General features: G+C 39.6%; 3 protein-coding genes and 1 long non-coding RNA gene across 14 annotated transcripts in view; 2 read left to right on the plus strand and 2 right to left on the minus strand.

Moving 5' to 3' along the window:
- Positions 1–5,650: 5,650 nt before the first annotated feature.
- Positions 5,651–44,910, minus strand: LOC126355808 (protein LSM12 homolog). Its single transcript, XM_050006234.1, has 5 exons — positions 44,697–44,910; positions 33,141–33,274; positions 32,822–32,931; positions 24,081–24,210; positions 5,651–6,302 (listed from the first exon to the last, which is right to left on the minus strand). Exons 1-5 carry the CDS (start codon positions 44,827–44,829, stop codon positions 6,228–6,230), a joined length of 582 nt encoding a protein of 193 aa, XP_049862191.1. The 5' UTR covers positions 44,830–44,910; the 3' UTR covers positions 5,651–6,227.
- A 38-nt stretch (positions 44,911–44,948) lies between these two features.
- On the plus strand, positions 44,949–105,264 carry LOC126355809 (E3 SUMO-protein ligase NSE2-like). The gene is made up of 3 exons (XM_050006235.1): positions 44,949–45,143; positions 95,112–95,271; positions 104,759–105,264. Exons 1-3 carry the CDS (start codon positions 45,038–45,040, stop codon positions 104,871–104,873), a joined length of 381 nt encoding a protein of 126 aa, XP_049862192.1. The 5' UTR covers positions 44,949–45,037; the 3' UTR covers positions 104,874–105,264.
- Positions 45,213–81,744, plus strand: LOC126355810 (uncharacterized). Its single transcript, XR_007565535.1, has 3 exons — positions 45,213–45,378; positions 51,010–51,173; positions 81,642–81,744. It is a non-coding gene; the product is annotated as an uncharacterized LOC126355810 (long non-coding RNA).
- Positions 105,265–128,873: 23,609 nt separating the features above from the next.
- Positions 128,874–144,179, minus strand: part of LOC126355811 (atrophin-1-like) — a 136,004-nt gene continuing 120,698 nt past the window's right edge. For all 11 annotated transcript variants that reach the window (XM_050006244.1, XM_050006238.1, XM_050006240.1 and 8 more), the window contains one exon: positions 128,874–133,706. In XM_050006244.1, the coding sequence (XP_049862201.1) occupies positions 132,654–133,706 (1,053 nt within the window). In that variant the 3' untranslated portion in view covers positions 128,874–132,653. The remainder of the gene's footprint in view (positions 133,707–144,179) is intronic.

Genomic DNA, 144,179 nt, shown 5'->3' on the forward strand with positions numbered 1-144,179 from the left:
AATTTCCATAGGAACAATGGTTATTTTCAAGGTGGAACATCTCCTTTTTTGAGAGGCCAAAATGCAGCCTTCTACAACCGAGGTCTCCACCGAATCATTCACCTTTAGGATAAATATGCTACACTGAAAAATGAATTTCTAAATATGAACCAATACCTCCGTCAAGTCTCATGGGTTTTGAAAGTGAGTGAGTGAGTGAGTGAGTGACTTGCGCACATGTGCGTGTGCACGGAGGGGGAGGGGGGATGATATAAGCTAATTACAACTTTATGACTACCCCCCCCCCCATAAGCCCTTTATCAAGTTGAATACAAAATCTTGCCAAGGTGTTAATTTTTTTTGGAAGAAACAAGTATTTGCAATTGGTCACAAATCCTGTCTCCTTAAGTCCGAGATTCATCTTCTAAGTCAGTATCCACTGGTATCACTAAATGACTTAAGTGTCAAAAAATGACAGGGAAAATTTACACTGATCAAGTAAATGTTGTCAGAATTAAGCTTCACTTTGATCCCCCCACTTTTTTTAGTTAGAATCTTCTCCAATTTTTATCTCTTCAATGTTTATCATTACTCTTTTGGAGAACACACTTAAGGTTCTACATCACCTACATCATCATCATCATCATCATCATCATCCAGTCTTCTACACAAGTTAATTAAGTTAGTTAATGTATAAATTTCAGTGCACATTTTATTTTTCATCCCGTTATTTATAGATAATACACCACAGATTTCATCAATCTTCACTTCTGAAAATGACTATCCAACATATAACATCCTACCTTCATGCTCACCACCTTCTGATTTACAAGTAAAGCAAGAAAATACTGGCTTCTGATTTTTCTTTGACTTTGAACTGCTTAAAAATTGACTTGTTTAAAGATTTAATGGTCTTAATTAATACAAAGGTTAAAATTACTTACTTTTTCAATTCAGTTTTCTAGAGATTTTATTAGTTTGCTTATATCAACAATACTCTTCACTTTTGATAAAGTTCCACCTCAGTTTGGCTTGACTTCTAGTACTGTTTACTGCTTCAATTTCATTTAATAAGTTTCATCTTTGACAGCAAGTCCTGCATCATCTATATCAATCTAAATTCTTATATTGTGTCTAACCGGTTGGTTATCCACTTCCACGTTGTACAAGTACAGTGCCAGCACACAGCACACTCCTCTGGGAAAAGTCATTTTTCCAGTTTATGCATTGCCTCCTTTTTTATACCATGTGATGCAGAATCACTTAATTTACAGTTTCTTTCTTGTGGTACAGTATTTTCTAACTAACGTTCTATGGCTGAAGGTGTCACACACTGTCCTTTGATCACAAGCATATTATAGCCAGTTTCAAGTTTATCCAACACCCTGGGTCAGCTCAATGATATGACAAAAACAGAATCTCCCTTGACTAAACCTATACTATTACTTTATAATAGTCTATTCATCATGTTTAGAGATACAACAACAGATCAACCTCTTCTATAATTTGTAAACCTGGCAGAGGAGTTAAAGTGGTGATGAATCTGACACCTCATTTCCCATTGTTAATACTGCTGAGACCTAATCTTTGTACCAAATCTGTAACAGTGCTACTAACCATGATATAGCATGGAGCAGACAAAAAAAAAATTGAAAGTTTCTTTATTTTTGTCTACATCTAGATGTAGGATGATAAAAACAGCTTTCCAAGTTGATTAAACACACAAATTGTCTTCCTTATCTTGTATTTCTTCCAATGATGCTGTGACATAAGAGCTCAATTAATCAGTCATTAGATTACCATCAGTGAGTATATTTTCCAAAAACAACAAGTCTGATACCCACATACCACATGGATACTCAACCTTCAATCACAATCAGTAGTGAAGTATGCTTTAAGAACTCTTCCACACTGTGGGATGCTTCTTTAAGGTCAAATGAAACATTATGAAATATTTTTAGAAACTTCAACAGGTATGTCTCATGGTTTGTAGTGGATAAAAAAGCTTTCTTTACTTTCACTCTCTGAGGGATTCATTCTGCCAACATAAAGGTCATTCAAGCTCAGCTTTCATCTGAACACAGCTCTGGCAGTACTCAAATAACATTTTAAATTGGAAATTTAAAAACTTGACATTAAAAATAATGGAAATTCCTGGATGAAACAAAACATAGAATAAGCAAACTCATCCATAGCAGACTGATTTGTGGAGCACAGAAATACGTAACACAAGACAGTGTGTATACTAACACACACACACACACACACACACACACACACACACACACACACCACTGCAGGAGTGTGGTTTGATGTCTGTGTGGTTGTGTATGTGAATGTCTGTACTGTTACTAGATAAAGAACAAGAACTCAAAAGCTAGTATAAATACCACTTCCCGTTACAAGATTCTGTTCTCGATACAGCAGTCCACTACAAGCAAGTAGCTGCCCTCACTTGTTTTACACATACTAGTTATTAATCATTTTTAATTTAAGCACAACCCCATTTCACACTGCAAAAGTGTCCTCTCTCATGCTCTTCACAATGACTATCACTGTACAGGTTTCAATGTGCAGTTCATAAAGTCAATACTGAAGCACAACTTAAAGACAAAAAGAAGTAATATATTACTGAAACTCACTGTCAAAGCATACAGTTTTCTCTCTAACAACCATAGAAAAACTTACAAAGGGTTAACAGATGGCAAAACATTTAAATGTCTAATATGTACTATTACTGCAACAGTTCCTAATGTCCTTCTGTACTTGCACACCTTCATTAATCTAAATTTTGGAACATATTCCAATTCCTCTTTCAAATAACAACAACTCCCATACAAAACAATTCTAATTCCATTTATCTTCAAAATTTTAAATTCAAGAAAGCTACGTTAGCAAGTCACGTTTTGAAGTATTGTCTGAAGAAACATTTCAACACTCATTCGACTCTATTGAAGCTTCTTGAATTGGTCTTACTATTTGATAAGCCATCACAACATAATTTTACGTTAAAGAGATCAGCTTTGCTACATCTCCATACAGATTTCCTTGTCCTGGCCTCAACATTCAGCATCATGGCAATGTGGTATGCAGAGGTACGTGGTCAGCACACTGCCGGCCAGGTGTTGGGCTGACTTTGCAGACTTTAGGGCCCTTACCCCTTATGTAATAAAATGGAACACCTATAGCTGTCCTTACAATGTTATTTATTATATGGCTATTAGTTTCAGTGCGCCATCTTCAGGCCTTCACTAACACTGAGGGTTGCATCTCCAGCCATGAACTACCATCTCCAACTAGCTCCATGAGGCTGAGCGCACTTATACCAGTCCTCTCACCACGGAAAAATCCTTAGCATTACCAGGACTCAACCCCAGGCTCTTCACATGGCAGCCACCTATGCTGGCCATTCAACCACTGAGGTGAGCTCTACATCTCTCTAGCCACATAAAAATTCCAGAAGTATGTAAGTATAAAATTCAACTATGGTTTTAAATATATTGCAGCAGTTCCTGTTTCTGAAGCTGAAACATAGATTCTTCTCTGCCAATATATACATTACTAAATACTTTATTAAGAGACAAAAGATTTTTTTTTCAATTTCTTTCAAAAACTCCCTGGAAATTAGTGTGTGCTAGCTAAATAACAATCTGATAGCAACCTCCTGTCTAAAGATGTGTAATATCTGTACTAAAAACACACAAACAATGATATGTGGTCCCCTCTCAAATCTTCTAGGTGGAAGAGTAATAGTAATTAATTGGCTCACGTAATCAGTACATTTACAACAAACTAACAATGTGTAACAAGCCCATTCATGACCATTGCTGTGATAGCCTAATTGAATGAGATATCTATGGCGTAATGCAAAATGAGAATATCTTGCTTCTTGCATGAACCTGATCAGTGAACACTGTTACCAATTAGTTAATTGCAAATACAAATGTAGAAATAACCACATTCTTGGTAAATTACTATCACTCTTTTACCCAATAGATCTGGAAGAGCTCACACACACTTATGCCACAAGCACACCACCTGAACTAGGTAGTAATAATCTGAGTGTCCCCCATCCCCACTCCATTTAAGCACATCTCCCAAATCAATTAAGATTGCAATCAATGTGCCATAGTGGATTATGAAAGTCAAAAACAGGACGTCTTTAGACTTTTTATCTTCTTTCTATTAGGTTATACACTGAAGAGGCAAAGAAACTGGTACCCCTGCCTGATATCGTGTAGGGCTCCGCGAGCATTCAGAAATGCCGCAACACAACGTGGCATGGACTTGACTAATGTCTGCCATTAATCCTGCAGGGCCATCTATAAATCAGTAAGAGTATGAGGGGGTGGAGATGTCTTCTGAACAGTATGCTGCCAAGCATCACAGATATGCTGAATAATGTTCATGTCTGGGGAGTTTGGTGGCCAGAGGACGTGTTTAAACTCAGACCAGCGTTCCTGGAGCCACTCTATAACAATTCTGGATGTGTTAGGTATCACTTGGTCCTGCTGGAATTGCCAAAGTCCGTCGGAATGCACAATGGACATGAATGGATGGATGCAGGTGATCAGAAAGGATGCTTACGTACGTGTCACATGTCAGAGTTGTATCTAGACGCATCAGGAGTCCCATATCACTCCAATTGCTCATGGCCCACACCATTACAGAGCTTTCACTGGCTTGAACAGTCCCCTGCTCACACACAGGGTACATGGATTCATGAGGCTGTCTCATATCTGTACAGGTCCATCTGCTCGATACAATTTTAAATGTGATTCATCCCAGCAAGTAACATGTTTCCAGGCATCAACAGTCCAATGTCAGTGATGATGGGTTCTGGTGAGGCACAAAACTGGGTGTCATGCAGTCATTAAGGGTACATGAGCAGGCCTTCAGCTCCAAAAGCCCATATTAATGATGTTTTGTTGAATTGTTCACACACTGATACTTGTTGATGGTGCAGCACTGAAATCTGCAGCAATTTGCAGAAGGGTTGCACTTCAGTCATGTTGAACATTTCTCTTCAGTTTTCATTGGTACCATTCTTGTAGGATCTTTTTCTGGCCACAGCAATGTTGGAGATTTGATCTTTTGCCGGATTCCTGATACTTGCGATACACACACAAGATGATCATATAGGAAAATCCCCACTTCATAGCTACCTCAGCTAGCTCAGAGACTCTGTGTCCCATCGCTCATGTGCCGACTATAACACCATGTTCAAACTCACTTAAATCTTGATAAACTGCCATTATAGGAGCAGTAACCCGAACTATGGTGACCCACAAATCTGTGATTTACTTTCACGTCATATAGAAGTTCTGCAAATTCTAGAGTTATTAAAACAAAAGAAACATACCCTAATACTACTGTGCATTTCTTTTCAAATTTATTAAACATAAAAAATTCTTACTAAAAACCCCCTATTCACAGTTTCTTTCTTCTCTCTTTTCCACCATACTGTACCTTCTCCCTGAGCAAGGTAAAATTGTAAATGTCTTAAGCTTTTAAAGACAAACACAGTATTGTGTAATACAAGAATTTTGTATGAAAAGCTACTGCATATCAAAATCTTTTCTATGTCATTAATGTTCAACATGGCTGTGTTAAACTGCCTGATTTAATCTGGCATGGAAAATGGGAGGGATAGAAAAAATAAAGGCAGCCAGACAACATAACAAGAATGGTGTATTGCTGTACATTCACTAATGGAATGTTATATGAGAAAACTACAACAAATTTAGTACATAACAGGATCATACAGCAATATATTATATATTTCCAAACTAAATACATTTGGTACTCGGTACTTTCACATACTATTTGGCGTCCACCGTGTACAACTGTAAACTGACTTCTTCAATATGACAATTTCAAAAATAGTAAAAAACTGAATATTCAACTTTCAAACATGTTTGCCACTGTAAAAGTAGTGTAAAATTCAATAAACAAGTTGCACTTTTTGACAAAAATGCTTACGCTTATTGTAGGGAACACTGAATGTAATACATTTACCGGATTCTACACATCATTCATGGGAGAAAGGCATTTCTTCTCCATTGTTCCTGGGCAGTAAAGAAACAACAAAAAACAGTTCACAAAATGATGCAAAAGAAATGAAAGAATGATTTGTGCCAGCTGAGGAGGGACTGAAAACACAGAAACAGGTAAACAAGTGTGTGTGTGTGTGTGTGTGTGTGTGTGTGTGTGTGTGTGTGTGTGTTTCTGCAGTACGCCAATAGTTGCTACTGCGGTGATGAGTGAGCCCCCGCAGCTTCAGCTGCTGCAACAGCTGCCTGGTCTTTCGCATGTTTCTCCATCTGAAACAAGAAAGAAATATGTAATACAGAACACTTAAAATTACAATTCTACTGTTGGGGAAAGGATGTTAAATTAATGCACACTCTGAGTGATTACCTAACCAACAAGTCACTGTGCAGGTTCCCAAACCAATGATCAACTAGCACGTAAATGAAGTAGTTTATATTACTTGTAACATATTCGGCTTTCCGTAGATTCAAACACCTGAAATGTAAGTAAACCAAGAGACTTTGACAACAAACGGAGAGAAACATGGTGATGAAACGTATGAAAGCACGAGATTAGCATAAACAAGTCCCATAATTGATTTGCTCCATTTTATAGGACCCCAACCCCCTTATCCCCGTACGTATGTGTGCGGTTTGTGTGTGTGTGTGTGTGTGTGTGTGTGTGTGTGTGTGTGTGTGTGTGAGAGAGAGAGAGAGAGAGAGAGAGAGAGAGAGAGAGAGAACGAGGAATGGGGTGGGGGAGGGCATGCATGCAAATAGTTGGGAGTGTGCATGTTTCCTGCTCACACTGCTCACAACAGCAGTCTTACCACAAAAATTATACATGCTGGAGATGAATTCATAGCTCTGACAAGCATTTGGGTAGTGGTGGCGGTGGTGGTGGTGGTGGTGGTGGTGTGTCTGTGTTTGTAGCATGTTTTACAATTAGAATTACTGACAATTTGAATACCATATAACTTACAAATTTGTACAGAATAGCTTTTATAACTCTTAAGTTCGTTTACAAAAATTTTTCCCATCACTTACTGACATACTAAATTTCAATTACAAGTGGTGTTGTCAATACAATTTTCAAGACTATATTCTCTGATGTTACATTTTGCCAGAAGGGAAGAATTAATAACAAGTCAGAGGTTGACAGTTTCTGCTCCCAGTGAACTGAAGAGTTCCTAACATCTTTTGCCACAATTTGTGGGCAATGAAGATTTCTGGTTGCAAGTAAAAACCAAAGAAATTATTTTTCTCATTCCAGTAAAAAGTTACTAGTATAACACATCAGATTGCTGTTCAAAGTCATTGCACTATTCAGTATAATTACTAACATAGGGAAAATCCTTTACAGCTAGGTCCTTCCCAATTATCCCTGGACCTTTTGTTAACTCATTACTTGGGCAGTGATTTTTTTCTGCTTTCTTGTTATAAATGGAAACAGTATTTATGTTGGGTAAAAAGTTATCAGTTTACTTGCCACATCAAATCAGATAAAATCCTGAGTTTTCGGTGACTGCCTCCATCATTAGTGACAGGGGATAAAAGGATCGATATTTTGAAACCTTCTGTATGATGGTGTAGGTATAACAACCTACAGCCACACATCAAAGTGGGCCTTCGTTTGTAAGTAATCAATGAAGAATAATTTCAAAAGCTGCTAATATCGGACACATTAATCCTTACACAATGATAGATCATGCTTAGGTAGATTACGAAAATTCTGCGGTGCTTACTGCTAATACTAGACACATTCACTCTTACACAAAAATTGTCCAACACTGACATAAAGGGTTGATGCAGACAAAGAGAATTTTGCTACAAGCTGACACAAAAGAAATATTTACATTCTGTAAGCATCACAGTGTATACTATCACTTGCACCCTTAATCTAGTTAGACTTACATTAGATACACAATATATTAGTTATAGAAATGCCACAGTGTTAATTTTAATTGAACTTTCTTGAATGGTTGGGATATTTTCGGTCGTGGCTTTGTTTTGGTGTTCTTAACTTTGATTTTTCATTTGCATGAGGAATCATGCATGAAAATTTAAAGAGTTCCAAGGATGTGAGGTTACCACAGCTCCATCTTGAACGATATGAGAATAAATACATCTGTGAGGTGAAACAGTGCACAGTTTAGCATCCCTGGTCTCAACAATGAGATTCACAGTTGCTTGCTTTTGAGGACACACCTGCATGGTGGTCATTAAGTGGATCCTATAAATGTATTGTTTCATGAACTCATTCACAATCAGAGGAAGCATCCGAAGATATCAAATGAAACAATAAGATTCCAGAGAACTTTTCCTGTCAAACACCTTTGAGATATATATAACCCAGGTCTTGGTACAAATTTAAAACAGGTATTCATTGGACAAATATATTATACTAGAACTGACATGTGATTACATTTTCACACAATTTGGGCGCATAGATCCTGAGAAATCAGTACCCAGAACAACCACCTCTGGCCGTAGTAACGGCCTTGATACACCTGGATATTGAGTCAAACAGAGCTTGGATGGCGTGAACAGGTACAGCTGCCCATGCAGCTTCAACACGATACCACAGTTCTCAAGAGTAGTGACTGGCATATTGTGACGAGCCAGTTGCTCCGCCACCAATGACCAGACGTTTTCAATTGGTGAGAGGTCTGGAGAATGTGCTGCCAGGGCAGCAGTCGAACATTTTCTGTATCCAGAAAGGCCCGTACAGGACCTGCACCATGCGGTCGTGCATTATCCTGCTGAAATGTAGGGTTTCGCGGGGATCGAATGAAAGGAAGAGCCACGGGTCATAACACATCTGAAATGTAACATCCACTGTTCAAAGTGCCGTCAATGCGAACAAGAGGTGATGGAGACATGTAACCAATGGCACCCCATACCATCACGCCGGGTGATACGCCAGTATGGCAAAGATGAATACACGCTTCCAATGTGTGTTCACCGTGATGCTGCCAAACACGGATGCGACTAGCATGATGCTGTAAACAGAACCTGGATTCATCCGATAAAATGACGTTTTTCCATTAGTGCACCCAGGTTCATCGTTGAGTACACCATCGCAGGCGCTCCTGTCTGTGATGCAGCGTCAAGGGTGACCGCAGCCACGGTCTCCGAACTGACAGTCCATGCTGCTGCAAACGTCGTCGAACTGTTCGTGCAGATGGTTGTTGTCTTGCAAATGTCCCCATCTGTTCACTCAGGGATCGAGACGTGGCTGCACGATCCGTTTCAGCCATGTGGATAAGATGCCCATCATCTCGATTGCTAGTGATACGAGGCCTTTGGGATCCAGTAAGGCATTCCGTATTACCCGCCTGAACCCACCGATTCCATATTCTGCTAACAGTCATTGGATCTCGACCAATGCGAGCAGCAGTATCACAATATGATAAACCGCAATCGCGATAGGCTACAATCCGACCTGTATCAAAGTCGGAAACGTGATGGTACACATTCCTCCTCCTTACACGAGGCATCACAACAACGTTTCACCAGGCAACACCAGTCTACTGCTGTTTGTGTATGAGAAATCGGTTGGAAACTTTCCTTATATCAGCACGCTGTAGGCGTCGCCACTGGCGCCAACCTTGTGTGAATGCTCTGAAAAGCTAATCATTTGCATATTACAGCATCTTCTCCCAGTCGGTTAAATTTCACGTCTGTAGCATGTCATCTTCATGGTGTAGCAATTTTAATGGCCAGTAGTGTACATTAGGTGCGTGTGAGACATGACAACATATCTGGAACAGTATAGTTTCATTTTATTAAAGCATCTATGCCTGGGTTTCAGGCAGGATACATCATTTCATTTGATGCTGAGATGCCTTTCCAATACAGTTGAAGAGTCTCAGCAACGCTGTTCGAGTTTAGGGGGAATATCAAGTGGGGTGAGGCATGAATGGAAATTTGGACTGAGGAGGGAGGTGTGCTTTGATAGTCCATGCAGTTGTGCAAAGCTACTGCACCAGGGTGGCTTACTAGTTAGCATATCTGCCTAGTGAGAAGGAGATCCGGGTTTCAATAAGGGCCAGTAATGTGCCAGAAGGAATGTTGTCCATACTGAAGCCACCGTAACTGAGTTTACCCACAAACAACATTCACATTCATATTGCTCCTCCTCCTCATTCACATCACACAGCCACATCCAGTAAACCACAGTAAGCCAGTAATGCCACAAATAGTATTGAGTTGCAATTTTTATTTTGTGTTAGTTTTTGACTTTTGGAGAAGGTCGTTGAAAGTATGGTTGTCAAATTACTGCTAAAGTAGGTTTATGTATGCAGCTGGTCCCGGGATATCTTACTCTAACATTACTTTTCCTCAACAATAGTTGTCGATCCCTGCATAATTTTTTAAATTTTGGGCAGGTCAATACTATCTCAGCCGCTTTCCTGAAAACTTTCATGTAATTTTATACGGGATATGTTACATTTCAAGCTAAAATTTATGAAAAGGAATTACTTTATTTTCGCTGTTACAATAAATAAGCACTAGTTCTGAATGTACAGTTAAAATTATTTTTCAGAAACATTTGAAATTACAGTCCACTGGCACACTTAAAATTTCTATTATTAGTTACGCAATACTGTCTGGTTACTATGTTTATTTCTGACTTCATTTATGAAATAATAATCAAAAATATTAATGTAACAGAAACTAACAGAAATTCATTTGTCAAGAAATATTGTAAGCCCTTGGAATATTGTTATTTTTGCTGAGTGTGACAGTAGTAGGCATTCCTCTGATCTTATTGGATATATTTTTGCATTTTGTGCGAACAATGTAATTTTTGATCTAAAAACAAAGATGTAACACACCAAATGAAAGCATTGGTATGTTGATAGACACAAAAACAAACACAAACACACACACAAAATTCAAGGGAAGGAGAGGGAAAGATGAAAAGGATGTGAGTTTTAAGGGAGAGGGTAAGGAGTTATTCCAATCCTGGGAGAGGAAAGACTTACCTTAGGGGGGAAAAAAGGACAGGTATACGCACGCACGCGCGCACACAGGCAGAAGCAGACATTTGTAAAGGCAAAGAGTTTGGGCAGCGATATCAGTCGGGGTGGAAGTACAGAAGCAAAGATATTGTTGAATGACAGGTGAGGTATGAGTGGCGGCAACTTGAAATTAGCGAAGGTTGAGTCTTCTACATCTACACCTACATCTACATCTACATGACTAGTCTGCAATTCACATTTAAGTGCTTGGCAGAGGGTTCATCGAACCACAATCATACTATCTCTCTACTACTCCACTCCCGAACAGCGAGCGGGAAAAACTAACACCTAAACCTTTCTGTTCGAGCTCTGATTTCTCGTATTTCATTTTGATGATCATTCCTACCTATGTAGGTTGGGCTCAACAAAATATTTTCGCATTCGGAAGAGAAAGTTGGTGACTGAAATTTCGTAAAAAGGTCTCGCCGCGACGAAAAACGTCTATGCTTTAATGACTTCCATCCCAACTCGTGTATCATATCTGCCACACTCTCTCCCCTATAACGTGATAATACAAAACGAGCTGCCCTTTTTTGCACCCTTTCGATGTCCTCCGTCAATCCCACCTGGTAAGGATCCCACACCGCACAGCAATATTCTAACAGAGGACGAACGAGTGTAGTGTAAGCTGTCTCTTTAGTGGACTTGTTGCATCTTCTAAGTGTCCTGCCAATGAAACGCAACCTTTGGCTCGCCTTCCCGACAATATTATCTATGTGATCCGTCCAACTGAAGTTGTCTGTAATTTTAACACCCAGGTACTTAGTTGAATTGACAGCCTTGAGAATTGTACTATTTATCGAGTAATCGAATTCCAAGGGATTTCTTTTGGAACTCATGTGGATCATCTCACACTTTTCGTTATTTAGCGTCAACTGCCACCTGACACACCATACAGCAATCTTTTCTAAATCGCTTTGCAACTGATACTGGTCTTCGGATGACCTTACTAGACGGTAAATTACAGCATCATCTGCGAGCAGTCTAAGAGAACTGCTCAGATTGTCACCCAGGTCATTTATATAGATCAGGAACAGTAGAGGTCCCAGGACGCTTCCCTGGGGAACACCTGATATCACTTCAGTTTTACTCGATGATTTGCCGTCTATTACTACGAACTGCGACCTTCCTGATAGGAAATCACGAATCCAGTCGCACAACTGAGACGATACCCCATAGCTCCGCAGCTTGATTAGAAGTCGCTTATGAGGAACGGTGTCAAAAGCTTTCCGGAAATCTAGAAATACGGAATCAACTTGAGATCCCCTGTCGATAGTGGCCATTACTTCGTGCGAATAAAGAGCTAGCTGCGTTGCACAAGAGCGATGTTTTCTGAAGCCATGCTGATTACGTGTCAATAGATCGTTCCCTTCGAGGTGATTCATAATGTTTGAATACAGTATATGCTCCAAAACCCTACTGCAAACCGACGTCAATGATACAGGTCTGTAGTTAAATGGATTACTCCTACTACCCTTCTTGAACACTGGTGCGACCTGCGCAATTTTCCAATCTGTAGGTACAGATCTATCGGTGAGCGAGCGGTTGTATATGAGTGCTAAGTAGGGAGCTATAGTATCAACGTAATCTGAAAGGAACCTCATCGGTATACAATCTGGACCTGAAGACTTACCCGTATCAAGCGATTTTAGTTGCTTCGCAACCCCTACGGTATCTACTTCTAAGAAACTCATGCTAGCAGATGTTCGTGTTTCAAATTCTGGAATATTCCATTCGTCTTCCTCTGACCACAATCTGTTGGTTATGAACTGTAGATTAAAACTGAAGAAACTGCAAAAAGGTGGGAATTTAAGGAGATGGGACCTGGATAAACTGACTAAACCAGAGGTTGTACAGAGTTTCAGGGAGAGCATAAGGGAACAATTGACAGGAATGGGGGAAATAAATACAGTAGAAGAAAAATGTGTAGCTTTGAGGGATGAAGTAGTGAAGGCAGCAGAGGATCAAGTAGGTAAAAAGACGAGGGCTGCTAGAAATCCTTGGGCAACAGAAGAAATATTGAATTTAATTGATGAAAGGAGAAAATATAAAAATGCGGTAAATGAAGCAGGCAAAAAGGATACAAACGTCTCAAAAATGAGATCGAGAGGAAGTACAAAATGGCTAAGCAGGGATGGCTAGATGACAAATGTAAGGATGTAGAGGCTTATCTCACTAGAGGTAAGATAGATACTGCCTACAGGAAAATTAAAGAGACCTTTGGAGATAAGAGAACCACTTGTATGAATATCAAGAGCTCAGATGGAAACCCAGTTCTAAGCAAAGAAGGGAAATCAGAAAGGTGGACGGAGTATATAGAGGGTCTATACAAGAGCGATGCACTTGAGGACAATATTATGGAAATGGAAGAGGATGTAGATGAAGATGAAATGGGAGATATGATATTGCGTGAAGAGTTTGACAGAGCACTGAAAGACCTCGGAGTAGACAACATTCCATTGGAACTACTGACGGCCTCGGGAGAGCCAGTCGTGACAAAACTCTACTATCTGGTGAGCAAGATGTATGAGACAGGCGAAATACCCTCAGACTTCAAGAAGAATATAATAATTCCAATCCCAAAGAAAGCAGGTGTTGACAGATGTGAAAATTACTGAAAAATTAGTTTAATTAGACACAGTTGCAAAATACTAGCACGAATTCTTTACAGACGAATGGAAAAACTAGTAGAAGCCCACCTCGAGGAAGATCAGTTTGGATTCCGTAGAAACACTGGAACACTTGAGGCAATACTGACCCTACGACTTATCTTAGAAGAAAGATTAAGGAAAGGCAAACCTACATTTCTAGCATTTGTAGACTTAGAGAAAGCTTTTGACAATGTTGACTGGAATACTCTCTTTCAAATTCTGAAGGTGGCAGGGGTAAAATACAGGGAGCAAAAGGCTATGTACAATTTATACAGGAACCAGATGGCAGTTATAAGAGTCGAGGGGTATGAAAGGGAAGCAGTGGTCGGGAAGGGAGTAAGACAGGGTTGTAGCCTGTCCCTGATGTTATTCAATCTGTATATTGAGCAAGCAGTAAAGGAAACAAAAGAAAAATTTGGAGTAGGTATTAAAATCCACGGAGAAGAAATAAAAACTTTGAGATTCGCCGATGACATTGTAATTCTGTCAGAGACAGCAAAGGACATGGAAGAGCAGTTGAATGGAATGGACAGTGTCTTGAAAGGAGGATATAAGATGAACATCAACAAAAGCAAAACGAGGATAATGGAATGTAGTCAAATTAAGTCGGGTGATGCTGAGGGAATTAGATTAGGAAATGAGACACTTAAAGTAGTAAAGGAGTTTTGCTATTTGGGGAGCAAAATAACTGATGATGGTCGAAGTAGAGAGGATATAAAATGTAGACTGGCGATGGCGAGGAAAGCGTTTCTGAAGAAGAGAAGTTTGTTAACATCGAGTATAGATTTAAGTGTCAGGAAGTCATTTCTGAAAGTATTTGTATGGAGTGTAGCCATGTATGGAAGTGAAACATGGACAATAAATAGTTTGGACAAGAAGAAAATAGAAGCTTTCGAAATGTGGTGCTACAGAAGAATGCTGAAGATTAGATGGGTAGATCACATAACTAATGAGGAAGTATTGAATAGGATTGGGGAGAAGAGAATTTTGTGGCACAACTTGACCAGAAGAGGGGATCGGTTGGTAGGACATGTTCTGAGGCATCAAGGGATCACCAATTTGGTATTGGAGAGCTGCGTGCAGGGTAAAAATCGTAGAGGGAGACCAAGAGATGAATACACTAAGCAGATTCAGAAGGATGTAGGTTGCAGTAGGTACTGGGAGATGAAGAAGCTAGCACAGGATAGAGTAGCATGGAGAGCTGCATCAAACCAGTCTCAGGACTGAAGACCGCAACAACAACAACACCTGTCCGATTAAGGGATCTGACATTCCACACTCCGATCCGTAGAACGCCAGTTTTCTTCCTCCTGGTAACGACATCCTCGAGTAGTCCCCGCCCGGAGATCTGAATAGGGGACTATTTTACCTCCAGAATATTTTACCCAAGTGGACGCCATCATCATTTAACCATACAATAAATCTGCATGCCCTTGGGAAAAACTACAGCTGTAGTTTCCCCTTGCTTTCAGCTGTTCGCAGTACCAGCACAGCAAGGCCGTTTTGGTTAGCGTTACAAGGCCAGATCAGTCAATCATCCAGAATGTTGCCCCTGCTGCTACTGAAAAGGCTGCTGCCCCTCTTCAGGAACCACACGTTTGTCTGGCCTCTCAACAGATACCCCTCCATTGTGGTTGCACCTATTGTAAGGCTATTTGTATCGTTGAGGCCTCCCCACCAACGGCAAGGTCCATGGTTCATTAACGTAATAACTAAAATTCTGCAACAACCATCTCCAAATTTATTTAGATCAATCCAACAGTGAGGACCTAAAATGTTACATTTTCAGCTTCAAGACTCAGACCCCTAGACAAGAAGACCTGGAGACTACTCTACACAAGAAGCTAAGTAAACCAAGAAGTTTATTGTAATCTTCAGTCTTCTCAAATCTTCAGAAAAGACTTTGCTTATTGTGGACAAAAGCTGCAAGTAGGAAGGAAGAACAAGATTAGAGGCTTTAAGAATAAAATTATTGGGGAACAGGTAAGATACCAGGTCGTACCAAACTGAGTAAGAACAGCAAACATGTCAAAACCTTGTCTAGTTGAAGTGTTAACTAGTAAACATGCGCATAAAGAAGACTCAAAATGTTGCTAAGCTTTCAGCAGTGTACTTTTGGCCCAGCATTCAGATTACAAAAATACAAGACAAGGGGTTTGAGATCTTAGGTGCCCAGCAAAGTTTGCTCGAGATGACCCATAAACAGCCACTTAGGAACATGTCATGTGGGTCCCCTTGGCCATGAAACAGATTTGTTTGTACATCTTCCTCTCAAAGGAGTAGCAGTTTGTGTAAGGATGCAGTTTGTCTGGTGTATAATTAAGGAGGTGGTGGATTTCAAGTCATGACTCTAGATAGATAGTGTAAAAAGAAATAATTTTTCCAGAATTTCTTTTTGCTTACAACAAAAAGAAGATTTTCCTTAATAATTAATTTTGAAAGCAGAGACTGTAGTGGAGACTGACATCTTATCCAAAGGCAACCATGTTCATATTTTTTTTTATTGTCTACATTTAATTTTGATTCATTAAAAGCAGTACTATTAAGGTACACTATGGATTAAACGTGACACAAACAACGCTTTGAGCATCCATATGGAATCGTTTTTTTAATTACTGAAGTTATGCTTTTAGGAAGGTTTTGAATAAATTTGAGACTGAGGAGAAAATGTTAAGTATAGATGTGTACCCCTGTTAAGGTCAGCAGAGGAAATACTAGACCAACATCATCTATAAAGAGCTAGTGCAGCAGCAGAATAGAAAAGATACACTGCGAATAAATTGCTTTCAGTTCAGTAATGTCAGTACATAAAATCATTCTGCAGAGGACATTTCACCCTACATCATGAACAATACATCATGAGCTATTTGGTAAAGAGTATACAACAATCCCAATAATAACAAATAAAATAACAGGTAAAGACTGCAGTTTTGTACATGGAAATGGTGGCTAATTTTCATGTTATGAGTGTACACAAAGAACCTTGTAAAGAAGTTTATTACTACTCCAGATAGTCACAATAACAGTACACATAATGAAATGGAAACAGAGACACAAATGAATAGTGAAGAATAGAAAACGTCCCATGAGCAATTGGCCAATAATTACAACAATCTGCAGCAGGAAGCAGTTAACAAACAACTGAGAAATTTCAACTCACAATTTGTGGTTGCCAGAGGATGCAAGGAAGGTGTACTGTAAATTAAGTATTTACAATGTTACATTGGTCATATTTTCTACAGGGGGATTACTTGTGGCATTATCAGTAATTAGTTATACACCACGATTTGCATAAGTAGTTAATGACATAATGTACAGTAGGTGGAACAAGAGAAACGTTTATATGATACTCACTGCTCAAGTGTATCACATCTAGTATGCTAAATCTATTTTGATACATACAATACCTTCTGACTGCGCAGCTTGAGGTCTTCACTTTAAATGTATGCAACAACTAAAGTCATTCACCATCTATCGGTTGTACTATGACCCTTCAGAAGGAAGTGAGTACTTGTGTACCAGTGTTTTCTAGTGATATACAGAGATGGCAGTTGGCAGGTGCCAGTTTCTGTTCCTATAGGTCGTGAGTACACTACAGGGAGACAGGTCAGAACACATGGCGCTTTGGACAAGGTCGCCGACACATTACAACCAACCTGTGATGACCAGTAAATGGCCATATCTGCATTTTGATGTCATAGTGCTGCTGCCAGAGCACTGCAAGACAACCTCACAAGGCCAATTGGAGCCACTGTGTCAGATCAGACTGTAAGGAACAGGTTACAAGAAAGAGGGTGACACCAAAGCAAATGAAAAATAGCTATAATATTAAATGAGATGAATTTCTATTCACCACATAGAGGAAGTATCAAGTGGCATACAGGCACATTTAAAAGTAGACTAAGCCACTGGAAAAAGTACCACTCTAGAGGCAGACACCCCCCCCCCCCCCCAATACACACACACACACACACACACACACACAAAAGCACAACTCACAAACACAACAAGGGGCCACTAATTCTGGACACAAAGACCCAACTGCTGTGAGCAGTGATCTTGGCTGAGATGGGTAGTGGAGGTACAGAAGAGGTATGCAGTGGAGTAAGGAGAGAAAGGGATAGCATAGGATGTGTAGGAGAATATTCTGCAGTGCTGCCTGTGGGAATGGGAATAAGATAGTGAGCTGTTAGGAGCAGCAAACTGTGCTCAGAGAAAGGGGGCGGACATGGAGAAGAAAGAAGCACAGAAAGAAAAAGGACTATGCAAGTAATATTATAGTTGCTGAAAATTACAACCATGAATAAAATGAATATACCATTGCAGCCTCACACATAGCTGCTACCTATCATTTTATTCATGGCTGTAATTTTCAGCAACTTTAGTATTACCTGTTACTGGATTAATTTCAGTGATCAGTTGCAAATAAATTTTATTATCTTTATCAGTTTCGACACATTAATTTGTGCCGGCCGCGGTGGTCTCGCGGTTCTAGGCGCGCAGTCCGGAACCGTGCGACTGCTATGGTCGCAGGTTCGAATCCTGCCTCGGGCATGGATGTGTGTGATGTCTTTAGGTTAGTTAGGTTTAAGTAGTTCTAAGTTCTAGGGGACTGATGACCACAGCAGTTGAGTCCCATAGTGCTCAGAGCCATTTGAACCATTTGAACATTAATTTGTCATCTTCAGAAGCTTAGTTTAGTAAACAGTCAACATCATTTCATAAAAGGATAATACCATGGTACGTTCAGAAATTTACATATTGTATGTGGTTATTTTAAACACTATTTGACAATTTACAATAACTAAATCACATCAATGTATCTGCTGTGCTAGTTCAATTCGACAATTTGACAATTTGCAGTAACTGAATCACATCCACATATCTGTTATGCTAGTACAATAGATACATTTATGTGATTTAGTTATTGTAAAATGTCAGTTTTTAGAATGATCACGTACATGAAGTAAATACTGACTGACTCCTAAACTAAGCTTCTGAGGATGACAAATTAATTTGTCGATAACAGTAAAAATAATAAAAGTTATTTGCAACTGATGACTGAAATTAACCCTGGAAAAAAAACATTATCCACCCTCACGACATCCAGCCACACTCCCACAAGCAGTACTACACTATTTTCCTCCACTCCTACCCTCCCAATCCCTCCCCCACACATCATCTATACCATCACCACCCATCCCAATAGAGATTGCTCTGCTCATTGCAGTTAGGCCCTAATATCAGGAGATGGCTGTGTGTGTGTGTGTGTGTGTGTGTGTGTGTGTGTGTGTGTGTGTGTGTGTGTGTGTGTCCTAAGGAGGAGGATTTTGTCCAGTAGGTTAGCCCACTCTTAAATGTACATTAAAAGTGTCAGTCTGCCATTCAATGCCTTCTCTATGAAACTATTAGGAACCTAACCCCTGTCATATTACTGTTAATTTATCCTGGATTATACGCTATTTGAAAGCAAACTACATCAATGCTGAATACACAGCTTTTAGAGACGCCAGGGTGAATGGAGAGAGCTCCGATGATATATAATCCCTAGTTGTGGGTTTGGTTGTGAGGAGGGAGTGACTTGATCTGAAACATAATCCTGGAACACAAAGAGAAATTTCAACCAAACTTTATACAAATGCAGCTTACTATCTAGGAAAAAATACAGTGTGTAAGACACTGCTAGCACTCTTATTTGTGGGCATGAGAAGAAGAAGACACAAGTTAATAATTTAAAAATATTAGTGTCAAATAACCAGTTTTTGCATTGTTAAGGTGATTCATAACAGTCCTGGCATCTACATTTACAAGCAAACTCTGAAAGCCACCATAAGTTGCATAGCGGAGGGTACTTGGTACCACTACCAATAATTCCCTTTCCTGTTTCCCTCACAATTGGTGCGAGGGAAAAAACTCTCTCTAAGCCTCCATACAAGTGCTAATTTCTCTAATCTTGCCTTTGTGGTCCTTGAGCAAAATGTATGATGGTTGCAGCACAATTGTTCTGCAGAGTACGGTGAGAGAAAGGGGAACATGGGATGAAACAAGATGATTTTAAGAACAATCAAACAAGATTGTTATTACTGAATTCCCTGTTGCTAAGCTGATTAGCAAACATTCCTGAAAACAACTGACCCCTAGGGGTGGGTGTGAGGACAGGGTGGAATAGAAAGTATAATTAGAAATGTATGGTGCAATTTCAAACACACTTGGTTCAAATGTTACTGTTGGAAAACCACTGGGGGGTGAGAAGATGATATGAGATTTTAACTTGGCAACACCAAGTAATTTGCTGGTATTATAATGAAAGAAGAAAGTAAAAGGTTGTTGGAAGCATTATTATAAGGTATCAAAGAAGAAAAAGAGAGCAGCAGTCTGTTTTCTACATGTGTATGTGAAGAGATAATAATGTTTGTGTGTTTTACTGCCTGCAGTTATTGCATAACGCTTTGAGAGCTCCGAGCTAATAGTTCATTCATTTATCAGGTGACAGCACGTGTTACCTAACACTAGAAAAAACTTTGCACTGGAACAGATAAAAGGAAATGGAAACCCAAAGAACTGAAAGTGCAAGGAAGAGGCAGGAACATGAGAACAGATGCAAGAAAGATTAAGTAGTGTGAAGTTAGGATATTTCGTTAGTGTTAGTGCAATTAAGGTTACCCTGTGTGACTCAGACCTAAAAGAAGTAAATTCACCTATGAAGCTTTGGGAAGCAGACACTGATCTGCTCTTGCAAGCTGGCTCACACATCTACAATGGCAAACCAACAGCTGGTTTATGGACACAAACTCTCAGTTTCTCTCGATCTGATTTATGGTCTCTCTCTCTCTCTCTCTCTCTCTCTCTCTCTCTCTCTCCCACACACACACACACACACACACACACACACACACACACACACACACACACACACACACACGGCACTACAAATATATCAAGAAAAAGTAATTATACTGAGGTACATTTTTTGCTAAGTTATAGTGGACAACGTGATATATAATCTGACATACGAGTTGTGTTCAGAAAGTAATGGGAATTTTGCAATACTGCCTACATATTAGTCTAATCTGCGTGATTTTTTCATCGTTTAGTTGTGAACATGTCGGGGAAGTATATGTACAGCATCAGCAAATATGTAGTCTATCATAAATTATTTTTTGGTATTGCACATAAAAATGGATAAGAGAATTTTTATTATATTTTGCTGTAAGAACAAAATAAAGTTGAGTGCAAATTTTTAGAAAAGTTACATACTGCTTTTGATGAGCCCACTACGATTAAAACTATAGGATTTGGGATTGTTGTAAGTATTTTGAAGAAGGCCATGATGAATTTGAAGACATCAGCACCCTGCATTCCCCAGCACATTATCAACTGATGGAGTTGTGGAAACAGATTTGTGGCTAAAAGCCATCTCACAGATTGAGTTCAAGAGTGTTTCTGAGATTGGAAAATTAATGAACAATATCTAATGCGAAATAATTTGGAGGGGATACTCTTGATGTAGGCGAGTAAATAAAATTCATAACAAAAAATGTGTGTGTGTGTGTGTTTTTTTAACACGCCTCACATGGAAATAATTTCTCATGATACTGACTGTGTTTGTTTTAAATCGAATTATGTAATTTTTCTGTGGCACTGAAACAAAAATTTGAAAAGAATTTCAACGACAAAACGTACACGGAGCTAGACAAAATAATAAGTTAACAGCCTCACAAACTACTGTTCTTCTGTGAAGATAATGAATCCCACATACGTTTGCCGTACTATAGTAAAAGTAAGCAAACAAGGAACTATAGCACTATTCACCTGTGCGACAGAACTCCATCAGTATTTTCTCGGAAGTTGGAGCAATCAGACTTTTATAATATAAAGAACAGAAACAGATGAATTCGCTGATGTGGTTTTTGTTTTGGGGAAATGTTGCCGAACTGTTAGAGTAGCGGTAGGGTTGTACACTGAAAGGTGTCCAGAATGTACCAAGTACTTACACTCTGTCCTTGTAAACACTATAAAAAATTTCAAGAAACTGGAAATGTGAACAATAAAATAATCCAATGAAAAAGAACAGCAAATGATGAGAGATATGTAGCAAATGTTTTAACAGTGATAAAAAGACAACCCCTATTTCATTACAAGGCAGATGTGCAGGTGGAATCAAAGTAGTGTTTTGTGAGCACTACATTCCTACATATTTCATCCTATACATATGTTGCTCCAATAGCTTGATGATAATAACATACAACACTGATTGCAGATTTCCAACTAATGCCTATGAAAACTGCAAACGTATAGGGTATTTCTACATAAGGTTTTGTTTATGGGAGAAGCATCATTTACAAAAGCAATGTTCTACCCGTTCTGGTAGGGAGAAGTGTATAATCAATTTTCAAAATATGCACTACTATTCAGTTGAAAATCGAAGAGAACTGGATAAACACAGATCTTTTTCTGTCAACAAGTACTGCATAGTTTTCAAGGCTCACCATGGCTACCCATTTTACTGCTGGGACTCGTGAAGCCACAAATACCAACAGCTCCTGACACATCCTGCCATAGTTGTTGAAAGACACTGCACTGTAAGTAAAGCAATCAATGTGCTGTCAGCACGACAGATGTCAGGTCCATTCCATACTGATAGGTTAATCGGGAACCTCTTCTGATAGCGGAAAAGTGATTTGAGGTACTGTTACCTTGTTACTATTTTACCAAGTTCCACCCATATTACATTGGTGAAGTACTCTTTGAAGTCTCTTTCCAAGCTCTGTTTCCTCATATTCAAGTGCAATGTCTGATGCTTTTAATGATTTGGCAAATTTTTATTTCAATTTTGTTGCCAGATACTCTTCTTGTAACCAAACTTACCAATTAAATTACGGAGAGGGGTTGTGTCATCCATTTATGAATCATGGGAACTTAGTTCTTTGTGTACTCTTGTTTTAAATGTTCATGCAGTGTACTTTCTAAGGCACAAATAGCGGACCATTCCAGCATTTGCCAAAACAAGCATGGGAAATAACCTGAAATTTACATTCAGAATGGACGATACAACAGACCAATCTGAGCAGCCATCTTTTGCAGATGCCGCTGTTGTTTATTGACTAATAAAGTCATCAGAAGATCAAAACAAACTGCAGACCGATTTAGAAAAGATATCTGAATGGTGCAAAAAGTGGCAGTTGACCCTAAATAATGAAAAGTGTGAGGTCATCCACAAGAGTGCTAAAAGGAACTCATTTAACTTCGGTTACATGATAAATCAGTCTAATCTAAAAGCCATAAATTCAAATAAATACCTATGTATTACAATTACGAACAACATAAATTGGAAAGAACAGAGAAAATGTTGTGGGGAAGGCTAACCAAAGACTGAATTTTATTGGCAGGACACTTAGAAAATGTAACAGACCTACTAAGGAGACTGCATGCACTACGCTTGTCTGTCCTCTTTTAGAATACTGCTGCGCAGTGTGGGTTCCTTACCAAATAGGACTGACGGAGTACATAGAAAAAGTTCAAAAAAAGGCAGCATCTTTTGAATTATCATGAAATATGGGAGAGAGTGTCACAAAAATGATACAGGATTTGGGCTGGAAACCATTAAAAGAAAGGCGTTTTTTGTTGTTATGGAATCTTCTCACGAAATTCAAATCACCAACTTTCTCCTCTGAATGCGAAAATATTTTGTTGACACAGACCTACATAGGGAGAATTGATCACCAAGATAAAATAAGGGAAATCAGAGCTTGTACGGGAAGATATAGGTATTCATTCTTTCTGCGCACTATACGAGATTGGAATAATGGAGAATTGTGAAGGTGGTCCAATGAACCCTCTGCCAGGCACTTGAATGTGATTTGCAGAGTATCCATGTAGATGTAGATGCAGATTTGTTCTTCAAATAGTAGCCATATTTTCAGGTAATTCTCACGAGCCATTCAGTGTCCATGCAATGTCAGTGCATAAATAAAAATTTATGTTTCAACAATAAAGACCTGGACTTCCCACAATTTGTTTCCAAACTCACTACTCTTAATTGCCAATACCACCAACTAAAGCTACTTGTTTTCCAAAATGCAAGAGAGGAACAATACTGACATTACTTCCTGTTTCACATTTAGCTAGAGAAATGATGATAAAGAGATAGACATACTAAAACTGAGAGCTTAAAAAACTGGATGTTGATGGCTTCATTCAACAAATTTCATTCAGCTGCCATATATTCACACAGAAAACATGTGTCAAACTTGTGCGTAAATATAAACCATTCATACATACTAAATGTTATTCATTTTAGGTTATCAATACTTTCCTAAAGAAGTAAATAATAACAAAGAAGCAATGGCACCTAGCTTAAGCAACTATAATGTTATGATACATTTGCTTACCACTTTTCGGATGTGGAGAAAAGCTTTACTCTCTGAATCACCCCGAATATTTTCTAATTTATATGGTGGAGTGATGGTTATTTGCTCAAACACCAAAATATTGGGGCCTTGCCAGGTAACATCCTTAATTCTGAAAATATATCCAAAAAGCTGTATTAAACACTTTATTTAACAAAATTTTCTGCAAATACATGACTTAAATACGCTGGGCAATGCTAAATTATTCCATAAAACACAACAGTAACTTCAGTCAACATCTGGGAGATCAAAAATAAAAATCACCTGATATACTGGAAATCAACGAACTGTACAAAGTATGTAATGAATATTGCCAGACATTAATGCCTCACCCACACACCAGTACACATTCAAATAAGAATGTGTAATGTCTTGCATGTAGAGTTTCCCAATGTAGTTTGTGGAATACTTCTGTGACAGAGTTACTAATACAAATAATAATATAAAACATGCAGCAAAAAAGGCAAACAGCGAAGCAGGAAAGAGATTTGTACTCTTCACACACATCTGTAGGCAGTCTGGAGAGTGCTAGTGATGACAAGAGAAGGCAGTGATGAGGATGAATGGTTGGCAACTGGCAGGAAGGCTACTAAAAACAGGTTCCAGCTGCCAGAGTTGAAGGGAAACAAGTCTCAAGATGGCGTAGGACCAGGAAATGTGCAGTGGGCACTGCCCATGTGTAGGTATCAGCAGGCACTGGTAAATTTTGTAAAAGGTCACTTATCTGTTATTACAGAGAAGCTGCAACAATATTTTCCAACGTGTAGTATAATTGACGACGACGACTGGTTTGTGGTGCACTCAACAGTGTGGTTATCAGCACCCGTACAAATTCCCAACCTTTGCTCAGTCCAGTATCGCCACTTTCATGGAAATCAAAACCGGGACCCCGTGTTCGGGAATCGAGAACGCGACCGCGAGACCACAAGCTGCGGACTAGTATAATTGAAACTCTTGATAGGATTACTGTGTTACATGCATATTCTTAAGACTTCTCCCAGGCTTTTTGACAATGTTGTCCATACAATACTGAACAAGTAGAAGCACTAAGTGTAAGAGGAATGGAAAATGAGTGGTTCCAGTCTTATCTAGAAAACACTGAAAAAGTAAAGATAGTTCACGTATCTGCTGATGATTAGTTTTTAGCAAACACTAAATCATATGAAGCATATGAACTTAAGATGTACCACAGGGTGATATATTGGGTGGAATACTATTCTTAATATACATCAATGACTTTTCAGAAAGTATAAGACATGGAGAAGTAGTTCTCTTTTGCTCATGACAGCACAGTCACTGATAAAACAAATATACCCCCCCTAGAGAAATCAAATGAAACCCTCATGGACATTTACGACTGAGCAATAGGTAATAAATTAACAATGACATACATAAAACAAACAGTATTCATCCAGCATAATGAGTGAAAACAAGTATGTTGTGTTAAACACTGATGGTACATCTACAAGGGTGATTTGATAAATCTGGTAAAAGGGCAATGAAAAAATGTTTGTTTCATAAACAAGTCGCCTTACTTCTCGACATAAGTCTTCTTCGAGGGATATACTTTTGGTCCACAGATCCTCCAGCTTTTCCATTCCATCAGAAAAATATGTTCTGTCAAACTCTGAAAAAGACTCATTGGCTTGGCTGCAACTACCACTCCCTCATTTGATAAAAATTTCTTCCCAGCTAAAGTTCCAAGTTAGGGAACAGGAAGACATCACTTGGAACTAAGTCTGGTGAATAGGGTTGATGAGGAACCAATTCGAAGCCCAATTTATCCACTTTTTCCATTGTGACTGCTGATGTGTGGGATGGTGCATTATGCTGAGGAGAGAGCACTTTTTTGCAAGCGAACCTTAGCATTTTTTCAGCTAATGCAAATTTCAAACGATCCAAAAATGAAGCATAATACAGTCCAGTAACGGTTGTGCCTTTTCTCAAGTAATGTATGAGGATTATTCCTTGGGAATCCTGGGCAAAAAACAGTGGCCTTGACCTTACCTGCTGACAAAATGGCCTTTGCTTTCTTTGGTGCACGTTAATCAATCTTTGTCCATTGTTCTGACTGTTATTTTGACTCTGGTGTGTGCTGATGGATACAGGCTTCATCAACAGTCACAAATCAACACAAAAAATCTTGCAGTTTGGGATTAAACACCGTCAGATTTTGTGCTGAAATGCTATATCATATGCGCTTTTAGTTGAGTGCAAGCAATTGCAGCATCCACCTCACACACAGCTTCTTCATAGCCAATTATCTGTGCAGGATATTGTGCACTCACTCAGTTGATAGCCTACAGTCTCAGCAATGTCACAAAATTTTATTCAGCCATCTTGCATGATCATATCACGAATTTTATCAATGGTTTCCTTTGAAGTGACCTCAATTGGACAGCGAGAGTGGACTTTGTCTTCAATGCTTGTTGACCACATTTACATTCATTAACTCAAAAGTAAATGGTCTTCAAAGATTGTGCACAGTCTGCATGAACTTCATCTAATTTTATTTGTGCAGCAGTCCAATCCTTTAAATGAAAATGTTTAATAATGGTATGAAACTCAGTTTTCTCCATTTTCAATCGCAGTCGACACATTGAACAAATTTAGACAGTTGTACGCAAACATTGTTGAAATTCTTTATACAATAGTTAGAATAATCGGGGTTGCTAACCATGAAGATTAACAAAAATGTTCCATTCTTTGACAGACATAAAAAACCACTCTTGTACCGATTGTATAACAAATGCAAAGTTTTTGGGAATTAATACTGATTGTCAATAAACATGGAATGAATGCACAAAGGTGCTGGCAAAAGGAATGCCATCAATATGTTATAATCTTAGAATTTTGTAATCAATTTGTAACAGCCATTGTCTTTTGGTACACATTATTCTTATGAATTCTCATTTCTTAGCTATGGAATTCTTTTCTGGGTATCATAGGCATAAAACATGTGCACAAGAATAATAACTAGAAGCGGTAGAGAGGCTCATTGTAAAGAATTGCTTAAAAAAATGAGAATTCTTGCTGCACCAAATGAGTACATCTATCAACTTATTGTGCAGTTCAGGGGAACATTATCAAGTATTTCATTAAGAATTCTATGCATAATCATTGAATAAATGCCAGTTTCAACTAATATTTACCAAGGAAAAACAATCAAAAACAGTATTTTCTTTCAGAGGATAATAAATTGTCCAAGTAGATGAAAAGTTTAGTAACACACATCTATTTACATAATCATACATACTTCATACCATAACAATACTAAATGATTAAGGATTACTTACAGGACTCACAGTAGTGGTTAATTATGAAAAGGGATACCTACAACACTGTCACATTACATGATCACAATGTAATGGTTTCACAAGAAAATTGTGTGTCAAGATGTATAGTGCATGATAGTATTGTGTTTTCAGTCTTCTGACTTCAATATCCCACTCATTATGGGGGGACATCGACTCAGTTTTCCAGGTGGGCTGAGGTGAGGGATCTGCCCATTTTCATGGGCTGCAGTTGCATGCTTATGGGCACTCAGTCACTTTTCCAAACACATTGGAGTTAGTGCAAGGTTTTCTGTGGTTTTGCTAAATAATTTCAGGAAAATGTTCAGGATGGTCCCTTCATCAAGGCCATACTCTACCACCTGCTCTATCCTCAAAAATCATACTTATATATTCTGTCTGAATATATACTTTGAGTTATTACAATGACACATCCTATATCATTGTGAAATGAATCCTGGATGAATAAATAAATAATAAAAACTAGTGATGACTCTCACTAATGCTGCTTAGAATAGCCCCCCCCTTCCCCCCAAAAAAACCCTTAATAAGAGAAAGCTCTCAGAATGACAAACAATGCACACAAAGTTCAAATGACTTATGGGAATGAAACTCGATGACGACATTGTCAACAACATCCGATATTTCGACAACTGCATACCCTGTCATTTTCAGGACAAAACAGCAGCAAGTTTTGTGTCAGGGATTTTAAACAATAGTGCCACCCCAAACCATAAATGCCTAATGTCAGATGTTATCAATATTGAAAATTAATAGCCAGCAGATGAAATAGCATTAACTCCATCCCTCTGACAGTGAAGAGAGCAGAATTCCAAGGAGAATAAGCAAGAGAAACCTCCATCTCTATGTAAAAAATCACTTGCTAATTTAATTTCCCCCCATGAACCATGCACCTTGCCGTTGGTGGGGAGGCTTGCGTGCCTCAGCAATATAGATAGCCGTATAGTAGGTGCAATCACAATGGAGGGGCATCTGTTAAGAGGCCAGACAAACTTGAGTTTTCTGAAAAGGGGCAGCAGCCTTTTCAGTAGTTGCAGGGGCAACAGTCTGAATGATTGACTGATCTCGCCTTGCTCTGCTGGTATTGTGAATAGCTGAAAGCAAGGGGAAACTACGCCCGTATTTTTTTTTTTTTTTTTTGAGGGCATGCAGCTTTATTTTATGGTTAAATGATGATTCTGGAAGAAGTTATTTCTTCTCCATGGATTTTAATACCTACTCCAAACTTTTCTTTTGTTTCCTTTACTGCTTGCACAATATACAGATTGAATAACATCGGGGAGAGGCTACAATCCGGTCTCACTCCCTTCTCAACCACTGCTTCTCTTTCATGCCCCTTAACTCTCATAACTGCTATCTGGTTTCTGTACAAATTGTAAATAGCCTTTCGCCCCCTGTATTTTACCCCTGCCATCTTCAGAATTTGAAAGAGAAGATTAAGGAAAGGCAAACCTATGTTTCTAGCATTTGTAGACTTAGAGAAATCTTTTCAAAATGTTTGAGTGGAGTGCTCTCTTTCCTTATAAACACTATCCCACTAACTGGAAGTTTACACAGAGTCTACATGTTGTTATATTCCATAGAATGATTCACCCCATGATAATGTTCTGCAATAGCAGATTTGCTCGGCTCCTGTAAGCATTTGTGACGCTTATGCCCAGTACACTGGTCTGACCAATAAATGAAATGCCACAACTGCAAGAAATATGATAGACACCTGCCTTACGCAAACCAAGATCTTCTTTTGCAGAATCTAATCTCAGATGATGGTCGAAAAATGTATTTCACAACATTTTCCCGCAAAATAAGATCAATCCTATTGGAAATGCTCACTACGTAAAGCAAAACGGCCGTAGATTTTGGTGGCATCTTGGTATTACCACCACTCACCCAGTGCACCATTGGTCAACAGCACAAAGTACATCTGAGCTATTTTTCATTATGACCATTCTGATGAATGGTGACCTCAAGATGTACTAGATCAGCTGCCAAACTAGTGGGGTTCGAGATGATGTAGGTCCTAAGAACCAAGATACTAAGTGCGCTAGATGGTGACAGCTACCAGCCTGAACAGATAAGTTAGTGTGATTAGGCTTACAATAAATAGTATGTCCCAACATACCACCAACCTTCTTCCTGACCAACGCATCAAGGAAGAGAACGCAGCCATCCTTTTCCACCTCCATTGTGAAATGGTTCCTCAGCATCGTTCAAATGCTTTCCCTCTAATCGAATTATGAAAACTGCCAAGTTCTTAATGTGATGTTCACATTGGCCTACAAGTAGGTTCAATAGGATGGGAAGGTATTTTGGTTGTGTTGTGGTGGCACTAGCGTTTACAGACTGAGCAGCTGCAGGTCAGGAGGTGGGGAAAGGGGGGGGGGGGGGTTAGGAGGAGAGAGAGAGAGAGAGAGAGAGAGAGAGAGAGAGAGAGAGAGAGAGAGAGTGTGTGTGAGTGTGTGATCTTCCCAGAATTACTCTGAAAACAAAGAATGCTTACTAGCCGCATTTCTGCCTTGAATATGACAGGGTATGCACCTGTTGAAATATTAGCAGTGGTCGTCACCTAGTTGCATTCCCTTAGTTATTTAAACAGCGTACAGGGTGACAATTATTGAATTATACGAGGGAAATCCCAAAAGTAAGGTCTCCTAAGTACATAGACCTGTTTATTTCTACCAACTGTTTACATCGGTTTACAGCTTTAACATTTAGCTATTTTTCGACATAATCACCATTCCTGTCGAAGTTTTGTAGATGCTGTGGCAGTTTTTGTATGCCATATCATAGCAGCTAGCTGCTATGCTGTTTAGAAAGTCACAAATCTCTTCTTTCACCTCATCATCGGAGCTGAATCGCTGGGACCACAATTAACGATTACAGGGACTGTGAGACTCTGAAAAAACTCAAAACAGGCAGTTCAGAACTGGAGAAAAGAAATATTGAGCAAGGGTGTACACATTCTCCATGACAATGCTCACCCACACATCGCTCAGCAAACCGTTGCCCTCCTGCAACAGTTCCAGTGGAACATAATCACCCACCAACTTTATAGTTCTGGTTTGGCACCCAGTGACTATCACCTGTTCCCTAGGTTAAAAGAACATTTGGCCGGAAAGCGATTCAGCTCTGATGACGAGGTGAAAAAAGAGGTTCATAACTTTCTGAACAGCATGGCGGCGAGCTCGTACGATATGGGCATACAAAAACTGCCACAGCATCGACAAAAATGCATCGACAGGAATGGTGATTATGTCGAAAAATAGCTAAATGTTCAAGCTGTAAACTGATGTAAACCATTGTAGAAATAAACAGGTCTATGTACTTATAAAAATAGGAGACCTTACTTTTGGGATTACCCTCATACGAAAAAAATAGTCATAACTTCTGAATGGTTTGCATTAGGACGTTCAAACTGTACGGATGGCCGGGGGAGCATGATGGGAATTAGTATGTGCATGCGTATGCGGCTTGTTGTTGTTGGCCATTTACACATGAAAATGTCATGGTACAGTATGCCCGAGCATATAGAGCTTGTTAGAGCCTACTGTGAGAGCAATAACAGCCCAACTGCAGCTCAAAGTAAGTCTGCAAATCATGTTTAAGCAGAGACAACTGGTGTAAGTGTGTTAACAATCAAGAACTTGGTTTTCAAGTTTGTGAGAAAGGGTAGTGTTTGTGATGACAATATCGGCAATGTCAGTCATGCAAAAAGGGTGAAAATGCCTGAAAACATCGAAAAGACACACACTGTGTTTTAAACCACCCCCAGGAAACTGATCAGATGAGCTGCACAACAGGTGAGAATCAATCGGGAGACACTGCAACAAATTGTTGTGTAAGATCTGCATCTCTTCCCATTCAAAATTCAAACCCATTAGCCACTAAGCCCCAAGGCCATGGAACAGTGGTTGTGTTTCACCATGGTTTAGAGATGAAGCCCATTTTCATTTGGATGGTTTCATCAATAAGCAAAATTGGAGCATTTGGGGACTGAGAACCCGCATTTCGTGATCAAGAAGTCTCTTCACCTCAATGAGTGACTGTGTGGTGTGCAATGTCCAGTCATGTCATAATCCGTGTGAGACTGCACTTGATGGCACAGTGACTACCGAATGGGACTTGAAGGTTCTGGAATACGATTTCATCCTCATTATCCAAAGTGATCATGATTTCAAAAAGATGTGATTCATGCAAGGTGGAGCTTGAGCCCATTGAAGCAGGAGAGTGTCTCTGAGGTCCTGGAGGAGCACTTGAGGGACCACATTCTGGCTCTTGGGTACGTAAGGGCCACTTTATTGGGCCTTGATGGGATGCCATATTCTCCAGATCTAAACACATACAACTTCTTTTTGTGTGGCTATATTAAAGCAATGTGTACAGCAATAACCACAAAACTACTGCTGGGCTGAAAACAGCCATTCAGGATGTTATCAACAGCATCAATGTTTTGACACTTCAGCGTGTCATGCAGAATTTCGCAATGCATCTGCGCCACATTATCGCAAATGATGGCAGGCACATTGAACATGTCATAACCTAAATCCGAATATCTGTAGTGATGTTTACATGTTGAATAAAGTGTGTGCATGCTCTAGTTTGTAACTAATTTACTTTTTTTTCATTTAGTTCAAAACTGTAACCCTGTATACAATAACAGAAACTCAGGTCCCACAATACACACATAGTCATTAGGTGACAATTTTGTATATTATCACCATCATGGAAGACTTCCATGTCCTTATTTCTTTCAATCAATTACAATCTGCTTTTTGCCATGCCCACAATTATATTGTCTCTCTTCCCTAAATCCTTCCCAATCAATGTCTTACATATGACGGGTAAGACAATATCGCATGATAGATCAGTGATCTAGTTGTCAACAATGTCAGATGTTTTTGCCCATTTAGGCTGTGGAGAAATATTTGTCTATAGCACAGCCTGAGATCTATGTTTGCTCCATATTTGATAAACTGTGAGATAAATTCAGAAAGCTTTGTTAAGTAAAAAAGTTCCAACAGATATTTTGGTGCATATTATCTAAAAATATTTTACATCAAATATGAAAAATGCAAGACAGCTGGGTTTGGGGTGGGGATGTCACTATGTAGCTCTCATTGTGTTTGTGTTACATTTTTCATTGGGCAGGGAAATTGCTACTTGTAAAATCTGAGGTACTGGTGAATCTCTCTTGTTTTAATCATTTAGTTAAAGCTGATACCAGCGATCAAAATTATTCATTGTTGCAAAAATTACATTTTGTGTATTCTAAAATCCCCATCTTAACACAGCCTGATTATTTTAAACTGTTAAAAAAGGAAGACAGCTCATCATTAGTACTTAAATATTCATCTTATACTTCTATTTAGTGGACTTTCCATTGTTTCATTTTATACTTCTAAAACTTACGTCCTTGAGATTGCCAGAAAAAGTTTTTGTCCCTCTGGAGATACACCTGCTGCTAGTGATGCTACAAGCCTTCTCTTCTCTTCTATCTGCTTCCGTACCCTCGAATTTAGCTAGGTAAAATCACATATTTGAGTACTGATGATCCAGTGTGAAAAGCAGCTTAAAACAGTATGTATTAATTTAAGCCATATTTAGAATATCAAACAAACCAAATTTTATTTTATTGATAAAAGAAAAAAGGTACTTTCGTAATTAGATAGTTGTTTTCATTCAACAAGCTGTAAAAATATAGTTATATTAATTTAACAAAAACACTTACTCTTTGCAAATTAAGTGAAGCTGGGGCTTCTGGTACAGAGTTCACTTCTTTCTTCACTTGAACATCACTGACAAGAGCCAAGTTCACAATATGAACATCATTCAGTGACGCACGTCCACTTGAAGCAGGACATTCTAAATACTGTGTTAAGAAAAACTGAAGCTGTTTTGTATAAAATTAACTGGGTTTGCATTCTCATCTATCATGTATATTTTACTGAAATTTACCTACATTTCTTTCATGTGACATTTTACATGGTTAAAGTGCAATTACAGTGTTAGCAGCTCCTGTGTGGTGTTCTGATGGCAATTCACCGACGCTGGTCATAGTCAATCAGGTGATAGTATACACTAGTCAATAAGAATCGTTGAATCTAATTATTCCTTTCGACAGAAGATATGAGTTGACTGCATCTGTTTTTGATATGGAGGGTGCCAAAACACTGATCTGGTTATTATACATGTTAAGGTTGGTTACTTATTTCCATATTTTATTGCTGACTGGAAGAAAATTAGATGAGCTGGGACAACTGACATGTAATGAAGCCAGAGGCCTGCGTTAGGTTGGAACATGACAGTCTGGTTGGGAGATGGCACAGCCAACAAATCTTAACATAAAAATACAACTGCCATAACAAAATGATGTGTAGTACAGCCCCAAGACATACATTCACCATTGCAATACTTACCTGTACGGGGCAACAGCCTTTTCAGTAGTTGCAGGGGCAACAGTCTGGATGATTGACTGATCTGGCCTTGCAACATTAACCAAAACGGCCTTCCTGTGCTGGTACTGCGAACGGCTGAAAGCAAGAGGAAACTACAGCCGTAATTTTTCCCGAGGGCATGCAGCTTTACTGTATGATTAAATGATGATGGCGTCCTCTTGGGTAAAATATTCCGGAGGTAAAATAGTCCCCCATTCGGATCTCCGGGCAGGGACTACTCAAGGGGATGTCGTTATCAGTAGAAAGAAAACTGGTGTTCTACAGATCGGAGACATTTCCAGGGGCAGATTTGGACTCTGACCATAATCTATTGGTTATGAACTGTAGATTAAAACTGAAGAAACTGCAAAAATGTGAGAAATTAAGGAGATGGGACCTGGATAAACTGAAAGAACCAGAGGTTGTACAGAGTTTCAGGGAGAGCATAAGGGAACAATTGACAGGAATAGGGGAAAGAAATACAGTGGAAGAAGAATGGGTAGCTCTCAGGGATGTAGTAGTGAAGGCAGCAGAGGATCAAGTAGGTAAAAAGACAAGGGCTAGTAGAAATCATTGGGTAACAGAAGAAATATTGAATTTAATTGATGAAAGGAGAAAATACAAAAATGCAATAAATGAAGCAGACAAAAAGGAATACAAACATCTCAAAAAGTGAGATCGACAGGAAGTGCAAAATGGCTAAGCAGGGATGGCTAGAGGACAAATGTAAGGATGTAGAGGCTTATCTCACTAGGGGTAAGATACATACTGCCTACAGGAAAATTAAAGAGACCTTTGGAGATAAGAGAACCACATGTATGGACATCAAGAGCTCAGATGGAAACCCAGTTCTAAGCAAAGAAGTGAAAGCAGAAAGGTGGAAGGAGTATATAGAGGGTCTATACAAGGGCGATGTACTTGAGGACAATATTATGGAAATGGAAGAGGATGTAGATGAGGACGAAATGGGAGTTCCAATACTGCGTGAAGAGTTTGACAGAGCACTGAAAGACCTGAGTCGAAACAAGGCCCCTGGAGTAGACAACATTCCATTAGAACTACTGACGGCCTTGGGAGAGCCAGTCACGACAAAACTCTACCAGCTGGTGAGTAAGATGTATGAGACAGGCGAAATAGACTCAGACTTCAAGAAGAATATAATAATTCCAATCCCAAAGAAAGCAGGTGCTGACAGATGTGAAAATTACCGAACTATCAGTTTAATAAGTCACAGCTGCAAAATACTAACGCAAATTCTTTACAGACGAATTGAAGAACAGGTAGCTGCAGACCTCGGGGAGGATCAGTTTGGATTCCGTAGAAATGTTGGAACACGTGAGGCAATACTGACCTTACGACTTATCTTAGAACAAAGATTAAGAAAAGGCAAACCTACATTTCTAGAATTTGTAGACTTAGAGAAAGCTTGACTGGAATACTCTCTTTCAAATTCTAAAGGTGGCAGGGGTAAAATACAGGGAGCGAAAGGCTATTTACAATTTGTACAGAAACCAGATGGCAGTCATAAGAGTCGAGGGGCATGAAAGGGAAGCAGTGGTTGGGAAAGGAGTGAGACAGGGTTGTAGCCTCTCCCCGATGTTTTTCAATCTGTATATTGAGCAAGCAGTACAGGAAACAAAAGAAAAATTTGGAGTAGGTATTAAAATTCATGGAGAAGAAGTAAAAACTTTGAGGTTCGCCAATGACATTGTAATTCTGTCAGAGACGGCAAAGGACTTGGAAGAGCAGTTGAACGGAATGGACAGTGTCTTGAAAGGAGGATATAAGATGAACATCAACAAAAGCAAAACGAGGATAATGGAATGTAGTCAAATTAAATCGGGTGATGCTGAGGGAATTAGATTAGGAAATGAGACACTTAAAGTAGTAAAGGAGTTTTGCTATTTGGGGAGCAAAATAACTGATGATGGTCGAAGTAGAGAGGATATAAAATGTAGACTGGCGATGGCGAGGGCAGTGTAGAGGGTAAAAATCGTAGAGGGAGACCGAGAGATGAGTACACTAAGCAGATTCAGAAGGATGTAGGTTGCAGTAGGTACAGGGAGATGAAGCAGCTTGCACAGGATAGAGTAGCATGGAGAGCTGCATCAAACCAGTCTCAGGACTGAAGACAACAACAACAACAACAACAACAACAACAACAACAACGTCTTGTTTGCAATTTTACCAAAAATTTCAACAAACTGGTTAAATTGTAACCTAATGGAACACAACACCAGCTAACTTTATTTACAAACCATAGGAAATTATGAAGGAGTATTCCGATTGGCTACCGACAACTACCTCACAACTCGCTGTATACAGTTCCCATTGTTCAACATGCATGATGTTACAAAGATTGGCACATGATGCATTACCTTTTGACACCTTAATTTCACGTTTGGCATCCAAACGACTTTTGTTCCAAAAGGAAAATTCAAAGAAGAAAACTAATATTATAGGGAGAAAGAATGTGTGGGCAGGTAAACTCTAAAAAAATCAAGCATACAGATTATTGTACCTGCTGCTACTTTATGACACAGTGAAAACAAAAGTAATATTATTAAATGCACAGACCAAAATTTTTTTATATAAATTTATCCTCTGTACTGTAGATTCTATGCATCACAGTCTTTATGCTCCATTTGTAATAGCCAGCCACTGTTGCCGAGTGGTTCTAGGCACTTCAGTCCGGAACCGCATTGTTGCTACGGTCGCAGGTTCGAATCCTGCCTCAGGCATGGATGTGTGTGATGTCTTTAGGTTAGTTAGGTTTAAGTTGTTCTAAGTCCAAGGGACTGATGACCTCAGATGTTAAGTCCCATAGTGCTCAGAGCCATTTGAACTATTTGTAATAAATAAAAAAGTTAGCTAACTAAAAATATATTTAAAAACAAATATTCTGTAACTTACCAAATGAAATTGTTGGTACGTTGATAGAGACAAAAAACACACACACAAATTTCAAGCTTTCGCAACCCACGGTTGCTTCATCAGGAAAGAGGGAAGGAGAGGGAAAGACGAAAGGATGTGGGTTTTAAGGGAGAGGGTAAGGAGCCATTCCAATCCCGGGAGCGGAAAGAGTTACCTTGGGGTGGGGGGAGGGGGGGGGGGTACAGGTACACACACACACACACACACACACACACAAGATGTGTGTGTGTGTGTGTGTGTGTGTGTGTGTGTGTGTGTGTGTGTGTGTGTGTGTGTGTGCGCGCGCGCGTGCGCGAGTGTATACCTGTCCCTTTTTCCCCTCAAGGTAAGTCTTTCCGCTCCTGGGATTGGAATGTCTCCTTACCCTCCCCCTTAAAACCCACATCCTTTCGTCTTTCCCTCTCCTTCCCTCTTTCCGGATGAAGCAACTGTGGGTTGTGAAAGCTTTAAATTTGAGTGTGTGTTTGTGTGTTTTTTGTCTCCATTATATTCATAACAATATATTTATCATTATTTGTTACACACCTATGTCATTTGTTGGTCTTTTCTTTTCTTCTTTCCTTCCTTTCTTTTAATTTTACTTTGACACCTATGTTCTTATTTTATTTCAAAATTTTTTCTCACTTCACATTTTATTTTGTATTTCTAAATCTTAATACTAAATGTACATATTTCTAATCATTACGTTATGGCCTACATCACCTGCGGAACGTTTACCAGCTGTTCCATTTCCACATCACTGTTTACTGACCTAATCACTGCATGAACAGAAACTAACACTCAATCTGAAGATAAACAAGAATATTCAATATAATTCACCACCAATGACAACTGACGTAGGAAACACACAATGAACGCCACAAACAACATGGTGATTATAATGTGATATTGGTGGAATTTTTAACAAATGGGCTAACAACAAAACTGTGAATATAAACAACCAAAAAGTGATGTCACAGCAGCCATTAACATTATGTCAGTGATCACAGGTGATAACTCTTATCAAATTCCTCAATCCACCTTACAAAGAATAAAATAGATATAATGGCTGAATGAGGTTGTCAGTGTCACATAGTTAACGGAGATGGATACAGACTAGTATTATGAAAAGAGAAAAGCAATAGCATTTTAAAAAATATTACAGTGTGTCCCAGATGCAAACTGATATGTAACAAGTTAATTCAGGGTGGGGGGTATTGCACCCACACTCAAGACCTTTCTGTTCGACAAAATAAATTTAAGGATGGCTGTATGAGCACTGCTGATTTAGGTTGGTTGATAACCATGTATATTTTTTTCTGGCGAAATTGTTGATAATAAGCAATAGCATTTTGTAAGAAGACACTCACATTAAGTTATATAATTGGATAACTTATATTCTGATTTAACTTCTGTACATTATAAAAAAAACCGAATACACAGTAGGTATTTACCTTTGAGAAATCTGCAAAACACAGGTTTTAAAAAGTTTAAGGACAAATGTTGGCACTTAATAGCGAAATATTTGTTATGGCAGCAATGAGTTATCGTGTACAATCTCTTCACCTATTACACGCATTCTTCGATATATACGCTACATGTTCTGTGTAATATGCCTTTGAGTACTGCTGAGAACACATAAAATATTATAAAAGATATGTTCCTGAATAGTTTTTCTTGCTCAGTATTATGTTACTGATCAAATCCAACAAGTTATGGGTCTGGGAAGATTGAATGGAAAAATTTTGACTAGTAAATGATGAAAAGTTAATATTGTTTGTTAGCAGCTTGTAATTTACAGGAATTATATTGCAATTGCATACATGGCTTCTGCCCAAATACTGCGGATTGAGAAGCTCATGGGTTGACAGAATTATGCAATTTGGAAGTTTGCGCAGTAGAGGCTTACCTAGAGTTTGATGATCTTTGAGATATCATTGCTGGATCCTTAAAGTCACAGATTTAGATTTCCAGACAAAGATCGCAAATTAATAATTCTAGTCGATCCTGTAAGTTACTTTCATACGAAAGTGGACAGCACAGCAAAGGAAGCGTGTGACAATCTAAGAAGAGCTTTTGAAGGCTGAGGTTTAATTAGGAAAGTGGGTTTGCTAAGAGAGCTCACTACTACACATTTAGACGAATATAAAAATGTTGTTGATTATGTAAACAAAATCATCTATACTTCAAATAGTCTAAGAAATATTGGATTCGATATTGCTGAAAAAGACTAGTACCTTGTTTCTAGTGGGATTAACTGATATGCATTCCCCAATGATAATGGGCTTAGACAGTTCAGGGCTACCAAATATAGGTGACAGTATAATAGTCAAGAATTACAAGAAGCTACAAATGTACAAGAATATCCTATCCAGGACAAGGAAACCACTTTATGTTCAAAGTACAAACAGAAGATATGTACTTGATGTTATAAATGCCAAGGAATGGGACATTTTGCATTGTACTGCATAGAAAAAAACAAGTAGGCTACACAAGAAAAAAGTGTGTTTTCAAAAAATCCGGAAGGAAAGGCAAGCAATCCAAGCAATAAAGGTAAGGCAGGTACTGCATATTTTTCTTATGGTAAAACTGAAATTAAGAGTACAGACTGGTCCCTGGATTCCCAAAAACAAATATTAGTGTTTCAGCAGTGGATGGTTCTCTGTTACTTCTCTGTTACAAAGTAAACTGGCAGGAAAGGTAAACTTTAACTGAAAAGTTAAAAGAGAATCACAAGATATTACAGCAATTGATGCACATTATGTGAAAAATGTTGCTACAAATTTGCTACCAGTGAGTGAAATAGTGAATAAAGGCAAAAAGGTAATGTCTGATTTAAATGGTGCAGAAATAATCGATCAGAGCTGCAGCAGGATAGTCACAGCAAGTAAAAAAAGGGGTATGCATAAATTAAACTTTCTTCGAATTGGAAATAGTTATTCAGTATATTCCTGAAAAACTTTTTATGGCAGTGAAGACTCTGACATCTTAATGGGAAAAGTACGACCTTGTTAAAAAGTATGGCAACAGAGGTAAAGGAATGTAACAGTTGTAACTTACCTTGTGAAATTTGTGTACAAGGAAAACAAGTAAGATTACTGTTCAAAATAATTAAAAATAGATCTGCCAAGCTTTAACAGCTGATATAGACAGACATTTGTGGGCACATGGAAGAAGAATCTACAGGGTACAGTTGTTATTTCCTTACCTTGATTGGCAACTTTTCGAGATACACCCACACTTATCTTCTTAGAACCACAAACTGAGCATAATATTTGCCAGTTTTTGCACCATGGTTGAAAGACAGACTGGTAAGAAGATAGAAGTTATCAGATCAGACACTGATACCGAATATGTCAATAAACAGTTCGGGCAACAATTGAATGAATTTGAAATCTGACAGCAAACTATAATTTGCTATAGTTCTGCTCAAAACAGAGTAGCAGAACAGGATAACAGAACAACTGCAGAGGGAGCAAAGAGTGTGTTAAAGGATGTAGCGTTACCGAAATGTTGTTGGGCAGAAGCAGTATCAACTGCAGTGTTTCTAAATAACAGATCATCTACGAAAGCTGTTCCAAACTAGACTACATACGAAGTTTGGACTGGAAAGAAACCTGATCTTGACAATCTAAAGGATTTTTCTGATATATGGCCATGTACAAGTTGCCGTAGAACTTGGAATACTAAAAGCGAAGGTATAATAACTAGCAGAGACGTAATATTTTTAGAATTTGGTGAAAATGAAACAGATGGTAAAAAAGTATGTATAGATATTAATCCTGAAGACGACATGCATCAACATGCAAAGGAACCACTAAATTTAGAAACTGAAGGAACTGAAAAAGTCGTTCAAGAACAATTAGATATGTTTATCAACACTGAAATGGATGATGAGATCTAGGAAACTCCAGCAGCAGAGGAGGTACCTTTATAGTCTTCATCATAAATAATAAAACTTAAGATGTATTCAGGTTATGAGATGTACAAGGCCGCTAAAACATTCAACAATCAATCTCTTACTATTGAAGAAGCCTTGACCTGCCTAAATGCACATAACTGGAAGAAAGCCATAGAAAAGGAATTAAAGTCTTTTTCCCACAATGATATTTCTGAATTGGTTGATGCACCACAAGGAAAGAAACCATTCTGAGTGAGATGGGTCTTTAGTACTAAAATCCCAGAAGTAAAGCCACATTTTAAAACTCGTTTGTTAGTTCAATGCTGGTCTCAGGCAGAGGGCATAGGCTATTTGTCCTAAATAATATATCTCTTTTTCCAGCAAACAGCTCAGTTCATACATACAATACCAGGAACAAAAATGATCTGCACAAGGACTTAAAAGCACTTACTTTAGTTCAAAAAGGGGTCCACTACTCAGGAACACTCATCTTCAATAATTTGCCAGCGAACATAAAAAATTTAGCTACAAATAAAGATCAGTTTAAAAGGAGCCTGAAAGAGTTACTAGTGGCCAACTCCTACTACTCCATTGATGAATTTTTTAATAGAAACAAATGATGTGTTGTATACATTTGTACTATTAGTATTGTTATTTCAGTTTAAAAAAAAAGGTGACATGTTCCACATCCACGAGGATCTCCTCAACAAGGATCTATGGAACGAAAAACTAATCTAATCTAATAAAGAAACATTCTCACTCACAGTGAAGTATGCTTTTTAAGATATCTTCTGGTGCTGTAAAATAAAATTTATTAATCCACCACATGGACGTTAAGACCGCATTTCTTGATGGAGAACTGGAGGAAGAAATTTTTATGATTCCACCTGAGGGAGCCAAGAAAACTCCTCAAGAAGAGAATAAAATTTGGTGTCTGGAAAGGAGCATGTAAGGTCTTAAACTGAGAGAATACTGTTGCAATCAGTGCTTGTATAAAACATTAGCAAGGATGAACAACAATCAGCCAGCAACTGATCCTGGTGTGTATCACAGAAGAAATGAAAAATAAACTGTAATTTTGGCCATACTGGTTGATGATATTTTTATTTTGACAAAAAGTGGAACCTCAATAAACTGTTTTAAAGAAACAACTTCAGTCTGAATTCGATATGCATGTTTTAGGTGAAGTGAAACAGTATCTCTCTATGAAGACCATAAGAAATGACAATGGAGAAGTATTGTCAATTGACCAATCAATGTTCACAAAGAGACTACTTGACAAAAATTTAGAATTGTAAGCCAGTTTCCACACCTGTGGAACTGAGTGTGAAGATGTCAGTAGTAGAATATGATAAAAGGTGTAAAAGGAAGTCCAGTATCTTACTTGGAGGCAGTGGGAAGTCTTTTATAATTAGCTCAAACTTCCAGGTCAGATACTGCCTTTGCAACTAATATTGTCAGCAAATTTTACAAAGACCCTAAAATTAAACATTGGGTTGCTGTTAAAAGAACATTCAGATATTTAAAAGGAATTGTTGATTACAAATTAAGGTAATGTAAGACAAGAACCTAGAATCTGTAGTGTTACAGTGATGCAGATTGGGGAAATTAACTGTATAACTGGCATTCTATTACAAATACCTGTTTCAAGTTGATGAGAATACCAATACCCTAGTCCTGCAAGGAGAAAAGAATAGTGCCTTTGATTCCTGATGACACTGAGTATATGCATTGTCTTTCACCATACGAAAAGTGCTATTTTCAAGGACTCCCAATAGGTGAAACTGAGCCGCATACAATTATTGTGTTGACCTACGTGTTTTACAATAAGAGCACTATGAAATTAGCTCAGAACCAAATAACAAGAGTGTGATCCAAGTTCATTAATATGAAGCACCATTTTATTAGGTACCATATAAAACAGTAGGACATTACAGTAAACTATTTGTGTACTGAATAAATGTTTATCGAAAAAGTTTCTCATTAAAAATAAATTCCAGAAGCTGAATGATTTAACAAAATAAAGTTCCATGCATAGTGCTTTGAGGTGGTGTAGTGTTCAAGATTGCTGTCAGCATACAAAAATATTTGTTCAGCTGTGAACTCATTAAATAGTAAAGTATATGTTCCTAGACAGTGTTTCTCCATTAATACTATTTTACTGTGCAAATAAATAATAAAGAAATAACCTTCACACTGAGAAACACAACAGCAGTAAAGCAGAATGGTGGCAAAACAGGGAGTGCACATATACAGAACCAAAACTATTTTGCTAAGAGGAATAGTGATGATAGTTGGTAAGTCAGATAAGTGTTTCATCATATTTTACTATTTGGATAGTGGCACTAGAATAAAGTCTTATAGACAATATTACAGTACCATTCGCATTGTGTGCTGTTGCTGAAGATGAATGTAAAAAACTGTGTTCTTACACAATGACACTATACCTCTCACATAAGGGCTAATGCAAGGGAAAAGTGCATTGGAAGTACTCCTAAACATTTCACCAGCCACTATTTCCTCTCATGTTGATATAGTTATGTTTCTTATACTGAGAAAATGGCTTCAGGGAAAGCAAATGTACCACATGAAAATGTTACCTGCAATCCAAATATGTATTTGAGTTGGAACCCACACTCACTGCCACATAAATATTACAAAAACATGTAATTTTTGGGACATGTTCTACATCATAATAGTATGTGGATTCAAGGTAGGCTTACACACATTCACCTAACTGTTTGTCAAAATAGCAAAAAATATATCCCAATGGGCATACAAATGAAAAGATCACAACAAAAATAAAAAGTACAGACTAAACACAGAAGCCATCTCTTTTTCAATTGTCAACACACACAGTGTGCGCAAATACATTGTACACACAAAGTCCAGAAATAAGACTGAAATCTATGGCAACATAAGACTGAGGGAGGAAATGGTCTAACATAATGACACAGAGATCACTGGGTAGGATATGAGGAATGTAGAATAAAAGTATGGGGATGAACTGACCCAATATCAAGACAGCAGAACATTATAAGTATTAAATGATATTGAGATAATGTACAGGTAAACTTGAAAGAATATTTCGTAACAAAAGCTTGATAACAGTATACATTTCACCAACCAAAGTAAGAATGTAAATGAAATAATACTACATTCAGAAAATGAGAATATATGCCCACTATTATATTATTATTCTGTGAGATGTTAAAACAACAAAGGGCGTAATATAATTTACCTACTTCTATTATCTAGGAATTAATTATGAACTGTCGTTAAATCAAATGCTTTAAAGTAGCCCGAAAGATGTATGTACTAAGATAAAAACACTAGCTACTATTTCTATTGAAACATTACTCTGCGACATCTGAACACCTACAGGTACCACTATCAACAACTTACAGCAGTTTACCAGAGTTTACAGAAAGGAATTCTCCTTTCAATTCATCCATACATAAAAGGCATCCGTGTTTATACAGCATTCTAGCTAAATACAAATTAAATCTTGTCTTGTCTTATTCTGAAGCGACTACAGGAACGACGCGTGTCGTGTGCCTGATGAGTTACTGTATGATTAAAGATAATTAATATTTCATATGACTTCTCCTTTAAAGACACAAGGCAAAAATGCAAATCAACATATAAACTGGTCCGTAAAGCATCAGCAGACAAACAAAAACATATTCTTTTATCAAATCCTGTTACTATATCTATATTTACCAGTGATTTTGCTGCAGGGTTGATTTTATTTCTTTTGTTATTCGAGAATATTATCTTCTGCTATTACTCTGATTAAATCGCACCGTAATAAACACAGCAGCAGTAAGCAACAAAAGAGGGAACCCACAGATTTCATCACTATTCACAGCACAAGTATCTGGCGCACAGTAACAAACATTTCCGTTTTGTGTACAATACAAACTAGCCTACAAACTTTCCATAAACACGCGCGATCAACTGCAGAGAACAGTAACAGTACGAGAAAAAAACTATCATTCTCAATTAACGCGCTCTTAAATCACTAAAAGGATACTCAGAATTAACATTTTTGTTGTTGGATCAAATGCCAGCACTTCTCCTTCAATTTCTTTATTGTAACATGTTTTACAAACCACTATACTCCCAATACCGAACCATTCGTTCACTCCTGCCATATTCTGTCTCATCTTCTCTTGTTTGCTATCACGTCGCTACAGTGTTGTTAACTGTTGAGTACTAGAAAGCTTTCCAGGCCTACCATTATTCGAATCTACAAATACGGAAGAAGATGTTACGATTTGGTGCAATATCTATGGCGAGTTTCGTGTTTTGAATGCAAGCGCTCAGTATGTATATGTAAACAAAGGAGAAAGGATAAGGAACTATAAGCTAATAATGGCGGCGTACTTGAAAGAATTCGAAGAAGAATGGCAGACACACAAGAATCGGTTCATGGAATATTTGATTACTTTAAGCGAACCCATCCCTGTTTACTTTCAAGGTAACGTTACTCATTTTTCGGAAACCCTTTGTTTCAAGTATCATAAGCCCTTGTGGTATATAAAATCGTTGGAAATCTGGTGTGAAACAAGCATGTTGGCTGTCAGTTGCTAATTATACCTTGTGTTTATGGTCTGCCCTAAATGTATGACACCGGCACAGTGTATTGCTCCAATACACAGTTTTAGTCGACATAATCATGCTAGTAGATTCGTCTCAGTAACTCAGATCTTCACGTAGGTAAAACACCAGTCGAAACGTAGTCGTGAAACATTTTCGCAATTCCTCCTGCGTTCCTGAAAATTATAACAGTTCAAATACGAGTTAAAGAACTAGCGACCCCCCCCCCCCCCCCTTAAAACACACACATACAAAATAAAATATGCAGGTTCTGGCTGATTAAGTGGAAGACCAACAACAAAAATAAAAGTCAGCAATCATCAGACCAATATTGTATAGTTCTAGATCTTTATACGCGTCAGTTTTTGTATTAGATGTCATTAGCAGCGAAAATCATTGATGAAATCACACAACGCATTCTGTGACGGCATAAGATTTAAGTGTTATGATTTTTGTATCGTCATGCACATAACATTCCGTGCCATGTGTTTATTATTATTTTGTATACCATCAGTAGGTGCCATCCATATTCTGTGTCCCTTTTGCAAAGCTCTGTTGGGTACTATTTTTCAAGTTAACTCATTAGTTGCTGTAAAACATACATTCCAAGTCATTAATTCCATAAAAGTGTTAACAAATCTCGTGTCTCAGATTAGTAACAGCTCAAGAAGGTTAAAACCTCATGTCACATATTCGGCTTTTTAGCGGCAATGGCATACAACCTCTTTACTAACTTGTCAACAAGTTCTGCCCTGTAATTTTCCTCTTTCACACATTCTCAAATATGTATGTGTGAAGTAAGTTCTTTTACATTCACTCATCATTATATGGTACATGTTTCCAGTTAAAAGTTAACAACTTCTGAAATCATAGGAGCGTCTCACATAAACTTGTTGAAATATATACATCTTCCTCCTCCCTTCAGACTCTCTCAGTAAAATTAGGGTTTGTCATTTTGATAATAGGTGTAGTCATTATGTAATTCATTAAATCACCTGTTGTCTTCAAGAAGATTAATAATCCACACTGCTGCATCATTTTCTTTTATGCCCCCATTTTATAGGAGGACAAGCAGCATTATTGGATTTTAGCAACTGTTTTCATTTGAGGAAAACGTAGCTATTACATCTTTCGTGTATCCTCTCGTGCATAAATTTACCATTTAGCCATTCAGCATGTCCATCTGCTGAGTGCACCATGTGAGTAGTTTTCTTTCTCTTTATGTGCATGTTATAAACTTCTGCTAGCACACATTCGATTTTATTCAACCAGTTAACTTGATTCCTTTTCACTTTTGAATATGTCATATTGAGTTAGTTCTTTAGTTGTTGCTTCTTCAGTATGCAAGTTCAATATCAGTGGTGGTGTTAAGTGCACCAGCCTTACTCCTTCCCTAATAGTGTCATGTTGCACCCCATTTTCAGAGAGATAAAGAGGATTATTTAGTACTAGTCATTGGCTTTGATCAGTGACAAAGCAACATATGACAAACATTGTAAAGAAAGTGGGGGCTATAATGTGATTAAAAGGTGATCCCCCTCCCTCCCCAAGCAGGCTAAGATACAGATCAGTCTGTCACAACAACCAAGTTGTCTGCTTTTTGTTGGCTTCGCCAACTTGCAATGAAATTTTCACCCTCCAACACAATATTGATATTGGGCTAAGGTACAAATGAGCCTATCACCACAACAGGCTTTTTGATTTCGGGCCCATTAGCTTTGCCAACTCACTGCCAAACAGGCACTTTCCAACATAAAATAGACTTATGGGTTAAGTACAGATAAGTCTCTTACCACAAGGTTTCTTCCTTTTATATTTAAGGGCTTTGTCAACTAACAACCGGACTGAAAATATGTATCAACAGGTGACGTCAAAGCAGCCATTAACATCAATGGCCAAAGCCAATGTCTAGTATTGAATAGGTCTCTTGACCATCTCGGAGATACTATTTTGATTTGCTCCATTTGCAGAGGATGGATCCACCTTCTTTCTCTGTAGTTGATGCTGTAGTGCCCAAGAACAGAAATCATTTTATTTTAGTCCACATTTTCAAAAACCAGTTTCGTGTATATGAATACAATGTTTGTTTCTGTGTTTCTCTAAATCTACCTGTTATTGCTATCCATAGTACTGAAATTATTTCTTGAATGCTCCTACTTCTACTGGAACGAAGTTATTCCCCTCTTTATCTACTTTCAGTATCATATTCCCGTCTTTGATAAAGTACTCTGGTAATCATTCTTGACGCATGTTGTACCAGGTTAATTCTGGGATAGTTTTCGCATCTGCTCTTGCTTTCTTAGGAAATTTATTAAGCCTCTCCTCCCCCAAAACATGCTGGAACTCTTCCCTTCATAAGCTTATGTAATTCTTGCTCTAGTGTCCATAAGAGTGCTGATAGTGGTTTATCAAAACTTGAAGAACTATAACTTCATATTTAGTGCAATGATTTTTGAAATTCATAAATAAGAATTCACTGCCTCTGTCATCCTCTAGCGCAGTGTTATAATTTCCCCTGGACAACTATGAAGCTTTTGTGGACACTTTTTTCCATTTTCTAACACTTTATGCTATTTCGTTTCTGAATCATCTTTCTTATTTTTAATTGCTGTGCTTCTAAAAATGTTTGTTCAGAAGTCTATGTACAGCATCTGGGTTACTGTGTTTCAATTTTTTTTCCATCTCATGATGTATTTCCAGCTTTTCATTATTAGCTATTCTAGGGAGGCTATTCAGAAAGTAATCTTTGTAGGCTGTGAATGAAAAATAACAATAGTTGAAGGAAATGTATTATAAAAATCTGAAAACAATGCCTTTATTTCTGTATATCATTTTAGTACAATGTCACCATTTGGACTTAAACTTTTGCCATAACTTTTTAATGAGTTGACAAATTGTCTCTGCATAACATTATGCCACCTGAAATTGCAGCCAACCCATGAAAAACTTTGGAATTAATCCTTGGTGTCAAAGTATTATGAGCCAAGACATTTTCTCATGCGCATAAGAAAGTGGAAATCACTAGGAGCCAACTAGGGTCTGTAGGGCATACGTCCAAAAACATGTCATTTCAACTGGCACAATACTTCAGTTGTTCGCCAGATAGTGTCTTGCAAAACAAACCACCAGTAGTTGAGAAACCATGGCACTTGTTTTGAATGGATCTTCTCTTTTTTCTGAATGTCTCTTAGTAGGCTTGAGAATTAACTATCCTTCCACTCCACAAACAGGTTCCCTTATTGTCCCAAAAAACAGTTGCCAACCTTTATAGTTTACAGAGTTTGGCATACTTTTGTGATATATTAAGGTAGTACAACCCTAACCATTCACTGCTGTTTTGTTTCCACTTTAGCAAAAGGAAACACATGTCGGTCACTGGCCATGATACTGATACAATGTGCACAATATTTATTTCTCAGTACTTTCACTTCTCGTGATTTATATTGTTGCTGTTCACTTACAGCATTATTGAATTTTAGTTGTTTGCTAATTCCTTGTTGGCATCTACTTTGAATGGCATTCCTTTTTGGTCCTTATACTTTTTCTGCTGCATTTACTGCACCTCTTTTGAGGTTATTTTATGTCAGCAACTCCTTGAAGTTTCTCTCCCCCCCCCCCCCCCCCCCTACACACACACACACACACACACACACACACACACACACACACACACACACACACACACATTCTTCCTAGGTGATCTGTTTCCTTTAATTTGTCTGGCATCAGAACAGTTGAGAGCCATTCTGTGCACCTGCCCCATTTAAAGTTGTTATCACGCATTCAGATTTCTACATGGAACACTATTTTTTTGTTTCATCAAATGTAGTTTTATGTTTATTCAATAGGCTGATTTCAGCAACCACGTATTTTTCTGTGTCATAATTTGTATTAATGTGCCATTGGTACTCTACACAAAGTTAAGAAACTGTATGCATTGATTTATCATTATTATTATTATTATTTCTACTCTTTTAAGGAACGCTGCTTTCAAGACTATATATCTGCACCCATTAAATCTGTTCAAATAACAGCGAGCAGCAACTATGGGACTTCAGTTTTTTTTTTTTTTTTTTTTACTGAGTATATGTGTAGTCTTTCACATCCCTGAGAATTCTCCTTCATAATGATACCTGCAGAACAATGTATATGGATGAATGATGGATGTGTCTGGTGTGAGTTGTAGGGATTGGGTTACATGAAAATTACACTAGTGGCAGTGTGCAGGTAGAAACTTCCAACAGTATCATACCTAAAAGCAAATTTTCAAATACTCCAGCAGCTGAATTACAATCTCTGTCACTCTGTTCACAGCATAGTGTCTAAGCTGGTGGATATGTATTATTATATACTTATATATCAATAAAAGTAATCAGTTTTTCTAAATGTAATATTATTGGATAGATAAAAAATCTACTCGCCAAACAATTGCGGGATGCAAAAAGTTAAGGAACTGTGCAAGTTTTCAGAGTCAGTGGCTCCTTCTTCTACCAGAAGAGTGTAAGGGAAGGAAGAGGGATAAAGGAAAAGGATTGATGAGGTTTAGGAAATGGGGAAATTTATGGAAAAGTTATCCACAACCTAGTGATAGCGAAGACTTATTGGACAGGATGAGAAGGAAAACAGATTGTTGGGGACTGAACTGGAAGAAATTTGAAAACCCTATATCTTAAAGGTGGAAGATAGGGTAATAAGCAAGGCAGAGGTTACTGGCCAAGCATCGTGCAACAGTTAATAAGAGTGGAAAGCTAAGTACATTATACATGGTAGAGATAGGGGATGAGAAAAGAGAGACAGGCAAGAAAATAAAAGAAATAGAAAATTGAAAGGGCGTAGAGAAAGGAACAGTCACTGAGAAGAAGTCCTGAGTCTGAAGAAAATAATATAAATTAAGACCGTGTAGGTGGCAAGAACCAAGGACATGTTGTAACGCTAGTTCTCACCTGCAGAGTTCTGAGAAACTTATGTCAGAGGGAAGAATCCAGATACCACGTGTGGTGAAACGGAATTCGAGGTCACGACTGTCTTGTGGTAGAGCATGTGGTACAACGGGATATTGTGTTGCCAGTGTACATTCTGTCCATTCATCATAACTAACTTGATGGTAACATGTGCATGCTCTGTAACATGAGTCTTGATCTCGGTGCTTGTTTCACCACACATGAATTCTGGATTCTCCTACCTGACACCAGTTTCTAAGAACTTGACAAGTGGGAACTGGCGTTACTTGTCCTCGGTTCTCACCAACCACCTCCTAAATTTATGTTAATTTCTTCGCATTCAGCATTCCTTCTCTGTAGCTGTTCCTTTCTACAATCTCTTTTAGTTTTCTACATCTTTATTTTCTTACCTGTCTATTTGTCCCCACCCCCTACCTCTACCAAGTATAATGCACTTAACTTTTTTGCAGTCCCCAACAATCAGTCTGTCCCTCTCAATCTGTCCATTAAGTCTTCCCTGACCCAGGGCTGTAGGTAACTTTTCCATCAATCTCCCCATTTCCTAAAACTGAAGAGGCCATTTCTTTCACCCCTTTTCCTTCACTTAGACCTTTCTGGTAAAATAACAAGTCAGGAACTCCAAAAGCTTGCACATTTCCTTAACTTTTGTATGTGTTTGTTCCTGTCACTGCTTGGTTAAAAGATTTTTTTAAACTATCCAGTTACATTATTAAGTACTTAAAACTTCTCTAATATGTAAAACGTCTCAAATAACCTGTTTAAACATAAACTCAAATCTACTTACAGGGGAAGAGAGAGATGAACTATTGAATAAAATGCGACAAATGGTGGAGGACACTTGCGAATTAGATATAAGGCATGATGAAATGATTCGAACTACTAAGAGAATTGAAAGTAAGAAGAAGAAAGCTACTACAGGAGACTCTTCTGAAGTAGAATCTTTCAAGGAAGTCAGTATTTCAAATTAAGTATATGGTCTCCTTGTAATTTCATTTGTATAATTCTTATGTTTCACTGTTTTGTCTTCTGACTTAGTAATTTTCTAGCTTGTGCCTAATTAATATTGTTTACTGGCTAACAGTTTCACTGCATTAATTGTATTTTTTGAGCCCCCCTTCTCTCTCTCTCTCTCTCTCTCTCTCTCTCTCTCTCTCTCTCTCTCTCTCCCCCCCCCCCCCTCTCTCTCTCTCTCTCTCTCTGCCTGTCTCCCTCTGCCCCCCTCTGTCGCGCGCGTCCACACACACACACACACACACACACACACACACACACACACACACACAGAGAGAGAGAGAGAGAGAGAGAGAGAGAGAGAGAGAGAGAGAGAAGTTAGTTATTGTAAATCATTGATGGAATAGGAAAATAATACATCACACAAGCTAAAATGCAGCCCCAATGTGAATGCTGTTCTTGAAAACACGGAATGAATTGGTCGACATTTGTAAACAGCTGGAAATCGCCCTGACTGCTGTCAAATGATTGGCAGCCGCTGCAAGTCGTCATGTTGGAAGAGCTACTGAGAGTCATGTACCAGTGGTACTGGTACCAAAGATACCTCAAGTACTATCCGCTCCTGTATATGCTGACTATTCTGCAGAAAGTATGATATCTGTTGCTACATGTCCACTTGACTGAGAGTGGCATTTCAGTGGAAGAGTTAGGTATCCTGTACAGGGTGATCAGGGACTGGGGAGGACTCGGGGTATTATACTGATTTCCCTAAACCAGAAGTTCAAGGTGCTGTCTTTCGTCGAACCTGAAACTAAGCCAGTGGGACACACTTCCCCTATTTTGGGGAAAACCGGTTTGTCCGGTGTCACGAGAAGGTAAACTCAAACAGGTAGGGGTGTATTAATTGTCGACAGGTTAAATGTACAATGGATGATGCCCTTAGGGAAATAGCAGCAATTAACAGGAAAGGACACCAGGTGCACTCAGCTTGTATGCCTGGGGGCCTTATTCAACACATTGAAGAAGCTACTCCAGCAACCATTGAGGAAACGAGTTGCAACCAGCTGCAGATTTGGCACATGCTGGAACAAATGATGCCTGTTGTTTGCACTCCAATGTCATAGTATGGTCATTCCAGCAATTGCATGTGGAGTTTCAACCAAGCCCCCACTTTCCAATATTTCCCCAGAATGAATCGTGGCCCTTTGGTTCTGAGTTGAGTGGAAGGACTGAACCAGAGACTTAGAAGTTTCTGTGACAAGCTAGCGTGCAACTTCCTGAACTTACACTATAGGGTTGAGAACCATAAGTGTGCACCATACGTCAGAGGCTGCTAATCAGGTAGCTGACTGAGACTGTGGAACACACACAAGGGCTTTTTATATTAGGCGTCTCTCCATCCAATCCAGACAATGAAAGCAGTAGGAAACCCAGAAGTATCAGTGTAAGATCAAAGGAAGTGCCTCCCACTAGTAGTTAAGTGCTGAAGCATTTGCAATGAAGTACTTTTAGGAAGCTTTAATAGTAGAGTGCTATTAAGTGTTCCATAGATCTCGTGTTTGTTTTGAATACAGTCAGAGAGAGTCCCTTTAGTCAGCCATAGTGCCAGTAGTGTCAGTGTCGCCCTAACCGCCGTCTGCTTCACGTCTGCTGTGCAGCGAGCTACCTTAATTTAAGTATTATCTGTATTTTTCTTACTTGTCACTTCTTCTTCTGCGTGTTTTTGCTTTTAGGAAGCTTTAATAGTAGAGTGCTATTAAGTGTTCCATAGATCTCGTGTGTGTTTCGAATACAGTCAGAGAGTCCCTTTAGTCAGCCATAGTGCTCGTAGTGCTAGTGTTTGTTTTCAATACCGTCCAGAGACAGGTAGTGCTATTTTCCTTGTTTCTACAAGAAGTGGTTAGCAATCACAGTTTAGTCAATAATCAACCGCCTTTAGTGAATTAGCAGTCTAGTTAAAAGCTGATTAACACTCTATAGTAAATTGATTTCTTAGGATGGCTAGGATGTGTGGCTGCTGTGTACGGACGCAGGAGGAGCTGGCCACTCTTCGCGAACAGCTGAGCGTGTTGATGGCCGCGGTCAGCCGTCTTCAGGCTGCTGCCTCGGAGTGTAGCGGCAGTGGGGAGTCTGGTGCGTCGCATGGTGCACCCCAGGTGTTAGATGCTTCACCCACTGTCCCTGCTGTCGAGACATCTTCGCGGGTACCGGGCGCGGTTGGGCCACCCTCTCCCCAAGGGGAGTGGCGGGTTCAGCGGCGTTCGCGGCGCACGAGGCGGAGGGTCAATGTGGAGGCTGGCCGTGTGGCATCGCCCGCTCTGCCTGTGAGTGGACATGTGGCTGCTCCTTCAGCAAGGTCCGAGCAGGCACACGGGGGGAGGGGTTTATTAGTTATTGGGAGCTCCAACGTTAGGCGGGTGATGGAGCCCCTTAGGGAAATAGCGGAAAGGTCGGGGAAGAAGGCCAGTGTTCACTCTGTCTGCTTGCCGGGGGGTCTCATCCGAGATGTGGAGGAGGCCCTACCGGCGGCGATAGAGAGCACTGGGTGCACCCGACTGCAAATTGTTGCTCATGTCGGCACCAATGACTCTTGCCGTCTGGGTTCAGAGGTCATCCTCAGTTCGTACAGGCGGTTGGCGGAGTTGGTGAAGGTGGAAAGCCTCGCCCGCGGGGTGGAATCAGAGCTAACTATTTGTAGTATCGTTCCGAGAACCGATCGCGGTCCTCTGGTTTGGAGCCGAGTGGAAGGCTTAAACCAGAGGCTCAGACGATTCTGCGGAGAGCTGGGGTGCAAATTTCTCAACCTCCGCTATCGGGTGGAGAAATGTAGGGTCCCCCTGAATAGGTCAGGCGTGCACTACACGCCGGAAGCGGCTACGAGGGTAGCGGAGTACGTGTGGAGTGCACATGGGGTTTTTTTAGGTTAGAGAATTCCCTCCCTAGGCCCGACAAGACGCCTCCTGAGACGCGGCAAGGCAGGAGTAGGCAAAATGCAACAAGGAATAACAATATTAATGTGCTAATAGTAAACTGCAGAAGCGTCTATAGAAAGGTCCCAGAACTGCTCTCATTAATAAACGGTCACAACGCCCATATAGTACTAGGAACAGAAAGTTGGCTGAAACCAGACGTAAACAGTAATGAAATCCTAAACTCTGATTGGAATGTATACCGCAGAGATAGGCTGGACAGTGAAGGGGGAGGCGTGTTTATAGCGATAAGAAGTGCAATAGTATCGAAGGAAATTGACGGAGATTCGAATTGTGAAATGATTTGGGTGAAGGTCACGGTTAAAGCAGGCTCAGACATGGTAATTGGATGTCTCTATAGGCCCCCGGGCTCAGCAGCTGTTGTGGCTCAGCACCTGAAGAATAATTTGGAAAATATTTCGAGTAGATTTCCCCACCATGTTATAGTTCTGGGTGGAGATTTTAATTTGCCGGATATAGACTGGGAGACTCAAACGTTCATAAAGGGTGGCAGGGACAAAGAATCCAGTGAAATATTTTTAAGTGCTTTATCTGAAAACTACCTTGAGCAGTTAAACAGAAAACCGACTCGTGGCGATAATATATTAGACCTTCTGGTGACAAACAGACCCGAACTATTTGAATCAGTTAATGCAGAACAGGGAATCAGCGATCATAAAGCGGTTACTGCGTCGATGATTTCAGCCGTAAATAGAAATATTAAAAAAGGTAGGAAGATTTTTCTGTTTAGCAAAAGTGACAAAAAGCAGATTACAGAGTACCTGACGGCTCAACACAAAAGTTTTGTCTCAAGTGCAGATAGTGTTGAGGATCAGTGGACAAAGTTCAAAACCATGGTACAATATGCGTTAGATGAGTATGTGCCAAGCAAGATCGTAAGAGATGGAAAAGAGCCACCGTGGTACAACAACCGAGTTAGAAAACTGCTGCGGAAGCAAAGGGAACTTCACAGCAAACATAAACATAGCCAAAGCCTTGCAGACAAACAAAAATTACGCGAAGCGAAATGTAGTGTGAGGAGGGCTATGCGAGAGGCTTTCAATGAATTCGAAAGTAACGTTCTATGTACTGACTTGGCAGAAAATCCTAAGAAATTTTGGTCCTATGTCAAAGCGGTAGGTGGATCAAAACAAAATGTCCAGACACTCTGTGACCAAAATGGTACTGAAACAGAGGATGACAGACTAAAGGCCGAATTACTAAATGTCTTCTTCCAAAGCTGTTTCACAGAGGAAGACTGCACTGTGCTTCCTTCTCTAGATTGTCGCACAGTTGACAAAATGGTAGATATCGAAGTAGACGACAGAGGGATAGAGAAACAATTAAAATCGCTCAAAAGAGGAAAGGCCGCTGGTCCTGATGGGATACCAGTTCGATTTTACACAGAGTACGCGAAGGAACTTGCCCCCCTTCTTGCAGCGGTGTACCGTAGGTCTCTAGAAGAGCGAAGCGTTCCAAAGGATTGGAAAAGGGCACAGGTCATCCCCGTTCTCAAGAAGGGACGTCGAACAGATGTGCAGAACTATAGACCTATATCTCTAACGTCGATCAGTTGTAGAATTTTGGAACACGTATTATGTTCGAGTATAATGTCTTTTCTGGAGACTAGAAATCTACTCTGTAGGAATCAGCATGGGTTTAGAAAAAGACGATCGTGTGAAACCCAGCTCGCGCTATTCGTCCACGAGACTCAGAGGGCCTTAGACACGGGTTCACAGGTAGATGCCGTGTTTCTTGACTTCCGCAAGGCGTTTGACACAGTTCCCCATAGTCGTTTAATGAACAAAGTAAGAGCATACGGACTATCAGATCAATTGTGTGATTGGATTGAGGAGTTCCTAGATAACAGAACGCAGCACGTCATTCTCAATGGAGAGAAGTCTTCCGAAGTAAGAGTGATTTCAGGTGTGCCGCAGGGGAGTGTCATAGGACCGTTGCTATTCACAATATACATAAATGACCTGGTGGATGACATCGGAAGTTCACTGAGGCTTTTTGCAGATGATGCTGTGGTGTATCGAGAGGTTGCAACAATGGAAAATTGTACTGAAATGCAGGAGGATCTGCAGCGAATTGACGCATGGTGCACGGAATGGCAATTGAATCTCAATGTAGCGAAGTGTAATGTGATGCGAATACATAGAAAGATAGGTCCCTTATCATTTAGCTACAAAATAGCAGGTCAGCAACTGGAAGCAGTTAATTCCATAAATTATCTGGGAGTACGCATTAGGAGTGATTTAAAATGGAATGATCATATAAAGTTGATCGTCGGTAAAGCAGATGCCAGACTGAGATTCATTGGAAGAATCCTAAGGAAATGCAATCCGACAACAAAGGAAGTAGGTTACAGTACGCTTGTTCGCCCAATGCTTGAATACTGCTCAGCAGTGTGGGATCCGCACCAGGTAGGGTTGATAGAAGAGATAGAGAAGATCCAACGGAGAGCAGCGCGCTTCGTTACAGGATCATTTAGTAATTGCGAAAGCGTTACGGAGATGATAGATAAACTCCAGTGGAAGACTCTGCAGGAGAGACGCTCAGTAGCTCGGTACGGACTTTTGTTGAAGTTTCGAGAACATACCTTCACCGAAGAGTCAAGCAGTATATTGCTCCCTCCTACGTATATCTCGCGAAGAGACCATGAGGATAAAATCAGAGAGATTAGAGCCCACACAGAAGCATACCGACAATCCTTCTTTCCACGTACAATACGAGACTGGAATAGAAGGGAGAACCGATAGAAATACTCAGGGTACCCTCCGCCACACACCGTCAGGTGGCTTGCGGAGTACGGATGTAGATGTAGATGTAGATGTACCAGAGTTTGAATTGCTCCTGAAAAGCAGTGAAGGTCACATAATACTAGGTAAAGAAAGCTGGTTGAAACCTGAAATTGATGGTGAGATTTTTGGGGAAAATGTAAGTGCCTATTGAAAGGATAGACAAATGGGATGGTGCTTTTGTCACAGTAGCCAAGAAACTCAAATCCACTGAGATAGAAATTGAAGCTGCATGTGAGACTGTTTGGGCAAGACACAGTAACAGGGGTAGACAAAATAATAACTGGATCCTTCTATCATGCACCAGACTCATCTCCGATTTAACTGAAAACCTTAAATAACCCTTCAGTTCACTTGTGCATAAGATTCGAAGTCATACTGTAACCATCAGTGGAGAGTTTAATCATCCAACAATCATTTGTGAAAATTGCAGTTTTGTTAGTGTTGAGTGTGATAAGACATCCTATGAAACATTACAAAATGCCTTCGCTGAACACTATCCATGTAGATCAGATAGTTCCAAACCCCACTTGCGGTAGAAATATATTGAACCTAATGGCAGCAAAGAGACCTGACCTCTTTGAGGATCTCCACATCGAAACTAGTGACAGTGGCCATAACACAGTTGTGGCAACAGTGATTACCAAAATACAAAGGATAACTAAAGTGAGAAAAAAATATATATGTTCAGTCAACTAGATAAAAAATCTGTACAGTCATATCTCAATGAGGAACTCGAAACCTTTAGCACAGGGCAGGAGCATGTAGAGGAGTTGACTATGGTTTGATATCTACCCCATAGAAAGATTCTTAATGGGAGGGACCCTCCATGGTACACAGTCACAGAAAAGAAGCAGAGATTATTGCACAATAGATGTAAAACCAAGTGTAGGACTATTGGCAGAGAGATGCTGAGTGAAATACATTTGGCAGTCAAGAGGGCAGTGTGTGATGCCTTCAGTGACATTCATAGCAGAATATTGTGAAATGATCCTTCACAAAACTCAAAGAAATTCTAGTCTTATGTAAAGGCTGGTAGTGGCATCAAAGTTAGTGTCCAATCTTTAGCGAATGAGACAGGAACTGAATTGAGGGTAGCAAAGCAAAAGCTGAAATGCTTAATTCCAATTTCAAATGTTCCTTTAGAAAGGAAAACGTAGGAGAATTGCCCCAATGAGAGAAATGAGTATTAGTGTCAATAGTATTGAGAAACAGCTGAAATCATTAAAACTGAACAAAGCTCCAGGGCCTGATGGAATCCCTATCAGATTCTGTACTAAATTTGCGTTTGAGTTAGCCCCTCTTCTAACTATAATCTATCGTAGATCCTTCAAACAAAAAAATGTGCCCAGTTCTTGGATCAGATCACACCCATCTACAAGAAGGGTAGTGGAATTGATTCACAAAAGTACCATCTAATATCCTTGACATCAATTTGTTGTAGAATCTCAGGACATACAGGGTGTGATTCAAAAGTTTCAAGACTTAACTCAGAACTAGAAATTTATTGGACATTTAAGTAAAACGGACTAAAATTCTTCAAAATATGATCCTTCAGCATCAACACAGTGCTGCCAGCACGTCTTCCAGTGTTCATAGCCCTTCTGGAAGGCCTCGGGCATCATGCTGTCAAGGGCTCTCATCGAAGCCTTCTGGATGGTGTCGATAGAGTACAATTGTTTCCCTTTAGTCCTGCCTCAAGCGGCGGAGCACTCCAGTGTAAAAGTCACCTGTGACAGTCTGTCCCTCAGCAACAAACTCCTTGTAAATCACTCCTTTACCATAAAAAAAAAAATTCAGCCTGCACTTCACATACGACTTGCTCATGCTAGCTTTCTTGAGCTTCGGCAAGGTAACAGTGTGCCATTCTGAGCTTTGACGCTTCCACTTAGGGTCGTACTTGTAGACCCAGGTCTCATCACCAGTAACCACTTTCTCCAGAAGGTTCAGATCAACATTCAACCGTTGGAGCATTTCCTGGCAAACAGTCATGCGCGGTTTCTTCTATTCCACCTACAAAACTTTTGGCACCAGTGTGGCACAAACTTTTCACATCATCAGATTCTCCGTCACAGTCCTCCACACCATACTCTGACCGAGTCCCAGTTCATCGGCAATTAATCTATTACTAAGACGATGGTCATTGTTTAAAAGTTCCCGCACTCTCTCCACATTTTGATCCATTTGGCTCGATGATGGCCCCCCAGAGCGGTCGTCATCTTCAGCATTCTCGCATCCATCTTTGAAACATTTGTGCCACATGAAAACCATTGCACAGGACATGGCTTCTTCCTTAAAGGCTTCTTGAATCATACCGAGAGTCTCTGTGGCAGTTTTGTTCAGTCGCATGCAAAACTTAATCACATAACACTGCTCCAAGTGCTGCTTCATTTTCGCCTCTCCCACTTTTTGACTGAGGTCAGTGACGTGCACTCACACTGCAAGGGATGCGCACTCTCCAGGGTTCTGGAGGCCACTGCCGACATGTCAATTTATACCCTGAGACCCCCCACTACGTCCCCCACCCGGCAGAACCGGTCCGCGCGCACTCCCCTACTCAGAATGAATCAGTCTTGAAACTTCTGAATCACACCTTGTATTCTGATCTCAAACATAATGAGATGTATCAAACAGAATGGCTTTCCCCATGCCAACCAGCATGAGTTCTGGAAGTATCAATCATGTGAAACCTAACTTGCACTCTTCTCACAAGACATATTGAAAGCTTAGGATCAAGGCAGTCATGCTGTATATTCCTAGATTATCTTGTACATATTTACAGGAGATAATGTGAACATCATTTTTCTGGAAAGAAATTTTCTCTCTGCAAGCGGAGTGTGTGCTGGTATGAAACTTCGTGGCAGATTAAAACTGTGTGCCGGACCGAGACTCGAACTTGGGACCTTTGCCTTTCGCGGCCAACTGCTCTACCAGATAGAGCACTTGCCCGCGAAAGGCAAAGGTCCCGAGTTCGAGTCTCGACCCGGCACACAGTTTTAATCTGCCAAGAAGTATCATTCTTCTGATTCAACAAATTTGCTCAGGAGTTTAGGCATAATTTTGAAAGCAAGTTCTTGTATTTAGGCAGTAATTCATTAATTTATTATTGGAAATTATTATAGTTTAACATGAATGGGAAGTGCTCGACTTATTGTAACTTACTGGGCTCTACTTTTGATGTGATAGTTATTATAGGTTTTATATATATACGTGTGTATGTGTGTGTGTGTGTGTGTATGTGTGTGTGTGTGTGTGTGTGTGTTGGATAATGAGAGAGAGAAAAATGAAGCTCATATGTGATTTTATAGATGATGTGATATGCTCCATCCAAACAGGCCGTGGAAGGCCCACAGTATCGACCGACCGCCTTGTCATCCTCGGCCGATAGGTGTCATTGGATGAGGATAGGAAGGCGCGTATGGTCGGCACACTGTTCTCCCAGCTGCTGCCAAGTTTTATGAATGGAGCCACTACTACTCAGTCACATAGCTCCTCAGCTGGCTTCACAAGGGCTGAGTAAACACCAGTTTCCAACAGCACTCAGTAGACCCGAACGGTCACCCGTCCAAGTGCAAGCCAAACCTGACAGCAGTTAACTTCAATGATCAGATGGGAACCAGTGTTATCACTACATCAAGGCCATTTGCCAGTGTAATAGATACCATGTGATAATGTCACAGGAGGAGGAGATTGATGTATTTTGATGTGAAATAGATAACGCCAGAAAGTTGTTGACAATACAACACAACCTTATCCTACAAAATACATTGAGAGGTGTACCACAGCAAGATGATCCGTAGTACACCACAACACGTTTATTTGTAGTATCTATAACTTGAATTTTGAGGACTCCTTGGTTGACTAACAACCCAACACTGCAAAAACAGCAAGATTTGTTATATTTATTAGCACTTTTTCCTCACACAGTTCCACATTGTGTGCCACTAAACAAATGTTTAAAGCAAAGCAACTTTTCTGTGAATATTTAGAAGGAGAACACTAGAGGGAGAGTAATTCCAACACTAGAACTAGAGCGTGCCAGCCCAAGACAACAATCAGCAAAAATTCACATAAGAGAGCCCGAAGAGAAGTGATGCTGTCATCTTGCCACTTGCCACCTGCAAACTCTTGCTTTGTTGACATGCAACAGTTACTTCTTATATTGTTGATACAAGTGAACATGGTGTCCAGTGCTATATTACATATTTTACATCTCCCCATAGCAGAAATTTTAATTTTTTGGTATAAAATAGATTTAATAAAAGAAAACCAAAAACATTCTTCTAAAGTTGCAGAATAGTTAGTTACATAATTTGTGTGGATAGTGGTAAATCATCCCAAAAGCCTTAGGAAGTATTACTGTTCACACAAAAACAAAGCAAAGTATCTGTATATCAGTATCTATACTACTGTATAAAGACAGTTCATTGTTTAAAATTGTTACCAAAAATCTCAGAAAGCGATTTATCATTTTTCTACAGATTTTTACACAATAATGAACATTCAGACACACAAAGGCTGTATATTTTTTTAAAATAAATATATATGTAATATACAACAGAGAAAATAAAATAGAAAGAAACTTCCACATGGGAAAAATATATTAAAAACAAAGATTCCAAGACTTACCAAGTGGGAAAGCGCCGGTAGACAGGCCTGTCTACCGGCGCATTCCCGCTTGGTAAGTCTTGGAATCTTTGTTTTTAATACAACAGTGAAACGTTGTTACCACAAGTATCAAAAAGTTTTTGGCTTATTTGCTTCAGATTTTTACGTGGTACAGTAATAAACATTCAGATGGACAAAGGCTGTAACTTTTTTAAACACTGTTAATACTGACTGTAAGAAAGAAAACACTGCATTGTGAAAATGTGCAGTTTTTTGTTTTCCTCACAGTCACTTTCGGCTACAACATTAAGACATCTGAATCATTAGACAAATTGTTTCTCCTTATATATAATTTCAAACAGAAATTGTTCACACACAATATGTAAGAAACGTCAAAAATAATCTGGAAAATCAAAAGAACATTTGAAAAACTTAGCTTATAGAAATACAAGAAAATATTACCAAATATAACACTAGAAATTTTTACCAGACTTTTAAACATGTACTTAAAGTGTATCAAGGAGCAAGTACTTGTTTCAAAGATGAAAATGCCAAAATAAAATTAAATAACAAAGACAATTGAGAAATTTTTGACAGGCTCTTAACTGTCCAGTTGCAACATTTAAATTGGAATTTCAAGCAATACCACAAAATTTGGAGGAAGATTTACCACCAACAAAGCAAGAAATTCATAAAATCACCCAAAAACAACTAATCAAATGGCGGAGACTCTATTACTGCAAATTATTAAAATAGTCAAAACTATAAAACTACAACTACTTTTGAGAACATTTTGAAAACTGAAAAGATTCCAGCAGAGTGGAAACTGGCATTATCCACCCACCACACAAAAAGGGAGACAAACAAAGTGTTAACAACTACGGAGGAGTGTCACTTTTCCAAGTGGCATGCAAAACATTCCCAGAAATTCTCTTGGTCAGAGAGGTAGAAACTTTAGACAACCAGTTTGGAGAATATCACAGAGGTTTTCTAAAGGGAAGATCCTGCACAGAACAGTTTTTAACCTAAAATCAATAATTCACTACAGTATGCTAACCACAAACCTAAAATAGTATCATATGCTTGATTTCAAAAAGCATTTGATTAGGTAGACAGAGAGACAATAGATAAAATCATTAGAGAATTTGGTGTTAAAGCGAAATTAGCAAATATAATTCACGAAACTCTAACAAAGATAATATCTAAAGTTAAATTTATCAGAGAACTATGTCAGCCATTTTAAATAAAAACTGGTGTTAGACAAGGGGATGGTGTAATTTGGAGCTAAAGAATCACAAACTTGAACCAATAATTCTAGGGAGGAAAGCAAATGGAATTAAGGTAAACTGTCTGGCTTTTGCAGACTATTTTGCAGTCAGTACTTTTGGAAAATCTGACAGCAGTTATTCAAATAAATCTTCTCAAAGAAATGGCATATAGAACTAGTCTCATAATTTCAGCTAAAAAAAAAAAACAAAATTCATTCCAAATATAAAAATTGCACCAAAATTCATAGAAACACAAATAGGTAAAAATAGTGATTAAGTAAATTCAGATATCTTGTAGAAACTATACAACAGAGTGGACTGGAAAAATTTGCACTAGATGTAAGATTTATCAAAATGGAGAGAGCATATAGTTTCAAAAAAAAAAGAGTATTTACAACAAGAAATGCATATCTAGAAAAACCAAACTGAAACACTAAACCACAGTGGTGTGACCAGAACTTTGAAATGCATGTGAATGCCTAACAATGAAGTATAAGCTGGACGGAATAGAGATACTTAAAGGATGGTTAGTTTGAAAAATAATGGGTGCAATGCAGACTACAGATGGTTGAATGCAAATTATAGATGGTTGGAAAATAAGAAGTAATGAGGGGATCTACAAAAATATAGAGAAAATATCAGAAGTAATCACTTAAAAAAGCTTAATATTTTTTTGGACTCCTCTGCCGGATGAATGATAACAGGCTCATAAAACAAATATTTCTGTACTTCTCGAAGAAGAAATCAACAATAGCTTGGATTACAGAAATAAGGAAAGATCTCGCAATAAACAACATCAATGAATCAGAAGTAACTGACAGAAATCTTCTGAAGAATAAAATATTAAATTTAGAAGGCTTTCAGTGTAAAAAAAATAAGAAATTGGGAACAACATGAACAGAAGAAAGGAAAAGACAACACAGGGAGAAGATGAAAGTGTGCTGGGAAAATAGAAAAACCACAAGGAAAGAAGAGGAATTGAAGTTGTTACGCATGACCCTATTTGGCAAAAAATTGCTGCTTTGTTTTCTAACCTGCTGTCAGTCTTACATAAAACAGGAATGGTGTATTTATGGCTTATTTACTTATGTTTGGTTACGATTAGAATACTACTACAGAATCTGAATCATCCAAAACTTTGTAATCCTTCACATTCACGGAATAAAACTGTGCGAAATACTTTTATTGAAGCTACTATCCTCACAGATGCATCAGTATGAGAGGTCTCAGTCATACCCTATATACCAATTATCCCAACCAACTTACCCATTCATTTTAAGTGACTTCAGTTCTGTTTGCAGTAACCATAAACAAAGCTCAAGGGCTGAGAGGGGGGTAAAGGTGGTGATAAACAGAGAGGGAGGGGAAAGGAGGAAGAAATGGTCAGAGAGGGAGGTGGAGGAGTTTAGGATGTATGTCCAATTCCAGTATATACTTAGCAATTGTAAAGCAACTGTAGTATCGCACAAAATCCTTAGTTTGTAAATACATACTGTAAAAAGTGTGTGTGTGTGTGTGTGTGTGTGTGTGTGTGTGTGAGAGAGAGAGAGAGAGAGAGAGAGAGAGAGAGAGAGAGAGACTACCAAAAACATAAAACACACACACAGCTAAACCAGCAATGCAAACCTTAACTGGAATTATTGGAACAACTCAATTGCAGTGGATACTATTACTGAGTAATATAACACCTTCCCAAACTAGATGACTGGCAACCCTCAAATCAAAATTGGAGAAATGTTATGCCATCCCACCCCTTCCCACACGTCAATGCACAGTTCCTTAACACTTTGGAAACTGTCCACTTAGAAGAAAATCACACCTAGGAAAACGACATTTATGCCATTATTTAAAGTATTAGTGGCACATATTTAATTGATGTATCTTCCAGGGCAATACATACTAAAACAGGACCAAGGTTCAAGATTTATTTTTCATATTTTCTGTAGTTCTTTGATAGATAACAAATTTTAAAATAATGATTACAGAAAGTATAATTATCCTTCCAAGAAAAAAGTGTGATATGGGTTGCTGAGCAATTTCTTGCTCACAACAAACGTGATGTATTTGTTGCAGAATCACAGATAACTGCAAAATTAAGGCGTACACACATGAAATTGCCAGTGTGATCATATTGGCTCAGCCATTCGATAGCAAGACACCTGTATGTTGTTCTCATATGAAATGAATCCAGTTATTGAGTGACAGGTGGCTCGTGTGCTGAGAAAATCATGGCCCGACATATAGTTAAGCTATGCTTGGGTGTGGCCTCCGAAGTGTTAAATGGCAGCAACAGAGAGTGAAGTCAAGACACCAACCTGTAGCATTTGCCAACCAACTCAACAGTTTCAATATCAGCAATCACTGTACAATCCATCGGCAAGATCAGAATGTCACGAACCTCATGACAAATCCAACTTTCAAGATACAAGGATTTTCTCTTTCCAGAAGACAGTGGTGCAACATCAATAGGTTTCTCACAAACCACGTTACCTGCAATGAGAGTCTCACTCAGTGGAGAGCTTTAGAATGCCCCCAATGTGAAGCCAAAGAGCAAACAATCACCCACTTGGCCCTCGTTTGCTCCGATATACCCTTCAGAGGTGTGTTACAAGATGTCCATGACCTCACCACTGAAACATTGGAATGACTGACCCACAGTGACCTGGGTTTCTGATAAGAAAGTGCAATTGATAAAATAGAATAGTTTAAATCTCAGTAGTTATTGTAATTTTATAATCACTTCCAGTTAACTTAAACAATTTAAGCAGTCACTCCAGAAACTTTTCCAGGTGGGATGAATGTTATCTGTTCCATATTTAAGTGGCACTGAAGTGACATTTCGTGGCAGTGATGGGAGCTGCAATATATCATACTGCCTAGGTTGGCCTTCCAACTCCAGCACTAGATTGTGCGAGCTATATTTTCCGTGTGCCCTTTGCCTACTTTTCCCTTCACATCGCATAACATTAATTCTATACAAAAAATTTACTTATCAGGTTAATACCTGACATGAGTAGCCCATTTGCAAAATGCACTATATGACAGAAAATTTGTTTTTAGGGTTTTCATCCTGCAGCTTTCTTTACCTTTGACCAACAGATTTTGCTGTAATCCAAGTTTCAAAACACACTACAAGCCGTCTGAAACAAGAAACGAAAAATGCACTGAGTTGCAAAGTGTGCTATGTGGCTCAGTCATGCAGTTACAAAGCATGCAATATTCCTGCAGAAGTGCAAAAGCCATTGTATTTACCATACCTATATTGCCACAGCCTTGTCATTGAGTTTAACAGATGCAAAATCAGCTAATTTTCCTACCACTCTATTGATCTCTTCTATCTGGAAATAAAAATTAATCTTTATGCTGCAGTCAGCAAGGGCAGCGGGCAGTGAGAGAGGATGGCATTTTTCTTTACTCTGTCAAGGAAATAGCTTGTCAGGTTGTAATTTGTTTTCTGCAGAGTCCACTAATACACATGCTTGACAATGCAGTCATTCTGCTCTTGTGTTGATAGAGTTGTTTACCTGATTTTATTTGCTAGAGATATGGTTTGTGGTAGAATGAAAAGCCACTCACTTGCAGGTGCAGAAGAATCTTCAGTAGTATTACTAGAAGAAAACTTTAGTGTACCAAAGGGTGCAGTTACAGTTATGCAGATTTACTTTAAAGGATCTTTTAATAGTATGTTTATTTTAGAATGTTTTGGTGGTCTGAGTAAGAATAAAGGCCGGTTGGGAACATTGTCTCACTGGCTATTTCCCGAAGGTACTCAAAATGTTAAAACTGTTGAAATGTGGTTTCCCATTGTAGGACACTCATTCATTCCACCAGACAGCATTTTCGGTAAACTGGAAGGACAGTCAAGCACAGGGATCCGATTGAGTGCCTAGAAGAGTACAGAAATCTGATATAATGGTACGGTATGGTAATCTACTTGGGCAAAGCTGTGCAGTCAAGATATCCTGCTCCAATGGAATCCTCAAACAGCCAGACCAATGGCATGTCAAATTCCAGAAGTCAAAGAAAGCTACAATCAGGCATAGCAATAACAAGGAGGTGACTGTAGTTCGAGGTGATCAACATTGGCATACGTTAACCTAAAAATCTGTTCAAAAAAAGAAAAAAAAACCTTTGGGCAGAACAATCACTCTATGGAAAATCCAGGATGGAATGTAACAATGTTATGAAAAGGAAAGTTACTACTCATCATATAGTGGAGATGCTGAGCCGCACATAGGCACAACAAAAAGACTGTCACAAAAAAAAAACTTTAGGCCAGTAAGGCCTTCATCAAAAATAGGGAACACAGACAGAGACACACACACACACACACACACACACACACACACACACACAACTGCAGTCTCAGGCAACTGAAACCACACTCTCTGAAAGCTTTTTTGTGACAGTCTTTTTTCTGTACCTATCTGTGACTAAGCATATCCTTTGGGCAAAATAGTTGCATTGAAGGTGTTGAAAAGGGGTTTCAAATAAGGACACCAAAACTGAAGGATATCAGGTGACTTACGTCCCCACGTTGATGGGTCATACTGTAATAGTACAATATTATTTAATTTTTCAGTTAGTACTTGTGAACTGCTAGTAGTTTACCTATAGATTGATGTTAAGCTGGCAGGAACATTTTGTTAAAATAATAATAAAAATAAAAACAAAAAAGGACTACCCATTGTCATGCAAAACCCAGTAAATGCATTTTCCATTAACAAAACCCACTATGTGTTCAAGAAATGTTTGAGTAGCTGATTATCAATGTTACTCACGGTCCTGGATTTTCAATTGTTTGATTAGCAATGTTCATGTGATTATGGGCTACTACATAGATTAATAAGCTATTTTTATTAAAAGGAATCAGCTGTCAATTAGGTTTCTGATAGTTTGTGCAGGTTTTTAACCAGCACTCGAAACTTTCTTATAGTGCATATAGCAGATTTTGTATATGTGCCACTTTTGTGTCTTGTATCACATGTCCTTTTGGAAGCCAGTGGTAACGTGCACCAGCTTCCAGGTTGGGGTAGCTTGTGCCAGCCCGACATGACATTCATCATAGTTCAGCCAATTTGCGTGAAATATTTACAAATTATATACATGAACCTGCCTCATGAATGAGTCCGTCTATTTGTGAAATCCATATCAAAATCTTGACATTAGTACTTGAGATTAGCTCAAATATACAGGATGATTCTTAATACTAGGCGTGTTTCTTAAGTAAGTACCGTTTTGAAATTTAAAAAAAAGATGTGCTAAGATATCTCAATAACTTTATTTTTACATGAGAGCCTGTACCTCAATCTACTTTTTTACATAATTTCCTTCAATATTGAGGCACTTGTCATAACGTTGTACCAGTTTTTGAATATCCTCCTCATAGAAGTCTGCTGCCTGAATATCCTCCTCATAGAAGTCTGCTGCCTGACTTGTTAACCACTGCATCATCACTGTTTTGACTTCGTCATCATCTTGAAGACGCTGACCGCCCAGGCGTTTCTTCAAGTGCAGGAACAGATGGTAGTCACTAGACGAAAAATCGGGGCTGTACAAAGGATGATCTAGAGTTTCCCATTGAAAATATGTGATGAGATCTTTGGTCTGATTCGCCACATGCGGACAGGCATTTTCTTGCAGCAAAACGATGCCCTAGCTCAACTTCCATGGACTGTTGCTTTGATTCTGGTGTGATGTAGGCCACACTTGTTTCATTTCCCGGAACAATTTGGCTTAAGAAATCATCACCATCGTTATGGTACTGCTCGAGGAAAGTCAATGCGCTGTCTAAATGTTTGGTTTGGTGCACATCCGTCAACATTTTCGGTACCCAACGTGCGCACAATTTTCGGTAATTCAAGTGCTTGGCCACAGTGCCATACAAAACACTACGAGGAACATTAGGAAAGTCATCCCGCAAGGAGGAAATCATAAAGTGTCTGTTTTCTCTCACCTTATTGTCCAGTTCCTGCACCAAACTTTCATTATTGACTGAAGGGTGCCCATTCCATTGTTCATCATGCATATTTGTGCGGCCATCTTTAAATGCTCTCACTCACTTTCTTAGCATTCCATCACTCATAATGTTTTCTCCGTAAACTGCACAGATCTCACGATGAATATCGATCACTTTTAGGCCTTTAGCACTAAGAAATCGTATAACAGCCCGTACTTCACAGTCGTCGGGACTCATGATTATCGGAGGCATCTTAAACTCTCAGTACACAACGTAAACGAGGAAGAATCAGACTGTAATGGTCTCAGTGCGTAGATTAACGTACAGGCTTACATGTAAAAGTAAAATTCTTGAGATATCTTAGCACGTCTTTTTTAAATTTCCAAATTGTACTTACTTAAAAAGCACGCCTCGTAATGTTGAAAAAACCCTGAAGTGACATACAAATAGGTGATAGTGAGACGAGTAATTTAATATAAGACACGTGGCTGCTAATGCCAAATGCCGCAATATCCCAGAAGAGGACATCACCAGATGATGTACCTCACTGCACATTTAGCAGTTGAGGTTATCAATCTGCCATGTCTGATCATCCCAACCCAAGTGAGGTATTCACTTCAGTATTGCTACAGGCCCACATGCACAACTTCAGTTTGTGGTTCCGAGGGTTCGAATCTTGCGTATGACAGGCAGTATATGTTTCACTGCTTTAGGCTATTACGTGTTTACATTGAAATAAGATTTATTATTTTATTTACAAGTCTCACGGTCCCCACTGGATTATTGCAAAAGTGCAGTATAACGGAAACATACTGCATTGCGTCACAAGTAGATGAGTATGAGCTTCTGAATTTCCTCATTACCAGTGACCTATGTCTCCTTTACTAAAGCAAACAAAAAAAGGAAAGAAACGCAAAATATGAACAGCTTTTGCTTGGTTACATCTTGTGATGTCACTTGTTCAACATTTGTCATCCATTTTTGAGGCATTTCCCAACATTTGCTGCTCCATGTGTCTTATATTGAATTACTTGTGTCAGTGTCATCTACATTGTTCCAGTGGTTTTTAAACTTTAATAAGAATCATCCTGTATAGGTAGAAACCACAGTATGGGACTTTATATATGTATGTATATATAGGTACATAGATAATTTTAAAAATCTGACTGACATGTCCTACACTGTTGTGCTGGATACTCAAAGAGGAAATAAAAATAATGAATAAATACCAAAAAACTTTAATAAACCAAAAGGATACAAGCAGTGGCTGCAAGTGAATTAAGTGACGCATTGTGACAAACTACTGAGAAGCAAAAATAAATCTATTGAAAGAGAAATATTTACTACATACTGTGTACAGCATTATATACATGTGTGTTTGTTTATATTTTATTTTGCGTCTCCCCCCCCACCCCCCACCCCCACCCTCATCAGAGGCATAGCAGTTGGGTACATGACTTGAAAGGAACAAAGAAAATGAAGAGTTTTGTACTGCTTTCTACTCTTCCTAGTAGTTCTGCTTGCTGTCGCGTCTCATGTATATTTTATAGTGTTAGGGGAATTGAAATTTGAAGGGCATTGAGGATCAGCTGACCTTCTATATACCTTGTCAGCATAACTCACGTGCTTTCTTGACCATCATGTCACTCTCAAAGTTTTTCCATCCCTTGTCACCCCCTTCCAGGCACTGTGGGCTGTCATATATCCAGAATCTAGTAGGTGCAGTCATGGCTGGAGCTCAGTCTCACGTTTTCTGATGTAGCAAGGGAAAATTAACTGGCGTATATCATTTGCCATAGCTGCCGTAGGCACCTGCACTCAATTCATTGCAGCTGATTGCTGAGTATGTCTTGCTTTGTGGTGACAGAAAATCTTCTACAGTAGACAATGTCGATGGATCTGGTTCAGTTCCTCTTGGTGACACTGTATGTCCCAAAAACTTTGTTTCTTTGCAGGCTCCAATTTATCTGAGTTCAGTTTCTCTCCTGCAGTTCTGAATATTTGTAATACTTCTTCTATGATGTATCAATGTTTCAGTATAATTCATCATCATTTCTAATTTTAAATCCCCCAGTTATTGATGTAACACTTGTATAAACACCAAAGCCGACACTTTTCATCCATATGATGTCACTCTATATTGGTAGTACTCAGCTTCAAAGATAAATACTGTGTTTTTATGACAGCTAGAATCCAGTTCTGGCTGCATATTAAGTCCATACTGGTTAAGCAGTGTATGTCTTTGAAATGTTATCGTAGTTCCTCAGTCTTCTCGGGTTCATCCCATTGTGGCAACTTATTTTATTTATTACTCACACATAGATGATAAGCTATACACCACCATGCCACCCTCTATTTAATGTCTCAATTACATCATCTTTCAGCATTTTTTTTTTTTTTTAATTTCTGCTTCTACTGCTTCTCTTTGCTGATATTGTTGAATATAGCCTTGCTTGGAAACAGTTTGTCCCCTCCAATTTGGAATTTGCATGTGGATCTCCACATCTTGCCAGTTTTTGTGGAGAATCATTGCACCTTAGACAATTCAGCAAGTGTTTACACCTTCTGCTGAATTAGATTGAGTGTGTTGACTTCCCTAGTGACATCTTGTTCATCATGCTCTTTCCGTCCAATACTATATTTGACACTTACCTGTCTTCTCTGTGTTCATCATGATATCTTCTTTCCTTCCCATATTATCTTTGACACTTATCTCCTTCCGTACATGCATTGATTTTATCTCTGTACCTGCAGCAATCTCTTCCTCTTATCTACAAAACACTTGAAATTACAATTCCATTCCATTCCATTTTCAGTATTCATTATCTGGTCATATAAAATTGCTGAGACTATATTGGCCTCACTGCCAGTGTCTGCCAAAATATCTATGTTTATTACTTATATTTCAGTCTCTAAAATAGGTATAACAATTCAGTATGTGTACTTCATTTTCATGTTGCAGATCTTTCCATACATCCTTCTGGTCTTCAGATTTTATGGTCATGATGGAAAGTGAACTGTTTCCTATGTTCATTCCCTACCAGGTTGCATTAGAAACTTTTTTTGATTTTCTGATTCTTGGTGCATTATCATGTGTTCTCCACAGATATTCCTTTCTGCTGATTGGTTTAGTGAGCTGTATCTATCATTTAAAACTTCACGGTGATCATTTCACTGCTGTCCTCCATGTGTCGGTTGATTTACTGAATTTTGTGATGCAACAGTGAAACTTTTCCATGCATGGCCTAGGTAACCTTGGAATCAAAATCTCCATCTGTTCCTTCTTCACTTACTGAATAGTGTGGCTGTGCATCCTTGTTCCGATTTTTTAAAAATAAATTCTTTCTAGTTCAATTTGAATAATGTTGGGAGCCAAGAGTGGCAATTTCATTGACCATTGTTTATTTATGACCAATACTAGTTCAAATCATCTCTTTCAATTGTTCATAACTCATATTCATCACTCGTTCTGCAATCACAGCCATGCCTTTCTCCTTTTATAATGTCAACACACAGACTCAGTTTTGTTCATTCTAATTTACAACAAGTGCAGCTCTTAGCTGTTTTACAAATGCAACCAGGTGCATATTGCGTGTTGGTTGAACGACTGATATTTACAAACACATAGATGATTACCACTCACAATGCTAGTGGTGCTTACAATAATTTGTGTTTGTTTAGCTTTAAACGCCACATCAATTTCATTGTGTAGTTTCTCCTTGTATCTTTACAAATCAATTGCACTTTTGTCAGAGAATACAAGTATTTGACCAATTCGTTACTGTAATTTCATTCCACTGAGTCAGGTTCCAGCTGTCACCTGCTACACACCTGCAGAGCAGCAACTTATGTGTAGCTTTGTCAATGTTTTCTTTGTAGTACTGAGATGAACAGGATGGGTGCATGCTGTGTGGTTGCAGGAGGAGCTGGCCACAGTTTGCGAATGGCAAAATGCACTTTTGGCTACAGTTAGCCATCTTCGGGTTGCTGCCTCAGCATGTAGCGGTGTTGGGGCATGTGGTGCATTGTGTGGGTCACCTCAGGCATTGTTTGTTTTGTGGATGGGCTCTGCTGTTGAGACCCCTTCCAGTGGGCCTAACATGGGGGATCCACCCTCACTGCAGGGCGAGTGACAGGTGGTAACATGTTTTCATCATTCGAGGCAGAGGGCTAGTTTAGAGGCTGGCAGTGTGAGTGTGAGTGGACAGGTGGCCACTCTTTCACCTTTGCCTGCTGGGATTCTTTCAGCAGAGTGTGGGCAGGCACACGGGGGGAATGGTTTGCTAGTTATCGAGAGATCCATTGTCAGGCATGTTTTGAAGTCTCTTAGGGAAGTAGCATTCAGGACCAGAAAGAAAGCCAATGTGCACTCTGTATGTCTTGTGGGGGCTTCATCTAAGGTGTGGAGGAGGCCTTGCATGCAGCTATCCAGATCATGCAATATAGGTTGAAGTTTATGTTAACCTATTGATTATAGACTGAGTCATCAGTGGATTCATTGCAGGAGGTTTGGACAGGCAGTCTTGCAAAGTGCTTCTGAACACAGTTTTCTGAAAACTGTCTTAGCACCTAAGTCAACAACGCACATGCAGTGCAAATATTTTAGACCTTCTAGCTACAAACAGGCCTGACCTTGCTGATGGTATCAGTATAGAGACAGGAATGAGTGATCATGATGTCTATAGTGACAATGGGTACTAAAGTTAGCAAATCGGTCAAGAAGGTTAGGAGAGTATTTTTGTTCAAAGAGCAAATAAGCAGGTGCAAGCATCCCACTTGGACAATGAATGGACATCATGGAGTACCAGTATGATAAAAGTAGAGGAATTGTGGAAAAAATTTAAACAGATTGTGAATCATGCTCTGGAGTAGTATGTACCAAGTCAGTGGATTCAGGCAGCAGCAGCAACAACAACAACAACAACTTTATTCATCCGTAGATCTCTTTTTACAAGGATATAGGACATGTCAAAGTATTTACAAATTTAGACCAATTTAAAATAAGCTAATTCGTATACACATGTATTTACAGATTTCGAGTTAGAGACAGTCATTAGATTTACTCCTGGTATACAATACTTTTTTTACAGATAACTTATTAAATAATGTAATGCCACACTTTTCACTCGTAATTCACTATCAGTCACTGCACACATGATACGCACATTGTTTCATAACACTTCACTCACTACACACGAGCGTGCGCGAACACACACACACACACACACACACACACACACACACACACACACACTGCTGATCTCTGGGCCATTTTCTGTAGCGCAGCTTCCCATTTGCCATCCTGAAAAACTGAGTCAGCATTCCTCCATAATGAGTGAGTTGTTGAGCTCAGAAAGTGGAAGAGGTGTTAGTATTGTACTATGCATATCTTGAGGGTAAGTATTTCTAAAAAGGAAAAAAACATAAAGTGAAGGTGTTATGTGGAATGTTGAACGTTTTATTATTATTATTTATTTGTATAACATTTTTTATCAAACCCCTACTCTGTTTTATCTAAGTAATGACATCAGTGTATGAAATGTATTGCATAACAGGTACTTTTTAGCTGCCTTTTTAAATAAGTGTATTTTTGCAATTTCTTTAATCTCTTGTGGTAATTTATTGTTTATTTTTTCTTGGTAAATGTAAGTTGAGTCTAGCTCTTGTTGCATGGTCATGGACTGAGCTGTTTGTGTAGTAATTACCAATGTTATTTTTGATGTGTACAACTGACTGGTAAATGTATTCACATGGAGCAGTTAAAATCCCCAGTGTTTTGAACAGATCTTTACAATGAGCTCGACTAGTATTTTTGGTTATTATTCTTAAGGCTCTTTCCTGGAGTGAGAAAATTGTGTTCATATTTTGTGTATTTGTTCCCCAAAAAAGAATGCCATAGCTAAGAATTTGAGTGTACAAAGACATTGCATGTTACACCCTGACGATTAGATACTAAGGGCACAACATGCTGTTAACATTCTGTTTGCAAGTACCTTTGTGCGTTCACACCACTTCAGCTGAGAATCAATATTCATTCCTAGAAATTTTGCATTTGTTACACTGCCTATAGAGGTGTCACCTACATTTACTTTAACATTGTCATTTTTCCTCTTCAAACTGAAATTCGTGGTATCAGTTTTCTTTATGTTCAGTGTCACTTTATTGCTTATTGACCAATCATAAACTTCCATGAGAGTTTCATTTGATGTCTCAGCAAGGAGTTCTCTTGTTTCCTCGGGGACAATAATATTGCTGTCATCAGCAAAGAGAAATTTTTCACCATGAGTAACACTACTGGGAAAGTCATTGATGTATCAGGAATAGTATTGGTCTTAATATACTACCTTGCAGATCCCCTATATTAATGTGTTTTGGTTCTGATAAGTGTTTTACTAAATGTTTAGATCCAATTGAAGTATGTGTTATCTCTACTGTTTGTACCCTATCTGCTAGGTATGAATGAAGCCAGTCATTAGCTACCCCTCTTATTCGTAATGCTTCTAATTTATTTAATAGAATCTTTTGGTCAACTGTATCAAAGGCCTTAGAAAGATCTAAAACTATGCCTGTGACACACTCATCTTTATCAAGAACATCAAGTACAACTTTTGTGAATTCTACTATGGCTGACTTTGGAAACTGAACTGAGATTCGCTTAAAAGATTGTATTTATTCAGTTAATTTGTTAATCTGTCTTTCATAATTGCTTCTATTATTTTTGAGAATGGTGACAGTAGGGAAATAGGCCGGTAATTTTCTATGTCTTTTGCATTACCTTCCTTAAGCAAAGGTACAACTCTTGCCTGTTTTAACTGCTCTGGAAATGTCCCTGATGTGAAGGATTCATTTATTATATTTGTTAAGGGGGCTTGTATAATCCTCATGCATTGATTCAGTACACACAGTACTTCATCTAAGCCTACTGACTTTTTATTTTTTAGATTTTGAACATTTTTATTGACTTCATTCTCTGTGGTTGGAAGTAACATCATTGTATTTAGTGTAACATTATTTATAGGTGTTATATTATTTTTGGGGAATTTTTGCTGTAACTTCTCTGCAATACTTGAAAAATGCTCGTTTACATAGTTTGCTAGGTGTTGTGGATCATTTCTTACCTTATCTCCCCCCCCCCCCCCCCTTAGCAGTATGTTATTCTGTGTTTGTTTGCCTCTCCCTGTTTCCTTTATTATAACATACCAGGCTGATTTGCTTTTATTGTCTGCATTATATATCATTTTGTCATTAAATGACTTTTTTGCAGCAATCAGCACCTTTCTATAGATCTTTTTGGATCTATGATAGAAATTTAAGAATTCTGGATCATTACGAATCTTTTTTCATGGAACTGAAGTGTTTAATTGTTTGGGAGGACTTTGTAATACCTGCTGTTATCCATCTGTTTTGTGATATGTTGATACAGACATGCATACTTTTGAAAATGCCTTTCCAAAGTCCAATTTAAACAAAGTGGAGAATTTAGAGAATTTTATATTCTCATTGATTTCCTTATACAATTCATCCAAGCTTTGTTATTCTAGTTATTTTGAAAAATCTTTTATTTTCATTTCTGATAGATGTCATTTGAAGGCTTGTAGTTTAGGGAATGATTCAATACCTGATTTTACTGTTGTTATTTGACAGAGATGGTCTGAAGGTCCGAGATCTTTTACAGCTACATCGTATTTTTCCCTGTCCATATTTGTGGCCACATGGTCAATTACTGATGCAGTCATTGTAGTAACCCTTATTGCACTATTGACCAGTAGGGACATGACAAAACTTTGAAGGATGTTTATGAAGGTGCTGCTGGATTCATTTATGATATTAGTGTTGATGTTAATGTCCCTGCACAGAATTATGTTGACCTTTGTACTTGAGACTTTATCTAATTTATTAACTTATGTTAATTTATTGAAAAAAGTGTCCACACTGCCACTGGGAGATCTACACACACACAAAATGATTAATTTCTTGGTGATATCAAGCCCTGTTAACTCAATAGCTGATATTTCAAAGTGTTTGTCTTCACTTACTGAACTGAGGTCATGTCTTGATTTGAACTGTGTTCCTTTTCTGAAATAACTGCATGATCCTCCACCCCTTGAAGTAATTCTGCAGGAAGAGTTTGCCCTTTCATATAATGATAATACTATATGTTGAATTCCTGTCTCTCTACACCAGTGCTCAGTAATACAAACTACTCTGCAGTTCAAAGAATGGAGCTCAACTTCTAATAGTTGTATTTTATTTTTAATTGATTGCATGTTGTGAAATGCCCCATGTTACTCTTTCCAATGGTTTGTCTTTCTTTGTGGCATCTGGTATGTGTGATATCTGAAGTGTTAAAATCTGTCTTGTGAGTTATTGTTTCAGTCTTTTTTAAACTACTGGAGATACTCTTTAGGCTGGGGAACCTGTTGTCCGGATTTATCCGAAAAAAGACCTACGTTACCTACCTATGACAACAGGTATTTGACCATGTGTGGCCCAAGATCCACCTGCTATACTTTCATGAATCAGCTGTACCAGTCTTCCCTTCCCAGTTCTGTTTAGGTGTAGGCCATGCCTAGTGAAACCCCATCTGTTAATAGTCCTGACGGGTACCAGATAAACGTGAGCAAAGTTGGCTGTCCTCAGAGCCATCCCTAATGCCACATTGATTTGCCTTCCAGCTCCATCAAGGTGTGGTCGATAATGACTCCGGAACAGCTCAACAGAGTGTATGTTGGTGCCATGAGACAGGAAAGCTATCTGTCATATGCCCCATCCGTGTCCAAACTGTTTCCTGCCCCATCCACTATCACTACATGGTCCTCTTTTTGTAAAGTCCTTACATAAAGACCCTAGGTCCCCTATCACATGACTTAGCCCTGCATTTGGCTTGGAGATACTGGTGGTCTGGTATGCTGCCCCTAAACTTTCCTGTAACTGAGGGCCTACACCTTGCCCGTGGCTACTACTTAGCAGCAGCACTTTCTTCTTCCTAACACTTCGTACATTCCTAGCTTCTTGTTCGTGGTTGAAGTGTGCTGCACATTCCTCGTTCTACCTGAGGCTCTTCCGCACTTAACTCCGGCAGTGGTAGATACCTGTTTTTAGTGTTGATGATAACACTGTCAGATCGCATTCTCTTTCTTCCTATCCTCTTACCAGCTGCCAGTTCCCAACCATCCTCCTCCCCCTATTTCCCTTGATCCTTATGAATTCCTTCCTTGCTTCCTCCAACTATGCCTGAAGAGCACAGATTTTCTTTTCCTGTTACCCAATCAAAATGTTCCTACTGCATACTACTTTGCAGTTCCAGGAGAGAGCCTCTTCTGTTCTCCCAACATTCTCCCCACTGCATCCCCGCCCAGTGAAAATATTTCCTACAAGATTGGCAACAAATCCCTCTACTCACTACTCTATAAAAGCTCCCACATTTCTCACTCGTGATCAGTTTGGAAGAAATAATTAAGTTTAAAGAATGTTTTAATTTGTCAAGGAAGCAAGATTGGCTGTGTGTAAACAAAACACAACACAATGGTCTTATGTGCGGTGGTTGTTGTTTTTCTACTGTTTTAGAGATACGATGACGGAAGAATGAATTTATAAGTACTTTGCTTTTAGACAATTTATGTTATCAGGCATATTTGGTCAGGTTTTTACACTTTATAACTCGGAAAATTTAGTCCTAGATCACATCTATCTAACTAGTAAACAATATGAAATGTGTTAGTTAAATACAATTTAGAAACTTTTAATTACACTTTTGTTGCAACAGTCGACACTGATGAAACTAGTAGCTGTCTTTTTTGCACAATTTTTACACTATCAAGAACACCTGAATATAATTTTTTGTGTTTATGTCACACAAAATTTCGGATTATGTTGCGATTATCAAGACTTCAAATAAAGAACAAGTTTTTTCAAGAACAAGCTCTGCTGGGATGCTAATATTCAGTTGTGTGACAAGAACAGACACTACAGCAAGCATACAAAACTCTCTGCCATGCACCATACAGCGTCTTGTGGAGCATGTATGCCGATGCAGATTTTCAAAGTTTAAATCAAGGAATTGGTTAGCAACCATTTATTAAAGTCAAAGAAACTTTCAGTAACTACTCTTTCTAAAACTATACTGGATTTGCTATTTATTCCGATGTTTGTATCACCTGCAGACAAAACAATCCTGGCTTCTGGTAATGTTAGGGGGGAAAAGTGATACAGGGTGCATTTATGCTGCTACCTCATTGCTCTCTTCTCACCACCAAGGCCGACCAGTGATGAAACAAACCCACTGAGTCTTACTGGACCATTTAACCTGCACCATCACTGCTTTTCCTGTTTCTTGCTCCGATCCTCGCCAGATGATTATCTCAGTCTTGTTTGTATTTTGTACCTTGACCATCACAATATCGCCTGATACTTGAATCTTGATTGGCTGCTTCAAGGTCATTGAAACAGTGCCGTGTGAACAGTTGCAGGGTAATTACTCCTGGCGAGGAGCGAGGCTGCAGCATAAAAGTACCTTAGTATTCTAATTTACTCGAGTGCCGATGACCTTGCCACCTAGTACCCTAAACAACTAATCATTATCATCGTCTCATCTAGTTTAGTTAAAAGGATGTTGTGATTTACAAAGTAAAATGTCCTTGACAGATCACAGAATATACAAATAGTGTGTAACTTGTGTAATGAATTAAATACATTCTCACTGTATACATTAAAAGGCTTCTCAATATCAGAACCCTAGAAGTCTGAACTGTGACTTTGGTAACATATTATTTCCAATGATATTATTAATAAACCAATTGTAAATTTCCCTTCACTAAAATTTTCGCCAACAAAGGTAAAATTTTATAGCATATCTTTATCTCCTTCTTTAGACAAAGGCTTAACTTCAGTTTTGCTTGAATCATATGGTTTACCAGACTTACTTACAAGGTCTGGGCACAAATGTGGAAACACTGCAAAATATGCATGCTTGAACATAAACGTTGGTGCTAGCCAAGCCTGCAGGTTGCGCTGTTGTATTTAACCACAAATAGCACTTTCACAGTGTCCTCAATATGTTGCAAGTGCCTGTTCGGTCCAAATAGTATTCTGTGTGGTTGTGAGAGCATTATATCAAAGCTAAGTGAATTCAAATGTGGGTAAATTGATGGTGCTTGTATGGTGGGTGCTTCCATAACCAAGGGAGTTGAAGTGTTTGGTGTTCCGAGAAGCACCTATCAAAGATCTATACCACATACCTGGAAAGGGGAAAAACATCATCTGCACAGTTACAACCCGGATGAAAGTTTGTGTGGAGTGATTGTGGTGGACAGTCATTGAAGAGTATTGTGACAGAAAATAAAGGGGACAACATTTGCAAAAGTCACTACAAAACTGAATTTGGCATTCACTAACCCTGTCAGCATCAGAGCAGCATAAAGAGAGTTCCACGAGTAGGGAATTACAGAGTAAGCTGGAATTCCAAAACCACCCATGAGTGTTGCAAATGTTCATAATTGGAGAAATGGAAAACATGGTGCCAAAGCCATAAAACGTGGACTATGGAGCAGTGGAAGAATTTGCTTGGATGAGTCTTGTTCACACTGTTTCTAACTTCTGGCCGAGTTTACATTCTAAGACTGAAATATGACAGGTGTTTGGTGGTGGTGGTTTGGGCAGCTGTACTATAGCATTCTGTGGACCAAATGGTTACTCTGTAATGTCACGTTATTCCCAATGTGATCATTTTAGCAGATCGGGTGCATCCCATGGTTCAGTGTTTGTTTCCCAGTTGTGATGCTGTGTTCCAAGATAACCAGTATCTGTGTTCACACAGCTCCCATTGTCCAGGGCTAGTTTTTTGAGCACGATAATGAATTGTCACATCTCTCCTGGCCACCACAATAACCAGATCTCAATATTATTGAGTCTTTGTGGTTTACTTCGGAGAGAAGGGTGCATGATAACTATTGGGGCTTTTATGTCTATCATATTGATGTCGTCATCATTACATTGGTGCGGTAATGTGCTGTTTACTGTTGCCAAATAATATAGTCTATTTTTCAACCAGCAACATTTTATTGCCACAAGCACTGACTGGACTCTGGCAAGGCACTGGAATCTTTGCAGATTAAGACACTTAGGTTTACCAGCGACAGTTGAAGTTACACAGTTCCTCCAGTGCTTCATAAGTAGCTCATGCATTGTCATATGGAAACAAAGATAGAACATTCACTTCAATATGAGTTTGAAGTTAAAAGATATTGTTTTACCATTCATGCCAGTGTTCACATTATTAACCATAGAGTATCCTGACTGTTTGCAACTATCAGATCAGTATTGATCATATTCTGTACCACTCCTGTACATTTTGGACTACAGTGTAGTTTCCTCTAACACATCTTGTAGCAGATGGACAAATTATGTGATTTTAGGAGCAAGAAAAACATTACTTTTATAGGAAAATGTAATCTTCAGTAAAACATTTACAATCATAGTAACTGTCTCTTTTTTTATTTGTTTTACATCCTTGAGAATTGTTATAAATCTTCAATTTGATATCACTCATCCTCTGATTTGTATAGGGTGAGATGGCCTAGAAATGAGCACTTTCAACCTTTTCGATGTCAAGCAATAGCTTAATTTGATAAAGTGGCACCATTATAGCAAGCCATGGGCTTCTTTTTCCATTGTTCTTGCCCCTCCCCCTTTCCCAAACACATCACACACATCCTTCCACTAACTTTACTCTGCTCAGTATTTGAGCATTTGATAATGTGATGTGATTGGAAAATAAATTCAATTTACGAAGTGACTATCTCTGTACTATAAGTGTTACTAGTTAACACATAAAAATAAAATACTCTGATTTTGTTTCCAGTTGTATGAAAGACTTCTAAATGAAGAAGCAGCTAACAGACAAAATCCTAAAAGACATCAGATGTATTCCAGGTTAGAAAAAACCATTAAGGATTCTGTGGACAGAGGCATGTAACTAATTTATAGTTTATTTTTTATTTTTATGTGTGTATAAATATTTATGATGCAGAAGACATTTGAATATAACTGTGTATTTCATTCTGTACATGAAGTGTTAATTTAATCTGGAAGATGAATAAGTCCTATATGTATTATTCTGATTCACAATGTGGTCTTTTTTCCCCTCATCCTCCCTCTTCACCACCACCACCACCACCACCACCACCACCACCACCACCACCACCGTCAGGCCCCTGACAGGTCTGATATGGCCCAGCATGATTTTCCCTCTTGTGCCAACCACTTCATATCACAGTAGCACTTGTACCAAACATTCTTCATTATTTATTGCATATTTTCCAGTCTCTGTCTTACTGAACAGTCTAACCCCTACAGCTTCCTGTAATACCATGTAAGTTATTTCCTGATGTCTTAAGACTTGTCGTATCATCCTGTTCCTTCTTCTTGTCGGTGTTTTCCACACCAATTCTGTGGAGAACCTCCTTATTTCTTATCTTGTCAGTCCACCCAGTTTTCGACATCCTTCTATAATATCACACCTCAATCACTTCCACCTAACTTTCAACAGTCTTCTATAATATTACATCTCAAATGCTTTGCCTCTCTTGCTCTTCAGTTTCCCACAGTCAATGACTCACTTCTGTACAATGGTGTACTCAAAACATACATTCTCAGAAATTACTTCCTCAAATTAAGGCTGGTGTTTTACACTAGTAGACTTCTTTTGACCCAGAATGCCCCATTTGCCAGTGCTAGTTGCTTTTTATCACCTCCATGCTTCGTCCTTGATGCTTTATTTTGCTCCCAAGGTAGCAGAATTTCTTCTGTTTCATGGTTTCCGGTTTTGATGTTAAGTTTATCACAATCTCATATATGGTAGCCCTCTTTACTTTTGTTTTCCATCGGTTTATCCTCAATCCATAGTCTGTGCACAGTAGACCATTCATTCTATTCAGTATATTCTGTAATTCTTCCTTAATTCTCTGAGGATAGCAGTGTTATCAGAGAATCTTATCATTGACATTCATTCGCCCTGAATTTTAACTCCACTCCTTAACCTTTTCTTTATTTTTGTCATTGTTTCTTTAATGTACAGATTGAACGTTAAGGGTGAAAGACTACATCCCTGTCTTACATCCTTTTTAATCCAGGTACTTTGTTCTTGTTGTTTCATTCTTATTGCTCCTTCTCGATTTATGTACATATTATAGACCTCTCATCTTACGCTATAACTCACAACTATTTTCCTAATAATTTTTAACATCTTTCCTAATTTTACATTGTCGAACACTTTTTCTGGGTCGATGGATCCAGTGAGGCATCTTGAGAAAGATCACATCTGCTTTCATTATCAAGTGCAACATCAGAACTGCCTCTCTGGTGCCTTTAACATTCCTAAAACCACACTGATCAACACCTAAGAGATCTTCAGTTTTCTTTTCCATTGCTTTGTATATTGTTTTTGTCAGCAGCATGAGTGCTTGAACTGTTAGGCTGATTATGCAATTATTCTTACCTGGTCTTAGTATCCGCAGAATTGTATGGATGATATTTTTGCAGAAGTCCAATGGTACGTTCCACTCTCACAAATTCTATACAACAACTTGAATAATCATTTAGTTGCCATTTCCCCCCAGTGATAGTAGAAATTCCAGAGGAATGTTACCTATGCCTTATGCCTTAATAAGCAAGTCTTCCAAAGCTCTGTTGAACTGTGACTGTAATATTAGTTCCCATATGTCTTCCGTGTCACCTCCCATTACCTCTTCTATCAAGTCTGCAGACTGTTCCTCGCCCCTCATAGGGACGTTCAGAGTATTCTTTCCACCTATCTACCCTCTCCTCTGTGTTTAACAGCAGAATTCCTTCTGTGGTCTGAATGTTGATGGCCTTACTTTAAACTTCATGGAAGGTTATTTTGACCTCTCTGTATGCTGACTCTGTCTTTCCAATTTCTTCACATTTTTCTTGCAACCATTTCACCTTGTCTTCCCTTCAATTCCTATGTATTTAATCCCAATCAGTTTATATTCCTGTATTTCCTTGAACATTTTTGCAACTTTCTTATGCAACCCAAAAATTAAAAAAAAAAAAATAAGCTTTGTGCCCTCAGAGGTACTGATTACTTTTTTGCAGAGCTATAAAAGTAAAAAACAAGAAATTATTAACACTTTGGCTCCTGAGATGTAATGTGGAAACCTATGCTCAAAAACCTGTATTTTTGAAACACATTGTCAGCTGTAATAACTCTTCAGAGTTAACCTTTATAGTGTGCCACAGTCACACTAAATACGTTGGAGGAATGCTTTTCAGCACAACTATTAAAATTTTGCTTTCCACTATTGACCATTGCTTTCGTATGATGAAAGTCTTAGATGCAAGATTATTTTTCCTATCATCACAGAGGGGTTTTCTCTCTGGTCTCTTATTTTTTTGTTCTTTCATGTTTCCTACATATATGTTTATTTATGTATGGTCACTGTTTGCAGTTGCCATTTGATAATAATATTTCTGCCGAAACTGGAAAATAGTGGAAAATAAAATATTTAGTGGTTGTGACAAAATATTTTGCTTCAAGGAACTCTTAGGAATGTTTACATTGCATCAGTAATCTTTATGTTAATGAAAGCTTTGGGCTTTCTTACATTTTTTTTTTTTATAACATTGTTTTGGAACAGAGGAAAAAGTTTATGAAGTGTACATGTACATAATTTTCGAGAAAGCTACATGTTCTACTGCACATAATAAAGTATAATCAAGCCTACAACTTCTTTTATATAAAGTAATAATGACCTTAGTAAAATGATTTTTTTAGAGTAAATTTTGAAGCACTGCAAATCATAAAGTGTGATTTTGCGCTTATTACACTGGTAGCTTATATCTTTGTGTCCCACTGTCTCCATCAGATTCTTGGCTCATAGAGCACACAATTCACTCCAGTAAGGGCAACGCACTTCTATTTTGAAACTTTCTCAGGTATTCCGCTGGGTAGCATTCTCCAAAAGGCGCGATATTTTGGCAAGCCGACTTCTTGCCATCTTCAGGCGTTATTGGTGTCTAATTGATCTCTGATGGATGCCGACTGTATATAATCTCCGCTCCTCTCCTGCGGCCTCCGTCTGGGCACTTCCGAGCAGTCCGCGGCCAATGGTGGATGAAGGGTGGCGCTGGGTGGTGGGGGAAGTTCAGCGCCCCGCAGCAAATCATGGGCCGCAGTCCTTCCACGGCTACAGCCGCTTGTGTAACTCTGCCGTCGTGGTGACAACGCTTCTTCTTCTTCTTCTTCTTCTTCTTCTTGTGTCCTGACAGGAGCGGATTTCCATGTAGACTGTCGTTGTGTTCTAATCATACTCAGAGCTGGATCCCAGGCTTTGCTTAGCTGGAAAGAGCTGTCTTTATTTATTAGTTGGTCATGCTGCCGGATCTTCATTGCCTCTTTGAGGAGACAATCCCAGAAGGTGTTCAATTGCTGTAACACCTTTGTGCCATTGTAGTTCATGTCATGTCCATGTGAGATGCAGTGCTGTGCCACAGTGAACTTGGTTGTTTGTGCATTGTCTGTGATATTCACTTCATCTCTCCTGTACCATCTAGATGTTCTGGCCTATATATATTTTCCCGCACTGGCAAAGGATGCTGTAAACTCCCGGTTTCCGCAGTCCTAAGTCATCCTTGACTGATCCTAATAATGTTTTCGTTTTGGATGGATGGCGAAAGACGCACTTGACATATTTTCTGAGTATTCTACTGATCTTTGCCGATGTTTTCCCAACATATGGTGTAATCACTGTCGCATCCTGTTTGCCTTTTTCCTCGGAAGGCTGCGGTCTCTGCTTCTTCGGTCTTACGGCACATTTTACCTGCTGGTTGTTGTAACCGTTCATGGAGAACATAGCCTGCAAGTGCTGCAATTCAGCTGCTAGGCTCTCACAGTATGAGATTTTGCGTGTTCTGTGTAGCAGTGAACTCAGAACACCCTCTCGTAGTGAAGAAAGAAGGCAGCTGGAGGCATGCATGTACAAATCTGTATGTGTCGGCTTACGGTATCTGCTGTGTCCTAGTGTGCCATCTGGCCTTCGCTTGACGAGCACATCCAGAAATGGAAGATGGTGGTTTTCTTCTACCTCCATCATGAACTTTATATTCTGGCATGTTCAGGTGCTGCAGAATGTCTTGGAGGCATTGTCGTTCATGTGGCCAGATTACAAATGTAACCTCCACATATTGAAAAAAGCAAGAGGGCTTGTAGGCTGCCGACTTGAGAGCTGCTTCTTCAAAAGCCTCCATAAACATATTGGCCACTACTGATGATAGCAGACAGCCAATCGCTACTCCATCTGTTTGTTCGTAGTAGTTCCCATTGAACAGAAAGTATGTTGACATAAGTACAAATTTGAAAACTTTCGTTACTATTGGTCCAAATTTTTCTCCTATGAGGCTTAGGGAGTGTCTTAGTGTTAACCTAATAAAGAGGGATACCACATCAAAGCTCACCATGAGGTCTTCTTGGCCCAATCGGAAGTTCTGGAGCTGCTGGATGAAATGCGCAGAGTTTCTGATGTGGTGCTGACATTTGCCCACAAAGGGACTGAGCATCGACGTCAAATGTTTTGCTAATTCGTATGTTGGTGCCCCAATGTTGCTTACAGTTGGGTGGAGAGGCAATACATCCTTATTGACTTTAGGTAGTCCGTAAAGTCTAGGAGGTGCAGCTGCTCGTGGACGAAGTTTGTTTACCGTCTTCTTATCTTCGAAGGTGTGCTGGAGAAGCTCCATAGTCTTGCTTGTCACTCTGTTGGTAGGATCGTCTTCGATTCTCTGGTAGGTGTTGTCTACTAATAGGTCATACAATTTTTGCTCTTATACATTACAGGGTAGTAGGACCATGCAATTCCCTTTACCTGCTGGGAGGACAACAGTCTCTGCATCTTCTCGGAGCCGCTTCAGTGCTTTGCTCTCTTCCTTGGAGATGTTTGGCTTCGGGAGAGCTGCCCTGGTGAGTACATGGCATGTTTCCCACTGTATTTCCTCTGCAGTGTCGAGTGGAAGTGCAAGAGTGGCCTGTTCCACCGGGCTGATGAATTGTTCTGTTGGTAATGTTGTCGGTGTTGGTGTGAAATTTAGTCCCTTTTTAAGTACGGATAAGGTATCATTGTTAATTACTTTCCCTGTACAGTTGATGACAGTTCTCTGTGGTTCTTCTTGTATTGGTTTGGCTGCAAGGCGTTTGTATGTTGCAGTTTTTCTCAAGGTGGCTGATTGCCAAGCACTGTTGGCTTGAAACCAACTAACTGCATCTACCTACACCCATGAGTCAGGGGAGAGTGTCGAGGCAAGCTGCGAGTGGAGTGAGAAGTGTTCTCTAGATGTCTAATTGAGTCTGTGTTGAGTGTACCGGATCCTCTCCCTGACCAGGGCCAGGCTAGCTCTTCTGGTGATCCGGTTGGCAGCTGCGGTTCTGATATGATGAGTGACCTTCGCAAAAGATGGTATGATTTGGTTCTCTCGGAATCTCAGTAGAAAGACAAGGAAGGCCATAAGGTGCTCCTTCCTGTTCCGAAGCTTCTCCAGCTTCTTGATTTTGCTGTGCATCTCCTCCCCGTAGAGGTACTTGATGTGTGGTCTGAGGTTTTCCCAATGTACAGAAATCTTGAAAATTTCTCGGGTATTCAGCCGGGTAGCATCATCCAAAAGGCGCGATATTTCGGCAAGCCAACTTCATGTATTCTTGGTGTCTGATTGATCTCTGATGGGTGCCGACTTTATATAATCTTCACCCCTCTCCCGCAGCCTCCATCTGGGCGCTTCCTAGTGGTCCGCGGCTGGTGGTGGGGGAAGGGCAGTGCTGGGTGGGGGGGGGGGGGGGGGGGGGAAGCGCGTCCCCCCACAAGAGATTATGGGCCGCAGTCCTTCCGTGGCTACGGCCGCTTGCGGAACTCTGCCTTTGTGGTGACAATGCTTCTTCTTCTCCTCCTCCTCCTCCTCCTCCTTCTTCTTCAGGTGTCCTGACAGGAGCGGATTTCCATGTAAACTGCCATTGTGTTTTAATCATACTCCAAGCTGGATCGCAGGCTTTGCTTAACTGGAAACCGCTGTCTTTATTTATTAGTTCGTCATGCAGCCGGATCTCCATTGCCTTTTTGAGAAGACAATCCCAGAAGGTGTTCGATTGCTGTAACTTTGTGCCATCATAATTCATGTCATGTCCTTGTGAGATGCAGTGGTCTGCCATAGTGGACTTGGTTGTTTGTGCATTGTCTGTGATGTCCACTACATCTCTCCCATACCGTCCGGATGGCCTGGCCTATATAAATACATTTTCCCGCACTGGCAAGGGATGCTGTAAATTCCCGGTTTCCGGAGTCCTAAGTCATTCTCGGCTGATTCTAATAATGTTTTCCGTTTTGGATGGAGGGCGAAACACGCACTTGACATTGTATTTTCTGAGTATTCGTCCACAGAATGCTGCAGTCTCTGCTTCTTTGATCTTAAGACGCATTTTATCTGCCAGTTGTTGTAACTGTTCATGTTAACACAGCCTGCAATGCTGCAGTTCAGCTGCTAGGCTGTCACAGTCCGAGATTTTGCAAGCTCTGTGCACCAGTGTGCTCAGAACACCCTCTTGCTGTGAAGCAGCATGACAGCTGGACGCATGTATGTACAAATCTGTATGTGCCGGCTTATGGTATACACTGTGTCCTAGTGTGTCATCTGGTCTTCGCATGACGAGCACATCCAGAAATGGAAGCTGGTTGTTTTCTTCTACCTCCATCGTGAACTTGATATTCTGGTGTAGCAAGTTCAGATGCTGCAGAAAGTCTTGGAGGCATTGTCGTCCGTGTGGCCAGATTACGAATGTATCGTCTACATATCGAGTCAGCAGCCTGCAAGTCCTATTTCTTTTTTCGATATTTTACAAAAGGTTTAGATGACAACGAGACCTTTGGTACTGTAAACCCCTTTTTTATACAGAAAGGTGTGGATGGCATCACTGGTCCTGTGGAATCGTGCTCCTGTCTCCGTGATGGAACTCTGCTTTTGGAAATTGATAGTGCTCTCCAGGCCCAGAAACTACTCAAGGCCCAACTCCTTCACTAATACCCGATAAAAGTGGAGGCTCACTTAACTCGACCCGCGGTTTTACCTACTCGCGGCTGTTGGATGGTTTGACGGAGGACGAAATAACTAATTGTCTATTGGGTCAGGGCATTATGCTGTTGATAGAGTTATGAAGAAGGAAGCTGCCAATTTGGTGACCACTCGCAGATTGTTCATGAATTTCAATCAGTTAACGCTTCCTACCAAGATAAAGGCAGGCTATGAAGTCATCTCTGTGCGCCATTACATTCCCAATCTGTTGAGATGTTATAGTTGCCACCAGTTTAATCATACCACCATGTCATGTAAAAATGCAGCCAAATGTGTCACTTCTAGCATGGACTGCTTCTTCTCGTTCTTGTCCCATCTATCAAGATGAGCGGGCTGTTCAGGAGATAAGGATGAAGGAGAAGGTACCTTTTGCTGTTGCCCGGAAACTGTTGGTGAGCCGTAAACCAAATGTCCCCTTGTCTGTAAGCTACAGCACTGTGTTGCGTCTCCCCATCTCACAAAAAACGTGGCTACGCAAACTTGTGACTTACAGTTCACTGCAGTGGTGGCAAAGTCGCCTGGCCTTCAAACTGACACTCCGTCTCCCGCTTCCCAGGCTGTAGATTCTGCTGCCCATTCTTCACTCTCACCGGCGAAGACGGTTGCAACGCAGCCAGCGAACTGTCAATTTCTTGCGTACCTCAAGTTTGCATTCATCTGGCCGTTCTGCCAGTCACCAAAAGTCAAAACAATCATCCAAAGGCAATCAGTCTTCCCCCTCTTCGACTCGTCGGTCCTTTTCAACTGACCAACACTGGGGAATCTCCGTTGCCTCCGCTGAGTTGATGGTCGAAGGTCCTCCACCTGTGGATTCCAGTGGCCGTCCTCCCTCGACGGCTCACCTCTGGTGTTCCTAAATTTTATTGCCCTTTTACAATAGAATATCCGCGGAGTTCGGTCTAACAGGGCGGACCTTCAGTTGCTCCTGCGATCACAATGTCCGCCTCTAGACCATTTTGCTCTTTCTCATTTTACTTCGCTTTGGATGGACCTATCCCTTACGGCAGTGATTCCTACTCATGGTGGGGTCATGCTGCTTCTACGAGATGATGTTTGCCATCGTCCCTTCCCCTTGCTCACCCACCTGTAAGCAGTTGCTGCCCGTGTTTTTCTTCCTGAATTTACCTTTTCGCTCTGCACTATTTATATCCCTTTGTCTTCTGCTATAACTAGGGCGGACCTGATGCAACTTGTTGCTCAGCTTCCTCCACTCTTTCTTCTCGTCGGTGACACCACTGCCCATCATCCTCTTTGGGGCTCGCCTGTTGCCTGCTCGAGAGATTCTCTTTTGGCAGATCTTCTTAATCATCTTAATCTTGTGTGCCTTAGCACCGGCAAAGCCACGTTTCTCTCTGATTCCACACACACTTATTTCCACTTAGACCTCTTGATCTGTTCTGTCCAGCTCGCTCGACGTCTCGAGTGCTGTGCTCTTTCCGATACTTACTCGAGTGACCACTTCCCTTGTGTAACTCGTCTGTACAATTATACCCCACAACACTGGCCCACTCATTGGAAATTCTCTCTTGCTGACTGGACGCTATATTCCTCCTTGGCAGACTTTGAAAACCGGCTGTTTCCCAGTTGCGATGATCAGGTTGAGCACCTCGTGGACGTTATTCTCTTGGATGCCGAATCCTCATCCCTCATGCCACTACTTCTCCCCGTAGGGTCCCGGTCGCTTGGTGGACTGTGGAGTGCGGCAATTCGATTTGTGCCCGACAACTTGCACTTCGTGTCTTTCACCGTCATCCTACGTTAACGAACTGCATCCACTGCAACTACATGTGCAGTGCCATCACACTATTAAGGAAAGCATGCTGGGTTTCCTTCTTCAGCTCGTTCAACAGTTTTACTCCGTCCTCTCTCATTCGGGTGGTCTGTGCCGGCTTTCCGGGACTACCGCCCACTCCCCAATCCTTGGTCTGACTGTGGCCAGAAACGCCATAGTCGACCCTGTCGATGTTTCCAACGCTTTGGGTCAGTACTTTTCTGAGGTTTCAAGCTCCACCCACTACCATCCTGCCTTCCTTCCTTGGAAACAGGCGGAGGAGGCTCGTGCAATTTCTTTTCTCTCTTTGAATCGAGAATGCTACAATACTCCTTTTACTATGAGGGTGCTCGAGCGTGCTCTCTCCTCATCCAGGTCTTCTGCTCCTGGGCCTGATACAATCCACTTCCTCATGCTGCAGAATCTTCCTCCTGTGGGAAAATGCTTTCTCCTCAATACCTACAACCGTATTTGGACTGACGGTGTATTTCCCACACTTTATCGTGAAGCTATTATTGTTCCCCACCTGAGCCTTGTAAAGATAAATCTTTTGCTTCCAGCTATCATCCAATTTCTCTTACCAGCAGCGTTTGTAAGGTGATCGAACGCGTGGTCAGTGGTCGATTATTGTGGTGGCTGGAGTTACACCATCTTCCACTAATGGTCAGTGTGGGTTCCGAAAGCGCTGCACAGCGGTTGATCATCTCGTCACCCTGTCAATGTTCAGCATGAATAATTTTCTGCAGAAGCGACAAACAGTGGCCATCTTCTTTGATTTGGACAAAGCCTACGATATCTGTTGGCGGACAGACATTCTACATACTATGCACACATGGGGCCTTCACGGTTGTCTTCCCACTTTCATCCAGGAATTTTTAACAGACCGAGTTTTCCAGGTACGTGTGGGTGCCTCCTTATCCCACACCTTTGCACAGGAGAACGGGGTGCCTCAGGGCTCCGTACTGAGTGTCAACCTCTTCGCCATAGCCATCAACCCAATTATGGACTTACTTCCAGCTGACATTTCTGGCTCTCTTTTTGTTGCCGACTTTGTTATGTATTGCAGCTCCCAGTGGATGTGTCTCCTGCAAAACTGTCTTCAGCGTTGTCTGGACCGTCTCCATTTGTGGAGTGTCAAATGGTTTACGCTTTTCTGCTACCAAATCCGTTTGTGTCAACTTCTAGCAGTACAAGGCATTTCTTCCACCATCCTTGTGACTGGGCCAAAGTGCTATCCCATTCGTGGATGCAACGAAGTTCTTAGGGCTTACATTTGATAGGAAACTCAGTTGGTCTCCCCATGTGTCCTACCTGGCTGCACGCTGCACCCGGTCCCTCAACATCCTTCGTGTATTCAGTGGTATCTCTTGGGGGGCTGACCGGACTGTCCTCCTCCGCCGCCTCTATCGATCTCTTGTACGCTCCAAGTTGAATTATGGATGCATTGTCTACTCCTCTGCACAGCAGTATATCTTACGCTGTCTAAATTCAATACACCATTTGGGGATCCGTCTCGCCACTGATGCCTTCCATACCAGACCAGTTCAGAGTCTCTATACAGAAACTGGTGAACTAAGACTGACATCCTACTCAATTGGTATGCATGTCAGCTTTCTTCCATGCCAGGCCAACCTTTTTTTGATGACATTGTTGACTGCCAATACAAGATGTACGTTTCTTATCTGTGGCCTCGCGGCATACGCTCTCGTCACTTCCTGCCACTTTCTGAATTGGTGAAAGCCCTTCACCACCTTGGCTTCAGGCACAGGTTTGTGTTCATTTTGACCTGAGCACGTCCCCGAAGGATTTGACTCCCGAACTGACCTATCACTGCAAATTTCTCGAACTTCGCTCACAACTTGCCGATAGCATATTTTTGTAAACTGATGGTTCCAATTCCGCCCACAGTGTTGGCTATGCTTTTGTCGTCAGGGATGATAAGTTTCAATACCACCTTCTCAACCACTGCACACTTTCTACCACAGAGCTTTCTGCCCTCTATAGGCTGTTCACTACATCCGGAGGCACCAGCTCACTCACTGTGTGATATGCTCTGACTCCCTCAGTGCTCTTCAGTCTCTGGATGATCCAGATCCAGTACACCCCATCATTCGACAGATCCAGGACTGCCTCTATTTGTTCATGGATGGGGGAGCCCAGGTGATGTTCACATGGGTTCCTGGCCATGTTGGTGTGCCTGGGAATGATGCTGCAGCCAAGGCCGTAGTCCATCTCAGACCTTCTGTTCCCTTGCAAGATATTCGTACTTTTCTCTATCGGCGTATCATGTCACTTCGGCATGACCATTGGTGCTCCCTTCATGGGAACAAACTCAGAGAAGTCAAACCTCTTCCCACAGCCTGCTCGACTTCCTTCCAGCCGTCTCGCCGTGAGGAAGTAATGTTAGCTCAGTTGTGAATAGGGCACTGCCGCTTTAGTCACCGCCACTTGTTGAGTGGTAACCCTGCACCCAGCTGTCCTTACTGTAGCCAGCCATTAACAGTCAGACATTTCCTGATCCTCTGCCCCTATTTTAGCCACTTAACTTCTCAGGGTTGGGCTGTCGCCCACTTTGGCTGACATTTTAGTGGATGACGTGCGAGCTGTGGCTCGCGTTTTAAGTTTTTTAAAAAGCAGTAATATGGCAAAAGAGATTTTATTTCTACCTGGTGACTGTGGTATCTTGTCGCCGTCTTTTAGGTACTCTTTCATAACGTCTTGCCGTTTTAGATTTGATTTTTCTTCCTTTCTGTATTGGACCTTGAAAAAGCTCGCAGTCCTAGCATTCTATGGTTCTATATTGGGCACGTATGACCTTAGATGTTTTGCGCGCTAAAATGCCACAAATGTATTACAGCAGTTGAACACCTTGTGGGATTGTCTCCTCAAAGAGGCCGTGGAGATCCAGCTGCATGACGAACTAATAAATAAAGACAGCGGTTTCCAGCTAAGCAAAGCCTGGGATCCAGCTCTGAGTATGACTAAAACACAGTGACAGTCTACGTGGAAAGCCACTCCTGGCCAGGATACCTGAAGAAGAAGAAGAAGAAGAAGAAGAAGCAGCGGCATTGTCACCACGCCAGCAGAGTTCTGCAACTGGCCACAGCCACGGAAGCACTGCGACCCATAAGCTGTCGCGGGGCGCCGCACTTCCTCCACCACCCAGCGCCGCCCTTCCCCCACCACCAGCCGCGGACCGCTCGGACGCGCCCAGACGTAGGCTGCAGGAGAGGTGTGGAGATTATATAAAGTAGGCATCCATCAGAGATCAATCAGACACCAAGAATGCCTGAAGATGGCAAGAAGTTGGCTTGCCGAACTATTGCGCCTTTTGGACGATGCTACCCGGCTGAGTATCTGAGAAATTTTCAAGATTTCTGTACGCCTCAGATCACACATTTCTATTTTGATAGCCCACTGAAAGAAGAAAAGGAGTTCATGTTCAATAACTTCCTTACAGTCTGTGGGGCATGCAAATTAGTTGGTTTCTTCCTGTTTTGCCAAAGCATTTATTAGAATTTACAAAAAAATCTTTTTTTTACACTGTCCTTATTGTCCTGAATCAGTGGCAGTTTCCAACTTTCTTCATATCCTGTCCTCACTTTTGTCTTCTGCGCTCTTCAGGTATGATATCCAGGGAAATAATGCCACTGCTTACCTTTGATGTCCATCTTTATCAAATCATTCTACCACAAAAATCCTCATTTACAAATAAAACCACGTAGGAATTACATTCTGAAAGTACCTTTAACTGAAATCCGGAAAAAAAAAAAAAAAAAAAAAAAAAAAAAAAAAAAAAAAAAAAAACATGCCATGTGCTTCATTGCAAACATTCTTTGCATGAACTCTCTGGAATTTATTTATAGTTCACATCATCCCCAGAGTCGTCTACAACATCATATTCTGACAAATCAGTGGCAAAATACTCTAAATCGAGGTACGACTCTGATTAGTTTCATGAAGGGTCGAACTAATGCAACTAAACACACGCACTGCAGAAACAATGCACTCCAAAGATCACAAAAAGAAAAAATACACACACCTCTTAAAGGTGCTCGCACCATCCAGTGATCTATACTTGCAATACGGTGTCTACTAAGAGTCACTGTTGTGTTTGAAGCATTTTAACACACACAGAATGAACATTAAGGTAATGACCTGTAAAATTATGTGGCAGTGAACTTTCAGAAATGCTGACCACATGTGTGTTTTCTTTTGTGGATGATGGTCTGAACGCATCAAATGTGAAATTTTATGTGAATTGTAGTTAGTAGGTTGTCCTTACCACAAGATAACACCAAACTTCAAAATGCTCAGCAGTAGAGTGTACACTATGTATGGACTATTTCATTATTGCTATAGTATATCACACTGCAGTTAGGAATTCTTATCACTGTTAAATTCCCTTTCTTTTTTTTTTTTTCCTTTCAGTGAGTGAAAAGGATGAGATAGTCATGACAGATGCACAGATCAACATCATAGATCCTATAACAATGACAGTGCTTGAGAATCCAGTTCGCAACCGTCTGTGTAATCATGTATATAGTAAGAAGAGCATCCAAAGTTTGTTGAAAAAACCCAAACAACTCAAGTAAGTGTGCTGCACAGCTTATCTATATTGTCACTAGAAGTACTTATTCTACAAGTGGTTGAAATATTATTTCTGCTACTTCCAAATGGGTGGGTGCAATCCTCCATCTCTTCTATTCAGTGGTGATCTTTTCATTTCTGTATACCGATTATGCCCAAGATTATGCATAATCTATTTGCTTATTTTAATGCATTTCTGCTCTTGCAATGCTTCCTTCTTTCCTCTCTACGATTTACTAATTCAGGTTTGCAGTTTCTGGAAGCTAACTTAGCTCTTCTTCTAGTAATGCTTTTCCATAGACTGTAGGTCATCCTTATTCTTTCTAGCACATCTGTGTTTCTTACTGCATTGGTCCATTCAATTTTTAAAATATCTCTTCAAAGAAAGATCATTCTTGTAGGAAATGATAAAAATCGCTGATTGAAGCAAAAACTTGCCTTAATTGTGCCTTCCTGCAACATAATGTGTCTTCTTTAAGATAAGTATCACTCTGTCTTTCCTACATTGTTGCTATTCCTACCTGGAGTTTCCATTGTCGCATTTCTAATGATTAGATAGATAAGCATTTGAAGGTGTGTAATGTCATTATGAGTTTATTTTCTCACATAGTTTGTATGTTGTTATTAATTGTTTGACATATTTCAAATTCAGAGCAGTTCATAATACTTTTTCAGATCTGTGCAATATATTTACAGCAGTTGACAATAAATGTACAACAGTTGCTAGTTTTAAACAGTTCACAAGAAATTTCCACCCAATATTTCGTCTGTTCACTTCTATCTTCATTTATTTCTGTGAAAAATCTTTTAACAGTGTTGAGAAATGTAAGTTACTTGAAATGGCTAGGAAGTCTCAGAGATGTCTACAAGTCTCCATGGGATTTTCAATTGTTTGTTGGGTAAGATTGATATGTATTGAGTTATTTTGTTACAGTTCACTCCACAAAATTCTGCTTTGGAGAAGAACTATTTGTAAGTCATCACACAATGGAATGCCTGCAGCACACTAGTCATCCTTGGAATTCTTCATTATTGCATAGTGGTTTTTGGGCTTGCAGGTCCACTTTCCATTACTTCAATGCTAATGCAGGAAATGTGTCAGAATTTTATATGTAATACCATTATATAACAATACAGCTTGTTTCTTCTCCATGAACACAACTGCTTCAAGCACGAACAAAAACTACTCAGCAGTATTTGGCTTCTCTGATGTCTCACTATTCTTTTCGACAGAAAAACATTCAAATCCGCCCTCCAAAGCCCACATCCAGCTGTCCTGACAATCATCTGGCTTGGATGGTGAGTAGACATAGTCACTTGGCAAGGATTGCATAAATTTGGTACACATTCTCATAGTTCTGGGATCCTCATGTACATCACCTTCTCAGTAGATGTCATACATATCATTAATTTTAACTTTCAAACTTGGTAAAGACGAAGATTATTGGTCTTCAGCTTTAATTTTGATCCAGTTCATGTTCATTTTATTGCCTCAAGATCATCATCTCTGTACATGAACACCTTCTTCCAACATCAGTTGAAGCTACTGCAGTTTTCTTCTTGAGGTGTTATTTCTTTACCCATGTAACAGACTGGATGTAACTTGCCATCATCTGATGATTTTTGTAATAACACAGTTTCAAAGCTCTCTTTGCTTGCATCTTTGTGTTAATTCAGTCTTCTATTTTTTATGCTAGGTTTTTAAAACAGGATCTGAGGAAGGGATATATTTGTGGATCTTGAAGTTTCGCTTCTGCACTTCAAATTTATACTCCTGATTATCCCTAAGTTAATCACCTAGTTTTGTAATTGTACAGTAATATAATATAAGCTTGTTAAAGTACCCTAGGAAACTTTGTATTGGTGTAATAAATTTTAGTTCTGGAAAGTTTTGAAAGGCTTTTATCTTTTCAGAAGTAGGTTGAAGTTGCCCACACTGTATGATGCACCCGAAAAACTCAACTATTCTTGATGAGAATGTGTATTTTGCAAAATAGGTTTCAAAGCCGTATTTTGATGAACTTTTTCTGTCATTCCTTGATCAACCATACCTGGACATGGATGTCGACAAGTGTTTTTCTCTCCTGGTGACACTCTTCTGCATCTGCTATATTTTCTTTGTTCTACTTTCACAAAACTCTACATTGTGGCATCACCCATTTTCACATTTGTGGGTTGTAATCTACAGGATGATTCTTATTAACATTTATAAAAAAAACTTCCAAAGTGATGTAGATGACACTGAGACATGTAATTTTAATATAAGACACATGGAGCTGCAAATGTTGGGAGATACCGCAAAAGTGAACAACAAATGTTGAACCTGTGACATCAGCAGATGACGTACCTCGTCGCGCATGCAGCAGCTGGGCTTGTCGATCTTATTCTTGCTGGTAAGGGACAGTGCTACAAATTGCTCTGCTAGCTGCTCTGCTTTTGCAAATGTAAACAGATTAATCATAGTCTTGTATTGCCACTACCATGAGCACTACACCCTAACAGAGAAATGTGCAGTACTTCCCCTACTGGCATGATAGGATCAGCAAGTCCAACTGCTGCACATGTGGAAAGATATGTCATCTGGTGATGTCACATGTTCAGTATTCGTCATTCACTATTGGAGTATTTCCCAACATTTACGGCCCCATGTGTCTTTCATTAAACTAATTGTTTCATCATGATCTACATTACTTCTGAGTTTTTTAAATGGTTCTGGGGTTTAAATGTTAATAACTAACTAAGAATTGTCCTGTATATTACTGTATATGTTACATAGCCTAGTGGATACATCTGAAGCTGTAGCAGTTTTTTTTATACACAACAATTCAGTTTAGTTTGTTTTCATGTAATGCAAAGAAGTGAATTGTACCTATGTATTTTTTCTATTTTTTCATTTACTAACTTACGTTTAAGTTTTTGTGACATTTTTAGTCCATCAGTACTTGGTTGATTGACACTTACCTGACTGTGATTGGGGAACAATGGTGGGTTCGTGAATCTCTGGGTAGTAGGCAAAGGTGGGTATCAACCACATGGCTCCCCCTTACTCCTCAAAAACAGGATTGAGGTATTACATACTGCTGATAGTTTGCACGAGCCAGACTCACCTTTTGCGGCTGTGGCTGATCATCTGAGAAGGCCAGCCGAACACAGAGGATATGATTACTTGACATTAGGACCTCCAAAATTAGGAGAGTTATGCAACCCCACAGGGAAATGGTGGGTAGATCAGGAAAGAAGGCCAGTGTCCACTCCATTTGCTTGTCAGGGGCATCTCATCTGAGATGCAGAGGGGGCTCTTTTGGCAGCGATTGAGCACACTGGCTGCATCCAGCTGAAAATCATAGCTCATGTTGGCACAGATGGTGCCTGCTACCTGGTTACAGGTGCCACTCTCACTTCCTGTAGACAACTGGCTGATTTGGTGAACACTGCCAGCCATGTTCACAAGGTGGAACCAGAACTAGTATCGTGAAACATTGTTCCCAGAATCGATCACAGTCCTCTAATTTGGAGCTGAGTGGAAGCATTAAACTGGAAGCTCAGATGATTCTGTGATGGTCTTGGACACAGACTTCTCAGTCTCCACTATCGGGTGGAGAAATGTAGGACTCCTCCCCACTGTTAATAGGTCATTAATAGGTCACACATGCACTACACACAGGAAGTATCTACTAGGGTCGCGGAGTACATGTGGTGTTCATGTGTGCATTTTTTAGAATACATACATGTCCCCACAAGCCTGATAAGATAGATTACAGACAGGGTAGCATTCATCATAGTAGATCAAAGAAATAAAATGTTTATATAGTATTAGTTAACTGCAGGAAATGTCCCAGAACTAGCCTCACTTATAAACATTAACAATGCACACATAATATTGAGGCAGAAATCTGGCTGAAATCAGATACTAATTTGTACAAGGAATGATATGAGTGTAGTAGAAACACGACTGAGGTTCACACCTCTGCAGTGCAAGCTAACAGTGTGGCTGCGGGCACCGATCAGATGGCGATTGGGGTATGGCCCACACATAGCACTGAGGCAGTGATAGCATCATTTGCAAGTATTGGTAGCACTGCCTATCACCTGTCATCCAGGCCCATGCATCCCGATGGCTTTTGAACTTGTTGGGGCAGGGGACACCAGATTCCTCCCCTCCCATGTGGTTGAGGGGTTTGCAAGGGTTGGCACTCCTGTCAGTAAATACGAGCGGAGTTGATAGGTGTGTTGATGCTACAAACTCCAAGGAGTATCAACTGTCATAAGGTGTCGCCAATGGGTGGCCACCATCATAGCCAGCATCCATGAAAGTTTTGCTCCATAGGAACATGCCTGGACCACTGAGCCTGGGGAGTATTTTCCAGCATTTCGGATCCTAGGTTCCAAGAGTTGTGGTGGTACCAGGAGGTGGAGGAGAGTACATGGCTGTTGCTCACGGAGGAGCTCCGCCAGGCAGCAGTCTGAATAGAAATGGTGCTGTAGGTGCTCAAGAACATTGTGAGTGCCACTGCCGTGGTAGATGTGCCCACTGATTTCAACATTTGTTGTTTAAAAGTGTGCTTCGTCATTGGAGGATGGGTAAAAAGATGAGCTAAACAAGTTTTTAATACCAGAATGAGATTTTCACTCTGCAGCAGAGTGTTTGCTGATATGAAACTTCCTGACAGATTAAAACTGTGTGCCGGACTGAGACTCGAATTCGGGACCTTTGCCTTTCGTGGGCAAGTGCTCTATCAACTGAGCTACCAAAGCATGACTCACGCCTCATACTCATAGCTCCAAGATGGCGTAAGGCAGTTGAGAGGGATGGAAATTATGTGGAGAAATGAAAATATTGTTCCTAAAGGATGTATCTACACACTGTAAAACTTTCAAACATGTAGAATAAAAGACAGATTTAAAAAAAAAGTGTGCATTTCTTTTGGAGTGACCCTCGTACATTAATTTTCCTATTTGTGTGTTTGTGCTACATACCAGTGATGTTGTTATAGGCTGACTACATCATGTGCCCTATGCTCTGAATCACTACTTTTACATGCGACACATCTTTCCGAAAGACGGAAACTGAATTTCTGAAAACGTTTTTCACTGTCGTGTTTACATGTCAAGGTCTGAAGCGGATTTGCTAGCCCAGTTAACTACGGCGCCTGGAAAACAGCAGATGTAATTTGATTTAGTCAGCAGAATCGCTATTTCTCTGTAGTTAGACGAGGTGCAAACAGCTTCAGTGTAATATTTCTACGTATACTTCACTGTACAAAAAGCCACTCCTTCAATACTAGCTGAAATTTTTAAAACATGCAGCCCAAGCACGTTTCAATACCAGCTGTGTTTACATGCAGCAAAAATCGATTGAGGGACTGGAAAACCAGCAACCAGAAACGTATTTCCAGAATCGATTTTGAAGTGTTTACGCGACCACCCAGGAGCGGTATTGAGAAATTGGCTTACAGAATCTGGTTTTGGGAGCCCCATGTAAACACAACGAATACCTGCTATCATCGGCGTGTGATATAACGTGACATGAGCTATGACTAGGCTTACAAAAGCACATCGTGATCATGATTTCAATGCTTCAGAAATTTAACGTTCTGTGTTTGGTGGTTTGACTATATACGTTTGTAATACAAAAATATGCAGCGTACATGTTGCTGCAAATCAAAGATCCTTCCAAAACCTTTTTTTTTCTGGGGCAATATGCCGGTGTACGAAATCTTAACCATTCAAAAGATTGGTTTTACGACTCCAAGGGAAAGTATACCGTCACATAACAAGCAAAAAGCGTATTTTCACCCAAGAGAAATTGTTTTTTTTTTTTTTTTTTTACCGGGAAATCCGGGATTTTTTTTTCCTTGTCCGTGTATACGCCCTGTATTAGTAATAAGATGACTACTAAGAACTAGGAGAGAGCCCCAAATCACATGTTAGTGAGGATTAATGGAATCAGCTCCCAGTTTATTTGGGAAAGATGGAATTTAAATCTCTGGCTAGCTGTTTTTATTAGATATGATGTATGTTTTCAGCGCCACTTGTGAACCAGGTGCCACAATTTTTTCAACAAAATCATACGCAGCTTCTTTTGTAGTCTTAGTGCAACTGATCTTGTGGTAGACTGCAAATGAGCTCACATTGATGCAAAGCACTATCTGCGAAGAGAAACAATGGCAAGTTTGTACTCTTACTAAGTTGCAGTTATATTAGTACTTTTGTGTCATGCAAGTTGGATAATACACATAAGTATCTGTGCACATAGAATGGAACATACACTTTTGATTCATTTATAGAATAAAATTGTTGAAATGATCATCTGTGATTCTACCACACTGAAGGTAACAACAAAACCAATCAATTATTGATAAAATTATTTAATTGTATTGATAAAAAATCTACCCACTAAGCGGAAAGAGTCTTTCCTTCTCATCCCGTATAGTAAGACTCCCGTGACCCGCGGTTCTGGGTGACTTTCACAAAATCTACCCCTTTTCCTAGACCTCTTCAGTCCTTTTCCTTCACCCTTCCTCTTTCCCCTTCTACCTGAAGAAGGAGCCACTGGCTCTGAAAGCTTGCCTATCACAACAGTGTTGTTGGTGTGTGTTCTGCCACCACTTGGTGAATAGATTTTTTTATCTATCCAATTAAATAATACTGCAGCTTTAGGGAATACCCGCAGTGATTGGAAAATATTGTGTTCTTTGTAGTCATTGAAAGTTTGTTACTGGTCTTGAAGCCAGTGCAAACTCTGCCATTTCCTTTGGCTTAACAGTGATGTCAGTGCTGCCCTTTAGTGAAGTCAGGTGTGGACTGCTCTGTCACTGCCTTTTACATGGTCTTATCAAGATTACTCCTGAAAATAGTCACCAATTCCCTTCAGACCTCTCTCTTTCCTCAATAGCCCAACATAAGTATGGCTGTAGTATAGGTTGATGATATCCACTGTCATATCCCTTAAAAGGGCCCCACACCCCCCGTTCTGCACATGCTAATCAGCTTAGCAGTTTAACTTTTGTCCATGCACTTCTTAGATGTGTTGCAGCTTGCTTGAGACTAGATTTGTTCTACGTGGCAGAGCTATTTTGGCACATGCTGAAAGTTTCATTTTATGAAACAATCTTACTTTCATCTGTGGCACGTTTCAGATGTTAAACATGTCATTCCCTGCAGTAGAAGTTGATATTCTCCAACTCAAAAGTGGTAGCTGCACTGCTCAGTATGTTGATACGGAATTAAAACATTCTGCAACACACTGGTAGGGCTACCCAACATCTTTTCAATCTGGCAGCATGGGGACTAGCTCACCCACACAGAATGTTTGAGAAAATGACATCTTTTGTGTAAGCAAGACTGAAGATACAAACTACCCTTCGGCAATTTGTGCAACAAACCATTGGGGAATACGAGGGTCGGTCAAAAAGTAATGCCTACCATTTTTTTTCTAATTAAAAAAACTAAGTTAAGTGAAAAATTTGAATTTGGCGCCATTCCTCAAACCTTCTTCTGCAATCCACTGCAGTAGTAACTTTCTGTGTCGACAGGTGGCAGCACAGCAGAAGTTTGTAAGATGGCCGACATCGATGTTCGTTTGAGACAGCGTTGTGTGATTGAATTCTTGAATGCAGAAGGTGAAACGCCCATACGCATTCATGAAAGACTGAAGAAGGTGTATGGTGTTGTGACAGTGGATGTCAGCACTGTTAGACGATGGGTTCGTCGTTGTAAGGAAGCTGAAGGGCAAACACCGTTGACTGACGAAAAGTGGAGCGGCAGGCCGGTGAGTGCAGTGACTCCACACAACATTCAGCAAGTTGATGACATCATTCGTGGTGACTGTCGGGTGACTGCAGATGAAGTGTGTCGCATTATTTCTCTTAGTAAAGGCAGTGTGATCACGATTATTAAACAATTGGGGTACTCAAAAGTTTGTGCACGGTGGGTTCCAAGAATGTTAACCGATCAGAATAAAGAGGCAAGGAAAACAATAGCCTCCCAACACTTGCAGCGCTTCCGTTTGGAGGGAGATGAGTTTCTGAAAAAAATTGTGACCGGGGACGAAACATGGGTGCATTTTTTTGAACCCGAATCAAAGAGGCAGTCAATGGAGTGGCGTCACACAAGCTTGCCGAGGAAGAAAAAATTCAAAACTGTGCGATCGGCAGGGAAAGTTATGGCAACAGTTTTCTGGGATACAGAGGGTGTGATTCTGGTTGATTTTTTGGAGCAGGGATGCACAATAAATTCTGTTCAATACGTCACAACCCTCAAAAAACTTAAAGCACGTCTTCAGCGAGTTCGCTCAACAAAATCAATGGCAGATGTTCTTCTTTTGCATGACAATGCAAGACCACACACCAGTCGTCACACCTCTGACGAGATTGTCAAAATTGGATGGGAAGTTTTGCCTCATCCCCCATACAGCCCTGACCTGGCACCATCAGACTTCCATCTGTTCGGGCCACTAAAAGAAGCTCATCGTGGGATTCATTTTGAAGATGAGGAGGCCGTCAAAACATCCGTGCGTCAATGGCTTAGGAAGCAGAGCTGTGATTTTTACCGTGCTGGGATACATGCCCTTGTTCAAAGATGGACTAAAACTGTAGAGATGGGCGGAGATTACATTGAAAAATGACAAAATGATCCTCAATGTTGTGGTTTTCAACCTATGTAATTGCATTTAAATTTCCTGACAATTAAACGTAGAAAAAAAAAATAGGAGGCATTACTTTTTGACTGACCCTCGTATTATTCCATGGCTTGTTATTGGCCAGTGAAAGGCTCGCAGTAGTTGAAGATTATATAAATACAAGAACTTTTTATAAAGTACTCTCCATATGGTAGTATGAGATGTATCATGTGCTACAACAATGTGGATTTTCTCGGCGGTCTACAAAATGCATTCTTCTTGGTCAGGGACATAATCAGTCTGGGTTACCTCAATTTGCTGTTTATAGTGCAACAGCTCATATCCCAGCAATACGACAATGAACCGTAGTGGCTGGCTGTTTCCTGGAAATGCTTTTTGATTCACTCTCATGTGCATTATAACTTATGTGGCCTTACGTAAAAATTACATTTGCCTGTTCACAAAATTTTCTGCATCTTCATTTTTGAGGAGTTCTAGCTTGTGATTGGTTATCTTTGTTCATGTCCATCAGAATTATTGCAATAGCTCTGGTGTTTGTTTTATTTGTGATGTTTAATTTTTGGTGTTAGGTTAACATTCTTGGCATAAGAATTAGTGAATTAACATGTATGGTAGTATAATAAATATGATGATGACTTATACTTTAAAAATGATGACTTATACTTTTAAAAAATGTGTCTCTTTAATAATATGACTCTTCTGATGCTTAAGAAATTAGTACTTTTAATTTGTATAAAAAAGTGTCTTTTTTAATAGTATAACTCTTCTGATGCTTAAGAAATTAGTACTTTTAATTTGTAATAACATTATAGACTCAGCCTAATATTACAAATATGTGCATTTATAGGTGTCCAGTGGTAGGGTGCCCTATCAGAACAACATTCACCATGGATGATTTGGAGTCTGATCATGAGTTAGAGGAGCATATCAACAAGATTAAGTCGACTGGTGGGAAAAAATGATGTTTTTCTGGACTATCCATGCTGGATGTTTTCTGTAAATTCTGTGCCCACATTTACTTATTTCATAGGCCTAATATAGTGATCAGTAGTTCCAAGTGGCTGTGCAGTACACTAAAGTGGATGCAGCTGATCACAAATTTGTTAAGTCTTTGTGACTTTCATAAGTATCTGTTTTTGTACTGGTGTTTATTTTTCCGTTGCATATTTATTAATAAAGATTAAACTTTCATTAAAATAGATGAAATAGTCATCAGAAGTGACTACAGATCAGTGTACATAGTGACATTAAGTTCAGTGTGACATATTGTTTTAAAATAACTGATGTGAATATGCACCAGGTTGTAAACATGATGTGTGTTTGAGTTTCCATAAAATGTTTGAATAAGTCTACTATCCATTATAACCCTTGTCCCTTCAACCTATTTACATTCTTTCAGTCCTGTTCAATATTTCATTCAGTCTTGCCGTGGGCTATACTGTAAAATTAGCAGTGTCTCGTAGAATGGTGGTGGTTGAACACATGATTTTACAAAAGCTAGACTTTTTTGTAGTGTCATATGGAGAACTGTGACCACTGCTATATAAAACTCTGCTACAGATGAAGATACTAGCAATAGTGAATAGATTTTCATATTTTATCCTCACTGCAGATAAGTTTTCTGTCTGTCGTACAGGTGCTATTTTATTTGCAGAGTGTCAAAATCACAGTAAAAGTAAACCAGTATCAGCTGAGAAAACAACCATGATCTTCTAGGTTGTGTGGATTAAGAACAAATTCTTGTCAGTCAGAATTCCATGCAGACTGTAGTAATAGCCAATTACTGTTACCAACACAATGCAATAAATTCCCGTTTGCATAATTAAGTTAAAAGTTCAAGACAGCAGCTAATCAATGTTTGTGGGACACTCTTACATGACCAAGTGGTTCATTGCTTTGATTGGCTGATACTCGTGTCATGTTTGGTGACAGGTATGACCCATGTGATACGCTTTACGTCGTGTGTTGCTTAGAGAGAACTTGGCCTTGAAGGTAGCATTACCTGAGAATTTGGCAGACTGTGAATGTAACTCTATCTGTAGAAGAAATCTTCAATATTTCTGGCTCTTAATTGTTTTTGGACCAGTATACTAAGAAAATACCTAAAGTCTCTCTCTTGAGAAACTGATGTGTGAGACAGAACAGCAGAGTAAATTTTTTAGGTGTATTATATTGTGCTATGAATGTCAAGACAACAGCTTGCTCACTTATTCCTTATTGCTAGGTAGAATCCTAGCATTCTGTTCAGTACATATCTACTTCTATATACATACTCATCACACCACTTTTAAGTGCATGGCAGAAGGTACTTCGCATTGTACTACTGCTACGTTTTCTTCCTGTTTCATTCACATACGCATAAGACTGCTTAAATCCCTCTGTGTGCACTGCAATTTGTTTATTCTTGTCCTCCTGAACCCTGCAAGAGTGACTTGTAAGGGGGTGAAGTACATTTGTACATTTTTCACTTAATACTGGTTCATGAAGCTTTGTAAGTTGACTTTTCCAGGATAGTTGGCATTTACCTTCTAGTGTCTGGCAATTTAGGTTTTTCAACATTTCTGTGATGCTTTCCCATGAGTTAAACCAACCTGTGCCCATTTCTTTGTACACCTCTAATGGCCCCTGTTAATCCTATTTGGTATAGGTCCCGCATACTTGAACAGTATTCGCCCCCATTTGCAAGTGATGTGACATACAAGCGTTTAGTATGAAGTCGTTTCGGCATATGTAAATGCCATCTTCAGAATTTTTGGCCCCCTATGGCTGGTGGTGATGGCTCCTCGGTTGTCTCGTGATACCACGATTGTACACTACTATATGCTGATATAGGTTAAGATCCCAGGTATCACATCCTGCAGCCATTAACACTGGTGGGCCCGCATTTGCGAGTAATCAGCAAATAAATAATTTGGAAGGTTTCATGGCATTTAATCACTGTAAAAAAGTGGTGTATAGACTGGTTGCATAGCATAATATATAGGATGAGGGCCTTACAAGCAGAAGCTTGTGAGTTCGAATATTGCCAGATGAATTATTTTTTTTATTTTAAAATCATTATCATAATGATTTTGATCATTATTTTCAATTAAGTTAAATGGTTTGATGGAATTTTTTACTTCTATTCTTTTGTCACATCATTTTAGTCATCATATCAGTTTTTTCTTTTGATTTTTCTTTCTGTCATTCTTTTTCCACTTGGAATCTCTGTTCATGTGATTTTAATTAATTTTATATATTAATTTAGAATGCATTTCTTTTATCATACTAAATTTTTGTCCATGTTATTGCATTCATTATTTCTGTTCCTCATTTTACTCGACTTTCAAATTGCATATCATCCTATAACATGCAACACGACAGCTGTTACGCACTAGTGCAGAGAAGTGAAGTATTTCTGTTGTGTGTGTACATGTAGTGTCGTGTGGTGTAACTGCTGAACTGCAGTTGTCAGGGTAGTTCTTTAGGTGCTGTATTTCATGTGCAATAAGGGAATCTCAGTGTCAAAGAGTTATGCGCCTGGCCACCAGTGGTGCAGAATTTTTATTTTTCATGTCTGTGTGTGCACTGTCCGTATTTATTCCTATGTTTTATGTTCAATATTTTTTAGTGTTTTATATTCTGCATTGGCACTCTGGGTTACAATTCAATTAGCCTCTTGCTCTCATTGAATAAACAGTTTCCCACAAAGCAAAAGCCTGTGGCATCTATTTCATCAGTAATATTAGGTTGATCGGTTCTAATTCCATTGAATCTAACAACTGGTGACCCAATGTGTTCTGGTCCAAAGAAGAAGGTTGATCAACTGCTACGGAATTTAAATATAGTGCAAGATACAGACATTCTAACAGTGTCTAGACTAGTGGTCCATTTACATCCGTTCTGGCAGATCATTCCAATCTTATGGTTTGCTAAGTTGAAACCAATTTTAGGTGCGCTGCAATTATGGCCGACTCCACAAAATTCATCCTTGTCGTGAGCTAACTTGACCACTTCTATGCTGGAGAGGTACAAGATGCGATCGTGGCACCACTGCATGAAAATTCACATGAAAAGCTCAAATCTGAATTGATAGAGAGAATAACTGTGTTGCATGAAGTGTGGATCAGACAGATACTTACAGGAAAACATCAGTGATTGTAAGCTGTCACAGGCAGTAAAGTAAGCCCTGTCCTTGTGCAAGACAATGTATTGTGTACACTGTGGAGCAGTAGATTACCCCCGCAGATTAAGGCAGTAGTGGCATTAAAAACTGACGTGTCATTGGTTGCAGTGGCAGAGTTGGCAGACCACATACAGGCAGCTCACACACCTGCCCAAAATTGCATGGTCGCAGCACAAAGCAGCAGTATAACAGCTTCAGGTACACCACACACACTGATTAGGACTCACCCGCATCAAAAATAGGCATGTTATACACACCGGTTGGCACACTGTCATTGCAAGACAGTACCAGAAACAACAGAGGCAGAGGGCATTACTGCAGATATTTGAGGAGCTTGTCTTCGAGCAATGCTGCATCTTCAAAAGGTGAGCAGCCTGTGTGGTGGAACAACTGCAGATTTGGTGAGTGTGTGTGCAAAAGTGTGTCACTGTGCTTCCACCCAAATGCTGGCAGCAGTTGATCGTAGGTGCAACTAACTGCCTGTCACCATCTGGTCACCTGTTCATAAGCGACAGAGGTTCTGGCCTGAAATTTCTCATAAACACTGTTTCAGACATCGGTATCCTGCCAGGGTATTTGTTGCACCACTGTAGGCCACCAACTGCCAATAATACAACCATTGTGACCTGCGGAACCCAGGAGCTGAACTTAGATCCGTGTTGTTGGTTCACGACGTCACAGAAGCGATCTTCGGTGCAGTCTCCTGGCACATTACAACCTCTTTCCGGATGTGGCAAACACCTGATTTGTGGACAGTATTACTGGTCTAACTGTTACTGGTTTTCATTACACAACCATCCACAATGCAAAGCTTGTTGTAGGCACCTGAGGGTGAATTTGCCTTGCTGTAAAATCAGTTCCGAGTTTGACCAGACCACCCAGTGCACATAAACAGATTCCACACAATACAGTGGATCACACTATGACTATGGATGGAGCACCAGCATCATAGTGACCTAGATGTTTAACGCCATGAATTTGACACCCTGCTGGAAGAGGGCATTATTATACCATTAAACAGTCTATGGTCCTCTGCCTTACATCTGGTGCCAAAAAAAAGTAGACCTGGCACCCATATGGAGATTATCAAGCACTGAACACAAGAACAGTACTGGACCAGTACCCTGTTCTGTTGAGTAAGAGACCAAAACTATGCATCACATGGTGCGAAGATATTCACCATCTTAGACTGTACTATAGTCTATACTCAGATACCTGTGATTAAAAAGGACATACCAAAGACCACAATTATGACACCATTTGTCCTGTTTGAGAATATGTATAAGACCTTCGGATTACAAAACATAGTGCAGGCATGTCAGAGATTCATTGACTCTGTTTTTTCAAGACCTCCCATTCTGTTCTGCATAGTTGTATGACCTGCTTGTGTTCTTGGAGACTGAGGAACAACACTGACACCAACTACAGGAGGTGTTCAAGTGTTTGGAGCATCAGGGAGTCATGTTAAATGTCGCCAAGTGTGTTTTCGGACAATCTGAAATAACTCTTGGTACATAGAATCTCAGCTTCAAGCTCTCTATCTCTGACACAGAAGGTTGACGTGATTTTGCAGTTACCGAGGCCACTCACATTCAAGGAAATGCATCGATTCCAGTTATGCTAAATTTTTATCATCCCTCCTCCCTCACTCAGCAGAATTGCGGGAACCATTGACTGTGGCACTTAGTCCTAAGATGAAAGGCAACTCCCCAGCGCAGTGGACTGAAGCTGTGTGATCCACATTTGAGGCCACAAAACAGAGCATAGCTGATGTAGCACTTCTAGCTCATCCTAAGCTCAAAGCACCTTGCATTAGCGGCGGATGCAAGACAGACAGATATTGGTGCAGCGCTACAGCAATGGTAACATGGTTCATGGCAACCATTGGCATACTTTTCCAGGGCGTATATGACCAGGGAGATCCGGGAAAAACCCGGGAATATTTTCATCCGGGATAAAACCGGGAAAAACCCAGGAATATTTTAGAATTAAGGGAATTTTTCATTATTTTCAGTCAAATTTTTGTAATTTTGACTGGTAAGAACAGATACTCTAACAAAGAATATTACTGTATCCCGCTACTGCAGAATAATACTTCAGCAATAAAACATGAACGAGTGAAAAACGAAAATAAAACTTAAAACTGCAAAGTAAACGCGCCATATACAGCAACAAAACAAAGTGCTCATACAAGCGTCTACCAACAGCAAAATTTGTCAAAGGCTTTAGGAAGAATATGCAATGATTCGTAACAACAAATTGCCTCTGATGAGTGTGATGTCAGAACAGTTTACATTAGATTCGTTTTAACGGTTACAAGCAGAATCATGCGCATGCGCCGTTGAGTAGTACCTTCTCCCGCTTCTGGCTACAGAAATATGGTTGTTGGCTGTGTAAGCAGCTGCAGGTTCGAATGTCTTGTTTCTTTTATGACTTAATGTAAGATCTTTTAATGTTTTACACGTATGAACATACAGCTCCCTACAACATCGTAGCTGCGCAAGCGCGGTGACGCCTGTCATCTGGCGCTCTCTGGCAACTACAGAAATGAACCTATTTCTAACAGGTCACAGGAAAATATTCCGAATAGTGGTTTGAAAAGCGTTACTATCAAAGAAAATTTCCTTTTACGCAAGTTGAACTATGTACGATGAATTTCTTAAATCAAAGAGCGTTTGACTCTCATTTAAAAATAAACTATTTGATGACGAGCCATTTAGATGAATTTTGAGCCCAGAAGAACAGACATTTATGTCGTTCTTAAACATTTTAATGGCACATTTGTGTGATATTTCTTAAATTGTAATACACGTCTAAAAGACCAACATTATATGTGAAAGCTTAGCTTCTCTTCGAGCGTATTAATCTTACAGGCCAATATTATAAGTGAAAACTTTACTTTTCTTGTAGCAACACAATGTATATTAATTTAAACCATTAACTTTTTCTGTTTGTGTGTTCGCGCTACTTAACAGTGATGTTGCTATTGCCTGATTTCATCACGTGTCATAAGCGCTGAATACCTGGTATCATCGGCTGGTGAAAATCACATGACATGGCTTACAAAAGCGCATCGCAACCTCGATTTCAATGCTTTGGAAAGTAACATGTGGTGTTTGGTGGAATTCGAATTTATACTTTTGTAGTACGAAAATATGCAGAGTACATGTTACTGCGCATCCAAGATCTTTCAAAAACTTTTTTTCCCCTGTGTTTCGTTTTGTAAAGCGCCAGGAAATTCTATGCCCGTGTATAAAACCATAACCATTCAAAGGATGGATAAGTTATACAGTTCCGAGAGGAAATGTACTGTCAGTTAACAGGAAAAAAGTATGTTTTCACCCGGGAGAAAATGTATTTTTAACCTGGAAATCTGGGAGAAAACCAGGAATTTTTTTTTTGTTTGTCCACGTATACACCCTGTTATCTCAAAAATTGTCATCATCTCAAAGAAAGTGGATAACTTGTGCACTCCAGGAGTACATCCCACTTTTTGACTCGTCTCCCAACATTTTGTGTTTGGGAATGGAAAAGGACTGTCGAGAATGGACAAGGACATGTTTGCAATGCCAAAGGTGTAAAGCAACACCATGTACATGCCTTAATCGGCGACTTTCCATGTATAACTGTACCTTTCGACCTTGTACATCTGGATGCTGTAGGACCACTTCCTCCATTTAATGGGCAATGCTACCTTTTCACTATGATCAATTGTTTTACCTGGAGATCAGAGGCAGTTCCAGTTGATAATATTATCACTGAAACAGCCTCTACCTTTGCATTCGGCTTGGCTAGTGAGGTTTGGGTGCCCACAGCTTGCCACCACCAATTGTGGATGGCAGCAAGAGTCAGACCTGTTCATAGAGCTTGCTAAGTTTTGCGGGTATGTCCACCACAAGACCACCAGTTACCATCGCTCTAGCATTGGCATGGTTGAATGAATACTGGCATCGTTCTTTGAAGGCGGCCCTCGTGTGCCATAACAACACATGGACTTCGGCTCTTCCACTGGTTCTACTTGGCTCTTCCACTGGTTCTACGTGGCCTATGAACAACTTATAAACCTGACATCAATTCTTCAGTCACAGAGTTGGTCTACAGAGAGACATTGTGTCTGCCTGGAAAATTTGTCGACACCAATACACTGCAAACTTCCTCTCAAGACCAGTCATATTTCTTAAATCACCTGTGGAACCATGTTGCACAGCTCCATCTTCCAAAGGCTTGTAATCTCCCCCCTCCTACCTAACTCCAGTTATTGTCCATAATAAGCAAAGTCTTTTACAAAAAATTTGAGAGGAGTGAAGATTACACCCAACTTTCTAGTTTACTTAGCTTTTCTTGTAGAGTCAGATCCAGTTCTTCTTGTCTAGGGGTCTGATTCTTGAAGATGAAGATCTCACATTTTAGTTCCTCATGATTGAATTGATCTAAATAAATTTGAAGATTGTTGTTGCAGAATTTTTGTTGCTATGGTAATATATTTTGTCACATTTTAGTATATTACAGTCTTTTGAATTTTTACATTGACAAAGCCAAAATTACATTGTTCACCTAAAATACAAAAATACATCCAATCACACCACAGGGATGCTTACTACTACTACTACTACTACTACTACTACTACTACCACTACCACTACTTCCCTCTGCAGTAATAACCATATTCCAAAGAGTTTACAATTTTCCTTGACAAATTAATTTCGATTATTATTTAATCAATGAATCCAGAAATAAATGTTGTAAACAGTACTAGATTGTATAATAAACAATAGAAATTTTAAGTGTGTCACATAGTTTGCAATTTCAAATGTGTTTTAAAAAAATCAACTGTACATTCAAAGCTAGTACTTATCGATTGTAACATCGAAATAAAGTAATTCATTTTCATAAATTTGAGCTTGAAATATGACATATTGTGTATAAAATTATACGAAAGTTTTCATAAAAACATCTGAGATAATACTGACCAGTCCAAAATTAACTACTGTTAAGGAAAAGTAATGCTCGAGGAGGATGCCTCATTACAGGCTTTACGTCAGGGCATACCGTTTTGTTACGCGCATCAGGACCTGGATCATTGCACACACATCATGCTCCATACTGGTGGCGTAAAACCACCCTTACAACCTCCATACACTGACACATACCTTGGGAAGTATGGCACACAATGGGCAGCTTGGTGAACGGCAAGCTGACAAGAATTTCTCTAAACAGAATCAAACCCCTGTAGATTTTTCAAGAGGCATCACCGTCCAGTACCCAACAGAAACATCAGCACTTTCCTGACCAAGGCGCCCAGCCACAACCATTACTGCTGCAGCAGCCACCCACTGCCATGACATCCAACACGGGTGACCCACTTCGGACTCTGTGTTTGTCCACAGTGCAATAGGAATTTATGTTTTAAATGTTTATATGAAGATTATCATCTAAATGCACATCTTGTAATGAAAAATACATTTTCGACTCCATTGCACAGTCAGTACCATCTGTTGTTTTTTAACTGATAAGTCAGCATTTTCAAATGTTTGAAGATTATTATAGATAAATAAATATAATAAACTTCACATTCATGAAAATTCTGGGGGGGGGGGGGGGGGCTAAAAATTATATAAAGAAAAATGAGAACAATGAAAGAGTTCATAAGGTGAGCAAAATGTGATTAATAGAAATTTTTAAAAATTATATTTAAACCAATTAATTGAATAAGAATAACGATAAGTCACTTTGATAAAGATTTTAAAGAGTTTTAAGCAGCTGATGAGGTTTGAGCCCGCAAGCTTCTGCATGTGAGGCCCTAAACCTAGCTGTTACACTTTGCAACGTAATCTACACTACAATACTTTTTATAGCTACTGAGTGTCAAATGAGATTCCAATTTTTATTTTATTTTATTTTTTTTCCCCTCCATCGATTACTTGCAAATGAGAGCCCACCAGAATGAATGGCTGCAAATTGTGATACATGGGACCTTAAACTATATCACCATACAGCTGGTTTCAAAAAGTTGAGCACAAACTTCTCCTTGTCAGTATCCTACCAATGAAACGGAAGTCTATGACCCTCATTACTGTTTATTTACTTCTGTCGATGGTTCTCCATCTGAGATAACATTGTGTCATACCTACTAGGAAGTCCTCATTCCAGTAACAAATTTTATTTGATATGTCATATGGTCATACTTTTGATGATAACCTTTTTGGGTGCCATTTGTTTCATATCACACACAAAATCCACTATATTTTACTGCATTTAAAACCTATGTATTGTCAAGGATATGAGCTCCGAGTATTTCTCGCATGTTCCACTAGTCGTCAGCAACTACTGTGGCTCTTTTCAGTGCGCTCTCACAACAGGGGTGGTAGGCAACCATTGAACCATTGTTTACTGAGGCTCTGCGCTGAAAGTACAAAACAAATGGTGCCGAGGGGTTGTAAGTATTTGTTTTTAGTGTTGTAAACATTTCTGATAGGTCTGATACTAATGTTATATTGTTGTTAATAGATTGTTGAAATAATAAATATGTTTTATACCAACCGTGCTATAGTTCAGACTGATTAACAGAGTAATTTTCGAATGTGTGTCGAATATAACACACCGTACTTTCATCTTGTAAAATGATCACAATGTTCAGAATTATTTTCTGGGTATTTTCTATCAGCTGTGATGTTACTATCAGTGTTGAATGTTAAAAGGTGAAGTAACAGCATAAAATAATAATAATAGTAAAAGTAATAATAGAGTTTTAGTAGATATTAACATAAATAAATATTCCTGATTTAGTGTCAGAAGCGAAGACTATTCAAGAATTGGAGAAGCCATTCGAATTGGATGGAAATTTGTCAGAACTCAAAGAATTATCAAGTGGTGAAGAAGATGATATTATTTTTGTAGCACCAGCAGCTGATACTGTGGAAGATTTGTCTTCGTCTGAAGTGTCAAGTGAGGCTGACACAGATGACATCCCAGCACAACAAAGAAGTGTGCCTCCATGGTGCCATACAGATGTATTTGAGCCATTGTCTCCTGCCCCAGCATTTGAAGTAGGTGTTTGGAAAGGCAAAGGCATTCAACCTCAAGAATATTTTCTGAAGTGTGTTCCACCAGAGATGTTTGAGCTTATGGCTAAATGTACCAACCACATGTCATTTACTCACTCTGGAAAATCTTTGAGCACTTCAGCAGAAGAAATAAAAATATTTTTTGCAATAAGTATGAAGATGTTTTATCTTGGTTATCCCAGTGTTATGTATTGCTCTGTGAGTACCTGAGTTCAGGGCATAGTAGAAAAAATGTCAAGAAAGCGTTTCTTCTCGTTAAGAAGCAACTTGAATGTTGTAATTGACAGTGATGTTCCAGATAGTGTTCGCTCTAGTGACAAATTCTGGAAGATACGTGCCTTATTGGATGCTGTGTGAGCAGGTTGTTTGAACAATCCTAGGACACAAAAAGTGTCTGTTGATGAACGGATTGTGCCCCTCTGGGGTCAAAATGTATGAGGCAATACATCGGTGGCAAACCAAACCCATGTGGTCTAAAAAACTTCGTTTGCACGTCATCTGATGGTTTTCTTTATTTATTTATTTTTTAATTTAGAGAAAGGTGACACTATCCTGGAAGAATATGATGCATTAAATATTGGTGGCAAAGTGGTAATGAGGCTGAGAGCAACATTACCTCCAGGTTCCATTATTTACGTGGACTGTTTTTTTACATCAATTCAGTTGCTAGACTGCCTCCATTCAGAGCGATATTGTCAGGCATCTGGCACAATACAAAGTAACAGAATTCCAAGTGAAAGCAAAATGGTATCAGATGCAGAAATTATGAAAAGAGAGGTCGTGGTTCCACTGTTCAGTCAGTGTGCGGAGATGGACAGACCAGTATTATGAAATGGTTTGATAATAAACCAGTACTCCTTGTATCTTCTGTAGAAGGAAAACTTTCTGTGACACAGTGGAAGTGTTGGTCAAAGCAGGACAGAAAGTACATTTACGTCGATAGACCTCTTATCATTAGAAATTACAATGAGAAAATGGGCGGTGTGGATCTGTTAGACCATATCATTGCTGCATACAGGCAAACAGCATGTGGATCTGTTAGACCATATCGTTGCTGTATACAGGCAAACAGCAAAGACATGAAAATGTAAAATACTGCACTTTTTTGGCTTTGCCTGTGCTGCTTCATGGGTGGAATACAAGAGGGACTGCACAGCTTTGAACTTGAAGAGCAAAAATATTATGGATTATCTCAAATTCAAGACTGAGATATCAGAATGGTTGCTGCAGGAAAAGGGTCACATAATATGAACGAATCAGCAGAAGAAGAAGAAGAAACAGTGGACAACCCTCCAAGCAAAAGGAAGAAAATTCCAACACCACATCCAAGCACGCTGAAGAGGACAGCGGGAGCAATGCATACATCAGAGATCCTATGTGATGATAAAACTCACAGATGCAGAATGCCTGGATGTAAAAGTGTGAGGCGAGGGTGTTCTGCACTCATTGTAATGTCCATTTGTGCCTTGTAAAGGACAAAAATTGCTTAAAGCCTACCATATTATGTAAATAATTCCTTTTTACAATATAATTTTCTTGAGAATCTATATTTTTTTCCAAATGCTTTTAAATCCAAAGACCAATATCGCTGTATCTACTTTCAAGTCATACCATAAAAATAATTGAATTAATTGTATATAGTGGCATATTTAATTTTGGAACTTGTGTACCTCTGAGACCAGTGTGTCATCCATGACACATCAAATTTTGAAAAAAATTCTGAAAAATGAACATTCTCATTAATATGTGTATAAAGTGTTTAAGCACCACTGAAAACATTCAGAAAATGCGTGTATTTCTAGTAGTGGTTCTGAAGAGGATAAACGTTGCCATGACAGTAAGTCACATACTTCCTGGAGATCAAGAAATACTGAACCACTTGATTACCTTGGTCCATGGGTTTCAGGATGTCATGTGAGAACAGTGCAAGTTTGGTTTTGCGTGAGTGATGTTTTTTAAATCCATACTGGTTGGTACGAAGGAGGTCTTATGTTCAAGATACCTTATTGAGTTTTGAGCTCAAAATATGTTAAAAGATTCTACAACAGGTGAACACCAGTGAAATTTGTTGGTAGTTTTATTTATTATTTCTGCTACCTTTCTAATAGATGGGAGTGACCTGTGCTTTCTTCCAGCTTGTGGGCACAGTTTTTTGCCTGATGGATCTGCATTACTTATTTATTCTCCCACCTTCAGTCTTCTGCATATATATGTCTGCTTGTGTCTGTGTATGTATGGATGGATATGTGTGTGTGTGTTTGCGCAAGTATATACCTATCCTTTTTTCCCCCTAAGGTAAGTCTTTCCGCTCTCGGGATTGGAATGACTCCTTACCCTCTCCCTTAAAACCCACATCCTTTCATCTTTCCCTCTTTCCTGAAGAAGCTATCGTTGGTTGCGAAAGCTAGAAATTTTGTGTGTTATTTTATTGTGCCTGTCTACCAGCACTTTCCCGCTTGGTAAGTCTTGGAGTCTTTGTTTTTAATATATTTTTCCCGTGTGGAAGTTTCTTTCTATAATGGTAGTTCAAGAGAACTTGGTACGCAAGTACTATATGTAAGGAAAAAATTTTTAAAATTGCATATCTGTTCAAAGAATCTAAACTACTGTCATTATCTTTTAAATATTCTAGTGTTTCCATATATAATGTAGTGTTGCCACTGTCATTGGCTACAGGAGAAGTAGAGTCGTCAACAAACGTAAGATTCAACCTCTTTTTTTTTTTTTATCAGAATATTGCGAACTCTTCTTATCTTCCACACTTTTGAAACAAACAGTCATTGAATATATTCCCTGCTAGCCTTGGGCACCCATTTCAATTTGGAAGAAGTGTAAGATACCAATGCTGACATGCCATCCATTGCGTTTGGTTCCTCTACTTTATAGGATCTCCATAACTAATTTATAGAATCTCCAAAACGCCAACTAAGACTTTCTTTAATAACTTCTGACAGCACACCACAGTACATAGGTTTGCCCATTTTTAGTCTACCTAGTGTTCTTTGCATTCTCATTAATTGTGCAAAAAGATGGCCATAACATACTGAAACACTAAAGAAACTGGTATAGGCATGCGAATTCAAGTACAGAAATATGTAAACAGGCATAATACGAAACTGCGGTTGGCAGCACCTACAACAATTGCCTGGTAACGGTTACTGCTGCAATGGTAGGTTATCAAGATTTAAGTGAGTTTGAACATTGTGTTATAGTCAGCACACAAGCTATGGGACACACAATCTTCGAGGTAGCGATGCAGTGGGGATTTTCCCATATGACTATTTCATGAGTGTATCGTGAATATGATAAATCTGGTAAAGCATTAAATCTGCGACACCGCTGCAGCCGGAAATAGAACAGGTCCAACGACGACTGAAGAGAATCATTCAAAGTGATAGAAGTGGAACTCTTCCACAAATTGTTGTGGATTTCAATACTGGGCCATCAACAAGTGTCAGTGTGTGAACGATGCAACATGGGCTTTCAGAGCCAAAGGCCCACTTGTGTACCCTTTAATGATTGCATGAGACAAAGCTTTACGCCTCACATGGGTCCGTCAATACCGACATTGGACTGTTGATAAATGTTGTTTCCTGGTCAGATGAGTCTCATTTCAAATTGTATCGAGTGGATGGATGTGTGCAGGTATGGAGACATCTTCATGAATCCATGGACCCTGCATGTCAACATGGGAATGTTCCAGCTGGTGGAGGCTCTGTAATGGTGTGGGCATGTGCAGTTGGTGTGATATGGGACACCAGATATGCCTCTGATAGGAGACATATGTAAGCACCCTGTCTGATCATCTGCATCCATTCATGTCCATCATTCCGATGGACGTGGACAATTCCAGCAGGATAATGTGACACCCCACACGTCCAGAACTGCAACATAGTGGCTCCAGGTACACTCTTCTAAGTTCAAACACTTCTGCTAGCCACCAGACTCCCCAAACATGAACATTATTGAGCATATCTGAGATGCCTTGCAAAGTGCTGTTCAGAAGAGGTCTCCAACCCATCATACTTTTATGGATGTATAGACAGCCCTGCAGGATTCATTTGTGTTGATTCCCTCCGGCACTACTTCAGACATTAGTCAAACTTCAGACATTAGTCGAGTCCATGCCGCATTGTGTGGTGGCACTTCTGCGCGCTCATGGGGGCCCTACATGATATTAGGCAAATGTAACAGTTTCTTTAGCTTATCAGTGTAGGTATCTTTTGTCCTCTTCTAAACTTCTGATGCCATTAGCTATAGGTTTGTGTTGGACATTGAAAAATAGGAAATTTCCAGTTGATTCTAAAAAGAATTCACAAGCTTTAGGAGAGCTTGAACAAAGTGCTTGACAATTTGAGATGGCTGCATCATAAACTGATTTGTAAGTATCTTTCTCCTGCAGTCAGTTTCTTTGGCATTATAAGATAATTTTGGTACATTTTACATTAAACAAATTATAATGGTAAACATATAATGTATTCTCAAGTTCTGCTGCCTTTTCTAATAGTATTTCATGGCAGTACTCATTTATCGGTATACCTTTGGTGCTTAATGTGAGTCTTTATTCATTGAGGAACTATAATTGTTTAAACAAATGGCTCATTTAATGAATGAAAACTACAAGTAGAAAATAAAAGAATTCAAGAGAAGGATTTTGCGGTTTACAATATCTATATTTTAAGTATTTAAAATAATATAAAAATAGGTATTTTGTATTTGCATTCCAGATATACACACATATTTCATGTAACTCATATCTCTGCATTTTATTTATTTTTGAGAAACACCTGACTACATATACTTTTTTCCTTTCCCTGAGTGCTAGGAGGGACCACAATTCCCTTTTGCCCCTGGGTATGGACACACTTGCTCAGAGTTCAGTGTTCTGTGTGTGGCCCTTTGGAATTTCATAAAGCAAATTTGTGATCACATTTTTTTTAGTCTATCTTTCCTCATATGTTGTTCTTAAATTAGAATTAAAATTTAATTGTCATGCCAGCTTTATTTTTCAGTCTAGATAGAGTTTCATAAAAATTATGCACCCTAGAGTCAAAAAAAATTCATAATTATCACACGTTAAAGAAATCAATCAAATTTGCACCCAGATGGGGTAAACCTAACTGCAGACTCCCACCCAATCCATTATAGCAAAAGGTAATAAAACTCATTCGAGAAAAAGGTAATAAGAGTCAAAATATTTTTTTTTTACTACAGCATGACCTGAAAGAAATTTTGTGTGTGTGTGTGTGTGTGTGTGTGTGTGTGTGTGTGTGTGTGTAAGATCATAGAATCCAACATAAAATAGACATGCAGGCATGGGAAGAATTCCACGGAAAGGTCACACAAAAAGCTGGAGAACTGACTGGAAAAATAACACTGCTCACCCATGGTGGGACTCAGAATGTGAAAATGCACTAGAAACATGTAAACAAGATTTCCAGGAACACAACATTAAAAAAATCCCCTGATGACCTATATTATTTTTAACTAGTCCAGAAAACAGGTGGCAAAGCTCATTAGGCAAGCTAAGAGAAAGTTCATGAAGGAGCAACTGGACGCTATAGAGGAAAATTTCCGCAACAACAGCACAAAAGAATTCTAACGGACTATTGCAAGGAAGGTCTGTGGGTACAAGCCTCAAAACTTGTGCTTCAGAAAATGAGATGGAAAACTCACATTAAATAATCTGGAGATTTGTCGAGGACTGGTAGAATGAGATTTTCACTCTGTAGCGGAGTGTGCGCTGATATGAAACTTCCTGGCAGATTAAAACTGTGTGCCGGACCGAGACTCGAACTCGGACCTTGGCCTTTTGCGGGCAAGTGCTCTACCAACTGAGCCACCCAAGCACGACCCACGCCCCGTCCTCACAGCTTTACTTCTTTTGGGTAGCTCAGTTAGTAGAGCACTTGCCCGCAAAAGGCCAAGGTCCTGAGTTCGAGTCTTGATCCGGCACACAGTTTTAATCTGCCAGGAAGTTTCATATCAGCGCACAATCCGCTGCAGAGTGAAAATCTCATTCTGCAAACATCCCCCAGGCTGTGGCTAAGCCAAGTCTCCGCAATATCCTTTCTTTCAGGAGTGCTAGTTCTGCAAGGTTCGCAGGAGAGCTTCTGTAAAGTTTGGAATGTAGGAGACGAGGTACTGGTAGAAGTAAAGCTGTGAGGACGGGGCGTGGGTCATGCTTGGGTAGCTCAGTTGGTAGAGCACTTGCCCGCGAAAGGCAAAGGTCCCGAGTTCGAGTCTCGGTCCGGCACACAGTTGTAATCTGCCAGGAAGTTTCAAGGACTGCCACATTATTCTCTGATCTCCTTAACTGCCCTGAATCTGAAACAATATTCTCAACACAGAACTGCATCTCCACTCACCAAGAATCATTCCCACCAGCCAACATTTGTGTGTAAAATAAATAAATATATGTGTGTGCTAAACAATTAGACTGTGTGCAAAAATAATGACAAGTGTATGCTCCATGCGTACCTTTCTATTCTTCAAGAACTGTGTGGTTGTTTTTTCTTGGTTGTAGATGTTCAACAGTAAACTATTGTAGCAGTATGTGGAGGTTTGCCTGCTAACTATTAATGAGGCTTATCAAAAGTTAAACAATAGTGCACTGGCCATATAACTGTAATATGGGGGGAGGGGGGGGTTGTGAAAAGTGAAAGTAAAAGTAAAAGATAGTGAAACGCAACTGTGCATCTGTCAGTTACATTATGTACAGTAGTCAGTGTCCACATTACAAACTTCATTTTTCAGCCAGTGTAGCAACGCAATAGGTTAACACCAAGGACAACAAACAAAATAAAATTAAGCAGGTGGAACTGCTACACATTCAAACAAAGATCTGACACTACAACACAGTAATCCAGCCCAAAATACTGTATTTGAGTGAGACACTAACATTCCATATGAAAAGTGACATGGAAAATATATTGAAAGAAGAATGTAAAATCATGAGAAACATTCTCGGCCCAGAACTGACAGAAGTGGGATATAAATTACTCTACAGGGAGAACCACAGAGATGATGTCAAACCTAGCAGCAGATGTCAGAAAAAGAAGGTTTAAGTTTTATGGGCACATCAGGAGGCTACCACCAACAAGATTCAATGACAGAATTCTGACATACATACAAGGGGTCAAGACAACAATACCGTTGATCACACAAGTCAAACTTGACATAGAAAAAGCACAAATTGATCCAATAGTTCAAAACATAAACACATAAAGAGACAATATATACAAATGGAATGTTAAGTCAGAGAATGCAGTCCCAAAGAAACCAGGGACAAAGAGGACTGAGGACAGAAAGAGATGTTATGGAGTAAAAATGTGAGCATCGTGGAAGATCAGAAAGAATGCACAAATGAGGCAGAATGCTATGCATCGTCCCCACAGGGTGTAACTGCGAATAATAATAATAATAATAAAATAATAATACTCTTGCATAATGCCATGTGATTGGCCAGGCCTGTACCCAAAATTTTCTTCTTTCATTGTTTTTGTAAAAACTTTGAAAGGTGACCATTGTACTTTTGCCAAGTCCAAACTGGAGGTAAGGCATTTTGGGACCAACTGGAACTCTAAGAACAAAGTTTGTGTATTTCCTTTTAAACTTGTTTTTGCTTTATCAAATACCAACTCTTGCTCTTCTGATAAAATGAAACTATTAGGCATTTTCAACTTTCAAACATCTGTGCAGACTGAAGTGACAATTTGTACCAAGACCAGGATTCAAACTTCTCTCTCCTGCCCACTAGGCAGATGCACTAACAACTACCCTACCCTGGTACAGTGGCTTTGCATGACTGGATCCTGATGCAGTTTTGTTCAATGCCTAGGTGCTATTCCAATACAGTTGGAGAGCCTAGCAGGATGCTGTTCAAGTTTAGTGGGAATGCCAAACGGGTTGAGGTGGGAATGGGAATTTGGATTGAGGATGGATGTGTGCTACAGCAGTTCAGCGCAGTCGCTGTGCCACGGTTGCATAGAGGTTAGTGCATTTGCCTACTGAGCAGAAGACTAGTGCTCAAATCCCAGCTGTGGTACAAATTTTCACTGTAGTCTGCATATATACATCTTCCTCTTCTGTTATTTACTATTAAGTCAATAACCTGCGTGACACTAATACTGCAGTTAACTTTGAACATGTCCTCCTGTCACTGGGCCTTACAAACAAAACTGTCATGAGTTTTTTATTCTACTCCACAGCCTTACTAGATCTGATACTTGATAAAACATAACTATAAAACACACTTGCATTATTACCATAGTGACTTCCACAAGGCTGCCACAGCTACAGCAAGGCCTGTTGCCTGATGCCATGTGCTCACCAGTGACTGCAGCATAACCTCATCCCTACTGTGTGGCAGAGAAACATGCATTATTATTATTTATCATCAAGCAACTGTGAAGATTTGCATGCAAATTGGAGTGTAGGGTGTACTACACTATTGTTCTCACTTCTGCAAATGGCACCAGGCCCCAGGGTTTTATGGAGAAGCATACACAAAAAGTAGCTGTCTAATGGATGTCCTTTATTTACACCTAGCCATTCATTGATCAGCAGATACTCATCCTTGAATTGCTTTTGATGCAAATTTAGCATGCATGTTTGTCTGAGCGTAGCTGTGTAGTTGGCATAGTTCAAAATGGGACAGACATGTAGTTTATCGTGAGTTGGGCACTTTATCCACAAGTTGTAGTTCTTAAAATATATACATTTGACACATACAAGTTGAAACTTTTGGGGGATGTACTAATGAACAAAAAACTAGGAGATATGCCATACTGCATCTGAAAATATATATTATTGCAAAGATTAGATCAATTTCACAGTCTAGTTTCTTGAGGAAATGTACCAGAGTGCTGATAGTGTGGACAGTTTTGTGGCCGTGCAGAATCTGAAGATACTGATGACATCGATGATGATCCTGCAATTGCAGAATTTAATAAGTGAGGTGGGACATAGCGTAACGAACCACATGACTTGCAGTATCATTCACTTACAAAACAAGAACATTTACTTGTTCATCCTACTAAGTACACAAATGGATTTCTTTAGGCTAATACTTACAGTTGCCATACTTCACAGTCTAGCTGATGAGATGGATGACACCACTGAATATATTTCTGAATTAAAATACAGATGATAGGTATTTTGTTAGATATCCATCCACTTACAAAACTGGAAAAAAGATCCTCTGTTTCAAAATAGATGAAAAGTGATTATGAAGATGCAGATATGTCACCATCTGACACATTACTTTCGCTAAAATAACCTGTACTAGATTATCTGATTATTTGAAACAGAATGTGACAAATTTATCAACATGATGATGTCTACCTTTTGACAAATTCTTTGGAGATGGAGATGCGGACAGTTTTATAATTGAATGCACTGGGATGCTTCACAATAGGACGGAAAATCACATGCTGAAAGGGTGTTGAGGAAAAGCTGAATCATATTTACATGGACAATTATTACAGCAGCTTTGCAGTAGCTAAAACCTTATTTAATCTCGAATGGATTGCTCTGACAGAGTAAGGTTAAATAGACAGAAGACCCCTTAAGAAGATAACTTGGAAAATGAAATACAAAAACTTGCTATATGCAAGACACAGTTATTGGAAAATGGAAAGATAGATGAGAGGTTAGTTACATTTCCACAGAATTTCATGATCTTAGGCACAATTGCCAAATTCAAGTTTGCAAACAATCTCAAAACTGCTACCAATTGTCAAATACAACAAAGATGTCAGACTGAGGACCAGATACTATCATAATATTTATGTGAACAGAAAACAGATTGCTGGCTTAAAAAACTGTTCTTCCTTGTTACTGACATGCCACTTTTCAAATGGCATTATCTGTACTACAAATACTCAGGTAAAGTTAGCTGTGTGTATATAGAATGAAAATAAAGGGACTACTTCCTTCAATTGTAATTTTAAAAAAATATGAGAGAGATAATACAACATAAACTCACCAAAAGGGAAAAACGCATGTCATGAAGAAGAGCAGAGTGGTATGCCAAACGAGGTGGGGGTGGGGCAAAATGTAGACTACATTTGAGCCTGACTCTCCAGACAATACATAGTTATTTAAACTGCTATACAATTATACATTATTAATGAGCATTTTGTTTCATAATGGATACTTATACTAACACTAAATGTGTAAAACTGTCGTGTCTGAACACGCTTCTCCAATACTGCTAGCCAAATTTTCATGGTGGTTTTAGCATGTGCATAACTTGGAGCACCGTATAGGCTTTAACTCATCAAAATCTAACCACAGAAAAGATATATATCGTAATTGGAAGTTTTATCCATACTAATAATATAAATGCAAAAGTAACTGACTGTTACATTTTGACAACTAATCTGCTGAACCGATTTCATTTAAATTTGGTAGGGAGATAGCTTGAACCCTGAAGAACAAACAACAAAGGCTACTTTACACAGAGTGTAATGCAAAGATACTTGTTGCTTTTAAGAATATTACCTGAATTGGGGAAAATATTTACTCTTTGAAAAAGCTACTTATTCTTTGAGTTTTTATCTTTAACATATATGCAAAAATGCTTTTATTAATTGATATGTGCTATGCAATATGATTCAAGGTAATGAAGACAATGCTTATACTATTTTCAGTGTGTGTAATCTGTACTTCCACACTATTTGTTGCATAAGGTAAGATGCATCTTGTATAGTATTACGGCAGCTCAGGTTGGGGGAGGGGGCAGTTATGCTTACACAAACAGGCATGAGGACATAACAAAACTGCTGATATTTGAGTGCAGTTGTGACAGCTGGTTGTTAACATTTGCAGAGATCTGTCTATTCCCCCCAAACACATAATGTCTGAATTTCTTTTGCTTGATGATTTGTGTCTTGAGTAAAACGTTTTCTTCCATACAAATTTCTTTTAAACCAGCAGCCCAATTGCGTACCAGTCTCTTCCAATAATTTACCCCTGTCACACAAATCACTACTTATCCCCACCCATCCTAAAAACAGCTCACTACTGTGTGTTTAAAATTAGTTGCAACATTTGACAGTTCAGTGCAGAGCACTAGTGGAGGGAACTGCAGTTGCCAGCATGCACTGGGCGCGTCAGCAGGTGGTGATAATGCCAGGCCTACCGGGCAAGCTAGCTTGACTGCACGAAATGCAAGTCGCGCAAGCCGGCTGATCTGCAGTCTTTACAAAACGATTTTAAAGAAACTACTCACTAATAAAGTTTGATTGTCGCACATTTTATAGCTTCGTTCATCAGCTTCATGACGAACTGCCTATCATTGCATTAATTGTCATAGTTATTGTGATATTTCAATATAAGGTCAACTACTACAAGACATTCTTAAAATTTGCGGTGGAAAGTAGGGGTCGCAATGAATTAGCATTTGGTGTACGTTAAGTGATATGTTGCTTTGCTCCGTATAAAATGTAGATAATCTATTAAATTGCCGTTCTAACGTGGAGTGATTATATTACTCCTGGAAATTGAAATAAGAACACCGTGAATTCATTGTCCCAGGAAGGGGAAACTTTATTGACACATTCCTGGGGTCAGATACATCACATGATCACACTGACAGAACCACAGGCACATAGACACAGGCAACAGAGCATGCACAATGTCGGCACTAGTACAGTGTATATCCACCTTTCGCAGCAATGCAGGCTGCTATTCTCCCATGGAGACGATCGTAGAGATGCTGGATGTAGTCCTGTGGAACGGCTTGCCATGTCATTTCCACCTGGCGCCTCAGTTGGACCAGCGTTCGTGCTGGACGTGCAGATCGCGTGAGACGACGCTTCATCCAGTCCCAAACATGCTCAATGGGGGACAGATCCGGAGATCTTGCTGGCCAGGGTAGTTGACTTACACCTTCTAGAGCACGTTGGGTGGCACGGGATACATGCGGACGTGCATTGTCCTGTTGGAACAGCAACTTCCCTTGCCGGTCTAGGAATGGTAGAATGATGGGTTCGATGACGGTCTGTGTATGTGCGGATGGATGTGTGTGTGGGCGCGCGCGCGCGAGTGTACACCTGTCCTTTTTTTCCCCTAAGGGAAGTCTTTCCGCTCCCGGGATTGGAATGACTCCTTACCCTCTCCCTTAAAACCCACATCCTTTCATTTTTCCCTCTCCTTCCCTCTTTCCTGACGAAGCAACTGCCAGTTGCGAAAGCTCGTAATTCTGTGTGTATGTTTGTGTGTTTTGTTCATGTACCTGTCTGCCGGCGCTTTCCCGCTTGGTAAGTCTTGGAATCTTTGTTTTTAATATATATCTCCAGAAAACAAAATTGGTATGTGTAAAGCGCTCCGTGGCAAACTCGTGCATCAGTGAAAAAGCCAGAATAAAATACTTGTAAATCTCTTTTATCTGGTAAACAGTCTAAGAGATCAAAACAAGATTTTGGCAAATAACAGCACACAATGAGAAGAGTTTTTCCAAACGATTAATATGCGAAACATCCACATCTACTGCGATATTCAAGCAGCTACAGTTTCCCATGAAGTAATGTAGTTTTTAAGGTGCAGGTCTCGTTGTGAAACGAGAATTGCTGTGGGTTTTGCAACAACATAGTTAATGAGTTACAATTTTATTTATATACTGACAATGAAATTTTTCATGAACTATTTACCTGTCTTGCCCTCTCTTGCTAGTTTAATAATACACAATTTCAGCATTCTTTCCCAATTTCAACTGCATTAGAATGTTAGCGAGATGAATATTTTTAAACTTGGGTGTGTTTTGGCAAAAGAAACATATTTTAACATGACAAAAGTGAAGTTACGTAGTCCTCAAATTCACCACAGTCCTTAATGAATTCATGCCTCCAACTATCTTCATGGTATGATGACAACTTGAGCATAGTCCAGTGGTGTAACATTTGCAATGGTTTCTATTGTCAGCATTTCAACTTTAGTGAGTGTAAACTACTACTTGTTCTCTGCCACATTACTTTTCAACTAGGCTTACACTTTCTCAGTCGGATATAATGAACACGTTAAGTTTTTGTCGACTTTGTAGCATGGAATTTTTGGCTTGTACAGCACTACAAGTTACAGTAACTTCGCCTTATAAATTCTACGTTCAACTTTTATCTCATAGAACATATCTTTGTACCCAGAGGAAACTACCTGCGGTCTTCCATTGTACTGTTGGAGCTTTATCCATCACGACAGAATGGTATAGGCTATTGACCATTACTATTGCCAAATTTGCTGCAATATTTTGCAGCAGAACATTATCTTCACAGCTGGTGAACGTATTCTTGGACAAAAATTTTATTGCAGGAGTATTCAGAAGTTCTGGACTGTAGTTATTGGTGCAATGTAAACACAAAACGCTTTTTCATAATAGCTGCAGAAAAATTTCAATGCCATAAAATGCTATTTCACAATGAGAGCTGAAGAACGTAGTTGCATCCAATGTTTGACATATCGTGGTAGTTTATGCATGGTGTGGCACTTCACCAAGCGAAATGAGGTCGGGAAAGTCGTCTCGCCATTAGTGTTACCTGGACAATGGCATCATGTCCCCTCTGGCGAGCCAAACATCTAAAGTCGCAACTAATTTTAAATACACTGTAAGTAATTAAACTTCCAGCAATACAGTAGCATTGTTTCAGAATACACGTTTTTACCTGTTAGCATAATGCTCACTAATACAAACAACATAGTCAGTCATAACAGTGAGATCATAGACAAGATTTGATGAGCTTCATTTATTATATTCTGAAAAAGCTTTTTCACTTATCCCCATGTTTTGGGCCTGTTTGTTCATAGAGTTCAATAAAATCCCTTTCTTCATGTGAAACAAGAACTAAACTAATCAGCTACATTTCATTCCCGATCCTTTACAATCTTATTGATTAAATGGGAAAGCAGTGTTTCCTTCTTCATACTGAATTACCAAATATCATTTTTACACAACAAATACCTTCCAGACATACAATATTGACCCTCAAGCCTTCAAAGCAAGGGTCATGTATATTTACCATTGTTGAGAGTACTTTTATTGGTCCCATTGATTCTTCACTGCTTATAGGCAACATTTTTGATCTACTTAAAAAGATATTAAAAAAGAAATATTGTACTCTACAGTTATTTGCAATTTTCTTCACTGATATTTGATCTCCCAAAAATATATTTAACCAGATTTTATAGTCACAGCTATAGTATCCTCCAATCTTTTCTACATTTCCAAGAGATTAATTACAAGAGTGGCATTTCCATTAACATCACCACTGATATTAAGCAGACGTCAAACACACTACAGCTAAAACCAAAAACATAGTTTTTTCCCTGTGAGCTTTATTTTACCATCAGTTTACACATATAAATAACCATATATTTTACATATAGTACAATGAAAAAAATTAGTTTTATTTCTTACAGAAACAAGTATTACACATTCTGATCAATCAGCTGCTACATTACTTGCAACTGTAATTTAACATCTCAAATTTTGAGGTACAACTGGAGGTATGCTTAAAAAAATAAATAAACAATCACAGACAATTTAGTACCATGACAATGTCTGCATATGAGCTCTTTTATTGTGCTCTATGTTTTTACTATGCAAAGAGCATGAATTTATTGCACACATTTGTACTATAAATGACACAGAAATGGCATTTTATACTCAATACATTCAGCTGAACATTTTGCGACAATTATCGTAAGGTACTACTAAATTGCTCCAATATGCTTAGTGACTCACAGGCACTAGTTAGGTTTATCACTTTCATTAATATCCATTTGTTGTATACTTCACAGATGAAATTTTCAACAATCTTCATAAATGATTTAAGCTCTTTTCTTAGCCAAATTCCACACACCTAACAACAGCACCATTACTGGAAGGCTGGGGAGCTGGCTCAAAAATTTTTCTGTCATGGGCTTCACAGATTTGACTTTTTACATCACAAAATTTTATTTATTCTACTATACATAGTAACATCAATGACGACATTTCAGGACACATACAATATACTTTACACAGGTACTCGTAATGACAATACTCACACATACACAATGACAAAAACATGTTTCACTCACACTTTGCAGTTCAGATTTTAAATAAGTTAACCTTAACATTAACTCTGTCTTAGCATTTAGGCTTTTCATAACATACAAAAGGCACTAGTTTTAATCCATCTAGTTATTTCTTCTTTTATAGGATACTCACAGCCTTACTTAAGGTAAGATAGGGCTGAGAAGATCATAGTAGTGATTTAACTTTAATAATGTACAGTTATTAAGAGGCAATAACCTCATAAGCTTAATGTGGGTAGTGAAACACTATTTTGATAGGAAATAAGATGAAAAACAAAGTTAAAATTTCAACAGTGCTGTCTCTATGATCACCTCAGCCCTGATCAAGTTCTTATGATGTGTATCAGAACACACATCATTATTGTCAGCACAACAATGGCAATATTGCATGACTAGGTATCATTAAAATAATCCTGAGAATTCCTGTCCCATTATAATAATTTAGGCCGAAAAGTAATGTGAGGAGCCAAATATTTCTAATACAAAAGCTTGATGTGTAAATTGGATGTCGTACTGCAGAAGCACAATGCTGCACACTTTTCTCTGAAACTTTTGGCACCTATATACATTACTATTAAACTTTTGGCACCAGTCTACCACTGTCCATCACATAAAATATTTAGATGATCTAAGTATTCTTACACAACAGTAATAAAATCATTTTCATAAAACAATTTAATTTTTTACAGTTTGCTTTGCTTTTTTCCATTTCAGTAAGTCTGTCACAGGTGCACTGTTAATAGCCAACTAACTTAATTGCCATTAGTGTTAGTGCCAATTAAAATCATGCTAAAACTGAGTCAGAACTGGGGAAACTGAATAACTGTAGTTAAAACTGAGGACAGCAGTACTGTGAAGGAAATAACGATTATTCATTTAAACTTCACCTTAGACTTAGTATTAGGCTGGAGGCACAAAATGTGCAGATGCCGTAAACGAATTTGTTAATTTCAACAGTATATCAATAGGAACTTCCAGAACCTGCTGAATATTATCTTGAAATATGCAAATATAATAAATATAAAGAATAATTTGGCAATGACATTTGAGCAATGCTGGATGTTTTCTCCTTAAAGAAAGGGAAAAATCTGCGAACACAGAACACATGCTTTCAGTCATGAGCAAATTATCTGCACACCAGTCTCTATACGCAAGGGCAGCTCAACATAAACCAAAATTACACTAAAATATTTTTCACATTTCTCTCACTGTGTAACTCATAACTGCTGTGTGTTCACATGCTGCCACCGAGACAAATACAAGACTATTAGCAGTTGACACACAAGCTCTTACTAGTTTCAACAATGCAGTTCCTCAAGATTCTGAGTACAATCTCTACACTTCTCACATTATAAACAAATCTTTATGCTACACTAACACTGTCTTAGACCCAACGTCAGTCGATAAATCACATAATAATGTAACACTGATAATTGTTCTGTTACTCTGCTTTCATTTTTAAACGGATATTAGCGAAAATATTAGTTTAATGTTTTGGACTCTAATGTAATTGGTTATTGTTTTCCAGTCTTCGAATGTAGTTTCCCAGTGGAAGCACATATTTTCAAAAGAAAAATGACTTAGCAGAATATGTGGTGTCTTGCATGTCACTGTTGTCTGTATGTGACTTATGTCTTGTATATTACAGTGAGCTTGGGAAACTATAGGGACAACATCTCAAGGCCAGATAACATTACTCAACAAAAATTGTTTGGCATACAATATGTTTCACTTTCCAGAAGATTAACTTGCAAATTTCTATTGCAAGTTAAACACATTCAGGCAACATATTTTACTTTAAAAAAGCTATTTTAATTAAACTGTTTGTATATCCTCTTATAATTTAAATATAAATCTACTTCCACATGTACACACAATGCCTTTACATTCTACATATATACATAGGTACAATTATGTATATACATATACATTTACATTAATATAATATATTATTATATCTTGAATATTAACTACATATATTCATTTTTGCTGGCACTATCCAGCTGAACACAGTTCTGGCCACCAACACACACCACACACAGGCACACAAATATAACAGAATGAACAATTTTGCTATCACTTGTTTGTTTCAAATAAAGTTCTCTTCTCTTTGAAATTTTCCAAACATACTACTAAACATCAATCACCCAGAGAAATACATACATAAGTAAACTTATCAAACAAACACACAATTATCAAAACTAATATGCTAATTCATGTGCCTTGCTGTACAATATCACTTACTGGTTGCTCACAGTGCTGAAGAGCACAGCATCTCAGTGATGTTAATTCACTGAGGTTCAGCAAATTCACCTTCTATGACTTTATAGCAATATCCCCAGTAATCTTATTCCTTAAGCTATATACTAATCTATATTATCCAAGACAGGATCCTATATTAGAAATTGTTCACAGAAAAGGCAACTAATATTTATATCCTAGACTGTAAGAGCTTGTAGTTCACGACAGACTTCATGAGTTGAGTCTGCTGCCACAGCTGCAGCAGCTGTAATTACAGTTGTCTCAGATTCACAAGGTGACGAAGCCCGGACAGCAGTGCACGAGGGTGGTAATGATACAACTGCTGGGCCATCACCTCCAGCTCTATCATCAGGGCTTGATGAATTTGCAGGAGCAGGTAAACGAGCTGTGGCTGCTCCCGCCACCGTTGCTGCTGGTTTTGGACCACCACCTCCCCCGGCATAACGCCCACCATTATTCGGACCAGACTTGCGAGGTCCGTAGCGGCGTGGACCATCAGTGCCAGATGCTGACGTAGTTGACTGGAAGTATGCTGTCGCTGGACGAGGAGGCGCACCCTGGAACTGGTTTGAAGGGGTAGGAACAGGCTGAGGGAAGGGAGCCCGGGAACGAATGAGAGGTGAATATGGCAAGGGTGGTGGAGTATGAGCAGAGGGTGGGGACTGAGCCCGGCGATGTGCAGATGAACTTGCACCTGGCCCACGCCTACCAGCTGGAAACCCATACCGGGGTCCAGGTGGCCCAGCTCCTGCTGCAACACTGTTTGGGCGTATTGGTGTAGATGGTAGTGACGGAGGTTCTCGACGATACTGGGGGCGGCGCATACGGGGTTGCCTATAGGGTACAGGTGGGGCTGGCTGTGTACGTTGTTGCTGATGGTGGTGAGGATGGTTAAAGAAGACAGGTGTTCCATACATCACATGTGCCGAAGGGGTTGGTAACTGTCGAAACTGTGGGCCTAAACTACTATCATCACATGTCTGAAGAGGCACTATTGGTTGTGGCTGCTGCTGCTGCTGTTGTTGCTGTTGCTGTTGATGGTGATGATTGTGGTGATGGTGGTGCTGTTGCTGCAGTTTGAGTAAAGATACCACAGGGGGGGCTGAAGCAGGAGCTGGAGGCATGGGTGGGCAAGAGCCATCCTGTGAATGGGTCCCACTACAGTCACTATCGCGCTGCACACATCTTGTTTGGCCCACTTCAGATCGGCTGGAGCTGGAAGAACTATCCTACGAAATCCGGGCAGCTCATTACACTACTCTGAATATCACAATTTGCAAATGAGTATAAAGAAATGGATGTATATGGGCATTTTAAAGTAATCAAATTATTAGAAACAAAAAAATTGCAATGCCTGCAATACACAACACTACATTAAGAAATAACGCACATTAAATAACATTGAAAATTACACACACACATTACATATATATAAATCATTACATTAGTAAATATAATAGAGGGAAACATTCCACATGGGAAAAATATATCTAAAAACAAAGGTGATGTAACTTACCAAACGAAAGTGTTGGTCTGTTGATAGACACACAAACAAACACAAAATTCAAGCTTTCGCAACCCACGCTTACTTCATCAGGAAAGAGGGAAAGATGAAAGGATGTGGGTTTTAAGGAAAGTATCTGACTGGATCAGACTCTGAATGTGGCTCTCCAGCAGGGATACGACTTCCTAAAATCCTTCATGAAATCCTCCCCACTGCACCAAGAGTATCTTTCCGCCGTCCACCTAACCTCTCGATTCATCCCAATGAAATCCCCAAACCACTTTCCCTATCCTCTGACTCCTACCCTTGTAACCACCCACAGTGTAAAACCTGTGCCATGCACCCTCCTACCATCACCTACTCTAGTCCTGTAACCTGGAAGGTGTACACGATCAAAGGCAGAGCTACGTGTGAAAGCACCCATGTGATTTACCAACTGACCTGCCTACACTGTGAAGCTTTCTATGTGGGAATGACCAGCAACAAGCTGTCCATTCGCACGAATGGACACAGGCAAACAGTGTTTGTTGGTAATGAGAATCTCCCTGTGGCTAAACATGCCTTCATGCACGGCCAGCACATCTTGGCACAGTGTTAACCCGTCCGAGTTATCTGGAAACTTCCCACTAACACCAACCTATCAGAACTCCCTAGATGGGAACTTGCCCTTCAGTAAATCCTCTCTTCCCGTTACCCACCAGGCCTCAATCTCCGCTAATTTCAAGTTGCCGCCGCTCATACCTCACCCGTCATCAAAAACATCTTTGCCTCTGTACTTCCGCCTCGACTGACATCTCTGCCAAAACTCTTTGCCTTTACAAATGTCTACTTGTGTCTGTATATGTGCAGATGGGTGTGTGTGTGTGTGTGTGTGTGTCTATCAACATACTAACGCTTTTGTTTGGTAAGTTACATCATCTTTGTTTTAGTAACTTGACAGATAAACAAACCATGACTATAAAAACATACTAATTTCTGAAGGAATTTATACTGGAAGAAGAATATTTTACAAGCAGAAATGGGGGGACAGGTGTTTTTAGAAAGCTTAGTACATAATGCAAGCTTTCGGAAGGTTTAAATACTATGGAAACAAACTATTTTAGATTAATAAAATATCTAACCATTCAGTTTACAGATTGTGAAAATAATGACTCTAAAGTTATGCACGATTTATAATGATAAATATTAATGAAGCAATAGACTGCAACCAAAACACGCCTACTGCACTTAAAGGAAAAAAAGAGGTGCCACTACAGGAAGATTTTGCCAGACTGAACACTGTACATCTTGTGATTGATGAGCATATCGAAAGACTGAAAAACAAAGAAGCGTGTGCACGTTATTCAGGGGGGGGGGGGGGGGGGCATGAGCAATATAAATAAGCACAAGAAAATAACAAGTATAGAAAGGATAAAAGTAATTATGGAGGTAGGATAAGATGTGACCCATAGTGATGTGAAGAGACTGGAAAATGAGGGAGGCAGAAAATTAACAAATCTAACAATGAAAGAGGCAATTCAATTCATAAACTCTCTCTCTCTCTCTCTCTCTCTCTCTCTCTCTCTCTCTCTCTCTCTCTCTCTCTCTCTGTGTGTGTGTGTGTGTGTGTGTGTGTGTGTGTGTGTGTGTGTGTGTGTGTGTGTGTGTGTGTGTGTGTGTGTGGGGGGGGGGGGGGGGGGGGGGGGGCGCGTTCTGCACCACACTTGTTTTCCTGATTTGCCCCTGACAGCACTACCTTTATGAAGCAGATTCTTCAAATGAAACAAAAAAAAAAAACTTGCACAAAGCTTTGTGCAAGGGTATGGCACATTCAGTGTTGTTTCTAGTTAACTGTGGACCAACAACAGGCAGCCATGTAAGTGTCTATTTTCATATTGTTGGAACCCAACAAATGGATAAAGCTTTAAGGACTTTTCTCAGATGAGGAAAGCAAGCACTTTGTGATATGCAATGGCAACTTTTCTATGCAGGAGGGACTTTGCACTGAAAGCATTTCAAAGTAATACAGACGTAATAGATTGAGTATAAGGGTTCTTTTATCACTTGCAATGATGAAGCAAGGTTTCATCACTAGTAATCACTATTATAGCCTTCCGACGGTTCGTTACTAGTTTGTGTGTCTGCGTAAAAACCTCTATAGTGAGTCATCAACACCTCTGCCAATGTATCCTTCACTATTCAGTGAGCTTTCCTTATCAGGAGTTCAGCAAAAATGCTAGTCATTATACTGCTGACAAGTCAATTTGAAGAACAAAACTGCTAAGCACCATATAAGAAAGTCTTCACTGAGTCAGCTGCAACTTTTCTTCTGCATACAGAAATTTGCCACTAAAACTTCAAAATTAAATTAATTCACCTTCAAACTACACTAGTATTGAAAATAACTTTTGCTTGATTTGTCTCTGTCAGGTACCTCAGCTCAGTAAAACTAACCATTGCCACAGTACTGTACAGTATAGAAGGTAAGTGGAAGAAATGACACTTTTATTCAGAGACAATGATTACCCTGCAGCCACCGCGATTTATGATGGTTCCCTGAACATTACAAAAGACACATTTCTCAATAGGATGCTCTGCAATGTGCGCTCATGCTGGCCATGAAGTTAGTTAGGAGCTATTGTGGTATGGCATTCCATTCCTCCACCAGCACAATTGACAACTGCTGGATGATTGTTGGTGAACAAGTATATAATGCAGATTGACTCCCAAATGCATCTTACACATGCCTAATGGGATTTAGCCCTTTATAGGTTTGTGGCAATTTTTCAACATCACGTAGGGCACATTTTCTCACTGATTTACGTTGTGATTTAGTCCTTATGGTTCCAGCACATCAATGAGAACGTTTTGTGGTTGGAAAAATAGCCACAATACATTTCGCTAAGTTCTCAACAGATGGCAGGGGCACATTTGCTTGTGGTTGAAAAATCTACCATGTAATGCTGCCAACCGCGTCAGACATTTGTCACCTTTGTTACTTTAGAGGCAAGCATACTACTGTTGTTACATGTATTTTACCCATTGTAGTCATCCTCTGAAGTGCTGTCTTTGTAAAAGCATCAATAGTGCCTTGAAATCTGAAGTTAGTAATCTTCAAATAAACGATCTGCAATTACACTGTTGAGCAAGCTATTCTGCCGAAATACAGGGCTGTCTGCTTTTGTAAACTGTGACCCAGGAAGGTGGTGTCATTTTCATACATGCTTATTGATAAGTGAAATGTTGAAAGAACATCACAGAAATTGACATACAGCCAGTAACTTTTCTGCTGAGATGTTATTTTCAAGTTGTATGCTCATTTGGCATACTGCAGTACAGAGTTGGACATCCTACATTTTCTTCTGCTTGGTGTCAAGGCGATTTGCTTTGAAGTAATTCTTATTTACTAAATATCTATCGTAGCTGTTTGTACTATGTACTATAAGAGCATTCAACGTTTTTATGGTTATTATTTTCTTTTGTGGTCAATAATGGGTACATCATCGTAATTTCTTTTGTAGTGAAATGGCTAGACAAAGACTGAATGAAGCAGAGATACTGCACATTCTTGAAGATTCATGTTCTGATGTTTTTTCAGATGATTATGAGTATGGGGGTGAGAGAAATGCAGAAGAGTCACAGATTCATCCTGAACCCAGGGCCAATCAGTGCCTCCCTGATACAGTTCATCCTGTGCAGGGTGGCAATTCGACAGTGGAATTAGACTTCAATGACAGTACCTGTGATGAACATGAAGAACCTGCAGTTATTACTCAGCCTCCACATTCCTTGACTCATTCAGATAGTGACTCAGTGACTCAGAGACTTAAATCCCATCGAGCATGTGTAGGATGCATTGGGGAAACTTATTTCAACATGTTCGCATGCATCAACGACCATCCAGCAGTTTGTCAACTGTGATGGTGGAGGAATGGAATGCCCTACCAAATGATCTTACCAACCTCGTGGCCAGTAGGAGAGCATATTCCACAACATTCACTGGCATCTGTGATCAACACACACACAAATAAGAGCCACTAAAGCAGAATTACTGAACATGGTTTTCCAAAATGCCTTCACCAAAGAGGACGAAGTAAATATTCCAGAATCCATATGAAGAACTGCCAAGATGAGCAACTTAGATGCAAATATCCTCAGTGTAGCAAAGCACCTTGGTCACTTAATAAAGGCAACGCCTCCAATCCAGATTTTACATCAGTTAAAAGTTCCCATCAGAGTCTGCTGATACAATATCTCCATACTTAGTTATCATGTACAATCAGTTGCTAGTCTGAAGATCTGTATTTAAAGGCTGTAAAGTTGCACAAGTCACACCAACACTCAATAAAGGAAAACTGATATGGGTCTGTAATCCAGCAGATTACTCCAACATCGATTTCCAGTAGGATTTTGTAACATCTACTGTGTTCGAACATTATGAATTATCTACAAGAAAAATATTTTTTGACAAATAGCCACCATAGTTCAGACAATATTATTTTTGTGGAACAAAATTAGCCCTTTTTCTCATGGTGTAATGAGTGCTATTGACAGGGGATGTCAAATTGATAGCCTGAACCAGATCAGGTGTTTAGCATTTTGGGAAGCTAGGAATGTTCTAGAGGGAACATTCCAACCCTCTCCCTGCCTCCCACTTCTCTCCATCCCTCACCTGACCTCACCCTCACCATAACCTCACCCCAGCACTGTCACTGTGGACCAGGAAACAGCTGGCAATCAACTGAGCACTATGTACAGAAGCAGGGTGTGCACATGCGCATGTGCATGTTTCTCCTACAAGGTTGAAAAAGGGAAGTTCCATCTGAAAGATGACAAAGTTCTGTACATTTTGTTTCTGTCTTATCAATGATGTAGAGCTTCTGCCTTTGGGTGATTGGTCTCCTTTATTCCTCAATTGCAAACATATTTCTTTTCCATTGAAGTTATTTTTGTGTTTTTAATTTCTATGACTTTTCTGCACATCCTAGTAGAGTAATGCTTGGATTTGAATAAAACAACATTGCCTCAAGACCAAATTTGACACTACTACTACTACTACTACTACTACTACTACTACTACTGTCCCAGTGCAGAATCTTATACTGCTAATTTATCCATGTTTCCTGGATTGAAGTTACTCTTGTCCTCCTTAATCGGTGTCAACACTATCTTTAGTACCTATTTACATTTAGCTGCATATGCAAGGGATTTTATGTGCTATTGCTATGGCATCTAGTAGATACACATCCTTCCCAATGTTCAAATATTCATGCACCTTCCTTGTTGGTTTATAGACTGCTTCAATACAGCGTCATCTCAGCAGTTTGGTGATGTCATCTGTGACTGTTGTTACAAATGGGAGTAAAAGTTTCTCTTTCATTCTTTTTCACTAGGATCTCCAGACCTTTTAACATGCATTTATCTCTCTATTTATTTGAGTCAAGTTTCTTTTAAAACTTTGGGGATTAACAACAATACGGGAAGGACACTTTACTCACCACAGTAGTAGAGTTCTGATGGGACCTTTATCAGAAGTAGGAAAAACATACTCACAAAAGCACAACACACACACACACACACACACACACACACACACGCTGAGACCTAGCTATAGTGCGTACTGGGGTTAGGTGATGAGGCACAGAGAAGGGGGAAAGGATTTTGTTCATGTGTCGTGAGGATAGTATATGTGCATAGTACTGATAGTACTGGAGTGGGAGCAGGGGAGGAGCTACACAGGTGGAGGGCAGGCACTAGTGAAACTGAGACCGGGTGGTGGTGGTGGTGGTGGTGGTGGTGGTGGTGGTGGTGGGGGCGGACAGTGGGGTACAGGAATGAAGTATATGTTGCAGAGTGTGTCCTCATCTGCACATCTCAGAAAACCTGGTGTGGGTGGGATGAAACTAGATGGCACAAGAGGTTGTGAAGCAGTCATCAAAGTGAAGCACATTGTGTTGGGCAGAATGCTGGTGTCTCACAGTTTTTCAGTGGAGATTTAAATGGACAGACAGCTTGTTATTCATCGTCCTCACACAGGATACAGCACAATAGTTGCAGCTCAGATGGGGCAGGAGATTCCTGTGGCAGGACTGGAGTAGGTAGTATGGGAGACACCTTTCATCTAGCTCTACTGCAGGAGGATATTGCACAGGTTAAGTGGGTTGCAGAATACCACTGTGGAAGAGGTGTGGAGGATAGTGGGATGTTATTTCTCATTTCAGGGCACAATGAGAGGCAGCTGAAATCCTGTCAGAGAACGATGTTCAGTTCTTCCAATCCTGGGTGGTACCGAGTCATGAGATGAGTGCTCCTTTGTGGATGGACAATGGGTATGTGGTATATGGTAAGTGACCTGTGTATGCAAGGTACAGAAGGTATGTTTCTAGACAAGATTGGGAGGTTAATTTCTGTCTGTTAAAGCCTCAGTGACACTCTTGGTATATTTGGAGGGGGACTGCTTCCCACTGCAGATTCGATGACCACAGTTGGTTAGCCTGTATGGAGAAGACTGCTCGGTATGGAATGGGTGACAGTTGTCAAACTCAAGGTATTATTGGTGGTCATAGTTATCATCACGATAAATGGCATTCGAGTTTAGGCTTGTTCTGTACATCTACATCACTCATTATCTGACAACCACGAGCTTTCAGTAGTGTTCTTACCACTTTGCTATGGATGGTGTATACAATGCGAGCATGAAACATGATGGTAATGAGTTGTTTAGTGAATTTTTATTCCATTTGTTGCGAATTGTCACTGCTGATCTTGGTGGTAAGCAACAAGTCCAGTATACACTTTCCTCGAGTGCAGGGCACATGTTTGCCCTTAACACTACCTTAACTTCGAACAGGCAACAAGCAATCCCCGTTCACGTATTGAATTGTGCTAACTGCAATCATTCCTGAATCAGAGTATAGTAGGTTGGACTTATAAGGATGTAGTATTGGTTCATCCTCGATATGGTCAGCATCAAGAAGGTTGGCTTGTTGGACAAAGAAGGATAAGATGAAACAAACTGGGGGGGGGGGGGGGGGGGTGGGAGGGGGGGTGGTCCTGAAGGAATGTGGACAGGATGTCCTCACCCTCAGTTCAGATGATGAAGCTGCCAGCAATGACTCTGAACTATGTGAGGAGTTTGTAATTCTGTGTGGTTAGGAAGAACTCCTCTAGAAGACTCAATCAACAGGTTAGCATTGAATGGTGCTACGTAGTTGCTGTACCAAGGAATGAAGTTGTAGGTTTGGAATCAATTGGTCACTGGGAAAGGCAGTGTCTAATAGCAGCAAGTCCGTGGGTGTATTAGGGATGCCAGTGTAGACAGAGGCAGCATTGGCAGTGGCATGCCAGTTAGTAAAGCAACAGTAACTGTGGAGAGAGTGTGAATGAAATGGTTGCTGTCTCTCTCCCACCTACTCTCCACAGCTCCTGTTCCTTTACCATCTGGCATGTCACTGTCAATCCTACCTCCCCCAAGCAGATGGCCTTGCAACTATAGAACACTGTCTTTCCTAATGCCCTACTGACTGACCTCCTTCCTGGGGACTATGACCAATTATACCCTCACCCACAATTACTTTTTTTTATGGCATCACCTACAATACCCCCATGGTACACCAATGGGTACATGCATGCCACCATCCTGCCCTCTAGAGAATTCTTCTGCACCATCCATAATTCCAAACCCCTCACCCAGTTCAGATTCACTGATACCATCTTTGTGATCTGAGGTGAGGATGACAACACCCTATCCCCTTCTCCCCTATTTGTTTCGCCTGGTCCTCCTCAGCCCAACAACACAACTTCCTGGCTATCCACCATCTCAAGAATGTCTACATCACCACCTCCATCTACATCAAACCTACCAACCATCAATATCATTTTCACTTAGACAGCTGTCACCCATTTCAAATCAATAAGTCTCTTTCCATACTGCCTAGCCACCCATGGACATTGCATATATAGTGACAATAAGTCCCTATCCAAATACACCAAGGCTCTCACTGAGGCCTTTAGAGACTGAACCCTCCCAACCTTGTCCAGAAACACGTTTCCTACGCCTTTTCTACGTCATTTATCATCCCCACGACTCACTGTGTCCTGAAATGACGACTAATATCTGTACCCTCCCACAGTGGTATTCTGCCACCCTGAACCTGCGCAACATCTTTGTCTGCCCCTTTCTACCCATTTTCCTAACACCCTACCTCATGACACACACTCCTGCAATAGACCTAAATGCAAGATGTGTCTTGAGCATCCTGCTACTACCACCTATTCCAGTCCTGCCACAGGAATCTCCTATCCCACCAAATAAGACCACCTGTAAAACCAGCCAACTGCTCTGCCAACTAAGCTGCAACCACTATGCTGCATTTTACATGGGCATGATAATAAGCTGTCTGTGCACCTAAACGGCCACCACCAAAATGTGGGCAATAGGCACCTGGACCACCTAGTTGCTAAGCATGCCACCAAATACAACGTGCTTCACTTTAATGACAGCTTCACTGCCTGCACCATCTGGTTTCTTCCCACCAACACCAGTTTTTCTTAAACATGCAGGTGGGAATTCTTCCTACACCTTTCTTTCAGTCCCTGAACTCTCCCTGGGCTCTGACTTCATTAGTCCCTGCCCATCCCCTTCCATGCTCCCACTCCAGAAATATATATTCCTTCTACCCTGCCAATGCACCTACATAGACTTTCCTATTCTCTACCTCCACCTCTACCTACCCTCCATAGCACAGCCTCCCAACAATGCACCTAGTAGTCCTATCCTGTATCCATCACATTCCTGCATGCTGCCATTTGAGTGTTTAGCATCTTCCCCCACCCCACCCCCACCATCCCTCCCCTCCCCTTCCACTCCCCATGCTGCTTCTGTACCCCACCGTCCACAACACTTAAATCACTGCTCAGTCAGGTTTTTGTATGGGAGTTATGCTTTTGTGAATCTATCAGAGTTTTCTGCTTCTGATGAAGGACTGTTTGAAAACTGAGTATTTCCAGCATTTTATTTTTTGTGACTGTCTGTGACTCAATATCTTGTTTATGTGATGAGTAGTAACCTATCCCTTATACATTGTTGTCCCTTCTGATAGTAGCTGTTAACAATCAAGCTCTTTCTCCCAGTATTATTGCTTACAGCTCAAGCCACTAATGTTTTTCCTGCATGACTGATTACATTTCTTGTAAACATATCTATTAATTTGACTAGGCATTCTGTGGACTTTGTGCTTTTGAAATTTGAGCTCTTTTCTCTTTCCCCATAGGAAATTTTATATTAGAATTAACATCATTCAGAAAATTTATTCATTGAGAGATTCATGCTCTCCATGATGTTATAAAACAAAAGTATTATCAACAACCAAAACCAATAACGTGTTTTTTTTTTTCTCTCTCTCTCTCTCTCTTTTTTTAGTCTGAAAAGCTGTTTCTTCAAATTTTTCAATACAGAAATTTCCCAATACTGCACTGAGTGGTTTCCTATAGCCACACCCTCCTTTCATTACATGATCTTATGGAGAACATGAACACTCAGAATTTATACATTTCCTGAATGTTATGAATTCTAATATAAAGTTTACTATGGAAAAAGAGAAACAAGGCCACATTCTATTTTATAATGTAAAGCTACTAAAAAGATACAATGGAACTTTCGGGAACAAAGTTTACAAAAAAACTCACTCACATGGATAGCATCTTTACAAAGTTCTATCACCATTACACGTAGAAGAGATGAGCGATCGAAATATTAGTGTACCACTGGTGAACCACAGCACATGGAGCAAGAGTTTGATCATTTAATAGCTACTTTCAGAAGAAATGGTTACTCTGATAAAGAAATTAACAGGTTACTACATCCTAAAAGATCTGGAGCTTCTAGCAAAAAAAGAATGAATTATAGGAAAAGTTTTCTTCGCACACTTAAAAGCAGTCACAAATCACATCAGCAGAGTACTAAGAAGATTTTTGACACTCTTTAAACCCACAAGAAAGGTGCATGAATATTTTAACACTGCCTACCAGTTGCCATGCCAGTACACAAAATCACTTGCACAAGCAGCTAAGTGTACATAGTAACTAAGCAGCAGCATTAACACTTAACTTAAGGAGCAGAAGATCAATTATAGTCTGGGAAATATGGATAAATTGGCACCAGGCAAATGTCAAATTTGAACTTCTGACACTGTGGTTTTATGCAAATCCACTCATTATT

This window comes from Schistocerca gregaria, chromosome 3 (genome assembly GCF_023897955.1).
Source record: "Schistocerca gregaria isolate iqSchGreg1 chromosome 3, iqSchGreg1.2, whole genome shotgun sequence".
Lineage (NCBI taxonomy): Eukaryota > Metazoa > Arthropoda > Insecta > Orthoptera > Acrididae > Schistocerca > Schistocerca gregaria.

Coding starts and splice junctions, on each gene's coding strand:
- LOC126355808 (XM_050006234.1), bottom strand. CDS start 44,829: ATGAGACAGAATATGGCAGGAGTGAACGAATGGTTCGGTATTGGGAGT. Junction 24,211..32,821: donor TTTCTGGCAATCTCAAGGAC/GTAAGTTTTAGA, acceptor ATATATTTTCAG/AATTAAGGATGTTACCTGGC. Junction 6,303..24,080: donor TTCTCCACATCCGAAAAGTG/GTAAGCAAATGT, acceptor TTCTTGTTTCAG/ATGGAGAAACATGCGAAAGA.
- LOC126355809 (XM_050006235.1), top strand. CDS start 45,038: ATGGCGGCGTACTTGAAAGAATTCGAAGAAGAATGGCAGACACACAAG. Junction 45,144..95,111: donor CATCCCTGTTTACTTTCAAG/GTAACGTTACTC, acceptor TTTTCCTTTCAG/TGAGTGAAAAGGATGAGATA. Junction 95,272..104,758: donor AAAAAACCCAAACAACTCAA/GTAAGTGTGCTG, acceptor GTGCATTTATAG/GTGTCCAGTGGTAGGGTGCC.